The sequence below is a fragment of the Spermophilus citellus genome (genome assembly GCF_964194105.1).
Source record: "Spermophilus citellus genome assembly, chromosome: 10".
Lineage (NCBI taxonomy): Eukaryota > Metazoa > Chordata > Mammalia > Rodentia > Sciuridae > Spermophilus > Spermophilus citellus.
Genome location: NC_138197.1, coordinates 67,490,600 through 67,612,495, shown reverse-complemented (window position 1 = coordinate 67,612,495; position 121,896 = coordinate 67,490,600). Strand labels below are relative to the sequence as shown.

The 121,896-nt window shown below is 39.8% G+C and overlaps 2 protein-coding genes and 1 long non-coding RNA gene across 6 annotated transcripts; 2 read left to right on the top strand and 1 right to left on the bottom strand.

Moving 5' to 3' along the window:
* The first annotated feature begins 1,064 nt into the window (after positions 1-1,064).
* ENDOU (endonuclease, poly(U) specific) lies at positions 1,065-27,089 on the top strand. Its single transcript, XM_081309864.1, has 12 exons — positions 1,065-3,816; positions 7,222-7,430; positions 7,794-7,893; positions 13,070-13,192; positions 16,093-16,146; positions 16,589-16,726; positions 17,146-17,326; positions 17,692-17,891; positions 23,400-23,513; positions 24,145-24,251; positions 24,953-25,095; positions 25,962-27,089. Exons 2-12 carry the CDS (start codon positions 7,407-7,409, stop codon positions 26,080-26,082), a joined length of 1,305 nt encoding a protein of 434 aa, XP_081165990.1. The 5' UTR covers positions 1,065-3,816; positions 7,222-7,406; the 3' UTR covers positions 26,083-27,089.
* LOC308657795 lies at positions 23,221-31,111 on the bottom strand. The gene is made up of 3 exons (XR_014024066.1): positions 31,023-31,111; positions 24,126-24,197; positions 23,221-23,524 (listed from the first exon to the last, which is right to left on the bottom strand). It is a non-coding gene; the product is annotated as an uncharacterized lncRNA (long non-coding RNA).
* On the top strand, positions 31,108-73,185 carry RPAP3 (RNA polymerase II associated protein 3). Of its 4 annotated transcripts, none has more exons than XM_081309861.1 (17): positions 31,108-31,188; positions 42,159-42,339; positions 43,086-43,226; positions 47,068-47,190; positions 47,867-47,994; positions 50,511-50,632; positions 51,286-51,356; positions 52,663-52,788; positions 53,814-53,941; positions 58,636-58,757; positions 60,876-60,946; positions 61,056-61,157; positions 65,254-65,492; positions 67,475-67,661; positions 68,658-68,755; positions 69,359-69,459; positions 72,916-73,185. In XM_081309861.1, exons 2-17 carry the CDS (start codon positions 42,190-42,192, stop codon positions 72,999-73,001), a joined length of 1,995 nt encoding a protein of 664 aa, XP_081165987.1. In that variant the 5' UTR covers positions 31,108-31,188; positions 42,159-42,189; the 3' UTR covers positions 73,002-73,185. The 4 variants fall into 4 exon arrangements, with proteins under 4 accessions (XP_081165987.1, XP_081165986.1, XP_081165988.1 ...); XM_081309860.1 differs by having other exon boundaries at positions 31,111-31,206; XM_081309862.1 differs by having other exon boundaries at positions 31,118-31,206; positions 42,162-42,339.
* The last annotated feature ends 48,711 nt before the right edge of the window (positions 73,186-121,896 follow it).

Here is a 121,896-nt window from a genome sequence, read left to right as displayed (position 1 = left end):
GTTAACAGTTCTCTGCCTTCACTTCTCCATTTGCAAGATGGCTATGATGATTGTCATCTATCTGTTAATGACGCACAAGAAAAACAGCAGCTCCTGCCTCTGTGGCAGAAATGACTGTGGAGAACAGTCCCATAGAGGGGCATCATCACCTTGGGTGATGTCCAAGGTAGCTGCTGAGGTGGAGCCAGTGCACAGGTGACCCAGCCAGTTCCCTTGCCTGAAGGAAGGGATGCAGGCTGACAGGCGCTGGAGCTTTGCCAGCTGAGCAATTGTGACTTGAGGACCAGGCATCGGTGAGTCAGGAGTACCAGGAGCCTTCCCTTCTGAGCCCATTGTCTGTCCATGTTTCAGCCAAGCCCACGACAGTCACCCAGCCGTGGCTCTTTGCCATCCTCTCAGACTCCAGGGTGAGACCAGCATGTCAATGCTACAGCAGTCCAACCCTGTGACAGGCTTTTGTCTTTCCCCAGTTTCTTGAGTCACACCTATGTCCTGACAGAATTTCTGGGCTGCAGGTGGGTCTTCCTTCCACCTTGAACAACTCTGGAAACTCTGAGCTGCCTCAGCTTCTCAGACAGGGCACAGAGCTGCGTGCAGGGGACTTGTCAGGAAGCAGTGCTCAGGGTTGGCAGGAGGACCCACTCAGGAGCAGGAGAAGCAGGGGTGGGTCGGCACTCAAGGACAGGAGGCTGAGGAGGAGGACAAGGCTCTCGGTTATGGCGGTCTTGTGATTGCCCAGGTGTGGGCAGGGAGGGGAGGCATCCCCTTCTGCTTCCTATCAGTCTGGGTTGTGTGTAGGGGGTCCCATTTTTGTCCCAACTTTAGGAAAGCCACAGTGGGTGGAAGAATTCAGGGGCTGACTGAGAGGGAAGAATGAGGGAGGGAGTATGGTCTGAGATCCATCCTTGAAATTACCCATTTCCTAAAAGGAGGGAAAACAGGGAGTGTGTGTGTGTGTGTGTGTGTGTGTGTGTGTGTGTGTGTGTGTACATTGGGAGAACAGGGCAGAGAATGTAATTCTTGTACCTGTGTGTGTGTGTATGTGTGTGTGTGCACATGCACACACACACACACACACACACACACACACACACACACACACTCCTCTCTTTTCCTTTGGCTTGGCTTCCCTGTGATGGTGGAGGCAAGCAGTGCCAGGTTAGCATCCTACTAGGGAGGTTCATGCTTCTCTGGGAGGCTGGACAGAGCCTGATGAAGGGCTGGAAGAGTCTGGGGTGCTCCTGACCCTTGGGTTTCTCCAACTTCTCTCCCTGGAGCCAGCCCTGTCCTCTCCCTGAAACTCCATCAGTACAGAGACAGAGCCCTAGCACCAGCCCCGCTTCAACTGAGTCAGAGCTGGTGGGGGACAGGTCTGCTCTCTCGGGCCTCACAGCTGTGGCCACTCTGCTTCCCAAGCACACAGATTGATCTTGATGTTTCTGTTATTCACAGGTCTTACAATAATGATAGACTGAGATTTGAACAGTGCGTCCCCCCTTTCCCATCCTCATACTTTCCCTTCTATTGTGTCATTTTTATCCCAATGATAGAATAAGTGCTGCTGATATTTACTAAGGAATGGAAGTACAGGAAGATTTGCTTATGGTCACATAACTGCTTAATAACTGGGTGGCTTGTGTAATTGGATGTGTTATCAGCCAAGCCTTGGGAGTGTCCTGCCACTCTCAGTATTATCTCCCTGAACCCCAACATTTTCTTCTCTTGTAGGAATAGATCCAGGCAGAGATATTCCTCTCTCGATTCCCAGAACTCTTTGTTTTCAAACATTAACCTATGGGCTTGGTAGGGGTTCTTTGAACAAGACGGGCAGTCCTAGCCCTCACGGAGTCATGCTTCAGGGTCAAATCCAGAGAGTGGTAGAAACCTGGGGCTGCCATGTCTCCCCCTCACCCCCAAACATCAAGGCCTAGAGCTGTTCCCATGTTGGAATGCAGGTCCAGAGCCCCAGCCAAGCATCCCCCCCATCAACCTGCACATTTCTGCCTCTCTTGTTGGGATGCTCCCAGCTGACCACTAAGTTTCAGATAGTTAGGGCAGCAGGTGGTTGGAGCTAACTTTGATCTGGCAGTCGTTCTTAATTATTCCCTCTTTCCCACAGATCTATAGCCTGGAAGGTACTTATGTTTCCAAAACATGTTCTTATACCCTGCCAATATACAAAGTATTGGTCTCCTTGTGCATCTGCCAAGGCCATGGGCTTAAACTAAGTACCCTCTTGGGCCTGCCCAGCTAGATGTTCAGGGTGGTCTGCACCACCAATTCAGGCATCCTTCTCTCAGATCCTCCCAGAGTCTTCAAGACCTGTGGGGCAGCCCCCTTGCAGCCTAGTCTGATGATACCTGAGGTTTGAGGAGCTTGTGGCCCAGGAGATGGAAGGCTACTTTCACTCCCACTGATGATGAAACTGGATTATTCTAAGAAGCCAAGTCTGACTCAGCTGCTCCTGAGCATCTTCTCTCCCATGCCTGGGGGTCTTCCTGGAGCAGGTGACCTTGATGGGGTCCTGGGGTAGGTGGAACACCAAGAAGGAGCCCAGAAGCAGGAAGAAGACTGAGCTCAGTGTGCTGGGAGATGTGGGATTCTGGTTGCTTGTTTGTATGGAGACTGGCTGGTGTGGACCCTGGGCCAGGGAGCTGGACACTTAGGGCATTGCCCTGACATGCCCATCTTGCTCTTGGCCACTGGAAAATGCTCAGAGTCTCAGTTTTCTCACTGGGGTGTGATTCTTGCATAGCTGGAGCCGTTTCTGGGTTGCTGAACAGAGGGCAGCTTTTGCTTTCCTGGCATTTAGAGGGCTCCAGCCAGACCAGTGGGGAGAATGACATTTTGCTAGGACCTTGACCACAGGACATTTAAACCTTCCTCAACCACCTAGAAAATGCCCCATCCACTAGAGCTATGGCAGCACAGGTGGGCAATGGACAATGTGCATAGGTGGGCAGAGCTTTAGTCCTCAACAGCTACGCAGCCTTGGGAAGATCTCTTCTCTTCTTGGGCCTCAGTTTTCTCAATGAGATCCAGGGATTCGAACTAGAAGTGTTTAGCGTTAATTTCCTGCTCTTAGGCAGCTCAGTGTGTCACAAGGCTGAGGCAGAGCAGACCCCGCTGAGCACTTTCTCAGGGTGACCTCTAGCCAGGGATGCCCATGGGAGGGCTAGTCCACTGCTTGCAGTTTTGCTTAAAGGGCTCTCTACTCGTAAATCTGCCCAGGTGCATGACTGCTCACCTTCTTCTGAGCTCTAGTTGTCTGAGCTCAAGGACCCTGTTATGTAGCTGCACAACTTGGAAAGATTCTCAGGAATACTTCTAATGGTCACTTTAAGGAGAAAAACAGAAGAAGAAGAAGACCCAAGCCAATGGCATTAAGGAAATTTTTATGGCAGGGCGAGGTGACAAGGTCCCGAGTGTTACCTACAGGATTTTGCAGTGGCCTGGGGATCACATGGCACCCCAAGCTGGGAATCAGAAGGAGAGGTTGGGGGCCAGTTTCACCTGCTTAGCTTTGCTGGGACTGAATCTTGTAGGAACACCTGTGTTCTAGACAGAGCGGCTGCATGTGTGGGCAGGGTTTCCTGGTGGCTCACAGCAGAGGTCAGCCACCTCTGTTCTCTTGATTCTTGGGTTCCCATAGGTCAGCTGCAGGTGATCTCATCTAATAGCCCAAGGCTTGGGAGGCTGGAACCCCCGATTTGCTCCCCACTGAAGCTCTTAATTTTCCCCAGCAAAGCACAGTGCCTCAGGCCACAGGCCACACCTCCAGAAACCAGCTGGTTACCTTTGGCAGCATCAAACCAGGTGAGTTAGGCAGTGTGACTCAAAGAAGGATCATCCGACTCAAAGGACTGAAAAAAAAACTGAATGCACGTTTTAAACTTGATTTTTGGAAGTATGGAAGAAATATTACATTATGGAGAGTTTAAAGAAGATGCCACCTTCTCATGCTTCGTGTCTCTGTTTTAAATGTCATTTTTTTCCCCCAGGGAGGCTTTCCTTAACTACCCTTTTAAATTGGACCCTTTGTGTTCCTATTTTTTAACAAACACTTACCCGGTCTTTTCATGTGCTAGGCACGCTTCTAAATGTTGTGAGCATTAACTCACTCAGTCCTCACAAGAGCTTTGTTAGGTCTTCGTACTGGCTCTATTTGACATCTGTAGGGGAGACTGAGGCACAGAGGGGTCAGGGAACTTTCCTAGGGTTGTACAGCTTGTAAATGGCAGAGCTGGAATTGGAACCCAGGGAGTGTGGCTTCAGAATCAACAGTATACACATCATGTCCTGCTGCCCCCCCCCCCCCGCCCCAATCACCTCTTTAGGTGCGTTTTGCTGGTCATCTTTCTCCCGGATGCTGAGCCTCTCACCCTGGTATCCACCTTGCCCAGCATAGCACCTGGCGCACAGGTGCTCAGTTCCTGTTTGTCAGGTGAATGAATGAATTCATGAGAAAGGGGGAAGCTTCCCACAACCTGACTACCTTGCATGATAATTATGAGAATTTTGACAGATTGCAGAATTTCACACATAGCTCAGGCACTGCTCTTCCAATTCTTGTTGTCCTGTCATTGTAAGACAGAAAAGCCCAGTTGTTCCAACACACCTGAGGCAAGAGTTCAGCCAGGTGCCTCTCTCAGAGCCTGGCTTCTGGTTGGCCTCCACAGGTCTCACTCTCTCGATCCCCTCTTTGCTCGCTCCCTTGCTGTCTCTCCAGGTCTCCTTGTCACTGTCTGCCTGTCTCGTTCACTTGTCTTTGTTCATGCCTTGCTTCTAGATGCTCTCCGAAGCTGCTGAAGTTTGAGGACCTGCAATAGCAAATTTACTTGATCATCACTATTGGGCAATTTAAAATAAACATTAGCATAGCTGGCAAAAGTGTAGGCAGGTGGTTACTCTGGAATCCTAGAGAAGCAGGATGAAGTTGAATCATCTTTTTCATGTGGCTTCAGAGGCTGCTGGAATCCTGGGTTCTGCCTGATGCCTGTGGCGGTGCCAAAGAATGGTGTATTAGTATGTTTTGTGTTACTATAACAAAATATTGGAAGCTGGCTAACTTTATAAAGAAAACAGGTTTCTTTTTCTCATAATTTTGGAGGCTGAAAGTCCAAGATCAGTGGCTTCCTTGGTGAGGGCCTAACAGCTATGGCATCTTAGCAGGAGAACATTGGAGAGTAAGAGATTATATCATCAGACAAGAAGACAGAACCAGGAGGAGAACTAACCCAGGGGTCCCAGGAAAACTCCTTTAATCCTCTCTGAGGGCAGTGTTCCCAGTGACCTCCCATTGGGCCCAGCTCTACACCACTACACGGAGGACCAAGCTTCCAACACAAAAGTCCTTGGGGGATATACCACATCCAAACTGTAGCAGGTGGTTCTGGGATTTAGGTCCCCACCCAAATTTCCATTGGCCCCAAATGCACATGCATACATAGCTAAAAATAACGTGTTTGCCGTGAAAACACAACTTTAAGATGAATTCCTAGGCCTTACTTCCATCCACTGCCTGCAGGTCCCCTACATACAAACTACACTACACACAATCTCGACAGCTCAACGGGGTCCATCCAGTCACCTCTGCTTTGCTAATCGCCGTCACTCAAGTCTCTAGTAACGAGTGGCATTGTAGGGCTACCAGGTTCCCTTGTCCTCATTGATCACTACTTGTCCCAGACACGTGTTGACGGTTCATCTACCCATTGGATGGCATTCTGAAGCAGCTGGTGGCGGGGACTCTGGAGGCACGATCCTCATCTTAAGGAATTTCAGACGGGAGCTAAAGAAATAACTGGATGGAAAGTTAAATGGCAGTGCTGGGGTTAACGAAGCTGTGTTGGCAGCAACAGACCCATCAGTGATGGCTGTGATGTGTCAAAGGCACATGGGACAAATATCTAGGACTGAGTCCATGGACAGGGCTCCTGTGGGCTGGAGGCGAGCCGTCGATGGCCATCCAGCCATCAAGGATGATGGGCAGAGGGCATTCCAGGCAGAGGACCGACGGAACTGGATGCGTAGCCTGGGACTTTGTGATGAATGGGCTCAGCTGGCGGTTCTGACAAATGTGCCCGGGCAGGCCGGGCAGTGAGTGTGTGACGCTGGATGTCAAGGCTGCCCCAAACTTCAAAACAGAAAGCCTGGAAAGACAAACGTAGCATTTGGCCCTCAAACCAATGTGGGGAAAGAAATTACACTTGGCCATTTCTAAGACACATTCAGTAAGATCAGGTGTGGGTGACCACCCTAGGCCTCCCTCCTGGGGCCAGGAGAGAATCCCTAGGATGGAGGCTGGAGATGCATCATCTTCAGATGCCGAGGTCCCCTTGGGAGGTGAATCCAGGCCTAGCTGTGCTGGGCCAGTTGCAGAGCCCTTCCAGGCTGTGGTTCTCTGCTGGAAAGACTTGACCTTGGTTTCTCAGGAAAACATGGGTGGTGGAATGAGCTGTCCTGGGAACAAATTCCTTGGGCCAGTCTCTCCCTCAGCCTCTTGATCCTGTCAGGCCTTTGGCCACCAGTAGTAGTCCAGTGACATGTGGGGCCTACTTCAAACAGCTGTCTAATGTTGGACTTATCTGTCCTCTGTCCCACCAGAAAACAATCCATTCCAAAAAGAATTTTCCAGGCTGGCCTGAACTCTGTTGTTCAATTACAGTGTAGCATCCAGCATATAATGAGCACTCAATAAATATTTGCTGACAGAATCTGCATTCCTCACATCCCGAGACCCTTACCCAAGGAGCTTCTTCCCCACCCTCCAATCCTCTGTACTGCAACTGCACCATCTCCCCTTTGGGGCTCTGGAGGAGCCATCCCTGTTCGTATCCTCATTCTGAGCCCCTCCACCTTCCTCCATGCGTCTTCCTCCACCCTTTCCCCACCCCAGGTCTCCAGGACCCCACCTACTGGGACTCCCACCTTGCTGGCTGGTCCCCACTGTGGCTCTCTGGGAAGAGCTTAGAAGGGGAGAAAACCCATGTGGACCCTGACTGGGGAGAACTAGAACAGTAGAGTTCTCTGTCCAGACAGGCCGGCAGGGCAGAGAAAGCTGCTTGAAATACAGTGTAATTTATCTGTGTATGTATAGGTACTGGTATCTAAGTTTATCTGTGAATCACTGTTGCGTGTATGTGCTGATATATGTCACTTAATGGATTTTCCCCCATACTCTCTACTTTTGCCTCCACCATCATGCCTTGGGTTGTATAGTCCCAGGGGCTGGGAATCAGGTCTGTGAAGGGACCCTCAGAAGGCGAACCCCATCCCTCCCCAGTACCAGAGGCATTCAAGTGGAGGCAAGACAACAACTTGAACGCGTGGAGAGTGTGATAGCATCATATAAAAAGCAGAGGTTTCTTTAATCGCCCTGAATCTGAACCTAGACTTGTAGCCTCATGGTTACAAGTGACCACAGATGGGTGAGTATTTAGGGGGTTACTCAAAGATCGCTCGTGGGTATCCCTAGTTTGGATAAAGAACCTGCCGAACTAGGTCCATCTTGCTGTGCCTGCTCATCTGGCCTGTTTTCCAGCTACTAACAGCTAGCATGACCTGTTCTAAACATCTGGCATTAACTGCCTGCTTAATCACCTTCTCTCTGGCTTCAAACAGCAGTGAGGCCCCACCTTCTCTCCACCGCCCATCCATTTGGAATCCCTCCCTCCCCATTTTCTTCCTGGACAAATCTGGATGCACCAGATCCACAAGTCCTGATGTCTTTAAAAGAATCATCCTGGGTACTAAGGCTCATCTGAGGGTTGTGACATCCACCTTGACTCTAGTGGAAGTCTAATAACCAGTCCCCTGTTGGCCTACAACTGGGCACCATGAAGGCCTGTGTCCCCCTGACGGTGGCTGTGCTCTGTGGCCTGGCCTGGGCTGGTAAGTCTTTATCTGTTCAACATGGGAGTTTGGTGGTAAAGGTCTTGCCTAAAGAACAGAGGATTGGAGAATTTGGCAGTGGGTGAGGGAAGTGGGACAAGGGAGGGTGAACTCTGTCCTAGAGCCATGCAGCACTTTTGGTCTGTCGAGTGCAGGAGCTGTCTCTGGAGTGGGCTAGGCCGTGTGGGGAAAGTTGCAGGAATGATGGACCCGTTTCATGGTGGCTCCTTCTTGACACCCAGAAGGATCAGTTCCAAACATCAGTAGTTGGGGTAGATTTTGGATCTCACAAAGATTATATCTTCTGGGGCCACTATATGATGTAAAACTGGGGCTGTGGTTGCTGAATTTGGATGGCTTGACTGTCTGTCCTTGGTCATTCCCTCTACTGCTCCTAGAGAGCCAGTGAGGTTATCAGGGTGTGAACTTTCTGTGGGTAAAGCCTTAGGAGATGGGCTTTACCCAGAGGGCCCCTGACCTGAAGGTGGGTCATATCCCATCTGGGGCTGGTCAGAGGAATGGCTCTTGGTCCCAGTGTTAGGGGAGCTTAGGAGTAGAGAAGGGGCCTGGCCTATAGTTGCAAGCGGTGTAAGGGATGGCACCAGGGAGGAAGAGAGCACTTTGCTGTTACTAACCATGCAAAGGTCTGCTACTGAAGTGTTAACTGGTAGTTAATGGGTGGGGAGGGAGAAGTGTTGAGGGAGGAGGCCCATCTGAGAGGTGTGGGTGGAATCCTCCTCTGCCCGAGGAGAAAGAGTCAAAGCTTGATGCCCGTTCCACCCACCCAGGTTGCTCCTGCACAAGACTGTGTGGATCAAATAAGATAATGTGGAGAAACACCCAAGGAGAGGTGAGATCTCAGAGAATTTGACTTCAGTTAGCATTGTGATTATAAATATTTCTGGGAGGAACCGACTCTTGGGGGCATTTTCAATCAGGCTATGGATAAGGAGTCCCCTAATGGGATGCCTGAATGGAAAACCCTGGGAGGAAAAAGCCCCAGGCCCTCAACACTGGATGGGACTGTGTACCTCTGCCCAGGACCCAACTCTGCCTGGCCCTGGGTGGTAGAGAGGGTTAGGGGGTTTGGGAACCTCAGGCCAGCTGGTATGGAGGAGAAAGGGGAGTTCCTGTGCCTGGTGTGGTGGCTCATGATATCTCAGTCTCAGGAGAGGGCACTAGAGATCCAGTCCGCAGGGGATGTCCCTGAGAGCAAGGCAGCAGTTGCTTCAGAACTGACTGCTGGGGGCCGGCAGTGATCACACTGGCTGTGGGACTGATGGGGAAGCGTGAGAGGAGCCGGAGCAGTGAGGCCTCTGAAGATGGGAGGAAAGAGGCTCTGCTCACGTCTCTTCCACCCCAACACCTTGGGACCAGGATGCCAGAATGGGGATCACTGGGTGAAGTGGGGGGCAGCCTCAGGTCATCACGAATGAGCTGGGTGTGTGCCAAGGACCTTGGTGGTTTCAGAAGCTTGCAAAACTGGTCCTAGGGATAAAGATTTTTTTGGCTGATTAGGTCTCCATGGAAACAGCATCTGGAGCCCCAAGAGGCATACAATGGGACTCCCCAGCCATCAGAGGCAATGAGGGCCGGCCTATAGGGACCCTGTGTCCATGCAGGGATAGGGAGTAAAGGCTGTGGTGTATTAAAGTCTTAGAGGGTGAAGAGAAATTTAGTACTTCATGGAGGGAGAGGGAACCACAGCTCTTTGTGGGGAATGGTGGGAGAATGCGGGACCAAGAGAAGAGAGGCCAAAGTGAAGAAAAGCAAGCGCCAGAGATGAGGCAAAGAGACAGGGCGGAAAGCTGTGATTCAGGCTCCTGGCTTGGTGTGAGGCTTACACAAAGCGTCTGTGTCAACAGGAGGTGCGGGGTGGGTGCCCTGGAGTGGGTAGTCTGGGTGACTGGTCATCTGAGTGTCCCCAGAGCAGCACAGCAAGGCGCCTATGAGAAAAGCCCCTCCCACCCTGCCCTCCACCTTCACATCCCAAGGTCACCTTGAAGCAGAACTAGTTCACAGAGACATTCGAGGACCCCTTGGTGAGGGGTTCTTACTAGGGCTACTCCCGAACAGACAAGAAAAAGTCCAGGCAGTTTGGTGGGGAGTTCTCCTCACTCCACAGTTGACTGTTCCCTGGTTGCCCTTCTCAACCAGGGCCAGCACTGGAATGGAGTGAATTCCTTCCTTGCACTCTGCTGATCTGGCCCATTAAAGCACTGCCCTGATTCATCTGCATTCTCTCCCTTGGATTCTGGGTGTACTGCCAGGCTGACCGAGTGGGCCGCTGGCGGAGCCTTCCTCCTGGGATGAAAATTTCTCCTTAAGACCTTTGCATTCAAGTGCCAAAAGCATCATTTAAGATTCCAGAGGAGTTCCTGTGGGCTTGCAGGAACAAGGGGCCCCGGAGCTTGGTCTCTTTTAGGGACAATTCCCTGGACCACATTCCTGTCTTCCTGGATGCTTTGGAAGCCCTGCACACAATACGTTGTCTCAAGACCTGAGTTGACCTTGACCTGTCACCTCTCTAATGTAAAGAAAACACACTCCTTGTGATTATGTCAGCCAGGAAACCAAGAGCAACATGTGTGTGCTGACAGCACAGCCCTTGGCCCAGCTGAACCTGGGGAGGGAGTTGGCTAGATGGAGTATGTGGGCAGGGTCCCTGTGCAAGACAATAACTCCAGCCAGTCTAAACACTTGCCACCTTGAAGATGGGCATGGAATGTTCCCGCTGTTTATTTGCTTAACAAATACATGGCTGTATTATGTGTCATGCATTGTTCTAAGTGCCTTAAAAAATTTAACTCATTTAATTGTCCTCATTATTAATGTCACCGTACTAGGGCTTGAATCCATGGGTGTTCTCCCACTGAGTTATATATAACCCTAGCCTTATATATTTTATTTGAGACAGGGTTTCACTAAGTTGCAGACTTGCCTTGAACATGTGATCCTCCTGTCTCAGTCTCCTCAGTAGTTGGGATTATAGATGTACGCTGATGTACCTGGCTTTCATTTAGTTCTTTTTTTGAAATGATAAAATAGTGCCCCTTTATTTAATTTAATTCTTAAAAATATTCTATGAGATAGGCTTCACTATTTTATCACCTTTCTTTCCTTTTTTTTTTTTTTTTTTTTTTTGGTACCAGGGCTGCTTAACCACTGAGCCACACCCCATACCTTTTTTATTTTGAGGCAGGATTTCACTGAGTTGCTTAGGGCCTTGCTAAGTTGTTGAGGCTGGTTTTGAACTCCTGCCTCAGCCTCCTGAGCTGCTGGGATTACAGGCATGTGCCACGGGAGCCCAGCTTCATTATTTATTTGTTTTTAAGTACCACGACTTCATACATGCTAGGCAAGTGCTGTACTATTGAGCTACATCTCCACTTTTACAAATAAGGAAACAAGGCAAAGAAATTTAAATAACTTGCCCAAGATCACATAGCTAGAAAGCAGCAGAACTAGAATTCTAGTCCTAAGCAACTTGGTGCAGGGTACAGGTTCTCAACCTCTCTGCTATGCCATCTCCCATTAGACACAGTATAAATCCAATAATTCAAAACAGTTACCAATATTTACCTAATATTTACCTCTGATCCAAGCCAGACTTAAATATGCATACTAGATCCCTGTTGAATCCCAGCCAGAGCCAAGCTCCAAACTGGAGTTATTTCTCCTCTTCTAATCCTGATACATTCGTCAACCCTAAACATCACCTTCAATCTCACCCCATTCCTTATCCAAATATCAATACAAAATTGTTACTTTATCAATAAATTTGACACAACTCCAACTGTGAACTGAAACCAAGTTAGGTTTCAGTTTCCTCACTGATATGATTCCGATGCTCATGGTAACTCTGACTTTGATCTTGACATTTTGTGCAACGCTCTCAGCCTGACCCCTAAACTCAGCATTCTCAACATCTAAACCTCAGGAACGTCAAATGGAAACAGACTCTGTCGTGGCCCTTAAAGCCCTGAGTGGAAAGAAATTGTTCCTGACGTTCATCGGCACTGTCTTTGCTAAGCTGTCTTTGTGGTGGGGCTTTCTATTTTATTTTGTTTTTTTAAAGAATGGTAGTGAATTTGTACTGTTTCTTTCAATATTTTTTACACCCCTTGTAACCAGAAGCTTGCTTCTGTGAACCATGAACCATTTGGCGGGAGTGAGGGATGCGGTCTGTGGTTACAGAACAGGATCCTGTCCAAAGCCCCATTCTCACCCACAACGCCTCATTCACCACCCTGAGCCTAAACTCATCTGAATGCATTCCAAAGACTGGAAGGAATAGAAAGATGTGACACAGGGGACAAGTGGATGCCACCAAGACCAGACTGGGGCAGAGGGAAGAACCAGAATCAAAGAGCATAAAAGGAACAGGATGGGAACAAGGGGGTAGGTCAGAGGGAAAAGGGTAGGGGACACCACCGGAACACATTTATTTCCCTTTTTCGTGACTGGTGAATAGTGGCCAGTGGGCCATGTCCAGCCCACAGACCTTTTCATGGGACTGCCTGAAGTTTTAAAAACTGGCAAATTTTCACATAAAGATGAAGGTTCCATCTGGATGTGATGGCACATGCCTACAATCCCAGCCGCTTGGGAGGCTGAGGCAGGAGGATTATGAATTCAAAGCCAGCCTCAGCAACTTAGCAAGGCCCTAAGCAACTCAGCAAGACCCTGTCTCTAAATAATTTTTTTAAAAAGGGCTGGGGATGTGACTCAGTGGTTAAGCAGCCCCTTGCTTAACATCAGTTAAAAAAAAAAGGTTTCTCTTGAAAATCAGGAGCCTCTGGTAACACCAAGTTGCAGTTGTTTGAACTGAGAAATGGATGCGAATTTCGGATAGGGCATCACTCATTTCTCACAGTCTGCAACTCTTCCTCTGGCCTCATATCTGCTCCTTTTCTTGTGTATGTCACAGGTCTTACCCCAAAAGGCGTTTGAGTCTGGTCAGTGCTATGAGCCCTGTAGCATCTGGCCGGTGCTAGGAGGAGGCTTATGCTGCGCATGGAAGGATCTGGATGTGCTTCTTTCCTGCAGATAGCAATAACTTTATCTACCAGGGGGGCCCCCCATTCTTGTCTGTGAACTCTCCCTCAGGGAGCACCCTTAGGAGGAGAGCATAGGATCCCCAGAGAGCTGAGCCTGTAATATTTACTGCCCCCAGGAAACCTGGAATCATGTGCATCTCGCTGTAATGAGAAGTTTAACCGAGATGCTGCTTGCCAATGTGACCGCCGGTGTTCCCGTCACGGGGACTGCTGTGAAGACTACGAACATCTGTGTACTGGTGAGGCTCCTGTGGAAGGCAGGACCAGGATTCAAGTCCAGTCTGCCTAAGGGGCCACTGACCTGGGTGTGCAGCAGTCTGGCGCAGGGCTCAGGGCTGGGGGTGGGGGGGTGATGAGTGCACTGAGGGGAAGGGGCAGGGCCAGGGGGCAGGTATTTGGCTATCACTTGTCTCAGGTTTTCTAAGAAGTCCCCAATCTAAAATATGGTAGATGCCATTTACCTGGAATATCTGAATGATCAGGATTAACAATATCATGAAAGTTTGTGCAAAATGGTGAAACTCTATTTTAGCATCGTGATATTACCAATTGTTATTCAACACTTTTTCTTTCTTTCTTTTTTGTTTCTTGGTGCTGGGGATGAACCCAGAGTCTTGTGAACCTTAAGCAAGCACTGTAACAATGAGCTACATGCTCAGACCCTATTCAACACCTTAAATCACAAAATTATAAAAATGGCAATGAGCTCTCACCATCTGTTTGCCACCAGGAAGGCTGCAGGTGTCATTGTGACTGTCACAATGCACCCCTCTCTTCTAATGATCGGACAGAGCAGCCACATCTTCAAACTTTTATTCTCAGACTACTGATTAAAACAGGACATGCACTACCTGCAAAGGCAATTGTTCCTCCACTGTTCCCATGATTCAGCCTTAAATGAATAATAATAATAATAATAATAATAATAATAATTATTATTATTATTATTTTGGTGTTGGGGGTTGAACCCAGAGCCACTTAACCTAGCCCTTTTAACTTTTATTTTGAGACAGAATCTCGTTAAGTTGCTTAGGGTTTTGCTAAGTTTTGCAGATGTTGACCTTGAACTTGCAATCCTTCTGCCTCAGCCTTCCAAGTAGTTGAGATTACAGGTGTGCATCACCAGGCCCGGCTAAGTGAATAGTTTTTGAACAATCATTTTTGAATAGTCTTCTTTTTCAGATGCTTGCAATTTAACAAACTCTTAGGTAATGATCTTTTGCTTTGTGACATGAAGACTTGCTGAGTTCATTGTCAAATCATGTGCCCTAACTCCCAGTTTGGAACACATGATCAAGGAAACCATAGAAGGTAATGGTCGGCAAAATACCACATCTGGTTGTACAGATTGTCCAATGCACAAGGCACCTGGCTGAGTGGCCTAAAATTTAATATGTACCCTTCTCACCAAGTTGTGTGCTCTGGTGCAGACCTATATCTGCTGAGAGAAAGTTGAGCCTTTCCTAATTTGCCCAAAGGTAGTATCTGCTGACCAGCTGTGTGTTCACGGAACTGCTTCCACTCACAAGGACCCTTTATTCAATTTACACAAAAACACCAACCCAGTGCTCAGAGCCAGAATCAGAGCCCATTATTTTCTGCTGCCTCTGTGCCCTCTCCTTTCTTATCATTCAGCAGACACAGGAAGGCCTGCTCATACCGACACTCCAAGATAGTAGCCATACCCAGCCTTGGAAACACTTCATCTCTAAGTTTCTGATTTGCAACTCAGAACCTCTTTCCTACAGGAAAAAAAATATTGTAAATGATGTAACTCCAGCTCAGCTCACAAAAGTCCATGAATATCAACTGTGGCTGAATTAAGGAGTTTATGGATTTCTTTTCTTTTCTAAAAAAAAGTATTTTTAGGAGTAGATGGACACATGCCTTTATTTTATTTATTTTTATGTGCCAGGCAAATGCTCTACAACTGAGCTACAGTCCCAGCCCTTTTTTTGGTCTTTGATTTGATATAGATTCAGTTTTGTTTATATATTGTGTGTGTGTTTTTTTGTTTTGTTTTGTTTTTTTGATTTTTTTGGTGGTGCTGGGGATTGAACCCAGGGCCTTGTGCATGCTAGGCAAGCACTTTACCAACTGAGCTATATCCCCAGAACAGTTTATGGATTTCTCACACTTAGAACACAGCCTGGCACAAAGTAAGAGATCAGAAGATGTTTGTTGACTGAGCAAATAACCTGACTAGTGGTTCTGATTGTGATATCACAATCCTATCCAGCAGCCTCACTAAAAGCTTCTGAGTCACTCTGTACCATGGCTGTTTCTTTGGGACAGCTGTGGAGGTGGGCTATTCTACGTGTGATGGTGGAGGAGCTCAGATTCCTGGGAACATTCCTTCCTCTCCCCCTCACTCCCACCACACCTTCTCTCCCAGAGCACAGGACGTGGTCACTCAGGTTGCAGCAGTGCTTTCCTGAACATGTTTTTCCTGCCAACAGCTTTTTGTTTTTGGTCCTGGGGATTGGACCCAGGAGTACTTGAACTGAGCCCCATCCCCAGCCCTATTTTGTATTTTATTTAGAGACAGGGTCTCACTGAGTTGTTTAGAGCCTCGCTTTTGCTGAGGCTGGCTTTGAACTTGCAATCCTCCTGCCTTAGCCTCCCAAGCCACTGGGATGACAGGGCTACCCCACTGTGCCCAGCTTATTTTAGTTTTTTGATAACAGTTTTCAATAAACTCCTTCCACTGGAAATGGAGTTTTCATCCTCTTTGATGTGGGCCTAGTCCTTTGTACTGCAGCCCTTGTTTACTATCTGCTTCCAGTGCACATGGTTGTCCCTGAGGCTGGGAGACTTCAGAACCAGGAAAAAAGGGGGAGGGAAATATTTTTCTTTGTGTGTGTGTGTGTGTGTGTGTGTGTGTGTGTGTGTGTTTAGGTATTGGGGATTGAACCCAGGGTTGCTTTACCACTGAGCACCCTCAGTCCTTTTTTTATATTTTGAGACACAGTCTGGTTAAGTTGCTGAGGGTCTCCTTAAGTTGCCCAGACTGTCCTAGAGATTGTGAGCCTCCCACCTCAGCCTCCCAAGTCATGGGGATTACAGGAATGGCCCACCATGCCCAGCAAGGGATGGAAGTCCTTAGGGATGGCTGGTAACTTTATTTTTCTAATTGCAGCCAAGGAGGAGCCAGAGGAATTCTTGGAGCTGGAAGAAGAGGCCCCGGATAATAGTGAGCCTGCCTTCCCAAATGGGACCCTTCAGGATAAAGATGGGACACCAGGGGCGATGTGGGGAGGGCTCTGCCAGGCCTAAGAGCCAGGCCTGGCTAGAAGAGAGAGGTTGGCAGGACTCCCTAGCCTCAGAGGGAGAGGGGCCTGTTGCCAGGGAAGGGGAGGGGTAACCAGGAAAGAGTCCGAGGCCTGGGGAGGGAAGTGGAAGAGGTTTTATTTTTAGAGTGGGAAGATTATAAAAACAACAGGCCAGAAAATAAAGTTCAGCATCAGAAAGGACTTCCTGACTGTGAAGGGTGTGCAGGAACTGGACCTGTTTGTTTTCCTTCCCTGGAGACCCAGTGAGGAGGATCAGGAGCCCGCGGGGAGGGAGGGGGCGGCACGGGCGCTCGGCTCGCCCTCTAGCGGTCAGATGGGGACTCGCCTCTCCTCGGCTCTCAGGCTTGTACTCGGCACCCAGCTCTTGCCAGGGCCGCTGCCACGAAGCCTTCGACAAGCACCACCCCTGCCACTGCAATGACCGCTGCCAAGAGTTTGGGAACTGCTGCAAGGATTTCGAGAGCCTGTGTGGCGACCACGGTCAGTCTGCTCCCTCCGCCTAGCCCCAGATTACACAAGGACTCTCACGCAGTGGTTTTCAAAGTGTGGTCCCTGGACCAGCAGCACCAGCATCTGAGAATCTATAAGAAACGCAAACGCTAGGGTCTCACCCCAGACTTATTGATAGACACTTTGGGGGTGAACTCACCACTCTGTTTTAACAAGTCTTCTGGGTGATTCTGATGCCTGGCACAGTTTGAGAATCTTCCTAGAGGGAAGGGGCAGGGTGGACATTCTGTGGACATTCATGGCAACGACATGGGTTGATTTTAAGGGTCCTTAGGCCCCTGTCCTCCAACCACCTCCTGCAGGCTTCTCCAAAGTGCTCAGGAGGGGATGCACACAGACGTTTGCCTGTCTTGCCTTCCCTCTGGTCCTGAAATCACCCCTTCCTCAAGCCCTCCCAGAGGGCTTCTCCCACAGCAGCGATGCCATAACCAAAGAGGAGCTTCAGAGCATCTCTGAGAAGATCTACAAGGCAGACACCAACAAAGCCCAGAAGGAAGACATCGTTCTCAACAGTCAAAACCGCATCTCCCCTTCAGAGACGGGAGACCAAGTGGATCGCTGCCCAGAGCCGTGAGTCCCCCTGGTCCCCACAGAGTCTCTCCTCAATCCTTCCTTCTTTGATGCTCCTACTCTTTTCTCCTCAAATCAGGCAGGAGGAAAGAGAGAGGGGAAAAATAGTTCTTCAGAGACAAGGAAGCCTCCTTGAGGGACTGTGGGTATACATTTGGGAAGGTTTCTGGAATTGGTTGGGTTGAGGACAGGGAAGATCTTCTAGGAGATGGAGTGGAATAAAAGTGGCTTCATGCATAACCTTCAAGAGCACCTGAAGTCCCCCTCCAACCCTCATGTGCTGCCCCTGGGCTCTCTGGAAGTTTCTGGAAGAGTTTTTGCTGCATGTTCAGGCCCCTCTGTGGGTGTCCCTCCTCCTGCCCCAGGCTCTTCACCTATGTCAATGAGCAGCTGTTCTCCAAGCCCACCTACGCAGCCTTCATTAACCTGCTCAACAACTACCAGCGGGCGACGGGCCACGGGGAGCACTTCAATGCCCAGCAGCTGGCCGAACAGGGTGTCTTCCTCAGAGAGATCATGAAGACAGCAGTCATGAAGGAGCTCTTCAGCTTTCTCCATCACCAGAGTGAGTGAGCCATTCCCAGGCCCCATGAGGCACTGCTGAGGATGCGGGTCTGTCTGCAGGAGAGCCAGACACCTCTGAGGGCTGCACAATGGGGCATTGGGAGAGCAGGTGAGGAAGCAGAGGACCACACAGAGGCAAGTGCACACCTGGGAGGGACAGAGATAAGGCCAGAGGGGAGTCATGGAAAGATGATGGACCCTACTAGGGGCTGCAGAATCCTCCGTTTGGCTTGGAGATCCACCTCCTTTTTCCTCTTCTTCCCCTTCTTCTCCTTCTATGCTAGGGATTGAACCCAGGGCATGCTAGGCAAGTGCTCTACCACTGAGTTACGTCCCCAGTCCTTTTCACTTTATTTTGAGACAGGATCTTGGTAAGTCATGAAGCCTGAACTCAATTTTGTGATCCTCCTGCCTTAGTCTCCCAAATAGATGAGATCACAGTTGTGTGCTACCATACCTGGGTCACCCAATCTTTTGACTGAATGTTAGCAGCCTTGTGGATCCCTCAGCCTCTGCTTCAGTCTCAGGGTCCTCTGCAGGGTTATGAGACTCCCCCACCCCGGGGCACTTCTCAGCCACCTCTATGGATCCAAGTTGCTTTATGGATCAGGCAGATATAGTCCCCAACTCTTTTGCCTTTTCTGCACTAAATCCAGGAAGGGCTTGGCTTACTACTACTAATTATTCTTCTTCTTCTTCTTCTTCTTCTTCTTCTTCTTCTTCTTCTTCTTCTTCTTCTTCTTCTTCTTCTTCTCCTTCTTGTGGGGAACAGCTACAGAAAATCAACAAAGGTTCAGAGAGGATGTCCTACCGGGAAGAGTTCTGGTCGGAATGTCTCCAGATACAGATACATTCAAGTTAGACCAAAAAAGGTTTTGACAGCAGGACTTTTTGGCTCGGGTTTTGTTTGTCAGTGTCCTCCAGATTCCTTCCCCGAATTCCAGGCAGCTGGGCTTTGTCTCAGGGGTGGCGCTGTCCAGGTCTCCTCTCACTGGCTGTGGGATGGCCTCCACAGCTCTGCTGTTTTTAGGTGACACAGGAGTGATTCCATGAGATGATGCAGTCCTGTGCCGCCCCCTGGTGTTCTCTCTGTGCTAAACGCATGAGAGTGGAGTGAGCTGACGGCTTTTCAGTGAGAGAAATGGAGGCCCAGCCAGGCTAGATGGGACCCAGGCCACAAAGGAGTTGGAAGCAGAGCTGGCTCAGGAACCTTGGTTCCAATATGAGGCCAGGCTCTTCATTACTCACCTTTTCTCATTTCTCTTTCCCTCCTTGTCCAAATGCCACTTTTTTTTTTTTTTTTTTTTTAACTACTGGGGATTGAACCTAGGGGTGCTCAACTAATGAGCCATATCTCTACTCCTTTTTATTTTTATTTATTTATTTTTAAAGATGATTCTTGCTAATTTGCTTAGGGTCTAAGTTGCTGAGGTTGGTCTCGAACTTGCGATCCTCCTCCCTGAGACTCCCAAGCTGCTGGAATTATAGGTTTGTACCACCATGCCCAGCCTTTATTCTTTATTCTTCAGGTTCTTGCCAGGTCTCACCACCTCTATGAAGATTTCAATTGCTTCAGTTTTGCTGGCTTTCAGCATCCCTTTGGAGACTGAGAGATTAGGCTATGACCCAGAATAATCTAGGGCCAGAGAGACTTGGTTTTCTCCTGGATCTGATACTGACTAGTGGTATGACTCTCGTGCTACAGTTTGAACATGTCCTCCAAATTTCATATGCTGGAAACTTAATTCCTAATATTATATATTAATGGTAATTGGATATGAGAGCTGTGCGAAGCAACTGGGTCTTGGGGGATTGCCCTCATGAATAATCAGTTAATGGATTAATGGATTGTCCAAGGAGTAGCTCTGTTATAAAAGTGAGTTCTCTCTGGTGTACTTGCTCTGTCTTGCCCTGTGATGCCTTTTACCATATTATGATTCAACAAGAAGGTATTCACCAGATGCAAGCACCTAGATGTTGGACTTCCTAGACTCCGGAACTATGAGCAAACTAAACCTCTACTCTTTATAAACTACGGAGTCTCAGGTGTTTAGTTATAGCAATCCAAAATGAACTAAGACTCCTGAGCAAGTTATTTACCTTGCTGAGTCTCATCTGTGAAATGATGTCTTTGAGGATTAATATTTGTAAAGCATCAGTGGAAAATTTGGCCCCAAGTGAGTGCTAGTAAGGGCAACTATTCAGCTTGTGAAACTACTCTGTTATTATTATTTTTTTATGTATTCAATCTTATTTTCCAACTGCATTTAAGTCCTTGAAAGGAGAGAATATTCCTGGTGTCTCTTTTTGGATCCTCTACACACAATTCTGGGCCATAAACAGTATTTGATGACTCTCTGATTTAAATCTCCAGTCCTCACCTTTCCCTTTTTTTCCCCAATGGCCATTTCAACATCTTCACTTGGTATCTACACAAAATTTAGTGTAAAGAGAACTCACAGTTCTCACTCTTCCTCTTGACCTGCTTCACCTTGGGTCTTTCCCATCTCATAAATGACAACAGAATCCATCTAGCTGTTCAGGCCCAAACCCAGGAGTTAGATTGGATTCTTTCCCCCCCACTGCTTTCCACTGTCATCTCCTCCATCAGTAACATCCATAAATCCCACCTTCAAAATATATCCCAGATCTGCTTCTTATCCCTTCTGTTTTAGTCAGCAGTTTCACTGCTATGAACAAAACATCTGACAAGAACAATGTAGGGGAGGAAGAGTTTATTTGGGGTTCACAGTTTCAGAGGTCTCAGTCCATAGATGGCTGGCGCCATTGCTGCTGCACATCATGGCAGAAAGGTGTGGAGGATGAGAGCATCTCAGGACAGGACAATCAGGAATCAGAGAGAGCTCTCACTCACTAAATGTAAACTCTAAAATCACACCCCCAGAGACCCACCTCCTTCAGTCACACCCTACGGGCCTAGAGCCACTATCCACCTAGTTAATCCATTCAAGTTGATTAACGCACTGATTAGGTGAAGGCTCTCATAACCCAATCATTTCATCTCTAAACTTTCTTGCATTGTCTCACACATGAACTTTTGGGGAACACTTCAAATCTAAGCCATAACACCTTCTCCTCAACTACCACTTAGTGTACACCATCTCCAATTGCTCATCTGGATAGCATTAGCTTCAAAATTGGCCTCTCTACTTCCACTCTTAAAACTGCATTGACCTTTTTACTTAGGCAATCAGAATGATCTTTTAAAAGCAAAGCTCTTATTACATAATTTCTCTGCCCGAATTCCTTCTGTGTTAGTCAGCTTTGTGTTGCTCTGACCAAAATACCCGACAAGAACAACTCAGAGGAGGAAAACTTCATTTTGGCTCATGGTTTTAGAGGTTCAGTCCTCGGTGGGTAAGTCCATTACTTTATGTCCAGAAGACCATGGTGGAAGGGAGAGACGGAGGAGCACTGCTCCACTACTGGCAGCTAGAGAGCAGAGAGAAAGGGATGAGGAAAAGGGGCCACAGAGAAGATGCACCCAGGGTATGACCTCAGTGACCCACCTCCTTCAGCCATATCCCACATGCTTATAGCTACCACCCAGTCAATCTACTCAAACTAGAATGGGCCAATTAGGTTACAGATATCCTCATCTAATCAGTTCACTTCTGAATATTCCTGCATTAACACAGGAGCTTTTGGGGTACATCTCATCTTCAAACCATAACACCTCAGTGTCTCTCTACTGCCCAAAGCTGTAGAGTTGTTTAGAGATAGGTCTGTGGAGCTAGGCTGTGTAGGTTTGAGTGCTGTGTCTACCTCTTATGAGTTATGCCATCTGGCCTTGGTTTCATAACCCATGTCTGCTTCAGTTTACACTTCTCTAAATTGGAAATAATTAGTACCTTTCTTATTAACATGAGGCTAGTACTAATGTGAAGGTTCAATGTGAGGAATAATAATAATAATAATAATAATAATTATTATTATTATTATTATTATTTTGGTACCAGGGATTGAACCCAGGGGAACTTAACCATTGAGCCATATCCCCAGCCTTTTGTAATATTTTATTTAGAGACAGGGCCTCAATGAGTTACTTAAGGCCTTGCTAAGTTGCTGAGGCTGGCTTTGAACTCATGATTCTCCTGCCTCAGCCACCTGAGCCACTGGGATTACAGGCATGCACCAATGCGCCTGGCTTGAGGATTCAATATTATTATACGAAGCCCTTTAAAATGGTGCTGGGCACACATAAAGTCCTCAATCAATCTAAGATATTTTTGTTATTATTACTATTTGATTGGGATCTGGCCTTCTTGCCATGGCTTACAGGATCTGGTCCCTGCCTACCTCTCAGGCCCCCTCTCCTCCTGATTACTTTGCTCCAGCCACAGTGAACTTCTTTCAATTCTTTGAACATAAACTCTCTCCACCTGGAGCCTTGGCACTTACAGTTCCCTTTTCTTTTTCCCAGATGTTTGTGTGGTGAACTCCTTAACCTTCAGGTCTCTTGATTAGTGCTACTTTCTCAAAAAGGTTTTTCTGGTCTTCCTTTTCAGAAGTCCTCTGTCTTAGTATGTTTTATGCTGCTAGAACAGAATACCACAGGCTGGGCAATTTATAATGAACAGAAATTTATTGACTTGTGGTTCTGGAGGCTGGGAAGTCCCCCCATGGCAGAAGGCAGAGACAAAGAAAGTGAGAAAAAGGCAAAAGAAGGCCAAACTTGTTTTTTTTTTTTTTTTTAAGGAAACCATCCATTCGATAAGGAAACCCCTTCTGTGAAAATGACATTAATCCATTCATGAGGATAGAACCCTCCTGGCATAATCACCTCTTAAAGATCCCACCTCTTTTTTATTTTAAATTTATTAGTTCTAATCAGTTTTACGTGACAGTAGAAAGCTCTTCGATTCATTGTACACAAATGGAGCAGAATTTTAAGATCCTACCTCTTAATCATGTCACAGTGGGTATTCCTAACATATTTTTTTTGGGGGGGACACTTCAAAACAGCACTCCCACCCCATCTAGCTAGTCATCATAGGCTACTCCAGTGTCTTCTAAGCACTTGCCTGAAATCACATGATTTCTTTAGTGTTTCCATGTTTGTTTATTTATCTCCCTCTCTCTAATGTAAACTCTAAAGATAGAGACCCTGTCCTCATTTTTCTCTGCTGAAACCTCAGCCTTTAGGTCTGGGCCTAGCACACAGTGGGTGTCCTGCTTATCATTGCTAAATGGGCAGTCGAACACATTTGTTGATTGATTGAACCCATATCTCTCCTCTTTTTTTAAAAAAAATATTTTTAGTTGTAGATGGACTAGATGGACACAATACCTTTATTTTATTTATTTTTATGTGGTGCTGAGGATTGAACCCAGTGCTTCACACATGCTAGGCAAGTACTCTACTGCCAAGCCACAACCCCAGCGCCCCCATGTCTCTCTTGATGTCCTGAAGCAGGTGGCCCTTTTCTGTTTCCCAGGACCCGACCTCTCTTCCCCTCTCCAACATCCTCTGTGTTCCTCTCTGCAGACCGCTATGGCTCAGAGCAAGAATTCGTTGACGACTTGAAGAATATGTGGTTTGGGCTCTATTCAAGAGGCAATGAAGAGGCGGACTCCAGTGGCTTTGAACATGTCTTCTCAGGTGGGGGCACCCTGCTTAGAAAGGAAGAGTGGAAGGGGTGAAAAGGAATGACTTCACTCAGGAGCAGGGCAGCCCTGACCCTGAAGAATAGACAGCCAAGTTGGCTGGCAGGGAGGGACATGTCTACTATCAGGCCAAGAGGGACAGGTCTGAGAAGCCATTTTGAGGGATAGTCTCTCTCGAGTACCTAAGAGGGAAAGAAGACCAGATACTGGAGCTCTCAAGGGGGTACATCTGGAATGAACAAGTGTTTGGGGGCAAGGTAGTTAGCCTCTGAGCAGTCCTTTGCTTCCAGAGCTTGGTCAGCTGCTTCCTGCGAGGTTCACAGTCTGTTCCCCACTGCCCTGTCCCATAAGGCTCTCACAAGGCCAGGCTTGCTCCTGGAGAAACAGCTGAGAAGAATATTCCAGAGTGGTCTCTAGTATCAGCGAGGGGGAAGAATTATTCTGGCTGAACCGAGAGGAGAGGACAGGGATGTGAGGGACTCTGGGGAGTGAGGTAAGGGACTGAGCTGGTGAACATTCAGATCCCGGAGAAGGAGGCAGCCTTGGTGTGGGGTGAGAGAAAGGAAACTGGAGGGACAGGATGGTTCCAGAAGCCCAGACCACTTACCTTGTGCTCTGTTTTATAGGTGAAATCAAAAAGGGAAAGGTCACTGGCTTCCATAACTGGATCCGCTTCTACCTGCAGGAGAAGGAGGGCCTGGTTGACTATTACAGCCATAACTATGATGGACCTGTGAGTACCTGTGCTGGAAAAGCCCTGTTGGTGGCCACACTTTCTATCCTTGTGTTTGGAACAGTCAGACTTGTTCCTCCCCCTAACTCATCTGCAGCCCAGTGGGGATTGTGAACGTGGTGTCCTCCTTTGCTGGACAGCAAGTTTAGCCACCTAAGAGATGGTATTCCCTTCCAGGGAAGGCTCCAGAACTGCATGGTCAGAGGGCAGAGGACACCATATCTGGGTGGGAGGTTGAGGTCAGAGGAGGATATTGAGGGAGAAGAACCAATGACATACAATTATCCGCCTTGCCTCCCCGCCCCCCCATATGTCCTTCAAATGTGGCTGAGAGTTTGAACCCGGATAGTCTGAGCTAAACTCCATACAATTTACAAAAAAGAAACCTTTGCTGTCCTGCACCAGCAAATAATTTGGGGGCAATGAACCATCCTCTTCCAGGTACAGGGGCAATAAGGAACAATTGCATCCCTGGCATTCTGGTCTGGGTCTTATGGCTGCTGACTCTGACCTCCTTGGCACTGTCAACGCTACACAGAGGATCTGAGTGGGGCTCAGGTACTTCTACTTAAGGAAGCCAGTCTCCCTGAAGGCTCCTCATGGACCTTCAACAACTACTGGCCAACTGTTGGCATTTGGCACCTCTCTGATGCTACTCTGTGGCCTTCACCAAACCCCCTTTCCTGCCCTTCTCTTTGCAGTGGGATTCCTACCCTGACGTGTTAGCGATGCAGTTTAACTGGGATGGCTACTATAAGGAAGTGGGCTCAGCTTTCATTGGCAGCAGCCCCGAGTTTGAGTTTGCACTCTACTCCTTGTGCTTCATTGCCCGGCCAGGCAAAGTGTAAGTACTGGGCCAGCCACAGTACTGGGGCACAGGCCTCCGGCTGTAGTCAGAGATCTGGAGTCTGCCACTCAGGGGCTGAGAGGGCTTGGACAGATCATTGTGCTGTGCCTCCATTTTATCCCTCCAGCAGTGGTTAGATTAGATTGGAGGCTGCCAAACTTCATCTTAGCTGTAGAACCATCTCCCTTCTTTCCCCTCAAGTGAAATTTTATGCAGGATCTTACTATTCAAAGAAGTTAGAAATAGGTTGTCTTGGGGACTCTAAGCCTCTATTTTTGTTCTTGAGGCTGTTTGAGGGAAACAGAACAGTTGGTAACAACTGGCCTTCCTGTTCTGTATCAGTTGGAGACTTTGGGTTCTACTATTTAAATTTTTCTTTTAAGTTTTTTAATTTTTTTTTTTTTTTAGTACTGGGTTTGAATCAAGGAGTGCTCTACTACTGAGCCACCCACCACATCCTCTTTTTACATTTTATTTTGAGACAAGGTCTTGTAAGTTGCTGAGATTGGCCTCAACTTGCAATCTTCTTGCCTCAACCTCACGAGTCACTGGAATTATAGGTGTGCGCCACCACCTGGCAGGGTTCTATGCTTCTGAAAGATGAAACAAATATTCATTCTGAGAACTTCCGTTCTAGAATCTGGGATTTTAAAATATTGCTCTGGGAAGGATAAGGAAAACTCCTCTTTCCGAAGACAGAAAATAAGGTCCAGATGCTCAGTGGCTGCAGAAATCTGTGGCAGCTCTGTCATAAAGGACAGAGCCCCCCCTTTTTTGGGGGGGTGGGCTGGATCCTTGCAGCCTGGGGGAAAGAGGCAGGGTGGAGTGGTGGGCTCCTCTGATTTCATGATCTTTCCCCACAGGTGCCAGTTAAGCCTGGGTGGATATCCCTTGGCTATCCAGACCTATCCCTGGGACAAGACTACCTATGGAAATGGCAAGAAGTACATTGCCACGGCCTACGTGGTGTCTTCCACCCATTAGGACAGAACTTTGAGCCAGAAAGAGCCATGAGGGCAGGGAGGGCTCTTGCAGGACTGAGGTGCTATCTACTCTGGACTGGAAAAGGGAGGGAGGAGGCTGGGAGGAAATCCCACATCAGTGAAACAGAACCCCCAAACCAAAAATGCCTATATAGGAGGAAAGAAACAAATTAGAAAATGCAGAAAAGCAGTCAAACATTTGTCATCCAGTATTTTAACAATATCGACTAAGAAACAAAGTCCAGGTGGAGGAGGTGGAAGGCCTTGATGGTTCCTTGCTCTGATGCATGGTGGAACTGTGAGCAAGTCCTCTGGCCTCACAGTGCCTCCTGCTTCCCTCTAACACAATGGGAAGAGGTCTACCCCTTTTCCTGTTTTGGGGGTTGGTGAGAGGACAAACCTGATAATACATTTACTGAGGTGTTTTCAAATGTTCTTAGGAAGAACTGCTAATAGAAATATAAGATTACTATAATGGCTGTTATTGTTTACAGCTCTGCAAACTGCAGTTTGGCTCTGTGTCAGGGGCCTCAAAGAAGTCAGGCCACAGAAACCAACCAGCCTTTGGTCTTTTGTACAGTAAGATCCTTTTGGAACAGAGTCTGGGAGAACTCTGTCATTGAACAGAGCAGGGTAATGGTTGGTTGCTTCCCCAGGCCTGAGTGTTTTGTGGTCAACTCAGTATCTGTTTCCAGAAGCTTCCTGATTATAGATGTTTAGTGCATCTGCACTCTTATATTTTGATCCCAAATAGTTTTTTTAAATAGAATTTCCATAAGAGGAGGAAGATTTAGCATCAGAAAAAGAAAGGCAACTATAACTTATTCTCTATTAAGGCTTAGCCAGCTGCAATATTTTGAAGCACTCTAGATGGGAGACCAGGGAGACTGCTCCCTATCTCCACCACAGTGGTGCTTTTCTCCCCTGGGCCTGCTTGGAGTCAGATGGGGCTCCACAGAGTCAGTCCTGCTCCCTGACTTAGAGAGGTCAGGTCTCCAATTAAAGTTATTAAAAACGAAAAAACAGAAATGTGTCTCTTCTTTGTTTATGGATCCCTTGACTATTGGTCTCCCTGCATTTTCCCTGGAGCAGGGCTGGGAATGATACTCCTCCTTTCAAGTCCTTGCAGGGGAAAGTGGTATCTGGGTGAAGTGCTTGAAGGCTCACCAAGTCCCTCTAACTAAGAGAGGGAGAGAAATCTTCCAGGTGCAATGTGAAACATGGAAAGAGCATCACAAGCAGACAACGGGGAGGTGAGTGGTGGGCGACTATTGGCTCCAGTACCAGTAACCAGCCCCCTCTATCACAGATACAGGGAACAGAAGGACATCCTGGATGCAGCTTCTGTGACTGCAGAGGTTGACCAAACTGAGAGATAGTAAAAATAATTCTCACCTGTTGTCGGATTATTTAGGACACAATTCTAGGAAGAAACCAGCCAAGAAGGGAACCTATAGCAAATTTGAGAGCTCAGACAAATCCAACAGGAACTTGTTCTATCCTATCCTGTGGTGTTCACAGTCCAGTGGACAGGACAAGGGGTCAGGAGTACATAGTCTAGGTGCAACCTCTGATCTAGTCAGTTACTTGCTGGTTACATGGGTAACTTTCTTATTCAATCAGTATCCTTATCAGTAATATTGGGATAATAGTACCACTGTTGTAAGGTAAGGAATGTAAAATAATGTGCCGGCTATTCTTTTCATCATTCTTTATGTTGTTGTGGTTTTGTTTTTTGAGACTGAGTTTCCCTATGTTGTCCAGGCTGGTCTTGAACTTGTGGGCTCAAGTGATCCTCCTGCTTCAGTACACCATCACACTCAGCTCATCATTCTTACTTGTCTCACTTATTATACAGATTTCATTTTTTTTTACTAGGAGAGGCAATTCCTCTTCCCTATGATTAGTCTTAATCTTCATCTACCAATGTCAGTACTTGTTACTCCTTACTGACCTCTTCAGGGGTCTTCCAGATAGATAAATAGGAGGCAGAGAAACAAAAATGTAGGAGAGAGTACTGTACCCCAGGGTCTGGACCTTAGCTTTGCAAGACAGAGAGGTAGAAACTAACATTTGTTAATCTCTTACCATGTCCCAAGTTGTGCTAAATAGTCCATTAATGTACATTTTATGTACATTTGGTAGTAATTTTTATCTTTACCATTGTAATTTTACTTAGACATTTGAGATTCAGATTAAGTCACTTTCTTATTAAGTAGCAAATTAGGATTTCAAAATCCAACCTTTTCCTCATGTTGTAGTGAGCTGGATTTCTAGCAGAATCTACTTATTCATTCATTATTACTTTTTATTTGTGGTACTGTGTATTGAGCTCAGGGGCACTCTATTACTGAGCTACATACCCAGCTCTTTTTATTTTTATTTTGAGACAGAATCTCACTAAGTTGCTGAAGCTTGTCTTGAGCTTGCTATCCTCCTGCCTAGCGAGTAGCTGGGATTACAGGTATGAACCATCACTCCTGGCTTCATTCATTATTCTTTTAAAGAATACTTATTAAGGCTTGTGACAGAGGCTGCTGGTTGCCCCTCAATACCTGATCTCCTCCTTTTCTTCCTTCTTCATGGAATTCCCAGTTTTTACAAGAGCACATGACTTCCAAGAATAAAAACTCAGCTTCTCTTGTAGCCAGGAGGGGCCATGTGCCTAAGTCCTGATCAATGGCATGTAAGAGGAGGCATATCTTAAAGAACAGGAAACACAATTTTCTTGTTCTTGTCCTTTTCCTGCTGACTTGATTTCAGATAAGATTGCTGGAGCTTGAGCAGCCATATTGTATCATAATTGAAGATGGTAGAGCAGGAAGGTATTAGGAGCCTGGGCCTAACACTGGATTATCATACCAGTCCTGCACTGCTTATATTCAGTCTTATATAAGACAGAAATAATCTTCTGTTATGTTTAAACCACCTTTATTTTGGTCTTCTCTCATATTCAAAAACAAAAAAACCCCAAAACGATATATACTATTTCTGTAATAGGAAGTGTCAAGGTGCATAAATTTTCTTCCTAAAGTTACTTAGCTAATACCCTCTTCTGAAGATTTATATTACCTATCAGAACCTTCCCATAGTAAACTATCTGAAAGAGTTTAATAATTATTTTTGGCATAAAATTAACAATTCACCATCATTAATTGTGGCATTTTACTGTTGCAATAATCAACATTTATGTTTATTTTCACTGACGATTTGATTTCAACATGTAAATCTCATAAAGAGAATGTCTCTTTGAAAGTGGCTGTTCAGTTATTAACAGTAACTTCATTTGAGAGGACTGGGGTTTATTCTTGGTAAAAATAAATAAATAAAAGAAGAAGGCCCATGTCTGAATTCACAGGGGAGAAGGCTGCCATTATAGACAACCTCCCCACTTTGGGAGCCTCAGAAGTTGGTAATGATGGCTATTTTGCATCAAAACCATTTAGTTAACTTTTCTCCCTTTTAATAGTATGTGAAAAGAAAGGGAGAAGAAGAAAAAGAGAGGTTTCATCACCTAAGAGTCCAATGAAGTTTTACTAAAACAGGTAGTTGGTCCTCTTTTCTCTCTTCTCAATCAACTTTGCAAGGATTAATAAAGAGAAGGTAATTGCTTTGTTAAGAACATTAATAAATCTATATCTGCTTTAAACTGACTTATTTCTAGTTTTAAAATACAGTATGATCTGTTAATAGTATATATCGTTTTGTTATAGATAAATAGTATATATCGTTTTGTTACTTATCTATCTCCAAACACAACAACAAAATCATTCCATTAGTAAATATTTTGGTAATGCATTTAATGATCTGACTACTAAAACTTTAAAATACAAAGATACCCAACAATTAAACAACATGAAACAGGTGACCTTGTGAGGGAGGACCCTAAGGAGGTTTTTTTATTGACCAGGTTCTGGGTTAATGTTTCCTAGCCTAAATGGCACAGCAATATGCCATGCTTTAAAAATCTGTGATGCTGAGGGTACATTCCAGACTAATTAAATCAAAACCTCTGGGATAGAATTCATCAATGTGCTGTGGTGTGTGTGTGTGTGTGAGAGAGAGAGGGGGGGGGGTTATCTATATAGGTCGGTGGGTTGGTCTATCTATTCATCCACCCATCCATCCACCCATCTGTCGGTCCCTAAGTGATTACAATGTTTAATAAAGCTTGAGAATCATTGATCTGAATCTTGGGGATAATGTTTGAGATCAGAGAGCTGATTCAATTTGAAAGTTTGTTTTGTGACTTTTTTTGTGGCCTTCTAATCCTGCCCTTTCCCTCCATAGTAGGCGTTGAATCTAGGGTCTGGAACACCTTAGGCAAGCGTTCTACCTGAGCTTCATCCCCAACTTTTTCTATTTTGAAGCAGGGTTTCACTAATTTCCCCCAGGCTGGTCTCCAATTTGCAATCGTCCTGCCTCAGCCTCCCAAGTAGCTGGGATCACAGACGCCGGGGACTGGCTTTTTTGTGTGGACTTCCAAAAATTATTTTTGATTTATTTTACAACTCTAGAGTTAGCATGGCAGTGAAAAATGGCTTATTCACAAAGGAAGCAGAAGCGAAAGGTGTCAAAAGCTTCATATTTCTTCTTAGCCAGAGCATACAGACAGACCTTAATACTGACACACATCATAGAGGATGCTGACACACAGCTTAGAGGAAAACGCAAACCCCAGGATGCTGCTAGGGTTACCAGTTTACGTCGGTCCGTTCACGGTTTAGAGACAGTAACTTTCTCATGATTGTCATGACATAACGTTAGACAAAAGCAAGGCAAATACTAGGGCTACAATTGAGGGAGGTCCAAGGAAATGTTTAAGGCTTTATTGTTTTGGGATTGGATTAGGTCAGGATGACTCTGCAGTTTGGAGATTCTCTCGTGTTTAGTTCAGTCACACTGGAAGGACGCAAAAGGCCAGACTTCACTTTCACACACCATCAATCCCCAACCGGTCTGCCCCCGGGCGTCAGGTCGCGGACCTGACTTCTGCGCACGCTCCGGCCAGGCCCCGAGGGCGGGGCGAGGGCCCGCGGGGCCTTGTGGGAAGGTCCAGGGAGGCGGGGCGGCGCGAGTGGCGGCGCGTCTGAGCGGCTACTATTAGGTGAGGACGGCCTGGCAGGTGAGCGGGCACTGCTGTCACCGCGGGACCCTCTGGAATCTCCTAGCGCGAGGAGGGGCGCGCTGTGGGTCTGGGCGAGGCGAAGCGGGCGACCGCCGCGCGGTGTAGGGGCGGCGCGGCGGTGTCCGGGGTAGCGGCGTCCCTGGGAGCGCGTTCCCGGGAGGGGCTCCTTGCGCGCGACCTGGGATGGGCGTTCCGCTTTGCTGCGGGGTCCTGCCCAGCCCCGCCCCGGCACTGGGAGATTTGCCGGGGTCGGAATGTCAGGGTCATCCTCCCGACAAGACCACGGAGGGGCCTGATCTCTTTTGGCAAGGTTCGCCCGGTTACTAGGTGTGAAAGTGATACCCGGAGCGCTGGAAGTTTCTGGTTGCCTGCTGGAACCCAGCTCCGCCGCAGGTTCGGTATGAGCAGTTGTGCCTGCGGGAGCAGCAAGGGCGGATGGGCCTCCCCTTTACAGTATCTCAAGGGCTTGCTGCACTTGACATTTTTTGGGGCCCTAGCAAAATATTGTACTAGCTTGCTTTTGAGTGAGGTGCACCTGTATAACCAAACATGGACACTACTTGAAAGTTTAGGCTTAGTTTAGTTGTTGAGGCTAGGGTCAGAAGACCCATCTGAATCTGTAACTCTTCCTCTTTCCCTATAAAGTGAAATATTTTTTAAGTGCTCTAAATTCCTTTCCAATCCCTTTTTCTTTTTTTTTTTAAATTTTATTTTTTTTATTGGTTGTTCACAACATTACAAAGCTCTTGACATATCATATTTCATACATTAGATTGAAGTGGGTTATGAACCCCCAATTTTACCCCAAATGCAGATTGCAGAATCACGTCGGTTACACATCCACAATTTTACATAATGCCCTATTAGTAATTGTTGTATTCTGCTACCTTTCCTATCCCCTACTATCCCCCCTCCCCTCCCCTCCCATCTTCTCTCTCTACCCCATCTACTGTAATTCATTTCTCTCCTTGTTTATTTTCCCATTCCCCTCACAACCTCTTATATGTAATTTTGTATAGCAATGAGGGTCTCCCTTCATTTCCATGCAATTTCCCTTTTCTCTCCCTTTCCCTCCCATCTCATGTCTCTGTTTAATGTTAATCTTTTCTTCCTGCTCTTCCTCCCTGCTCTGTTCATAGTTGCTCTCATTATATCAAAGAAGACATTTGGTATTTGTTTTTTAGGGATTGGCTAGCTTCACTAAGCATAATCTGCTCTAGTGCCATCCATTTCCCTGCAAATTCTATGATTTTGTCGTTTTTTATTGCTGCATAGTACTCCATTGTGTATAGATGCCACATTTTTTTTATCCATTCATCTATTGAAGGGCATCTGGGTTGGTTCCACAGTCTAGCTATTGTGAATTGTGCTGCTATGAACATCGATGTGGCAGTATCCCTGTAGCATGCTCTTTTAAGGTCTTCAGGGAATAGTCTGAGAAGGGCAATAGCTGGGTCAAATGGTGGTTCCATTCCCAGCTTTCCCAGGAATCTCCATACTGCTTTCCAAATTGGCCACACCAATTTGCATTCCCACCAGCAATGTACAAGTGTACCCTTTTCTCCACATCCTCGCCAGCACTTGTTGTTTGACTTCATAGTGGCTGCCAATCTTACTGGAGTGAGATGGTATCTTAGGGTGGTTTTGATTTGCATTTCTCTGACTGCTAGAGATGGTGAGCATTTTTTCATGTTCTTGTTGATTGATTGTATATCCTCCTTTGAGAAGTGTCTGTTCAGGTCCTTGGCCCATTTGTTGATTGGGTTATTTGTTATGTTATTGTCTAATTTTTTGAGTTCTTTGTATACTATGGATATTAGGGCTCTATCTGAAGTGTGAGGAGTAAAAATTTGTTCCCATGATGTAGGCTCCCTATTTACCTCTCTTATTGTTTCTCTTGCTGAGAAAAAACTTTTCAGTTTAAGTAAGTCCCATTTGTTGATTCTTGTTATTAACTCTGGTGCTATGGGTGTCCTATTAAGGAATTTGGAGCCCGAACCCACAATATGTAGATCGGAGCCAACTTTTTCTTCTATCAGACGCAGAGTCTCTGATTTGATATCAAGCTCCTTGATCCATTTTGAGTTAACTTTTGTGCATGGCGAGAGAAAGGGATTCAGTTTCATTTTGTTGCACATGGATTTCCAGTTTTCCCAACACCATTTGTTGAAGATGCTATCCTTCCTCCATTGCATGCTTTTAGCCCCTTTATCAAATATAAGATAGTTGTAACTTTGTGGATTAGTCACTGTGTCCTCTGTTCTATACCATTGGTCCACCTGCCTGTTTTGGTACCAGTACCATGCTGTTTTTGTCACTATTGCTCTGTAATATAGTTTGAAATCTGGTATCGCTATACCGCCTGATTCACACTTCCTGCTTAGAATTGCTTTTGCTATTCTGGGTCTTTTATTTTTCCATATGAATTTCATGATCGCTTTATCTATTTCTACAAGAAATGCCGTTGGGATTTTGATTGGCATTGCATTAAACCTATAGAGAACTTTTGGTAATATCGCCATTTTGATGATGTTAGTTCTGCCTATCCATGAACAGGGTATATTTTTCCATCTTCTAAGATCTTCTTCTACTTCTCTCTTTAGGGTTCTGTAGTTTTCATTGTATAAGTCTTTCACCTCTTTTGTTAGGTTGATTCCCAAGTATTTTATTTTTTTATGAGGATATTGTGAATGGAGTGTTTTTCCTCATTTCCGTTTCAGAAGTTTTGTCACTGATATACAGAAATGCCTTTGATTTATGCGTGTTGATTTTATATCCTGCCACTTTGCTGAATTCATTTATTAGATCTAGTAGTTTCTTTGTAGACCCTTTTGGGTCTTCTAGGTATAGAATCATGTCATCTGCAAATAGTGATAATTTAAGTTCTTCTTTTCCTATTTTTATGCCTTTAAATTCTTTCGTCTGTCTAATTGCTCTGGCCAGTGTTTTGAGAACTATATTGAATAGAAGTGGTGCTAGAGGGCATCCCTGTCTTGTTCCAGATTTTAGAGGGAATGCCTTTAACTTTTGTCCATTCAGAATGATGCTAGCCTGAGGCTTAGCATGGATAGCTTTTACAATGTCAAGGTAAGTTCCTGTTATCCCTAGTTTTTCTAATGTTTTGAACATAAAGGGATGCTGTACTTTGTCGAATGCTTTCTCTGCGTCTATCGAGATGATCATATGGTTCTTATCTTTAAGTCTATTGATGTGGTGAATAACATTTATTGATTTCCGTATATTGAACCATCCTTGCATCCCAGGGATGAATCCTACTTGATCATGGTGCACAATTTTTTTGATGTGTTTTTGTATTCGATTTGCCAGAATTTTATTGAGGATTTTTGCATCTAGGTTCATTAGAGATATTGGTCTGTAGTTTTCTTTCTTTGAGGTGTCTTTGCCTGGTTTCGGAATCAGGGTGATGTTGGCCTCATAGAATGAATTTGGAAGAGCTCCCTCTTTTTCTATTTCCTGAAATAACTTGAAAAGTATTGGTATTAATTCTTCTTTAAAGGTTTTGTAAAACTCCGCTGTATACCCATCTGGTCCTGGGCTTTTCTTGGTTGGTAGTCTTTTGATGGCTTCTTCAGTTTCATCCATTGATATTGGTCTGTTCAAAATGTGTGTATCCTCCTGACTCAGTCTGGGCAAATCATATGACTTAAGAAATTTATCGATGTCTTCACTATCTTCTATTTTATTGGAATATAGGTTTTCAAAATAATTTCTAATTGTCTTCTGTATTTCTGTAGCATCTGTTGTGATGTTGCCTTTTTCATCCCGTATGTTAGTAATTTGAGTTCTCTCTCTTCTTCTCTTCGTTAGCATGGCTAAAGGTCTGTCGATCTTATTTATTTTTTTGAAGAACCAACTTTTAGTTTTGTTAATTTTTTCAATAGTTTCTTTTGTTTCAATTTGATTGATTTCCGCTCTGATTTTAATTATTTCTTGCCTTCTGCTACATTTGCTGTTGTTTTGCTCTTCCTTTTCTAGGGCTTTGAGATGAAGTGTGAGCTCATTTATTTGTTGGTTTTTTCTTTTTTTGAGGAATGACCACCAGGCGATGAATTTTCCTCTTAAAACTGCTTTCATTGTGTCCCATAGATTCCGATATGTTGTGTCTGTATTTTCATTTATCTCTAAGAATTTTTTGATTTCCTCCTTTATGTCTTCTGTAACCCATTGATCATTCAGTAACAGATTGTTCATTTTCCATGTGATGTAGGATTTATCCTTCCTTCTTTTATCATTGATTTCCAGTTTCATTCCATTATGATCAGATAAAATGCATGGTATTATCTCCACCCCTTTATATTTACTGAGGGTTGCCCTATGGCATAATATATGGTCTATTTTTGAGAAGGATCCATGTGCTGCTGAGAAAAAAGTGTATCCATTTGATGATGGTTGATATATTCTATATATGTCATTTAAGTCTAGGTTATTGATTGTGATATTGAGTTCTATAGTTTCTTTATTCAACTTTTGTTTGGAGAATCTGTCCAATGGTGAGAGAGGTGTGTTGAAGTCACCCATAATTATTGTGTTGTGGTCTATTTGATTCTTGAACTTGAGGAGAATTTGTTTTATGAACATCGCAGCACCATTATTTGGTGCATAAATATTGATAATTGTTATGTCTTGTTGGTGAATGGTTCCTTTTAACAGTATAAAATGTCCTTCTTTATCCCTTTTGATTAACTTAGTCTTGAAGTCGATTTTATTCGATATGAGGATGGCCACCCCTGCTTGCTTACGAGGACCGTGTGTGTGGTATATTTTTTCCCGTCCTTTCACCTTCAGCCTGTGTATGTCTTTTCCAATCAGATGTATCTCCTGGAGGCAGCATATTGTTGGATTTGTTTTTTTAATCCAAGATACCAGCCTATGTCGCTTTATTGGAGAGTTTAAGCCATTAACATTCAGAGTTACTATTGATATATGGTTTGTACTTCCATCCATGTTTGATTATTTATCCTTTTTTAAAAAAAATTTAGTTTGTTTCTCTATGATTATCTTTCCCCTCGCCCTCTGTCTTTACCGAGGCACTTCCCACTGATGGTTTTGGTTATTGTTTTTCATTTCTTCCTCGTGTAGTGTTTTGCTCAAAATGCTTTGCAATGCTGGTTTTCTGGCTGCAAATTCTTTTAACTTTTGTTTATCATGAAAGATTTTTATTTCGTTGTCATACCTGAAGCTTAATTTTGCTGGATACAGAATTCTTGGTTGGCATCCATTGTCTTTCAGTGTTTGAAATACATTGTTCCATGACCTTCTTGCTTTCAGCGTCTGTGATGAAAAATCCGTTGTCAACCTTATTGGTTTACCCCTGAATGTAATCTGTCTCCTTTCTCTTGTAGCTTTTAATATTTTCTCTTTGTTCTGTATATTGGATATCTTCATAACAATGTGTCTTGGCGTTGGTCTACTGTGATTTTGTGTGCTCGGTGTCCTGTATGCATCTTCAATTTGTATATCTGTTTCCTTTTTTATTTCTGGAAAGTTTTCTGTAATTATTTCGTTCAGCAGGTTACTCATTCCCTTGGTTTGAATCTCTGTACCTTCTTCTATTCCCGATGGCTCGTAAGTTTGTTTTTTTTATGTTATCCCATAACTCTTGGATGTTTTTCTCGTGACTTTTTACTAGCCTTTCTGAGTTGGCTAGACTCTTTTCAAGATGTTATATTTTTTCTTCATTATCTGACGTTCTGGCTTCTACTTGCTCCACTCTGTTAGTGATACTCTCAATTGAGTTTTTAATTTGGTTTATCGTTTCCTTCATTTCTAGAATTATTGTTTGATTATTTTTTATAATCTCTATCTCCTGATAAAGATGCTTAACTTCTTCTTTTATCTGTTTATGTAATTCATTCTCAATGTGTTCTTTCGCTGCTTGAATTTGCTGTCTTGTATCCTCTTTAAGGTTCCATTCCATCTTGTCTAAGGTGTTCCTTGAGTTCTTTGTATGACCATTTTCCTGATGACTCTAGGTCCTCCTGAATATTTATGCTGTCCTGCATTGTTTGTACTCCTTTTCTTCCTTGCTTTCTGAAGCTGCTCATGTTACTTCTTGTTCTGTTTGTCTGCTGAGTTACTGTTTACTCCTATAAATTTATTAGATGCTTGGGAGGAAAGGTATTAGAAGGGAAGGGAAGAAGTCACTAAAGAGAATGAGAGTAAGCAGGTAGAATTCAAGGAAGGGGGGATAAGATAATTGAAAAGAAATGAAAAGACAAAAGAAGAAAAAAATAGGAAATAAAAAAAGAAAAAAATTTAAAAATATAATAAAAAAATTAAAATTAAAATTAGAAGAAAAAAATTTTAAAAAATTGTAAAAAAATTTAAAAAAACAGAAAGAAAAATGAAAATGAAAGAACAACCCAAATCAAAAAAAAAAAAAAAAAAAAGAGAAAAGAAAAAAGAAAAAAAAAAACTAACAAATGCAATCTTAGTCTTCCAGTAGGTGGCGCTGTGCCCACCAGGCCAAGTTTCTCCTGTCAATACGTGGGAACCAATCACTGTGCAGCAGCTCCTCCCAGACTGGGCGAGTCTCCAATCCTGAGTGCCTAGGGCCTCCTCTTGTGTCTAGTCACTTCCCACTTTTCCTCTAGCCAGGCCCCTCTCACGGGTGCCGCTCACCACAATACTGGCTACACGCCAGGTCTGCTGCTCCCGGGAGCCCTGTTTTCATGAACGACTGGGCACACTCTCCTAGTTTGCCATTCCCTCAGACCCTAAGTTGGTAGAGCTTGGGGCTGAGAATCCTCAGCGAATTTTACTTGCCCTCCGGTAGCCACGCCCCCGGTAGCTGGTGCAAGAGACCTCAGCTGTCAGCAGTGGTGGGAGCGGTAGTTTCGCGCTGCGGGTCCCGCGCCACCTCTGATTCCCTCGGGCTGGCTATCGTGCTCACGGGAGAGCTGGGAGAGGCCCTTAAGGTTTCCCCGATGTGTGGAGAGGGAAGGCTAGGGAATTACACACCTGTAGCCGCAGGTTTCAATGAAGTTATCTCCTCCGCCACAGTCTGATGACGTCAGTTCTCTGCCATGGTGGTATCTCTTGCAAATGGCGACAGTTCGTTTCCCTTTGCCGGGTGACCAATGCAACGGGTGGGTCCTTACTGTCTCTCCCAAGCCCCGTTTCAAACCTGTGGCCACTACCTATGAAGGCTCGGTAGGCATTTACCTCCGTAGGATGAGAAGGGCTGACCAGTTGTTTCAGCCGGATGGATTAGTGCTGAGTCACAGCTGTTTGTCTGGGGGAAGCAGGGGAACGGGAGCTTGAATTCGGCCGATCCGGGCTCAGTGTGTGTTCTGAGAGGCCCAGACTGTTCGCCCCAGATCCACGTCAGCTAAGCATTGCCTAGTGATCCTGAGCAAACAGATTTAGGTTGTTTACGACTCCCTATGCCTGCACAGCTGAAGAGGTCAGAGACTTGATCTCTCCGCTCCCGCCGCCATGTTGGAATCCCCCCCAATCCCTTTTTCTTTCTCCAACCTTAGTTCCTTCTCCTGCCCCTTAAGTTTGACTCTCCCTCCACCTTTTGGAAGACTTTCCCTATCACTCATCCTCTCTCCTTTGTGTTCTTGTTCCTTGTACTTCCAGTGCCCGGATGGTACTTAAGAGCAGTTCTTCATTAAAGGCAAATTTACTCTAGCCCCCAGTAATCATTTATTTAACTCATTTCCACCCTTTAAAAATCCCATTAAAATTCTCAGCAATTTTATACAACTAACTGTAATGTACTCTCTTTTTTTCTGTATGCCTTTTGTACATTGGGCACTGCTAATCTCTTCCATTTTCTTGAGCTTATTTTCTTTGGTCTTCTGTGACGGTACTATTTTCCTCCCAGCTCTCCAGGTGCTCTACCGGTTTTCCTATGTTGTCACTTCTTTCTCTGTTCCTTAGGGAACAGTCTCCTCCCAATCTCCTGGTTGTCACAGTGGCTAAATGTGTTCAAATCTATAATTCTAGTTTTCACCTTTGTGAAAATATGGTGACATCCATATTTATCCCTAGTGCTTTATTGCTATCTACTGGATTTTTCTTTCTTTCTTTCTTTAATACCAGTGATTAAACACAGGGGTACTCAACCACTGAGCCACACCCCAGCCCTATTTTGTATTTTATATAGAGACAAGGTTAGTGCCTAAGTTGCTGAAACTGCCTTTGAACTAATGATCCTCCTGTCTCAGCTTCCTGCGCCACTGGGATTACAGGCGTGTGCCACCTCGCCTGGCTCATATCTACTGTGTATTTTCTTTTTATATCCTTTGAGCACTCAAAATTAGCATATCTGAAACTGAAATAATCTTGGGGGCCATTGGCCCTCCAACTCTGAAATCCCTTTTCTTTTTTAAAAATTGTGTATTCTGGTCTGATGAAAAACCCAGCCTAATTCCCTCTTAAGATTGGGAACCATCTCCCCACAAAGGCACGAAAAGCTAATTTCGGCTTTACTATAAATTATTGTGATTTCTAAACTTGCTTGGAATGCCTGCCTGTGCCTTCAACTCACCCATGACCAGATAACAGCCTTCTCTGAAGCTCTAATGACCCTCATAAATTCTGATGTTGGTGCCAGCTAAAATATTAACTAGCCTTTGTGGTATATTTGTCAAAATTTTGTTATCTGTAAGTTCTCAAACCCCCCTTTGTGTAACTTTCTGTACTATAAAGCTGCACTCCTAGAGAGCTGTGGGGCTGTCTTCTGTTCCCATGATTTTCAGGAGAGGCAGCCCGGCCAGTTGAAATTATAAGCTTTCTTTAATTTGATTTTAGTTGGAGTTGGTGGTCTTTTCTTTGTGTCCTGGTCTAACACAGGCTGTAGCTCAGTGGTAAAGCGCTTACCTCGCACATGTGAGGCACAGGGTTCAATTCTTAGTACCACATATAAATAAATAAATGAACATATTGTGTCCATCTAGAACTTAAAAAAAAATTGTGTTTTCTAACTCAAAATGACTCCCAAGCCAGAAATCTAGGACATTTGAATCTTCTTTCCTCCCCAGTTTCCCAATCTAACCCGTCATCAATTCTTTTTTGTTTTACCATCTTAGTACCTTCATGGGGCTTTCAGAATATAGGTGAGATCTCATGGCCTGGCATTTCAAGATCTTTTCTATATTTACCTCTTTAACCTTCCTTGTCCCTCATAGTTCCTTACTCTGCCATCCTATTCCTCCCTGTTAGCTGCTTGACTGGCCCTTTATGAAACAGATAAAGTTTTAAAGCCTCTGGACAAGACTCCTGTCTTGTCTTTATCAGCCTACCATGTGTGTGTGTGTGTGTGTGTGTGTGTGTTTTGGTATCAGGGTTTGAAACCAAGAGGTTCTTAACCACTGTGCCACATCCCCATCCCTTTTTCTTTACATATTTTATGTAGATAGTGTCTTTCTCTGTTGCTTAGGGCCTTACTGAGTTTCTGGGGCTACCTTTGAACATGCAATCCTGCCTTAACTTTCCATACCGCTGGGATTGTAGGCATGTGCCATGGTGCCCAGCTTCAGCTTACCATCTGATTTTTAACCATCCATAACATCTGTACATGGTTCACCATAGAGGTTATTTTTGCCTCCTGTGGGCCTTTGGCAGTGTCTGGAAACAATCCAGAGGGCAGGGATGTTGCCAGCCTTTTTATGATGAACAGCACCCTCATGACAATGAATTTTCTAGTCCCATGGTTGAAATTTCCTGTCTAACATAGTATTTTGTTACTTAGTACTTTGATCTTTTTTTCCCCTTCACTAGACAAAGACATCTTTTTGTGCTTGATTTTACATCCTTAAATCTCCATGTGGGATTTGTCACATAGTAGAAGTGCAGTAAATGTTGGAAGAAAAAGGTGTAAAGGAAATAATTGAGATATAATTAGAACCTGGAGATCAGTAGCCAGTATGCTACCATGGGCTACTTGCTAATTTCAGTGATTCCCCCCACCCCCATCACCTTTCATTGTTGTTTAAGGATGACCAAACTTCTCTGTTTATTTATGAAACAGTTGATACATTATTTAAAAATGTTATACTGATATTTTATTCAACATCTCTTTAGACTGTTTTCTGTCCATGTATGTTGGTCATTTATGAAATAGTGGATAATCATGAACTAGTCAGGTTTTAGAAGAATAAACAAAATAGGGTCCCCAATTTATGATGGTTTGACTTAGGATTTCTTAACTTTATAATGTAAATGAAGGAATATGCATAGTTTGAATTTTTTTTTTAATGGTGTGGCATATGTGGTACAATATGGTGATACTGGGTGGTGACAGTGAGCTGTAACTTCCACTCAGCCATGGTATCAGATCAGTGAACAACCAGGAGAGTAAACAATCACCAGGAGGGTAAAGAATTGATACTTATTAATGTACTGTGTTGCTAAGCTACTTTGGTAGGTAGGTTTATTAACCTATGAAGTTCCACCATTGCAGATGTGGAATAACTATTTAAAAAAAAAAAGTTAAATTGAGCAACAATTTTTTTTTTTTTTTAAAGAGAGAGAGAATTTTTTTTAATATTTATTTTTTAGTTCTCGGCGGACACAACATCTTTGTTTGTATGTGGTGCTGATATCGAACCCGGGCCGCCCGCATGCCAGGCGAGCGCGCTACCGCTTGAGCCACATCCCCAGCCCGTGAGCAACAATTTTTGTGAAATTCTATTTTTTCAGAGTTCTGTTTTCAGAGAAATTAGGGGAATGATTAGAGTTTGAAAAAATATACATAAAAACATACAAAGGACATCTAAGCTCTTTTGATTATGATTTCCAACTTATTTTAATATACTTGTGTCAGTTTCCTAGAAATATTTGCAAAATTGAAAACTTGGAATTTAGAGGGTGAAGTACATTTGATTTAACAGTATTTTCAATTCATAATGGGTGTGGGGATATCATCCTATTGTAAGTTGAGGTGCAACTGTCATAATGTGTTATTTAATTCTTCTCAGAAGTTTGTTGTTCAAAGCTCTACAGGCCATAATGACTTCCAATAAAGCAATTGAATTACAACTGCAAGTGAAACAAAATGCAGAAGAATTACAAGACTTTATGAGGGATTTAGAAAACTGGGAAAAAGACATTAAACAAAAGGATATGGAACTAAGAAGACAGAGTGGTAGTCTTGAAGAGGTAAAGTAAGAATTCCTAATTTGGTATCTGCTAAAACTTTATTTTTCAAATAAAGCATAGCTTTTAAAAATGTTTTGTGAAAATACTGAAATTGAAGTGATTTGCTTCATTATCAACATTTTTTTGAGAAATTCTGTGTTTTTTAAAAAGTATTTGTAATTGTATTACTATAATATTTTAAATCTTAGTGAATAGTGACTGAAAGGATGACCATGTGACAATACTTAAAGAAATAGCATCATAAAATATGTAGGGATAGGTGTGTATACATATGAAAATGACATATAGATTACCTACTTAATGGCATATTAGTATACATTATTGGCATAAAAATGCAGATATTACCTAGATAGTTTTCTTAAGACAACGTATTTAAATATATTAGGTTTTTTTAATATTGCATATAATGAGGTGGAAAGACTTCAGTTTGCCTTTGAATGACTGCTCATTTAATGTCCTAAGCCTGGAGATCAGATAGTTTTTGAAGTCTGAATCTAGGATTATAAATTAAGGTATAATTAGGATATTCAGGTAATAATACTTTACTTGTGACTGAACAATGTTCAACATTCATCATAGGATGAATTAAACTTTTCAAGCATAATTATCATTATAAGTAAAGATGGTAAATTGGTATATTGAAGCACTTGAAAATTAAATAGAAAAATTACTTCTTACATGAAAATATCATTTAATGAGAATTTTATATATTGCTAGCTGTGTTTAAAACTTATTTTTCTCCCTAGAATTTACCTCCTATTCGAAATGGGAATTTTAGGAAAAAGAAGAAAGGCAAAGCTAAAGAGTCTTCTAAAAAAACCAAGGAGGAAAACACAAAAAATAGGATAAAATCCTATGATTATGAGGCATGGGCAAAACTTGATGTGGTAAGTTAATCTAATCAAGTGCTTCTTGATATCTTTGAATAAAATCTTGTTGGAGTTAGCTAACAGTTACAGATTAAATAAAAAAAAATAAAGAGTCCTTGTGGCTTGTGTCTTCTATTATAGATTCTTTTATGTGGGAATAAAAATTTAATTATAAGTCTTTTTAGTTATGTAGATTAATTTTTTCTTTTCTAATCCTCCTTTAGTGAATGGTGACTAAAACAGCCAGGATTCTTTTCTTTTTTTGTGTTTTATCTTTTTGCAAAAATAGCATGTTGGGCTGGGGATGTGGCTCAAGCGGTAGCGCACTCGCCTGGCATGCGTGGGGTGCTGGGTTCGATCCTCAGCACCACATAAAAATAAAATAAAGATGTGTGTCCACTGTAAACTAAAAATAAATATTAGAAAATTTTCTCTCTCTCTCTCTCTCTTTAAGAAAAAAAAAGCATGTAGAGGCCCACTGTATTCTTCACTCAGTTTTTTACACTAGTTACATTTTATTAACTACATATAAATACAGAATCAAAACCAGGAAATCAACATTGGTATAACGTGTATATAGTTCTGTGACATTTTATTGTGTTTAGATCTAGGTGGCCTCCATTGCAACTAAGGTACAGAAATACCACCACAAAGATCTCCTTATACTACTTACTTCTTTATAGTTAGACCAGCTACCCATTCTTCCTGCCATCTCTAACTTCTGAACAGCCAGGATTCTAAGCTAGTGATACTTCCAGAAAAGAATGACTCTGACAATACCTTTTTTTTAATATACTGAAGGACCTGTAGAACACTGCTGAGAGATGCCTTTGTGTCTAGATTTAGAGCTGAGGTTGTGTGACAATAAAATCTAATCCCCAAAAGGTATATTTCACCCTTCTAATCCTGAGTGGGTTATATGTGCCTCCCATCTCCAACACATAACACACAGTGTAGTTAAGAATTACTACAAGTATGTACTCTACCTAAGAACCTTCTGCTCAGAGCTCCAAGTAGCCACAGTCATGTCAGTCTGTGAAAGGAAAACTATTGGTTGGTCCACCTTATTCTGGACTCTTACTCACTTTAAGGGTTGATTTGGTTGGAGGCATGTGTGGAAGGGAAGTATGTGATAACCAAAAATACATTCCTTTTTGGTGTTTATTATGTGATACCTTATTATTATGTCATGTTCTGAAGCATAAAAAAAAGAATATATGAGCTCACCATCTAAAAGATAATTTCCTCAGTACTGATGAAGCTATAAATGTGCTCCTTCCCTATCCCATTTTCTTTTTTTACCATACCCCCAGAGACAATGACAGTTTTTGTTCTTATGCTTATTATTTTTTTCAGTATTTTTTGGTTTAATTTTTTTACTGAAGTATAATATACATGAATTCCTTAAATCAGTATGTATAGCCTCCTGAATTTTAAAAATTTTTTGGTACTGGAGATTGAACCCAGGGACACTTAATCACTGATTCACATCTCCAGCCCTTTTTAATATTTTATTTAGAGATAGGGTCTTGCTGAGTTGCTTAGGGCTGGCTCAGCAGCAGCCTCAGCAACTTGGATTATAGAGCTGCTGGGATTATAGGCCTGTGCCACTGTGCCCAGCTAGCCTCCTGAATTTTTACTTCTGTATACACATGTGAATCAGAGAGAGAGAGAGAGAGAGAGAGAGAGAGAGAGAGAGAGAGAGAGAGAGAGAGAGAACATTTCTAGCATCCCAGAAGCCACCTTGTCAGTTGATAACCTCTCAAAAGCTCTTCAGATATATTCTCATATTGTAGGGAATTTGATATAAATATAGTATACAGTATGCACTCGTGTGTTTGGCTGCTTTTGCATTTTCTGATATTGATCCATATTATGAGTAGTAGTATTTTATTCTTTTACGTTGTTGATCTGAATTCTGTTTTGTGGATATTTTACTGTTTGTCCATGCTGTTGAGACACATTTGGGTTTCCAGTTTGGAGCCATTTTATATTAATGAACTATGAGCATTCTAGTACGGTTCATTTTATGGAGATAAGCACCCAAGAGGGGATTTGCTCATTCATAGTTTATACATTTATTTAACTTTAGAAGATATTGCTGAACTGTTTTCCAAATTAGTTGTGTTGTATTTTTGTTAATGAAATCAAAACTTATTGACCCATAAATTTGTTAATTACTCTTAATTAACTACTTTGCCATCTGTTTCAGTATTGTCCAAATAAAAGAGAAATATAATTTTGGATCTTGAATTTATTACTGTTGGGAACAACATTTTCTAAACATACGATTTTTTCTCAGTGACATATAACCTGTGTCACTTTGCCCTTTATTATATAGCTGGTTCCTTTTCATAAGTCAGTGTCTTCATATAATGCTCTTTCTTGAAAGGCATCTTCTTACAGAGATGCTTTCCACAGTCATTTACTTATTTAACGTTTTGAATAAGCTTTTGCTGTGTGTGGACAATGCCATTGTGATTGTACTGCATTGTTTGCAGTGTCATTTTAGTGAATCTATACAATATTTAGGTGATTACCTTTCTCTTCTAGTTTATATCTGAGATGCTGCTTTAGTGTCCTGCTGCAATATTGTTTTCTACATATCATCATTGCAGAGTTGGGTAATCTTGGCTACAGTGTCAGTAGGCTGATGTTATTTCTAGAATCTTCATGCTAAAATACAGCTGAATTTTAATCTGTTTTAATGTTCTTTCAATGAAACCAAGCATTGATTTTGCTTTTCAATTTATTGACAATGTATTTTTTTACATATATAATTAAATAATATGTGTGTTAGATGGGAACAGGATTTTGTTTATATAATGGTTAACAAGTTTGCTTAAATGAACTTTAATGCTTATTAATTTAAGATATCTTACTATTGTTTGGAGTATTATACTACGTAGTCCAGTTGGGTCATTACACATACTTGTATTGAAATATATTACACTGTACCCCATAAATATGTACATTTATGATATGTCAAATAAAAGTAAAATTATTTAAAAATATTTTAGTAGAATTATTCTTTTAACATAAATGATAAAAATGTGATTTTGAAAAATCCTGGGGGAGCCTTTGAAGTTATTTATTACCATAAAAAAAGAGTGTATAATTATACTTGCTTTGTATACGGGGTAAAAATGGGAGTTCATAACCCACTTGAATCAAAGTGTGAAATATGATATATCAAGAACTATGTAATGTTTTGAACAACCAATAAAAAAATTAAAAAAAAATTATACTTGCTTTGGTAGAGTTAACTATATTTGGAATACATAGGTAAACTGTGTAACATAGGGAGTGAGATCTGGAGGAGGCAGGCAGCCTGAATTCAGATCTCTACTCAAGTCATTTATTAGCTGAGTGACTTTGAGTATCTTGTGTTTTATTCCCTCAAATGAAAAACATGGCTAATTGATTTTACCTCAGGTTGTTATGAGGGTCAGGAGTTAATTGTGCTCTAAAAGTGGTTTTTGTTGTTGTAAAATAGGAATTTTTTTTAACTCTTTTTCTCTGCTATTGGGTGTTATGTACATTAGTTTAGAGTTACTTGAGACTTCTTTTATGTCAAGTGATAATATCTCATTGTGTATAGTTTGTGACTTAGGGATAATTTGTAGATTCTGTTGACTTAGCTTTATGAATTAAAAGTCAGATTCTTTTTGGATCTTGATTTTCTAAACATGGGCACCTTTTTCTCTGGGTATAATGTGACATGAGAGGTTATTCAAATTGCTGCTTTTAGAGGCCTATTAGGTCTTTATATTGTAATAAGTTAAGTTCTGTTAAGGATAATTTATTTCCCCTAGTGGATGTGCAGTTATGAGCACTTTTCTCCTCCTTACAATTTAAGGACAGTATCCTTGATGAGCTTGATAAAGAAGATACTACCCATGATTCTGTGTCTCAAGAATCAGAGTCAGAAGAGGATGGGATTCATGTAGATGCACAAAAGGCTCTTGCTCTAAAAGAAAAGGTATGTTTTAGCTATAGGTTCCTTCAGTTAAGCAAGTTAAGTAGAAAATCATGTGAATTCTAAAACTTCAACATGCTAAGGGATTTTGTTCTAACTTCAAATTGTTATTGGCTAGATCCCTGTTGGGAGGCAATGTGCATAATGGTTAGGAGTACATACCCCTAGATCCAGATTAATTACTTTGTTAGATCTATGACAAGCTCTTTGAACTGCTTCTACCTCAGTTTTCTCAACTGTACAGTGAGATTAACATTTTAATTAAACTTCAATGGATTGTTGTAAGCAATAAATGAATTGTATAGAAAGTGCTTGGATCATATCAGAAATTGTAACATGGTTCATAGTAGTAGGCAGAAATAACTTGAAGTCAGTGTGTGATTCTCAGCATAAATATTATATTACTCCTCCATTTCATAGCCATCTTTGTTTAATTTTTGCAGTGTCAAAATCCCTCTGAGAGATGCCTAATTTCTGTAAAACTGGTAATATTGCTTTTCAAAATGGTGGAATTATTTTCAGATTAAATTCTCATGCCTTTCTTTTGTTAGTTTCTTTGGATCGATACTGTCAGTAAAAGTATACTTTGTTTTTCTGCCATGGCTCTTGGGTTGTCATACAATGACTATATAGTGAATGCACTCATACAAAGAACATTTTGCTTAATTTTTTCTTTTAGGGCAATAAATTCTTCAAACAAGGGAAATATGATGAAGCAATTGAATGCTACACAAAAGGCATGGATGCTGATCCATATAATCCTGTGTTGCCAACAAATAGAGCATCAGCATACTTCAGATTGAAAAAGTAAGGACTTTCCATAAAGTGTGTGAATGGCTTATGTATATGTGGAGACTGATTTTTTTTTTAAAAAGTCTTTCACAGTAAATTGTATAGGACAGATTGAACATGTGTTATGTTTCTTTTCTACTGTGAACTCTTAGGTTTTTACTCTCTTTTACTGACTTACTTTATACCATTGTAAATATCTGGGTGCTCTAAACATGCTCCTATTGCTAACTTTACTAAGATGGTTCTCTAAAAGTTGAGTAATGATGTTCTTTACCTAATTCATAAAAGAAAAAAAAAATTGATTGGGTGACAGTGTTTGATAATTAATTTCCCTCTATTTGAAAAACTACTTATCTATATTTAATCCAGAGAACTTTTATTATGATAAACTTAAAACATGTTCCAACATTTATCTATCTTTTTTTTTTTTAGTCTTTTTCTTTTTTTTTAAAGAGAGAGTGAGAGAGGAGAGTGAGAGAGAGAGAGAGAGAATTTTTTAAGATTTATTTTTTAGTTCTCGGCGGACACAACATCTTTGTTGGTATGTGGTGCTGAGGATCGAACCCGGGCCGCACGCATGCCAGGCGAGCGCGCTACCGCTTGAGCCACATCCCCAGCCCCCAACATTTATCTATCTTTAAATCATATTCTTTAAGGACATATGTAATGTGGAGGAACATAAAATGTGTTATTGTCTTATGCAGGATACTGGCCTGTCACAAGAATTTTTTAAAAGACAAATACCATGAAGAAAGACATTCTTTTTTTTCCCCCTGGCATTGGGGATTGAACCCAGGGTGCTTAACCACTGAGCTACATCCCCTTTATATAATTTTTTTTTTAATTTTGAGACAAGGTATCGCCAAGTTGCAAAAGCCATCTTTGAACTTGTGATCCTTCTGCTTCAGCCTCCCAAATCAATGGGATTATAGGTGTGTGCTTCTGTCACCTGGCTCATCTCTATTCTTTACATTGGTCTGTTTCCTGTTTCTGTATCCATTCCATAGTACCTTTGATTATTATACTGTTATAAGTCTTGATGTTTGGTGTATGCTATATTCTCCTTTCTTATTCTTCAGCAATGTCCTGGGTATTCCTGGACTTGCTCAGTGGTTTAAATTTTAGAATCATTGCCTCAAATTCCTTGAAACATCCTAATTGGGATTTTGATTAGAATTGTGTTTATTTTTTATTTATTTATTTTTTTTAGTGCTTGCAAAAACATGCTCAAAAGTGGGTGGACAAGCATTTACTCCTGTCAGAAAGGCATGCTGTTGGAACATGGCCAGCAAGCATGTCTGGGTGGGCAGTCTGCCTGCTTTTAACCTTAATGCCACATTGTTCTTCGCCTTGATCAAAGGAGTTTGGGGTACAATCTGTGCGATTATCGAATTTTGAAATTGGGGTGGGCAAATGGTCAGGTTATAAGAAAAATGGCTACAACTGGATCCAATTAAGGCTAAATTCTTAATTATGATAATGGACCACTGGACTTCCTGTTTTTTCACACATTGAACCCAGAGCCTGGCACATAATAGGCAGGCAAGTGCTCTGCTACTGAGTTTATGTCTCTGGCCTTAAGTCTTCTTTAATGTCTTTGAAGATGACCTTAAAATTTTCATTTGTGTCTTTTATGTCTTTGCTAGTTGTTTCGTTGTTGTTGGTAGTGGTGGTGGGTTATAGTTAAGCAGCCACCTTGGTAAATTATTTTTAGCAATGTCTCTAGATTGTTTTTTGAGTTTTCTGTGTGGTCAATCATATCATCTGAGAATACTTGTCAGTTTTTCCCCCCTTCTTCCCAGTTTTCTTTTTTTTAAATTTTTCAGTTATAGATGGACACAATACCTTTATTTTATTTATTTATTTTTATATGGTGCTGAGGATTGAACCCAGTGCCTTACACATGCTAGGCAAGCACTCTATTACTAAGCCACAATCCCAGCCCTCTTTCCCAGTTTTCTTACCTTGTATTTTTTTCTTGTGGAATTTCATTGAGGATGTCCAGTGAAATACTGGGGGAAGGGGGGTAATATTGAACCTTCTTGTTTTCTTGGGTAAAAGAGTATGGTACTAAAGTTTTACCATTAAGAATTATTGCTCTTGCCCGGTGAAGTGTCGTGTATGTATAATCCTAGCTTCTGTGGAGGCTGAAGTAAGAGGATTGTAAGTTTAAGGCCAGCCTTGGTAATTTAGTGAGACATGTCTTTTAAAAAAAAAAAAAAAAAAAAAGAAAGGAAAAGGACTGGTGTCGCTCAACAGTATGTTGCCCTTGGTTCAATCCTCAAATGCCCTCCACAAAAAAGAAAAAAGGACTAGTAATGTAAGTCAGAGGTTCAACATCCAGTACTCTGTGTCAGGGAGGGAAAGAGAATTACTGCTTTTAAGTAGTCTTAATTAAGTAAAAGAGGCAGGAAATGTGAGTTTAATTGTGAAGAAAACCCTTTTTAGGGATTTCAGACACAGGCTTTGAAAGTGTTGGTTTAATAAATGATTTTTATTAACTTCACTTTTTAAAATTTTTTAAATTGCAGATTTGCTGTTGCTGAGTCTGATTGTAATTTAGCAATTGCCTTAAGTAGAAGTTATACTAAGGCTTATGCTAGACGAGGTGCTGCTCGATTTGCTCTGCAAAAATTAGAGGATGCTAAAAAAGGTATTATTTTTCAAGTTGTCATTATCTAAAAACTCTTAAATAAAGAATGCTAAATAATTACAGTTAGTTATACAGGGAGCTTTCCATAAAATATTTGAACAAAGCCCTTTTTGTAATTTAAAAGGTGTCTTGTTTTGGGAAAGAGAACATTATTTGCCATCAGTCAGACTTTGGTTCAGATTCTCATTCTACCATGTACTGTCACACCATATATGACCAGCATCTTCTGTGATTTTCAGTTCCTTACCGGAAATAGATGATTGTTGGTTGTTGTGAGGCAAGAGATATTGCATATAAGGCTCTTAACATGTTTTAGTTTATTTGTAAATTTTAAGTCTTCTGTTAGTCCATAAAAATAGATTTGCATAATTATAAATAACAAAGTCTGAATAAAGATGATATCTAATAGATTTTGTTGCTTCTTGTTTTAATGCTATACATCTTATAATGGCAAATATTCTTGGAGCTGGTGGAAGATGGTTTGTTCTGTTAGAATTTCTATTCTAGGGAATAATGAAGAAAGTCCAGTAGCTTAATGTTAATATTTCTTAGTTCTGCTTTCTTTTTTACTGTAGGGTAGTTATGTGTTACATGGCAAAAATAATTATTGTATAGTTTTTTAAAAAAATTCTTTTACCTTCTGCTTTCTTAAGATTATGAAAAAGTATTAGAATTGGAACCAAATAACTTTGAAGCAATGAATGAACTCAGGAAAATTAATCAGGTAAATCACAGCTATTTAAGTGCATTATATATAACCTTTATTTGATGAAATTAAAGTTTTTTGCATAGATTTTTTACTATTAACTTCTTTTTTTTGTACTAATAGAGTTTTACCAAATGTATTTGCAAGTTAGAGGCAGTGTAATGGTATTTCAAGATCCATATTTGATCATCACTTTTAAAAGCTGGCTGAGGTCTTTAGAACTACTGCTGCTTTACTTTTTTCCAAAAGGCAGGATTATTTTTTAATCTAATTGTTTTGTTTTTGGTGTGTGCTCTGATTTCTGTGCTAAACTTTTGCATATTTCTTTGATTTTAAGTTACTTCAGCTTTATAATTTGTATCTTAGCAAATAATACTAATTTTTAACAGGAAATAGTTTATTAAGTGTAACATTAGTAATTGTAATATTATTCAACTGATGTTTTATAGTATTGAGCATTTGCAAATTCCTTTCAGTTTGCCTTTGAATCAACCTTACAGTTGTTTTTGCCATATTTGAAACATTGAGAAAAAAGTGGTAATGATTGGGGAAAATCTGCTTTTAAATACTACCATTACTTATCACAAATAAAATCTACTGTTAAATATGTCAACTTCATTATAATTGTGAACTGTGTTATTGTGTATATTGTCTTAGGTCAAGTAATGATTGAATATTAAATTTGAAAAATTTGGTGGATTCTCCCCATCCCCCCAAGTACTAGGGTTTGAATCCAGGGCCTGGTTCACTCCGGGCAAGCATTATACCATTGAGCTATGCCTGCCTCCCCGCTTTATTAGTACCAGGGTTTCAGTAAGTTGTCCAAGGTGACCTCAAACTTGTGATGCTTCTGACTCAGTGTCCTGAGTAACTGAGATTACAGTCATGCCACTGTACCCAGCTGATGTGATCTTACTTGACTGCTTTGTGTTTGAAAATGACCCCTACAATAGTGCTTGACCTCTTTAGAAATTCAGAAAATGTTTGTTGAATAAATAGTTGAACAACTATCTTTAGTTGTTCAACTATTTATTCAACAAACATTTTAAATATCTTTAAAATATCTTTAGTGGACACTATATATTTTAATTGGGAATAAGAAGCATGATACATGAGTGTGTATGTGTGTGTGTGTGTGTGTATATATATATATATATATATATATACTTTTCTTTTTTTAATTAGTAGAAAGAGAATTCAAGTAGAAAATATTTTGTCAATTGTTTGAATATTCTAATGTATATGAATAATTTACATTTTAAAACCAAGTACGTATGCTTTTTGTATTATTTGCTTTACTTCAACTGACTGCTGTGTTTTCTAGGCTCTAACATTCAAAGAAAACTCATATCCAGAGGAAGCTGCTATAGTGACTGAGTCAACTGATGGAGAAAAAAAACATATTGAAGAACAGAAAAAGAAGCAGCAGGCCATTACAGAAAAAGATCTGGTAATCCAAAGGGGTTCCAGCATAAAAAGAATGTTTTGCTTAGTGTTTACTCTTAACATTTTTTTTGTGTGTATTTGGGATGGGTACTAGGGATTGATCTCAGGGGCACTAATCACTGAGAATCACATCCTTAGCACTATTTTGTATTTAGAGGGTCTCACTGAGTTGCTTAGCACCTTGCTTTTGCTGAGGCTGGCTGTGAACTAGTGATCTTCCTACCTCAGGCTTCTGAGCCTCTGGGATTACAGGTGTGTGCCATTATGCCTGGCTGCTCTTATATTTTGTGTGTGTCAGTTGAGTTTCTGTCTTCTTTAATGTTATATTAGAATTCTTCTTGAGTAGGAACTGAAAATTAAATATATTAAAACCTCTGGAGCCTACTAATTCATAATTTGAGTAATTGATGACAATATGTAAATTTTAAAATAATTATAGAAACATTTAAGTTTAGGGAGCAAACTGCTTATAAGGATTTTAACATAGATTTGCATATAGGTAGTTATAAATGTAACAGAAATAAATTACAGCTCATTCTTGTAATGAATTTATTAATTTACACAGGGCCACTTCATAATAAAATTCCTATACAAATCATGAGTTGAGGAGATTTAATTTAATGCCTTTATAGCTTTTCATAGGGTCTCACTGAATTGCTTAGCGCCTTGCTTTTGCTGAGGCTGGTTTGAATTTTCATTTCTCCTGTCTCAGCCTCCTGAGCTGTTGGGATTATAGTCCTGCGCCACTGTGCCCGGCATGAACTAGATTTTTTTTTTTAATACCTTTATTTTATTTACTTATTTTTATGTGGTGCTGAGGATTGAATCCAGCGTCTTGCATATGCTAGGCAAGAGCTCTAGCTGAGCCACAACCTTAGCCCATGAACTAGGCTTTTAACAATTAAAATATACTTTAATTACTGACATAATATTGATGGATATCCTTAGAATGTTTCTTAAAATTTGAATTCAATTATTTTTTCTTGCATATTTTTTGATTCTTCTGTATACTTCTGTCCAAAATCATAGGGGAATGGATTTTTCAAAGAGGGGAAGTACGAAAGAGCAATCGAATGCTATACTCGAGGAATAGCAGCAGATGGTGCTAATGCCCTTCTTCCTGCTAACCGAGCAATGGCCTATCTGAAGATTCAGAAGTAAGTATTGGTTATATTTTAATGCTTTTCAGGATGAAAATATAATTTGGCATATTAGCTAATCAATAAATTAAATTTAATTTATTTAATTTTGAGTGCTAAATGAGAGAAAAAAGGGAGGGAAATTGTACATGTGGTATAGTACTAGGAACATAGTTCTATACAGTAAATGTTAGTTCTTATTAATATTTTCTCACTTTTAATAGTCTCACATTACACAATTTAGTCTTACATTATGTAGTTTATGGATGTTCGTATGCATCATTGATTTTAAAATTATTCTTAACCTTAGACCCTTATGACAAAGTCTTATTTGGAGGCGTTTTCTATGCATATGCACATGTATAAGAAAAGGGAGCTGCTGTCATTGAAACTGCTAGTTGATAACATTAATAACTAAAACTTGGTCCTGTAATATTAACCATTTTTTTAAATGTGCATGGGGTTCCAGGTTAAGTGCTCTGTAGAATAATATCTGTAAGAAAGAAACTTACACTTTGTGTCTCTTGTAATAATACTTTATACACTAGTGCCAGAATTTATAAAGAGTCTATAAATGTTATAAGTAGAGATTAGAAATTTCCCCAGTATCATGGACTTCCTAGGCTGCATGTTATTCTCAGGATATGATTTTGAAGTGCATAATTATACAACTAGGATTACAAAGAAAACCAATTGTATTGATATACAGTTTTAAAATTTGTGGTTATTAACTCACTACAGAATGAGAAATTGCTCTTAAAATGTAGACAGATTAAAAATTATAAAAGGCATATATGTGAAGGTTTGAATAAGAATATTAGACTTTGGGTGATTTTTTTTGATACATAGTGATCATCAAACAGGTGTGGATAAGGAATACCCAAAAGTAACATAGATGTTTAGATTACTAGTGTGATAACTCATGACCTGACTCTTTGGCATCTGACTATCTACTAGGGTCAGAGTTGCCCAGGAGTTGGCCAGCTATGTCGCAGAAGTGTCTGTAGACAGGGTACTATAATCACAAACAAAACAGCAGGTCAGATTACTACTATGATTCTGAAATGGTGGTTGGCATAAATAATATTTTGAGGTATCTATAACAGTTATAACAGGATATAAAAATATGTGATTAAAGGTGACAAAGTTATAGTACTGCTTTTACTACTGTGCTTGGTTGTTTGTATTTATAATTGAAAGAAAGTTAAATTTTACTTAAAAGTTTAATGAAAAAAAGGTTGTCATTTTTTTTCCCATCCAAGTTTTTACCAAAGGATCTTAGGTTAGGAATCCTGTCACAGAGGTAATTTTGGTTATGTATTTAGTTTCATTTAAATTAAAACTAGATAGGTTGTTTTGTTGATTAGTCAAGAGCATTGTATCTCTTATTAGCTTATGAAAATTTGATAAAAATTGTGCATTGGTTTAAAAATTGTAAGGCCTGAATTCTTTGGTTTGATTATAATGCCAATAAAAATACCTTCTTGTAGCTGAGGGATTATATTTGCATTTATAAGAGCACTGTATTAGTTTTATTGCTTTAGTTGACAGTCATGTTAGTAGAATATACTATGGCAAGCTAGCAGAGTATAATTTTAAAATAAAAGAATTACGTTACTTTTATTTGTAAAGTCTATTAGATTCACACTTAATATTAGAAATTTTCTCTACTACAAGGAGTTTCTTGTATTATAGGCTAGATGAAGAACATCAAAAGGAACAACTTTTCAAACTTTAATAATTCTTAATTTAGTTATCCACCCTGTAGCTTGGGTTCCTACAAACTCTGTCAAATTAAGACTGATAAGGTTGACTGGTAGTAGGAGGAGAGAACTAGTAGTGAAGTCAGTCTTATCTGCCAGCAGGGAGTAAGGAGAAATTCACCTAGGTAGGGCAGCCAAGGTTTCTAGAGAACATGGTTTCCAGAGGTGCTAGTCTACATGAGTAGGTGAGTGGTGTTAAGAAGCTCAGCAAGACATCCTTGAGTTGCAGTGGTCGAGTGTCTGTGAGCTGGCAGGTTGTGAAATGGAGGTTGATGGGTGGTGAGCTTCAGAAGCTCTGAAGAGATAGTAAAATAATCAGAAATGGGCTCAGAAGTTTGGGATAGGACGCTAGTGCTTGAAGATTTAACAAGAACCAGTGTAGATCCTATTCTTGGAACAAAATCTAAATTTAGAGATAGGATTAGAGGAAAAGGATCCAATAGTATTAGATACTTGCTATAAGAAATAGTGTTGAGGGTTGTTCACAGAAATAAGGTAGAATCATGTCTGTGTAACAGACTGGGCTAAGACATGGTTTAGCATAGAGTTCACCTACTGCTGATTAGGGATGGAGTTGAAATAGAGCAAGCAGAGTGAACACTTAGAATTTATGGTTAGAGGAGGTGTAGGGCTCAGGAACGAGGAAGGAAGTAGGAAACGACTGTTTTCTGAACTAATCATCTTTACTATCTTTACTATTTCTGTTTTTGATTAGTTTGTCTTCTCTGACATCTTCTAAAAGGTGTTTATAGATTGGATTTTTCTAAATCCAGGTTATACTTGGAGTGCATAATTGATATTTAATAATTAAAAAAAAACTTAACATCAATTCATTGTCAAAGAAGAATTTACTTGTGTGGAAACCTTACAGTTTTAAAATATTTTTTTGGATTTTCTTCAGCTCTATAATAGAACATACTTTTTGAATATGCAATTAAAATGGCTTCCTAAATATTTATCTTCTAAATTGTCTTTGCATTGGGCTGTTTGGAAGTTTTCTGATTTATTTAGCAAACAATTATTGAGCCAGAATCCGTCAGTTGTCCTGGTAGGTGCTATGGAAATATTAAGTGTACAGATATTAAATATGTAGTTTTTTTAAAACAACTTGGAGTTTGGAGGAAGAGACAGGAAAAGTGACTCTAATTATTAGAATATACTGTGTTAATGCTGTGAGGGACTTATTCTATGGGAGTTCATGGTGAACAAAACACTGGCACCAGCCTGCAGCAGCAGTAGGGCTTGGCATCTCCACCTCCTTGCGTCCTGTCATCAGTGATAAGGTCTGCTACATAAACCCTATCGTGGCAGCTGGGAAGGAGTCTAGATTCGTGATGTCTTACAGTCAAAAGTTGATTGGCATCTTGGCAGGTTATACCCATCTCTGAGAGGTTGTGTGGCTACAGCAGCTTACCCCATCTCCAGTGCTGTGTGGGACCAGGTAGAGCTGAATAGAAATTCACATATATTTGCGCGATCTTAGCCTATGGGATTGCCACAGGAAGTTCCCAAATACCAAATTTTCCTATTCAAAGGCTACAATACTGGTATAGTCCACATATAGCACACGGATGGCTCTCAACAGGTGCGAGAATGCATGGAAAGAACTTAAGGAGCTCAAACCCAGCTGAGCTCTCACAGAGTAGTATGGGTTAGTGAGGTGAATAAACAGGGTGAGTGTCCTAGTACAGATTCATCAAAGGTGTGGGAATGGGAAAGTTCATGACTGTTATGCAGGGGACAGTGGCAGAGAGAAGCCTAAGAATCAGGCCTCTGACTTTGTGCTCTGCAAAGGAGTTTGACTTTATTCTTAAAAGTGTGGCCCAAAATAGAAATTCATATTTTATTCATGAATCTTGTTGTGAGGGTAAGATGGCATTTATCTAGGCCTTGGGGAGAATGTAATCACAGGATTTTTTTTTTTTTTTAAATATGAAACTTTCCAGAGTGTCATGAAAATAATGTAAGTTCATGTATGCATTATTTACGTTTCGTTTCTTTTTGTACTGGGGATTGAATTCAGGGGCATTTTACCACTGAGGTACATCCTTAGCCTTTTAAAATTTTGAGTTAGGGTCTTATTAAGTTGCTGCGGCTGGCCTTGAACTTGAGATCTTCCTGCCTCAGTCTTCTGAGTTGCTGGGATTATAGGTGTGCACCACAATACCTGGCCCCCTCATCTAGTTTTTAACAGGTCATATCTTCTATGTTGTATTTGTTTTAGCCTCCCCTCACCGAATTATTATATAGAAAATAACAGACATTGTGATATTTGTTCCAGAGAAAAGGATATTTCATACATAATCACAGTACTGTTATCATGTGTAATAAATTAATATTCATTAATGTCATTTGAATATATGGGAAGGTCTGAGGGTTTTTTGTTCTCTGTGTATGTGTGTGTGTGTGAAGCTTTTTTTAGTTCTTTGTTACTGAACCAAACCCAATTTGAGTTGGTTACTAGTTGCGTGGCTGAGTAGTATTTATGCAAAATATCAGACGATAGGCTATCATAATAGATCTTTACTTTTTTGTGGGTTGTTTTTCCTTAATCGATTCAAATTATGGGTAAGGTTAGTGAAATTTTACGAAGAAACTAATGCCAATTATAACATAGTACCTGAGCATATTGAGGGTTGGAGAGGAGATGACCTGCCAGCAGTGATACTCTTTTGTTACTTCAGCTCATATTTTACCACTGTGAATTCCATCTTTCCAGCAGACTTTCTTCTAACTTTCCCTTAATTTGGTACCTTCTCCCTCCTTACCAGATGGTTACATGATTTATTGAGAATGAAAAATGTAAAAAATAGTCTTTCTCCTGAAATACAGATGTGGGAATTCGTAATTGAAATTAGATATGTTTTTTTTTAAATTAGAAACTCAGTTTTATGAAAATTTTCTATAAGCTGCATGATTTCCAGTTGATAATTTTATTATGTTCAATAGATATGAAGAAGCTGAAAGAGACTGCACACAGGCCATTTTATTAGATGGCTCTTACTCTAAAGCTTTTGCTAGAAGAGGAACTGCAAGAACATTTTTGGGAAAGATAAATGAGGCCAAACAAGGTAAAACTTTATGTTACACACTCATCCTGATGAGACTCCCAAAGTATAAAGCAGGGATTTTTGTTGCTTTCCCATGGTTCAAAGATGCTAAACTTAAGAAAGGTTTTTTTTTTTTTTTTTTTTTTCCCTGTACAATTGTGCTTATGAGTAGGTTTGAAGGACCATACCTTCACCCAATTAGTCTTTACTTTATACTACTCTCTTGGCTAATTACCAATCAATGTTATTGAAAATTTTGGATTATAAATGACAAGGAAAAGTAAAAATAAGGCAGGAATAATAATAATAAAAAAAGAATCAGTAGATAGGGGATGGAGGCTAATGTGAGGGCTTTAGTGATAATCCTTTTTATTTTTGATGCTTTTTCCCTCTTATTTTTCTATAATCTTGTCTCAGATATTCATTTTATTAGTCTTTTCAAAGAATTGATTTGATTCCTTTGTATGTATTTTTAAATTTTTTTATTTATACTCTTTATTTTTTGGGTTTAATTTGCTGTTTTTTTAGCTTCTTGAGGTCAATACTTTTTTAATTGATTTTCAGCCTTTTTTCTTTTCTGATTTGTGTTTTTTTAAATAAATTATACATAAAATTGAATTTACTATTTTAACCATTTTAAGTGTATAGTTTGGCATCAAGTACATTTACAGTATTATGCAACTAAGACCACTGTCCATGTCTAGAACTTTTATCACCCCATTCTAAACTTCTGTACCCATTAAATAATAGCTCTTCATTGTCCTCACCCTCTATCTTTAGTAACCACTGTTCTATTTTCTCTATGAATTTAACTATTTTAAATTTCTGATAGTAGTAGAATTGTAATAGTATATGTCTCTTTTCATCTGGCTTATTTAACTTAACTCATCTTCATGGTTCATTCATGTTGTTGTTTGTATTAGAATTTCATTCCTTCTTAAGGCTGAGTGATAATCCAGGGTAGGGAATTTTCTTTCTTTCTTTCTTTTTTTCTGTAAGAAGCATTTAATTTATAAATCAGAGAAGTCCATACTTGTTGAGAGACATTTTTTTTAAAGGTAATGATTTTGTGTTTGAAGAGTTTATCTGATGGAAAGTTGAGACAGAAATAAAATAATTGTCCCAAACTTTTATGTGCAGGTGTATTTTAGAAATCAGTGATAAAAGCAATTCATAGTTTTAGATGAACAGATGCAGTATAGACACTTTCCCACCACATAATATTTAAAAGAGCAATGGATGCTAATTTAAGGAGTTGCCTGAGAAGAACAGAAGTCACAATGCTGGAAGCTCCTTCTCATCCAAAGTATTCACCAAACATTGCTGACAAAACCTACTTTGCCAGTGTTAGTAATTCCTCCCACCCCCTTTGCTTTGGGAATATTGAAGTCCCTGGTGCTGAAAATGCAAACAGCGCTTTTTTTCTAACCAATGTCTTATCATGATCTATTTTTATCTTTTTTAAAATTTATATATGACAGTGGAATGCATTATAATTCTTATTGTACATGTAGAGCACAGTTTTTCATATCTCTGGTTGTATACAAAGTATATTCACACCAATTCGTATCTTCATACATGTACTTTGGATAATAATGCCCATCACATTTCACCATCATTTCTAACCCCATGCCCCCTCCCTTTCCCTCCAACCCCTCTGCCCTATCTAGAGTTCATCTATTTCTCCCATGCTCCCTCTCCCTGTTTCACTATGAATCAGACTCCTTATATCAGAGAAAACATTCGGCATTTGTTTATTTGGGATTGGCTAACTTCACTTAGCATTATCTTTTCTAAATGCATCCATTTCAGGGTAGGGAATTTTCTGATTCTGTTTTGTTTGGTAAGTTACTCTATCTTCTTTAGCAGCATGAGCTTTGATAAATTCAATGTTGTCTGGGCCTCAGTTGTATTATCTGTAAAATGAAATTATAGTGAAGGTTACATGAAATTTCATATAAAATAAATAGAGCAGCACATAGTAAATATTAGTCTTTATTATTGCTCACCTGTTACCTAGTGTACTGAGTGAAAAAAACTTCTTGAGACAAAAATGGGATTACTAACTAAATGTATCATGTCTTGAACTTAATTAAATATTTTTACTCCCTTTTTGTGTTTTTCTTTAATTCACTTTAGATTTTGAAACTGTGTTACTTCTGGAGCCTGGAAATAAGCAAGCAGTAACTGAACTTTCTAGAATTAAAAAGGTATTTCTTTCACCTCAGTGTAGTCATATTTTCTGAAACACAAGTTCATATATTGGTTACATAATTAACTCAAAATTTTGATAGTTATGATTACAAATTTATTTTGAAGGAATTAATTGAGAAAGGACACTGGGATGATGTCTTTCTTGATTCCACACAAAGACAAAATGTGGTAAAACCCATTGATAATCCACCTCATCTTGGATCAGTTGTAAGTAAAGCTCTTTTTCTCCTTGTCATTTAAATATCTGTGTTTTATTAATAGAATTAGAAGCAAACTGTTGAAAAAACAAACTAAAAAAAAATGTTGAAAGCTTTTTCCTGAGTTATTTTTAGAATCTTAAAGAAATGCTTCCTAGGATTATTGGCATAATAAAATTAGGGAAAATTCAAATGTTTAGATTTCTAGAGTAATTTAATTTAGTATTTTATTTAAATATCTTTACACAATTTTCTTATAAAAATTTGGAACAGTTTTACATATTTTCTTTTTCTCTTTGGTACTAAGGATGGAATCCAGGGGCACTTAACCACTGAACCACATCTCCAGCCCATTTTTGTGTTTTATTTAGAGACAGGGTCTTGCTGAGTTACTAAGGTTGGCTTTGAACTTGAGATCCTCCTGCGTCAGCTTCCCCAGCCACTGGGATTACAGTGCACCTGGCCAGTTTTACATTTTGTAGCAATAAAATGTTTTTTATTTTATTACTCCTTTTTTCTGAGGTTGAGTTCTCATTGCAATAGCTTGCACATTATTTTGGGCATACTGTAGTTTATCATTAATTCCAACAAGGCTAGTTTTTCCCTGTAATATTGGAACAGAAAGAGTAGCATGAATTTAGCAGGTCTATATTGAACCTCTAAAGTTGAATTCATTTAAGGCAAACATATATGTTATATATGTGTGATGTGACTAAGTGGTAATTCTAACATTTATATAGTACTTTTAGTATATGTGTTTGTAAAATCAAAATTGTAAGATATAAAATACATACAAAAACACACAACAAAAATTAAGACTCAATAATTATAAAGTGAACACACATAAAACTACCAACCAGATCAGGGAAATTGAAAGTTTCTTTCCCCAAAAACCTTATTATGTGCCCATTACTGATGAAGATCCTTTCTCTGACCCACAGAAGTAACAGTTATTAATGGATGAGTCTTTGCTAGAAATAATAATTTTATAAGGAAGTTTGAGCAGGTATTTTTAGCCCCCTTTTATAAAGGACAGGAAGTTTGTTTTGCTATATTCATATTTTATATGAATATAGCAAAACAAACTTCAGATAGTTGATTTCTTAATTTAATACTTTCCCAGTGTTCCTGCTGTGTTTGCATTCATGTATTTTCTGGCTAATACTGGTTTCATGTATTTCAAGTGCCAGGCATGATTCTTTGTTTCTGTGTATTATATTGTATTAATTGTTTCGTGTATTATATTCATTTGCTGCTATTCTGTTCTTTTTTAGTAAATATGATTTAAACTTTCACATCTTTTTTTTTTTTTTTTTTTTTGGTACTGGGGATTAAACCCAGGTGCTTTACTGCTGAGCTACATCCCCAGCTCTTTTTATTTTTTGAATTTTGAGACAGAGTTTTGCTAAGTTGTTGAGGGTCTCACTAAGTTGTTAAGGATGGCCTGAAACTTGTAATCTTCCTGCTTCAGCTTCCCAAGTTGTTGGGATTACAGGTGTGTACCACCATTCCTGGAAACTTACATCTTTATAAGACTTTTTCACAAAAATTAATTTGCACACTTAAAAAAGTCCTTTGATAGTCATTGCTGTCCATAATTATAAAGATTTTGCCATAGGATAAATCAAGTATCAGTATATGTAATGTCTCATGACGATTATACCTGAACAACTTTCATAAATTTGTTAGGTTCTCTCTCCTTGACTTTAAAAATCAGTTTATATTAATAATTATGAAAATGTAGCATGAATTTATTCTGTGACAGTATCTCAAAATCTTTATGAAATAAGAGAGCTGGTAGTAAAGTATTTTATAAATAATCTAACACAAAGAAAATTAGTATCCTACTGAGAAGGGAAATAATTGCCATTTATTTTTATAGTAGATCTCTACGATAATAAATGGGCAATGATTATTTAAAAAAACAGAAGTTAGAAGTTTGGTGTAATACCTTTGAGACTTGATTTGAGCCCTACTTTATAAACTTTGAAATCTTAAGCAAGTTATCTAAAACTTATTATTTTTGAGTTTTCTCCTTAAATGTAGAATAACTCAGATTAGTTATATGAAGGGAAGTAGTGTGGGATGGTGGAGAGAGAGAAGAGAGTGTGTGTGCCTTGGGTTATTCAAGTGAGAGGATAGGCCAGGAGAGTCTGCTTCAGGGCCTGGGAGCCTGGGAGTACTTTCAGCAAATCTCACCAGGGGCCCACAGGAGCCTATTAGGTGGTAGTAAATTAAAGTTTTTCCTGATCTGCTAAACTGTTATTTAAAAAACAAAAACACTTTTGTTTCTCCACATCAAAAGTTCACCTTTCTCCCTGTCAAAAGTTCACCTTTCTCCCTGGACCCATTATCTCTTTTGACTTACAGTTTGTTCTTTATTTTCCCTTGAAATGGGAAAATACAGAACTAAATAAATATTACACTTTTGATCCATAGTTTTTAAAAAGGAGTGGATTAAACCTTTTATATTTTCTTAGTTTTTTTTTTTCTTTCAGTAACAGTATCTTATAGTTTACAGCTATAACCAGCATGCTCTACCTGCAACCCCTGCCCCTGTCATCAGTGGCCCTCAGTGACTCTCAGAACCCATTGGTCTACATGGGTTAGAGACCATTAAGAAAAACATTAATTAGAATCATGTTTATACATGTCTTGTCAATGAAAGAATTTGGCTTTAAATGGACCACAATGACTTAATTCATACTGTTGCTTTTATTTTTCATCATCTACATTTTTATTAGCATGTTATAATTATACATAGTAGAATTTATTGTATATTCATACATTTTTAATACTAACGTGTCCATTCTTGGTCAATGTCTTAATAGAAAACTGATTGATACAGTTATCATCAAGGAAAAGGTCTTAATATAACTGTCCTTTAAAACAGAATTGCCAAGAGGATTATGTTTCAAATTTGCTTTTTAGCTTTTTTTATGTAGAAATACTTAGTTGCTACCATTAGCTCTTAGCCATGCTAATGGAATGTCTAGTTTTGACATTGAATGTAATTTGTATGTCAGAAGTTTTTAATACTTATAATTTTTCATTTATAATTCAACTATGCATTTGAAATGAACAGTATGAGCATGTTAAGTTTTTCTCTTTAAAATCAGATTTGGAATATATAAAAAAATAGAGTAACTATTTTACTATAGCTACAACTGTTTATCAATATTTGTCAATTTTAGAAGGAGCTTTCTTGCCTTTTTTATTTTCAAAAACCCCTCGTGGTATAGTAGTAGCTCCTTAATGTCTGGTGTGATGATATAGTGAAGAATAGTGTTTTGTTTTACTAAATATAAAATAATACCATAAGTATAAGAGAAATTGAAAATATTTGATACTTGTAATGATCAAAGTAAATAGTGACTGCCATTTATTTTAAATTAGAAAACCATTATGGATAACACTGACCAATTTTGTAAGTATTATTTGGCAAATCTATAATCCAGGGCTGGTTTAATTCATCTACTACATATGCAGAGATTGTAGTTAGTCTGTTTCAGATACTATGTATTATTGTCTTATTCTACTTGCCTCAAGTTAAACCATGCTGGTATTGTGTTAATATATTTTCTTTGCTCTATTGCCTCAAGGATCAAGTCCAGACTCCTTGACATGGCACATAGGTCTCTGTATTAACTGTCCTTAAGCAGCCTCTCAGGCTTTTTTTGTACCACCACTGCCCTTGTGACAGCCACACTGGACTGCTTCCCTGCCCTTGGTCTTGTAGCAGCCTTGCCCTTGGCCATTCCCCTGTGCTGTTTCCTTCTGTGAAGGCTTCCCTGATTCCACTGTTTACTTTTCCTTCCTGAGTTCTCTTGGCATTTTGTGCTTTCTTCTTTTATGCACATCCATTCCCTCAGAATTACTTACGCATTTGTGTCTTTCTTTTCCATTTAAATCTTGTGTAGGGTAGGTGCATAGCTTTTTATTCTTTGTATTCTCAGAGTGTAATTCCTATGTCTGTTTAGCCACCAAATTGAATTTACTTACAACTGGGATATTAGCTGTAAGAACACAGCACCTTTTAACTTGTGACCTTAAAATGGGAAACCGCTAATATGTTGATTTTAAAGAATTGATTTTAATTGTTTTAGAAACCACTCAAGAAGGTTATTATTGAAGAAACTGGTAATTTGATACAGACTATTGATGTGCCAGATAGCATTACTGCTGCTGCTCCAGAGGGTAATCCTATTAATCTAGCAAACGTAATAGCAGCCACAGACACTGCTAGTAAGAAGAATTCAAGCCAAGATGACCTTTTGCCCCCAAGTGATACTCCACGAGCAAAAGTTTTGAAAATAGAAGAAATCAATGATACTTCAGCCTTGCCGTGAGTAGAAATACTGTTATTTGCTAATCATCTAGAATGACAGTAATTCCAGTAGAAAATTGATATTACTAAGAAGACTTTTGACTTACTGCAGTTTTTTGTACTGTCTCACTTTAGATTCTAATTTTCTTTTATTTGTCTTTACTGTGAGAAAGATTTTGTTTAACAGTAATCACTTATTCCTTTATTGGAGCAGAGTTTTCAGAGATAATGTAGATATAAGAAAGTGCCTTAATCAAATTGATTTTGTTGATTTTCTTTTCTAGAACTTCAGTGTATATATTTTACTATTTAATTGAACAAAAAATTTTAATTTTTTAAAAGGAAGATCCATAAAAAATGCAGAATTTAGATACTACTTTTCTTTTTTAAAAATATTTTTAGTTGTAGTTGGACATAATACCTTTATTTTGTTTCCTTATTTTTTTATGTGGTACCGAAGTTCAAACCCAGTGCCTCACATGTGCTAGATAAGTGCAATACCACTGAGCTACAAAACCAGCCCAAGATATTACCTTTATTTTCTTTTTTAAAAAAATATATATTTTAATTGTAGTTGGACACAATACCTTTGTTTTTTATTTCTTTTTATGTGGTGCTGAGGATCGAACCCAGAGCCTTGCACATGCTAGGCGAGCGCTCTACCGCCGAGCCCCATTCTCAGCCCCTATTTTCTTTCCTTCTTTCCTTCTTTCTCTCTTTCTTTCTTTCTTTCTTTCTTTCTTTCTTTCTTTCTTTCTTTCTTTCTTTCTTTCTTTCTTTCTTTCTCGGAATGCATTACAAATATTATTACACATATAGAGCTCAATTTTTCTTATCTCTGATTGTATACATAGTATACTCACACCAATTTGTGTCCTCATACATGTACTTTGGATAATGATCATCACATTCAACCATCATTAATTATCCCATGCCCCCTCCCACCCCTCTGCCCCACCTAGAGTTTTGTCTATTCCTCCCATGCTCCCCCTCTCTATCCCACTATGAATCAGCTTCCTTACATCAAAGAAAACATTCGGCATTTGGTTTTTTGGTATTGGCTAACTTCACTTAGCATTATCTTCTCTAACTCCATCCATTTACCTGCAAATGCCATGATTTTATTCTTTTTAATTGCTGAGTAATATTCCATTGTGTATATATGCCACATTTTTTAATCCATTCATCTATTGAAGGCTAGCCCCTATTTTCTATACCCATTAATATTGAAGACTGTTGGGCACTCTTTAATTTTTGGAATTAAATTTGGGATTAAATAATTCCATGAGTTTCCTGAATATGAAAATATAGATGATACAGACTGATTAGGTTAATTTGTGTTACTGTTTAGTATTATGTATGATTTTTTTTTAGTTGTTGATGTACCTTTATTTATTTATTTATATGTGGTACTGAGGATCGAACCTGGTGCTAGGCAAGTGCTCTGTCACTGAGCCATAATCCAAGCCCACATATGATCTTATAGATAGTCTTACATTGCCATTCAGCAAACCTGTGAATTTTCACTTTTTTGTTTTATTTTAAACTTTGAACGTTAGTGATAATTTTACTTGAAGAGATAATATGGATTGGTGGGAATATAGTAATTGGGTAGCTTTTGTAAAACAAAAGGAAGAAGCATTTTCTTCTTAGAAATATCTTGTAACTGATACTTTGTTTCTGAAAGGCTGAGTTGTGAGTTTTTTTTTGATGCAGTCCTGCAGTAGAGATGGTATTCTCAAAGGCTGACCAGGCTAGTGACCTAACAGATGAGAATAGTCATTGTATAGTTAGAATATGAAAATTTGCAAGGGCATAGTCTTTTTTTTTCAAAACTATATATATATTATTAGTCAAAAGAATTTAATACTTGTAGAATACAAATAAATAACATTAATACATTAGAAATTTAAAAATCTCTAGTGCAGTTTTCTTTATTGAGCTTTGACTATTTATGATTCATTTCTAATTGTTTGATTGATGCCTCTGAAATATTTCAGACCTCGAGTCAGTTTGAAACAGGACATTAGCCAGTCTTTGAGTGAGAAAATTTCTATAAAGGGAGAACAAGTACCTGCTAAGTTTGTCACATCTGCTCTGCCTCCAGTTCCTGCCAACTCATTCCAGCTTGAATCTGATTTCAGACAACTGAAAGGTTCTCCAGATATGTTGTATCAGTATTTAAAGGTAAGAGAGAGGAAGTAGTAATTCTTGGAAGTAAAAGGTCTAAGAACTTTTGTCACTGTATAATAGTGCTATAATATTTGCTTTTTGAATGACATAATATTAGAAAATGCATTTCCCCTTGCTTAATATATATCATCATCTTGCCAGAACATTTAAAAATATTTGCAACCAGGGAACCTTGGTTTTTAACTTTGGAAATAGGTTCTGTATTAAATTCTAATGTCTAAAATAACTCAGTGTAATTTTATTTCTCATATAGCTTGTGCTTAATCTTTCATCCTTCAAGCTGAAATACATTGAATGACTTCTGTGTGTCAAGTAATTCGCAATGTTTAGACAATTATTTTTCTGAAAACAAATGAGCTTTTATTTGCTCCAAGATACAGAATTGAATCATAAGAACTTTAGTTCTTATGATTAAAAAGCACTAAATAATAGATTAGAATAGAACTTAATAATAATAGAACTGAATAATAGATTAACATAGTGTTTTTCAAGTATAATGATAGTATCTAACTCCCTTAGAATTAGGTAATAAACTGTCATTTCAAATTTGTTATCTCATTTAATTTTCCTTTTAAATATTTCTAGTTCTATCTAGTTCTTCCTTTTTGAAAGTACAGGTTGTCCCTTGTAGAGTGGTGTCTGTATGTTCATGTGATTATTTTTTTTCCCCTTACTGAAACAGATTATCTGTTGTTGTTCTCTCAGAATTGCATTTAAATGTGGTCCCATTTATATTTATTAGATATTAATGCATTATAATTATTCTTTTTTTTAATATTTATTTTTTAGTTGTACATAATACTTTTATTTTGTTTATTTTTATGTGGTGCTGAGGATCGAACCCAGGGCCTTGCACATGCTAGGCGAGCGCTCTACCGCTGAGCCACGACCCCAGCCCTATAATTATTCTTACTACTTTTATTTAAACAGTTTGTAAATAATTTGTGCAATGTGAATGTTGCCACAATTTAATTTTCTGTTTTTCCCAAGCAAATTGAACCATCCTTGTATCCTAAGTTGTTTCAGAAGAATCTAGATCCAGATATATTCAACCAAATCATTAAAATTCTGCATGACTTTTACATTGAGTAAGTTGAATATTTTAATTATGCTCTCATATTGTAATACTGTGATTTGGAAAATTCATTCTTTGACATTAATATTTTATACATAGCAAAATTAACTTTCTAGTAAATTTTAACATTACAGAAGTTATAAAGATATGACAAGTATAGACAAAAGGGTGAAAGCTTCAGTGGGAGGAAAATGTGGTTTTTTTTCCCTGTTTTTTTAGTTGTAGTTGAGCACAATACCTTTATTTTATTTATTTATTTTTATATGGTACTGAAGATCAAACCCAGGGTGCCTCACACATGCTAGGTGAGCACTTTACTGCTGAACCACAACTCCAGCCGTGGATTTAATTTTTTTGTAGAGAAGTAGGATGTGGAAATGACCAGCGTTAGAATAATGGTTTCTCTGTACTAAGCTCTCATTTAAGAATATTATAATTTCTTTGGCTGATTTTGAGAAATTTTATCATTTGGGGACTTAAAATATAAACAGTATCCAGGGAAAATATAAAAAGTGACAATCTTACTTGTGTATAATTAGAAATATTGTATTAGTAAACAGAATTAAATGAGTTACTTTTAACTGATTATTGGTTTTTATTTTTTGGATTATTTCAGGAAAGAAAAGCCATCACTTATTTTTGAAATCTTACAAAGACTTTCTGAACTAAAAAGGTTTGATATGGCAGTAATGTTTATGTCAGAATCTGAGAAAAAGAGTAAGTTCTAAAAGGTTTTTCTATTTCTAGTTATTCTTATATGTTCCTTTACTGTTCAAAGAATGACAACAGACTTTATTTACAAGGTATATGCAATTACATGTAAGTTAATTATAATTACATTAAGTTGTTAATTGAAGTGCAGTTAAATTAAGTACAATTAAAATTGTATTTTTAATCCTGACAGTAGTAGCAAGTGGCAAGTGTAGGTACTATTATTGCTATTATTGTTCTCTCTGGTGTTTTTTCTTTTTTCTTTTTTTTTTTTGTACTAGAGATTGAACCCAGGGGTGCTTAACCACCAAACCACCTCCCTAACCCTTTTTATTTTTTATTTTGAGACAGGGATTCGCCAAGTTGCTGAGGTTGGCCTCCTGCCTTAGCCTCCCGAATTGCTGGGATTACAGGCAACTAATTTTTAAAAATTACATTTTTAGTTTTTAATTTTAATTAAAAATTTAATTAATTTTCATTTTTAAAATTATAATTTTAATTAATGGGCCAGGCATTTGTTCTTTCTTTTTTTTTAAGAATAAATATATAAGTGTTTATATATACAAGTAATGAAAATATACAAGTAATGATTTACATTTGTCAAAATAGTCAAATCTATTTTACATTTTTTTACACGAGCTCTCTTATTATTATTTTTTGCATTACAATTCTTAATACACCTTTATACCACAATTTATCATATCTCTGTATATAAGATATGCCATTTGTTCTTTATAGAAGAAAAAACTGTCCAGTAGAGAGGTTAAAGAATTTGACCAAGGTCACATAGTTAAAGAAACACCCAGGATTTGAACCCTGACCTTCCACTTCTGGGCTCTTCTTGGAAGTGTGGTATGTGGCATAATAGTTGAATTCTTGCCATCATGGAGCATGTAACTGTTGGGCCAGTATGGGCCTAACGTCTAATCCATTTTGAGGGAGATAATTCATTTTCTTGAGTTTGTTTCAGCTGAATTTTCAAAGAAGTTCAGGAGTCATTTAGATGAAGGAGTAGGGAAGAGTTTTGGACTAAGGGAATGATGCATGCTAGAAGTACTGAGGCAGGAAAGAGCAAAGTTCAGAGAATTAAAAATGTACTGTGACTGGATTATAGATTTGAGGGGTAAAGAATGGCAGGTAATGAGCTTGAAGAATTATGTCCCTTTTGTATTTTTACATCTCTTATTTATTTTCACATGTCAGTCTTTGGCATGAAGGGTCAGTTTTGGGAAGTCCTAAAGTAAAATCGGACTGTGAAAACTTCATTTTTGGGCTATATACTGGTTTCAGGGAAAAGCAAAATCAAATACAGGACTAATCAGTTTTTTTTTTTGTATTTTAAAAATTAGCAAAAGCGCAGTGTATCATTTTTAGATAACTCCTATATCAAACATACTTGATTCCTTTTCTTACTCTTTATTTCTAGAAATGAATAAATGATTCTTTTTTTTTTAAGCTAACAGATGTGAAAACTGGTCATTAATGGCACAGATCTTTTTATTTATTTTTTATTTTATTTTTTTTAGAGAGTGAGAGACAGAGAGAGAGAGTTTTTAAATATCTATTTATTTAGTTAGTTAGTTAGTTAGTTAGTGTTCAGCGGACACAACATCTTTGTTTGTATGTGGTGCTGAGGATCGAACCCGGGCCACACGCATGCCAGGCGAGCGCACTACCGCTTGAGCCATATCCCCAGCCCCAATAAATGATTCTTAATAAGAAAAATACTCTTGTACTTTGGAAAGTGGACATGTAATTTAGAGATTTTTTTTTAAAAATAGAATTTAATCCTAAAGCTTCTGCCTTATTTTTAGTGTACCCAAACCATTCTGTGAAATCCCAGATATGTCATTATTATTGCTGTTCTGACTTCATCATTTGCCATTTGTTCTTTTTTGGCGAGGGTTGAGCAAGTGGAGACCAGGGATTGAATTTAGGGTCACTCAACCACTGAGCCACATCCCTAGCCCTATTTTGTGTTTTATTGAGACAGGGTCTCACCGAGTTGCTTAGTGCCTTGCGATTGCTGAGGCTGGCTTAGAACTCCTCTTGTCTCAGCCTGGGAGCCAATGGGATAACAGGCGTGTACCACCATGCCGGGCTGCCACTTTTTTTTTTATTACTCCACCCCCAACTTGTTGGCTTTACATCTTTTAATATGTTAAACTGCCAAACTTACTTTAACCTCAGGGACTTTATATTTGTTCCCTCAGCCTAGAATTTAGACTTTCCTACGTGTCTTCTTCACCTTGGTGCTTCCTGGCTTCTTTGAGTTTCACCTCACACTTTCTTCACCAACTCTGGTTAAAATGACTGTCCACCTCTCATCACTGCCCCTCACTTTGTTTTCTAATCCTGCTTGATTTTTTTTCCTAACACGTAACTGAGAGTGTTTCATGTATATGCTTATTATTTCTTTTTCCTTAACAGACAAAAGCTCCATGAGAGCAGGAACTTTGTTTACTTTGGTCAGTAGGCCTCAGTGCTAGTACATAATAGCCTTTCAATATAGAAGTGTTGAATGATTTCTTGTCCCTCTAATGTGATATTATGTTCAGAGTGTACTTGAAGAATGTAAGCTTGCTCTTTAGACCAACCTACCAACTGTGTCTTGGTTGGGTCACAACTGTGTGCTAAGTTAAACATGGGAAGCATTTGGAATGGTTCTGGCATGTAATTAAGCATTCCGTGAAGATAGCTGCTGTTATCCATATTTATATTGCCATTATCATTAATAGTTGTTCATACTTCTCACTTGAACTATGTTTTCCAAAGTTGAGTGTAGACCACTCAGGTAAGAATGATGATTTTATGATTCATAGACAAATCTTTTTTTAATACCATTTTTTAAAATCTTTAGTATTTATGTATTATTTAATCTAAAAATGTATTACTAGCCCATCAAATGTGATTTCATAGATATTATTGCTGATTTTCAATTTATAGTAATGATATAAAGTTTTAAAAAGATCTAAAATTGAAATAAAAATATTAAGTAAATAAAAGTATACTTGTGGGGCTGAGGTTGTGGCTCAGTGGCAGAGTGCTTGCCTAGCATGTGTGAAGCACTGGTTCGATTCTCAGCACCACATATAAATAAATAAAATATCCATCAACAACTAAAAAAAAATATTTAAAAAGTATATTTGTTAGGCCAAAAACTTTTTAGGCTTTTATAGAATAAATTAAGTTTATTCTGTAAGGTTAATGTCATTAACGATGTAAGGGAAATTTTGTACTGTTAAAACAAAATATTTTGGAAAGAAACATTGTTGAATTATTGTAATTTTCATTCTCAAGTTGGCTTTTTAAATATGTGAGTTGGAATTTATAAGTAATTTTAATTATTGCTTTCAAAATATAAAAAACTTTTATTTGACAGATCAGATTACTTCTTTTAGTTCACATTTTGCTTAGTTTTTTTGAAAATGAGATTAAAATGGATTTTTTTTTCTCTTTCAGTTGCACATGTATTGTTCAATCACATAGACAAATCAGGATTGAAAGATAATTCTGTTGAAGAACTCAAGAAAAGATATGGTGGTTGAAGATGTTTTTGACTTCCACATGTAAATTTTTTTCTACTGAAAAATAAAGTGTTTTGCTTTTTCAGAAACCATAAAGAAAAGGACTCACTTTGGACATAAATTAATTAACTATAAAGTGAATTGTGAGAATTGTATTCTGGTGAACTATTTGTAAGTCTTTCTAAAAATAAAAATATAAATAATGGCACATTTGTAAGAGTCAGCATTTTGTTTTATAAATCATTTAAAATGTTACATTTAGATACATTCTTTAGTGTTCATAAATATTACGTTTTTGTATTTTCATGAGTTTTTGTAACTGTGACAAAGCTGCTTCATATAGCTATATACAGGGAATTAGGTAGATAAAAAGATAGTTGCCCTTTTTTTTTTTGCCTAAATTAAAGAATTCCTTCATCCACTGGTGGGAACCAAGCCAAGTTTCTCAGCTTCTCATTTTTATCTCCTCAAATCTTATTTTATGATGCTTGTAGTTTATAAGACTTTCAAATCACAATTCAGCTATCACTTTAGAACCAGATCTGGTTGAGCATAGAGCAGTAACTGATCATGAGTCCTTGAGCAAGCTCCACACATTCTCTAACCCTGATCCTGTTTTCCAAACCTTTTCTGCTTGTGAGGTTCTGGGTTCAAGTGTTAACTCTGATGTTGGAAGTTAATGCTTGGGGCAGTTACTTGACAGCTCTAAACCTCTTATTTCCTACAAGGCATCATGTGAGTATTAAAAGTGCTTAGAAAGTTCCTAGGGCCAATAGTAGTAACTAGCAAGTATTAAGACTCTCTGTGGTCTTTTCTTGGGGGAGATGCTTTTTGTCTAATCCTCACAGCAACCCTACCTGGTAGGTTCTTTCTATTTCCATTTTACAGGTAGCAAACAGGAAGCCAAGAGAAGCAAACTAATCCCTCAGGGTCATGTTACTTGTAAATGATATAGCTAGGATTTAAACTGAGGCCTTCGTTTCACTTGAGGCTGTGATGTAACCATGGAAGAGGTGACATCTAGGTTCAGAGATGAAGGATTAGAAAGAATAATCCAGGTAACCAAGCAGAAATCATGGTCTTGATAGAACAGCCTGGAATGGAGAGCTGTGAGAATAGGACACATTGAGGGATTTGTAGGCAGTAGAGAGTCTGGGGCTTGGCTGTAAGCAGAGGGGCGAGGGAATTGGAGCCAAATCATGAAGGGCTTTCTTAAAGTGACAAAAGAGGTCAGTTTTCTGAAAGTGATAGGGAACCAGGGGCTTCATTTTACAAATAAGGAAATTGAGGCATATGTGGGTTATATAATTTGCTCATTATCACTTTACTAACAAGTAATGGAACAAAGATACTATATCAGTCTGATTTCAGAGGCTACATACTCAGTGACCATTCTATACTGTATTGTCTCCTTGGAGGTATAGAGAAGGTAGATTTAAAATAAAGTTAAAATATGTTTAGGAGGGAAGATCAGGAGTGGCATTTATTCATCAATTCGGTCATTTCTTGAGCCTATAATGTGCCCATTGGGGACTAAACACTGGAGAAAACAGTTTTGCTCCCCAGTAATTCACAGTGCAGTCAGGAGTCACATGAGCAATTGTGGAACGGTGTCACGAGTGCCCTGATAAGGTTTGGAGAGGGCACCCCTGGAGTACAGAAGGGCAATTCTGAGTCAGACTGGATGGGACAGGGAAGAGGAGGCAGCAATTGATATAAAATTGGAGATAGATGATGCAGGAACACAAAAAGGCACAGGTGAAGCTCGTGTAGTTAAGGGCTCCTTGACTAGCCATAGTTGTGGGCAGTTACACGCTGGAGGGTCATGTGTGAAGTAGGGTTTGAGTTGACTGGCTACATTCTCCTTCCATTTGCTTTTCATTTGTTTATTTTTCTTGTGTACATGCCCTGACTACCTAATTAGATTTTAAGTTCCTGAAGGGTTGTGAAATTATCTTATATACTTTTAGTGTAAACATTGGCCTGGCCACAACAGAGGCTCAGCTAAGTTTATTGATTAACCTATTTAGATTACCACCATTTTCCCTAGATTAGGTGACAATCTAGCCTAATCATTTATTGTGGGTATTTAATAGAGGATCCTCAACTCAAATTTGCAGGAGAATTTTACCTCTCATAACTTTTTCAGTGTAATCACTTAAAGAAAGATGAAGTTACACATAGTATAGATTATCTTGATTGACTTGATGACATTTTGTTGAATAATTTGGGGTAGTAGGAAGGCTTAGCCAAAAATAATTTTAACATGATTGTTAATAAGTTTGAAACTCCTCCCGCCCTAACCCTTAACCGTGAAAATGAATAACCTCACTTCAGCTTAGTCCCAATAGCAGCCCATCTAGCTTCAAGGCTTTTAACAAGGCAGGTGATACCTTTTAATTTCAGGGAGCAGTCCAAATGCTGTCCTCATTTTAGCCTGGTAGCAGCAAGGAGTCAGAATTCCTCACATCCCTTCTCTCTGAAAAAGGCTGTTGTCTAACATAGGAACAGCTGAAGTATCTGGGAATCTGATGCTGATGCTGACTGTGGAGTTTGAAATTAGCAAAAAAGGCCTCTAGATAATTTTATTTAATAAATGTTCATATCTATCTGCTTGTCATAGTCAGACTTTGTCTCCCCAAAGTCTGTATGTTGAAATCTAATTACCACTGTAATGGTATTAGAAGTGGGGCCTTTTTGATTAGATCATGAGGGCTCAGGATTTGTGCACTTAAAAAGAGGCCCCAGAGAGCTGCCCTACCCCCATGTGTTATGTAAGGTTGTAACCAGATACCTAATCTGCCTTGATCTTGGACTTCCCATTCTCCAGAACTGGGAAATAAACTTCTGTTGTTTATAAACTACCCAGTTTATGATATTTTGTTATAGTAGCCTGATCAGATTAAGGCTTTAGTATATCCATATTTTGTAGTAGGCTAATCAACAAAGGCAGGATTTGTATGGGTAGGCAGCTTTGGAGGAGGCCCTGGTTAGTGCTGCAGGGGACCTCCCAAGGGTTGGTCTTTTGGGTTCATTGGAGACTTCTCTTACACCAAAATCCCGGAATGTGTCTAGGAAGTATATTTAGTATATTTTACATGACAGTGCTCCTTCAGTTTATTTGACTTCTGTGATCATAACATGCCAATCAAACAAATGGGAGCTAGGACAATCAATTCCCTGGGGTGTACATAATTGGTCCATGTGCTTGGGCAGTGACTGGCACTGTACTGATCACTGCAAAGGAGCCAGATGGTGATTGATGAAAGACTTTATGGAGGGATTTGGAAGATTATCCTGGAGCTGGTGATTAGGGGAAGAGACTGGAGATGACTTGGAAGAGGTAGGGTCTGAGCAGGCCTAGCAGGATAGATAGGATCGGGGTAGGTGGAGGAAAGTAAGGCTTCTCTATCAAGAGATTTACCTTAACTGCCAGGCGGCACAGATGTGTGGCAAAATGGTGGAGTGGAAATTGCTGTGACAGCAGTTCCCAAGTGGCACATATAAGGCCCAGATCTATTTGCTCTGGAGACATCTTGGGGAGGAGAACTGTAGCATTTGGTTTGTCTCCTGGTGTATCATATTTTGTATGAGGACATTTCAGTATTTAACCTTTGTGCTTTGGAATATTGACCTGAGAAGTCAGGTGAGAGAAAAGGGATCAGACACTCTAGGAATTGACAGATAAAACTAACTGTTTAGGCCTTATTAGATTCCTTTGCATTTACTCTTTCTTTAGCGGAGAGTGTAAATAAGGAACATATAGCTGAGTTTTAGGGGTTTTGTTAATCTACTTGTGGTTTGTTTTACTGACTAATTTTAAATCACCCCAACTAGTGAGCATACTAATCATGACCCTGAGGCTGATGGTGGGGGAAAATGTCATTTTATAAAACTAGGGGCAACTCTTGGGTGAGTAAAATAGATGAAATTGGGGAAAAAATGAACAGATTAGGGTAGGGCCATAAGAAATATTGGAAAGCATGTACAATGTCATGAATTCAAAGTTTCTCAGCTGCTAAGAAGTGACTGAACTATATTAAATGCTTTTCCAACTCCTGGCCAGGTTCTCTTTTGGTAATGAGTCTTGCTGCAGTCCCTTCTTCCCTCAGGAGGTATACCAGTTTGCACAGGGCAGAGCCTTGAATAGGCATTCTAGATGATGTGTACACTGCATGAGAGGTGAGTACAGTGTAATTATCTTGGTCATGGTAGTGATTTGAACTTGAACATCACGCAAAAGTAATTCTCAGTTTGATTTTAAGAAAAGAGAATTTTAAAAAAAGCTATTCTCAGCTGAAAGAAGAATGAAATTATGGCATTTGTAGGTAGATGGATGGATCTGGAGACTATCATGTGAAATAAGCCAATCCCAAAAAACCAATGGCCAAATATTTTCTCTGATATGTGGATGGTGATTCACAATAAAGTGTGCGGGGTGGTGGTGGGGTTTGGAAAAATAGAAGTACTTTGGATTAGGCAGAAGGGCGTGAATGGAGGGAGGGGGCATGGGGTTAGTAAAAATAGTAGAATGAATCAGACATTATTACCCTATGTGCATATGTGATTACACGATTGGTATGAGTATACAACAAGTACAACCAAAAGAATGAGAAGTTATACTTCATTTATGTATGATGTGTCAAAATGCATTCTACTGTCACACGTATAACTAATTAGAACAAATTTAAAAAATACCATTTGTGAATAGTGAAGGTTAAAAAAAAAGCCATTCTATAGCCAGAGTGGTGGAAATACATGAGGGCAGATGACTGAGTCATTCCACCAATCATACATGTACTAGAATTTTGCAATACCATTGAGAATACATTTGAAACTGTCCCAAGGAATCTGGGCCATAGTAAAAGAGTTTTGTTGCAATAATATCCTCTGTGCTATATTGACATTTTTACTCAGTTTATCTTATTTGCCCCTGGTAACCATCCAGTGAGATATTTAATGCAGTTATTACTTGGATTGGGAGAGACTAAGTTACTTGCTAGAGAGACACGTGAAAGTGACATAACTCAAAACTCTGGTGGTTCCAGAAACCTGTCAGGTCTCCTTATGAAAATTGTGGACTTTATTCAGTTGACTTTTTAGGATTGTGGATTCAGTGGTACTGTGGACTGAATGAATGTATGTTCCCCAGATTCATGTGTTGAAACTCTAGGTCCCAATGTGGTGGATTGGCAATGAGAATAGAGCCCTCATGAAGTTAGTGCCCTTGGGAGAAGAAACAGGAGAGAGCTTTCTCTCTCCCTCTCATTCTCAGTCTGGACCTTGTTCTTTACCATGTGAGAATACAAGAGAAGATGGCCATCTGCAAACTAAGAAGAGAGCTCTCACCAGACACTGAGTCTCCTGGTGTCCTAATCTTGGACTTCTCAGTGTCCAGGACTGACAAAATAAATGTTTTATAAGCCACCCAGTCTTTTTTTTTTTCTTAAAAAGAAAAAAAAAACTAGTTTAATAGACCTCTTCATGTTGTAGATTTTTATTTCCCAAACACTTCATTTCAGAGAGAATCTAAAGCCTTACATCCTTCTTTGGCCATTTTCAGGGACTAAAATTATTGTAACATTGTTTATGTCATCTTTTAAAATGAGCTTTTTATTAAAAATATTAAAGCAGTAAAAAAATACATTTGATTTTCTTAAAAAAATGCAATTTCAACTAAGATAAAGAATGTGGGGTGCATTCTTCCTTTTCTCAGTACTTTAGTACATGAGCCCTAGAGGTTAAAAAAATACCAGATTGAACTTTGAAGGGGAAGAACTGTCACAAAAATGTAGTTAGAAGGGGGCGTTTTTTAGGGCCAGGAAGTATGTGTGGTGGGAAATGGGTTTGATACTTAGGTCTGTTCTAAACACCAACCCCCACAGTCACCAGTTTCTGCTATACTTCCTTTTCTTTTTAGCTTCCAACATCAGTAAACTGTTTTGATATTTACTTTGTGGAATAAGTAATAAAATATGGTGAGTTTGGTATCTACTCTTACTGGAATTATTGAATATGCATTTCCCTAACATCAGATCAAAGTCCAGGTAGCTCAGAGTTACGATGAAGTATATTTGCAATGGCAAAAAGGCAGGTTGACCAAGATGTCATAGTTTTGTGGTCATTGGTTTTGATTTCTATGCTCAGTTCTGTCCTTTCTACTCTTTGAACCAACCCTTGTGAATGCAGAACATCTGCGCATTCTTTGTGAGTAGTTACTGCTGGTGGGACAGGTATTAACATATTAGGATGGTGAGAAACCAAAGTCAAAGATATCCATAATTGTGCCCACCAGTAAGTAGCAATGGCAGAGGTGGCAATCTGTTTTCCTGCCAAAGTTGCCATTGACCTGATTTTAACCTTAATAGCCTACAGTTCAAGACCTAGGGCAGTATTGCCACTAGAGTCTGGCAATGTGGAAGCTCTCCTTGGCTATAGACTTGATTGTGTTCTCAGCTCTGACTCCAGATTAGCCATCTTGAAGTGCCAGAGGTCCTTTCGCCAGATACATTTCCCTACTTGTTGCTGGACTGCCTGAAGATTCTCTCCTAGACTTCTTAGAGACAAACATTTTTAAGTTGACCCAGACATTACTATAATTCAAAAAATGAGCAGAGTGGATTTATCTGATCCAACTTTTTCACCCTTATGCTTTGGAAAGTAGGATCCTGAAGGAGTCTAAAGACAGCCTTGGGAGACCAAAGCAAAGAAGGATTTGAGGCAATCCAGAAGTGAGAAGGGTAGATGTTTAACTGGGGAAATGGAGAAGGAGAAGAGAAAGGGAGACGAATCTGCCTGCCTCCTGAATTTTGCCGGAGCAGGGGCTAAGAGAGGCTGAAGCCCCAGGCTCACAACCTTGACAGTATTTTTGAGTCTCCAGGCTGTGCATTTTCCTGAGTTAATTCAATACTAGATACTCATTACTAACTTATAGATCTGGTTATTATTACTTTTAATAATAACTAGATTGAGGCTAGAGGAGCCTTTGATGCTATAAGAAAATCCCCATCTGCAATAGCAAGGTCATCCGAAGCCCCCAATATGTTGGAAAGGCAGAAACAAAATCCAGAGAGAGAGAGCAGCAGATTCAAATTCCTTTCTACAGCCATGACCAGCATATCCTCAAGGGCTCCAGTCTGAGGGAGTCATCCTTCCCAGTGATGTTGTTTCCTGGGTCACTAGAAGACCTTTTGTTGGATTATAGGACACACAAATCTGCCCTGTCCATTTTTTTGCCAGTCCTGCCTAGGGCCTCCCCAGTCTCCCTGCTGTGGTCATCCTGTGGTTTCTTCTTAGGCTGCTCCTCCCAGATCTGCTTAACATCAGGCCCTGGCCCCTCTCACTTCTCCAGCACAGCTGATACAAAAAGGCAGCGTTGAACAGCCTTTACTCAACACTTGGGGGTGCCATCCAGTCATTATGGGACATAAAAGAACTTTAGAGCTAGGCAATGCTGCTCCTGGAGTCCACTGGCTGCTGCTTTTCACTCCACCTCAAGACCAGACTTCCCAGTCAATGGGCCTAGGCTAAATAAAGTGAAACCCCCTCCCTCTCAACACTTTCCCTCCCCTCCCCTCTTCCCTCCCTTCTCTTCTCCCCTCCAGTTTATAGTCTCTGCAGAAGTTCCCCTGCTCTCCTTGAAGACTGGCTTCATGTTTAAAGGCTCAACATCATTTTGTAGCTTCCCTGCTGGGATTGCACCTGGTTTCAGCTGAAAATGGATACGCATTTACCTTAGATCTGCTTGACCAAACCGTGTTTCCCAGGACGAGGGGAGAATCTTAACAAAGGAGAAAGAAAATCTGGTGCACATAAGAATGTAGAAAATGCTTCTGATTCCCCAAGCACTATGTTAATGCTTTCGTTTTGTTTCACACATGCTATTACAATGGGCACCTAGGAATTGATCTTGCTTCTCTCCCTTTTTACTCGTCCTATCACCACCTTTTCCACCTAAGAAAGCCTGATTTGGATAATCAGAGTCTCTGTCAAATCAGGTCTCTGGTGTCTTGAGTAAATCAGCCTTTGCAGTCTTGAGATATTAAGTGACATTGATGTTTGCCATCTTATTTTTCAACACTTGATTTGTCACTGCATTTGATAGAGCAAAGCTGCATAAAGTTTTCACTAGCCAACCACATGACAGCATTAGCCACTGAAGAACTGGAAGATCCATTAACAGGTCAACTTATGACCTCCTTTTTTTTTTTTTTTTGTGGTGCTGAGATTGAACCTAGGGCCTTGGGCATGTGAGACAAGCACTCTACCAACTGAGCTATATCCTCAGCTCAGCTGTAGATGACCTGAATTCAGGACTAAGATTTTTTCATCACTATTGTGATTGACATTGATTAACTATATCACCCTTGATACACAAGGTCATAAGGAAAGCAAAGAGTCAATTTCATGTCTTAATTCCTCTTCATAGACCTGGCACTGCTATTTATTTAGCTTGGAGCTGGATTATTTTTAAAGGGCCGTGTTTTTAGCTTTGATCCAGGAGATGGCACTGTGCTTTTCATTTTGGGACTTTGCTGTGAATTTTCACACTGCTGACTCCCAGAAGCTGCTGTATAGAATAAGGCGGTGCATTGTGAATTTTATGATGTAATGTGTTCATTGGCCCACTATATCAAAACATTAACAAAAATCGAATTTTTGAATTATAGTAAGGTGGTTGTATAAATCTACAAAGTTACTTATTTGTATCAATCAAATAGTGAATATGATATGGTACTAGATATTTAGGAGGTAAAATAGAAATAAAAAAAGTCATCATTACTTAAAATCTATATGTGGACTTGAAGGGATAATAAAAGTTAAAAAAAAAAGAGAAATACGTCAAATGAATCAGGAGTTAGGAGAAAGGAGTGATTACTGTGGTCTGACATCAGCAAGATTTCTGAGCTGCAGGTGGCATTTAAGAGGATTGGTAAGAACTCCTTCACAGAAGGTGGTGAAGTAAGCATATCCATTTTCCTCCTCCTCTTTCCTCAGATCCTATTAAAGTAATAGAAATGATTTCAAAAGGATAAATCATAAACAGCAAAAAGAGAACATAGCATTAGGAAATAAGACAGTGGCAAACTTTAAAATGATGAGGTGAAGGAGTTGTAGAAAGGATTTGTATGAAAGAGTGTAATGAATTGTGTTATGGGGTGAAACGTATTTGCCACAGATTCATATGTTGAGGTCCTCACCCTCAGGACCCCAGAATGTGGTTTTATTTGTAGATGGAGTCTTTTTTTTACTCTCAAAAAATTTTTTAGTTGTTGATGGACCTTTGTTTATTAATTTTTGTGTGGTGCTGATAATCAAACCCAGTGCCTCACACATGCTAGGCAAGTGCTCTACCACGGAGCTATAACCTCACCCCCTGTATATATATATCTTTAAATAGTAATGAAGTTAAAATGAGATAGTTGGTGGGTGAACCCTAATATGATTATTGTCCTTGAAAGAAGGAGACTAGGACACCCATGTTTAGAGGAAAGACCATGTGAAGATACAGACAGAAAACAGCCATCTGTAAACTGAGGAGAGAGGCATTGAGAAGAGATTGACCTGCTGACACCTTGATCTCAGACTACTTCTTCCCCTTCTCCATTTTTTTTTTTTTTTTTTTTTTTGGTACCAGGGATTGAACCCAGGGCACTCAACCACTGAGCCATACTCTATCCCTTTTTACATTTTATTTTGAAGCAGGATCTCATTAAGTCACTTATGGCCTTGCTAAGTTGCTGAGACTGGCTTTGAACTTGTGATCCTCTTGCCTCAGCCTCCTGAGTTGCTGAATTACAGGTATGTGCCACTTTGCCTGACAATCTCAGACTATAACTTCCAGAATTTTGAGAAAATAAATGTCTGTTCTTTAGGCCACCAAGCCTGGGGTACTATAGTAGCTCTAGCAGATGAATGCAGAGGGTACTCTACATTCCAGACTCTGGTTAGGGAACACCAGGTGCAGTAAAGGGTGTCTACCATTAATTTTGGGAAATTCCCAGTAATTATTGCTTTGAATATTTCCTCTGCTCCTTTATCTCTTTCTTGTATTTCTTAGGTGTATGTCATTATCTGTTTGAATTGTTCCACAGTTCTTCAATATTTTTTTTGTCTTTTTCGTTCTTTGAATTTCAGCTTGGGAAGTTTTGTGTCCTACATTTAGGTCTGTGATCCATTTTGAGTTAATTCTAGTGAAAACCTCTCTGACAAGTAGGCTGGCTCTATCTTCTAGCATTTTGCTTAGTAAGAGTGGTGAGGGTAGACATCCTGCCTTGTGCTCTGCTGCAGTCTGGCTGGGCAAAATAACTGGGGGGTGACAAGCAACTTGTGAAGGTTGATACAGTGGGAGCCGCTTTATGGTAGGACAGCAGAGGTATATATACATAACTGAATACACAGCTTGACTCAATTTAGCATCATCCAGTTACAGCAATCAGTCATTAAGGAATCCTCATCGGGGCTGGGGATGTGGCTCAAGCGGTAGCGCACTCTCCTGGCATGCGTGCGGCCCGGGTTCGATCCTCAGCACCACACACCAACAAAGATGTTGTGTCCACCGAGAACTAAAAAATAAATATTAAAAATTCTCTCTCTCTCTCTTTCTCACTCTCTCTTTAAAAAAAAAAAAGGAATCCTCATCATCTTAATAATTATACACAGCTTAACTTAATTGACATAATCTAGACACAGCAGTCAATCATTAAGGAATCTCCATCATCTTAATGGCTCGATGGCGTTACTTCTCAATCCACTCCTCCTGGCAAAATGCCAGGCGCCATATTGACTTGTCTGTGGCCCTCAACAGTGCCCCATCTTGGAGGAAGCATTCATTCTTTCATGATTGAGTATAATGCTAGATGTAGTTTTTTGCAGATACTCTTTATCAGGTTGAGGTGAGACCTATTTCTATTATTCTGAGACTTTATTAATTTAATTATTTTTAAGAATAAGCATCGTTTCAAAGGCTTTTCCTGAAATTGTTATAATCAGTTGATTTTTTAAATTAGCCTTTACTATGATGGATTACATTGATTTTCAGATACTGAACTAGCCTTTCATTTCTGGAATAAACCCAACTGGGTCATGGTTTATACTTCATTTTATAATGCTAAATTTCATTTGCTAATTTTTTAAAAGGAATATTTTATTTTATTATTTTTATTTTTAATTTATTTATTTTTATTTCTTACATACATTAAAAGGAATACTTTAAAAGGAATATGAAGGATATTGGTCTGTAGTTTTTTTGGGGGCGGTGGGATTTGTTTTTGATGTCAGAGTAAAATAATCTTCAAAAATGAATTGGGAGTCAAGTGTGGTAACTGGTGGCACATGTCTGTAATTCCAGCTATTTGGGAGGCCAAGACAGGAGGATGGTGAGTTTGAGGCTCACCTGAGTAACTTGGCAAGACTATTGTCTCAAAACAAAATAAAATAAGAAGGGTGGCAGATGTCACTCTGTGGTAGAGTGTTTACCTACCATGTATGAAGCCATGGGTTCAATCTCCAGTATTTTTTTTTAAAAAGGAAATATTCTCTATATTTTGGTAGAAATTATGTAGAATTGATGCCAGTTCTTCTTCTTCTTTGGTATTGAGGATTGAACCCAAGGTGCTCAACCACTGAGCAACATTCTCAGCCCTTTTTTATATTTTATTTAAAGACAAGATCTTGCTGAGTTGCTAAGTGCCTCTCTGACTTTCTGAGGCTGGCTTTGTACTCGAGAGCCTCCTGTCTCAGCCTCCTGAGCAGTTGGGATTGCAGGTGAGTGTGCCTATCGATGCTAATTCATATCTAAGCATTAGTTCAAATCTCTAGTGAAATAATTTAGGCCTATAGATTTTTGTTTTTGAGTTTTAAAATTGCAATTTCAATTTTCTTGATATTATAGGGTTATTCAAATTATCTGTTTCATATGAGGTGATGTATGATAGTTTACATTTCTTGAGATTTTGAGCCTTTAATGTAAATTTGATCTAGTTGTCAAGTTTGTGTGTGTAGAATTGCTTTTGCTATCCCCTTATTATCCTTTAATATAGAGTCTGTAGGGATAGACTGCTCATTCCTGATACTGGCAAATTGTGTCTTTTCTTTTCCTTTGTATAATTTAAATTCTTTTAAGTTTGTTGAGGTTTGTGTTATGTCAATCCTAAAACACATTTTTATGGGGCATAGAATTCTCGGTTGACAGTTCTTTCATTTCAATATGGAAATGAAGCTACTTCCTTCTGGCTTCCATGGTTTCTGGTGAGAAATCTATCATTTTTTTTTCCTATAAGTAAGTTGTCATTTTTCTCTGACTGGTTTTAAGACTTTTTTTATTTTTTATTTAGTTTTAAGATATTGTGCTGTGAGGCGGCATGGATTTTTTTTTTTTTTTTTTGGCTTGTCCTGTTTTGGGGTTGCTCAGCCCCTTGAGTTTGTAGGTCTTAGTCTCTTGTCAAATTTGGGGATTTTCCAGACATATTTAAAGAAAAAAATTTTTTTCATCTTTTCCCTCTCCTGAAACTCTGAGCAAATTAATTTAGTTTTCTTTTAAATAGTACCACAGGCCCTTGAGACTGTTCATTTTCTTCAATCTATTTTCTGTGTATTTTTCAGATTAATTTGTATTTGTATCTTTCAATTCACTGTCTCCCCTCCCTATGTTTCTTCCTCTTCCATTCACTGAGATTTTTATTTCAGTTATTTTATTTTTCAGTTCTGAAATTTCTATTTGGTTCTTCGTTATGGCTTCTATTTCCTATTTTTATCTGTTTCAAGCAGATTTGTTGAAGCAATTTTGTCCAAGCTGCTTTAAATTCTTTGTGAGATCATTCTAACATCTCTATCATCTCAGAGTTTATATCTATTGTCTTTTAATCATATAGTTTGAAAATTTCCTACTTCTTTATATAGTGAGTGATTTAAAAAATTGGAACTTGGACCTTTTCATATTATATATGATATTTGGATCTTAAATCTTATTTTAAAAGCTGATTTAAAGTGACACTTATTTGGTAGAGGAGACATCACCCTGTTTTTATTGCCAAGCAAGGGTAGATGTCTATGGTCTCTATTCAGTCTGTGTTGACATTCAGCAGGGAGAGAGCTGGAGGCTCCTTCCTACTGATTATTTCCCTGTGTGGTCTCCACTGATGCTGTGGTAGGGGTGGTCTCATTGTTGCTGGTGGTGAAAGTCTCCATTAGGCCTCCTTGGACACCATCCCATGTGGGAGTGGAATGGGCACTTCATTACTGATGGGAAGGAGTGGAAGTCCAGGTGCCCTGGGTGGTCTCCACTGATTCCACGAGGGGTGAGGTGCTTGTTATTTACAAGCAGGGATAAATTTGGTGCTCCTAACTTGGTGTTCTCTTATACCAACCCCCTTAGGTGTTGGAGTTCTTCATTAGAAACTTGTGAGGGTGGGAGCCCATCAACTTTTGCTAATGTGAATGACAGTAGAGCCACAGATATTTCTGTGATGTTTGTTTGGAGGAGAGAAGTTATTACTTGAAAGTTTCTGTCATGATAGGCTGATCCTTTATCTATAGAGAGAAGGCTTTGGTGGGGCTTCTTTTGTAGAACATGCCCACTGGTGTTTCAAAGTTGCTGGTCTCTATTATAGCTCTGTTTGTGACGTGAGGCAAAAAGAAAGTCCAAGGAATTCAGTTCTTTGTGTTCCACATTCCCTGGTCAGTCTGGCTTCTTCCTTCTGCTTTTCAGAATCCTCTTACATTTGATTTATACATAATATCCAGGTTTTTAAAATTGTATTTAGCAGGAAATAGGGAAAAGTATATCTTTGCCACTAATTGTTTTATGTACTTTATTTTTAAATTCTGTACTATTTTTGAATGTTCCCCCTCCCCCCCCCCATTCTTATGTTGAGTCACCAAGGTCATAGCATTAGGAGGTAGTTTGGGAGGTGGTTGGATCATAATGGCAGATCACTCATGAATGGGATTAAAGCCCTTAGAAAGAGGCCCCGGAGAGTCACTTCACTTTTCTCCTTTCACCATGTGAGAGGCAGTGAGAAGGAACCATCTCTGAGAGAATGGGCTCTCACCAAACATGGAATCTACCGGCACTTCTATAATGGACTTTGTAGCTTCCAGAACTATGAGAAATACATTCCTGTTGTTTATAAGTCACTCAGTTTATAGTGACCAAGACACTCTGCATTGTCTTCGATTCCTTACGTTCCCTCCTTCCCCATTGCTAAGTTCTCTTGTATCATTGAAACATTTTCAAATGTTTTCTTCTTCATCTTCACTTCCATCAGCCTAGGTCAAGTCATCATAGTCTACTTCAGGATCCTTCTAATTGGTCTCTCTGCTTCCTCTCTTGTCTCCACAAACCATTCTCTGCATCATGGCCGTAGTAAACTTTTAAAAACACAAATCAATCCTTGTTACCATCCTTATCAAGAACCCCTAAAACAGGGTTTCCTTACACTTTGGATAAAATATGAACTCTTTATCATAGTCCATTAAATCTTCATGTGATCTACCCCCAATTTCTGCCACTGCATCTCTTCCACTCCTCCCCTAAGTAACATTTCCATCACTCCTGCCTCATTTTTCTCTGGAGTACTTCAATCTTATACTTGCTTCAGGGTCTTTGCACTCAAAATGGTAGAGCCTAGACCATTCTCTTCCTAGATCTTCACATAAGGATACTTCTAGTCATATAGACAAAATGGCTTACACTTCGCTTCCCTTACCCAAGTAACTTTCTTTATCAATACCATGTTTAGCTTCTTTAAAGTCTTCATTGCTAATATTTTCTGGTGTAGTTAACGTTTACTAACTATTAGCTATTTTTTTTCTCTCTGAGTCACAAACTCCATGAGATCAAGAGTCAAGGATGGTGAATCAAGGGCGCTGAAGAACAATTTGGTTCCTTTGGGTGGCTATAACAAATTACTATAAACAAGAGACTTATATGCAACAGATCAAGATCATTACCTATGTTGTTTATTGGGATGCACTGGGAAATGCTTGGAAATAATCTAACCTAATAGATGAGTTTAATCAACTCCTAATGAGCTAATTATGTACAAAGGTCTACATTGTGTGCAAGACAGTATTTCACATTTGACATACCCTTAAATATGGACACTGACTTTTGTTGTGGATACCTTTGTCACCTTTTATAAGAAGGGAACTGAGGTTGGGAAGATTAAGTATTTCCCCAAGGTAATGAGTTCAATTCCACCAACTTGACTGAGGTCACATATATGCTGGACGCAGTGCAGAACAGTAGGGCCACAGATTGAATGAAGTAGGGCTCTTGCCTTCCTATGGATCACAGTCTACCATGAGAGACACAGCATAAACCACCAGCTGAATTACAGCATGTGTGAATCAACTGTTGCAAGCTTTGTTCCAAAGGTAGGAAACAAAACAGGAACAGATAAAGAATTATGTGACTAATTTTGCTGGATGGTAGGATGGAGATTCTGAAAAGCTTTATGAAGAAGTGACATTTGACTTGGCCTTCAATGAATAGGATTTTTTCCAGGTGCTGAAGAGGTGATAAGAGCTTTCCAGACATAGAGAAAAGGATGTGAAAACAGAGAAGCTGGAAAGAACACATCCTGGGTTGTTAGCTGTCTGAGAGCAGGCTGGGCTTTCACAGCATTTATTAAAATCAGTATGAAAGTTAATCTGGCTGCAGAACTGTATGAATAGACTTAATTTTCTGAGTAAATAAATTTTTGATCTATCTCCAAGAGTCAGTAAAAGTTCGCTTTGATTAATATTTGTACTTCCTGATCTTCATGTGCTTTCCCTCAATTAACCTCTGTATTTGAATAAACTGTGATGGCAGCTTTGTGAAGTGGGGGTACTGGCAAGTGGACCCACACATGGCCCAAGTTTACTTGTGCTGTATTTGGACAAGCCTTTCTTTCTCTCTGCCAATATGACCACCTGGCATGAAATCCGTGAATGAGGCCTTCTTTACTGTGGATTAAACCTGACTTTTTGGAACACAAATATCACTGGGAAGGGAAGCACATATAATTGTTATTGGAGGTTAACATCTTTATAAGAAATAATTTGTGTTGATAGGTGCATGCCTATAATCCCAGTGACTCAGGAGACTGAGGCAAGAGGATCACAAGTTCAAAGCTAGCCTCAACAATTTAGTGAGGTCCTGTCTCAAAATAAAATGCAAAAGGATGTGGCTTAAATGCTACTTAAATGGTTAAGTGCCCCTGGATTCAATCCCTGGTAACAAAAAAAAAAAAAAAAAAAAAAAAAAAAAGAAAGAAAAAGAAATAATTTTTGTCTTCCCTCTGTGCTGCCCAACATCCACAGGACCTTTGGTTGTAGGGAAAAAGATGGGAAGGAGAGGGATGAGTGCCAAATAGATGCCAGATTTGGACCTATGTGCTCTGGTGCTTGTGAACTTCAATCTTCTCAAGGCAAGTCTTTTATTTTACAGATTGGCTCACTGAGGCTCACTGCTAATAGTAGAAAAACTGGAATTCAAAAGCATGTCTGCTTCTAAAGCTACATTGCCTCTCTTCATCCATCTCTTGTAGCAGCATGGGGTCACTTGGAAGGTGGAGTGGGAGCAAAGCAGGAAAAAAATGGAAAACATGTAGGGCATGGAGGTCACACTTCAACCCTGAGAACAGAACTGTCTTTCTTGCCCAGGCATTGCATGTTTGACCTTGCCTCTCTCTACAGCACTTGGAGGGGTAGAAACGTTGTCTAGATAGGCTGATAGAAATAAGAAAAATAAGAATGTGCCTGACAACTATTTGAAGTGGCCTGCATGCTTGCTTCCTATGGTGAATCCATGGCTTGAAGATAATCCCAAAAATTTTTTTTAAAAAATTAATTAATTAGTTAGTTAATTAATTAAAATTAGGTTTATATGACAGCAGAATGCATTTTGATTCATTGTACACAGTTGCAGCACAACTTTTTATTTCTCTGGTTGTACATGATATAGTGTTGCACCACATGTGCAGTCATACGTGTGCTTAGGGTAATGATGTCCATCTCATTCCACCATCTTTCCTGTACCCATGTCCCCTCCTTACCCTCTCTCCCCTTTGCCCCATCAAAGTTTCTCCATTTTCCCCATGCCCTCCCTGCCCTCATTATGGATCAGTATCCACTTATCAGAGAGAACATTTGGCCTTTGGTTTTTTGGGATTGGTTTACTTCGATTAGCATGATATTCTCTAACTCCACCCATTTACCTGTAAATGCCACAATTTTATTAACTTTTAATGCCTGAATAATATTCCATTGTGTAAACATACCCCAGTTTCTTTATCCATTCATCTATTGAAGGGCATCTAGGTTGCTTCCACAGTTTAGCTATTGTGAACTGAGCTGCTATAAACATTGATTTACTGTGTTACTGTAGTCTGCTGATTTTAAGTGTTTTGGGTAGAGACCAAGGAGTGGGATAGCTGGGTCAAATGGTGGTTCCATTCCAAGTTTTCTGAGGAATCTCTATGCTGCTTTCCAGATTGGTTGCCCCAGTTTGCAATCCCATCAACAATGTATGAGTGTGTCTTTTCCTCCACATTCTCACCAACATTTATTGTTGTCTGTATTCTTGGTAACTGCCATTCTGACTGGTGTGAGGTGAAATCTTATAGTAGTTTTGATTTGCATTTCTCTAATTACTAGAGATGTTGAACATTTTTTCATATATTTATTGATCGAAATTGAAATATCTTCTTCTGAGAAGTGTCTGTTCAACTCCTTAGCCCATTTATTGATTGGGTTGTATGTTTTTTGGTGCTAAGTTTTTTGAGTTCTTTATATATCCTGGAGATTAGTGCTCTATCTAATGTGGCAAATTTGCTCCCCAAATGTAGGTCCTCTCATCACCTCATTGTTTCTTTTGCTGAGAAGAAGCTTTTTAGTGTGAGTCCATCTCATTTATTAATTCTTGATTTTATTTCTTGTGCTTTAGGAGTCTTGTTAAGAAAGTCAGGGCCTAATTTGACGTAATGAAGATTTGGGCTTACTTTTTCCTCCATTAGGTGCAGTGTCTCTGCACTAATTCCTAGGTCCTTGATCCACTTTGAGTGAGTTTTGTGCATGGTGAGAGACAGGGATTTATTTTCATTTTGATGCATATGGATTTCTAGTTCTCCTACTGCCATTTGTTAAAGAGGCTATCTTTTCTCCAAAATATGTTTTTGGTGGCTTTGTCTAATATGAGATAACTGTTATTATGGGGTTTGTCTCTGTGTCTTCTATTCTGTACCATTTGCCTACATGTCTATTTATTATTTTGCCAATACCTTGCTGGTTGTATTTATTTTTTTCCCTTTTTACTATTGCTTTGTAGTATAGTTTAAGTTCTAGTGTTGTGATGTCTCCTGTTTCACTCTTTTTGCTAAGGATTGCTTTGGTGATTCTGGGTCTCTTACTTTTCCAAATGAATTCCATGGTTGCTTTTTCTATTTCTATAAGAAATAACAGTGGGATTTTAATTGGAATTGCATTGAATCTGTATAGTGCTTTGGGTAGATGGCCATTTTGACAATATTAATTTTGCCTATCCAAGAGCATGAGAGATTTTCCATCTTCTAAGGTCTTCTTCAATTTCTTTCTTTAGTGTTCTGTAGTTTTCATTGTAGAGGTCTTTCACCTCTTTTGTTAAGTTGATTCCCAAGTATTTAATTTTTTTCAAGGCTATTGTGCATGGGGTAGTTTTCCCAATTTCTCTTTCAGAAGATTCATCACTAATGTATAGAAAAATATTTGATTTGTGGGTATTTATTTTATATCCAGCTACTTTGCTGAATTCATTCATTAATTCTAGAAGTTTTCTGGTGGAGTTTTTTGAATCCTCTAAGTATAGAATCAGCAAATAATGATAATGAGGAAAAAGTAGGCCCAAATCTTCATTATGTCAAATTAGGCCCTGACTTTCTTAACAAGACTCCTAAAGCACAAGAAATAAAATCAAGAATTAATAAATGAGATGGACTCACACTAAAAAGCTTCTTCTCAGCAAATAATGATAGTTGGAGTTTTTCTTTTCCTATCCGTATCCCTTTAATTTCTTTTGTCTGTCTAATTGCTCTGGCTAGAGTTTCAATGACTATGTTGACTAGAAGTGGTGAAAGAGTGCATCCCTGTCTTGTTCCAGTTTTTAGAGGGAATGCTTCTAACTTTTCTCCATTTAGAATGATATTGGCATTGGGCTTAGCATAGATAGCTTTTACAATGTTGAGGTATGTTCCTAGTATCCCTAGTTTTTATAGTGTTTTGAACATGAAAGGGTGCTGTATTTTGTCAAATGCTTTCTCTGCATCAATTGATATGATCATATGATTCTTATCTTTAAGTCTATTGATGTAATGAATTATATTTATTGATTTCTGTATGTTGAACTAAACTTGCATCTCTGGAATGAACCTTTTGGTCATGGTGCACTATTTTTTAAGTATGTTTTTGTAAGCAATTTGTCAGAATTTTACTGAGAATTTTTGCATCAATGTTCATCAGGGATATTGGTCTGAAATTTTCTTTCCTTGATTTGTTTCTACCTGGTTTTGGTATCAGGATGATACTAACGTCATAGAATGAGTTTGGAAGGGTTCCTCCTTTTCTATTTCATGGAATAATTTGAGAAGTATTTGTATTAATTCTTTGTAGGTTATTGAATTCAACTGTGAATCTGTCTAGTTCTGGATTTTCTTGGTTATTAGACTTTTGATGGCATCTTCAATTTCCTTGCTTGAAATTGATTTGTTTAAATTGTGTATGTCCTCTTGACTCAGTTTGGGTTGATCAGATGCCTCTAGAAATTTGTTGGTTTCTTTGAGGTTCTCTATTTTACTGGAGTAGACATTTTCAAAAGTTTCTAATTGTCTTCTGTATTTCAATAGTGTCTGTCATGATATTTCCATTTTCATCACAAATTTTAGTAATCTGTGTTTTCTCCTTCCTTCTTTTCATTAGAGTGGCTAAGAGTTTGTCAATTTTATTTATTTTTTCAAAGAACCAGCTTTTTGCTTTGTCAGTTTTTTGAATTGTTTCAATTTCATTGATTTCTGCCCTGATTTGAATTAGTTCTTGTTTTCTACTACTTTTGGTGTTGATTTGTTCTTCTTTTTCTAGGGCTATAATGTCAGGTTGTTTAATTGTTGACTTTTTTCTTTTAATGAATGAGCTTAATGCAAGGAAATTTACTCTTAGCACTGCCTTCTCAGTGTCCCAGAGATTTGATAAATTGAATCAGAGTTCTCATTTACCTCTAAGAATTGTTTTTATCCTCCCTGATGTCTTCTGTTATCCATGTGTCCTTCAATTGTATTGTTTAGTCTCCAAGTGTTGGAGTAGCTTCTCTTTTTAATTTTATCATTGATTTCTAATTTCATTCCATTATGGTCAGATAGAATGCAGGGTAGTATCTCTATTTTTTTTTTTTTTTTGTATTTGCCAAGACTTGCTTTGTGGCATAACATATAATCAATTTTGGAGAAAGATCCATGTGCTGCTTAGAAGAAAGTATATTTGCTCGTTGATGGATGGAATATTCTATATATGTCTGTTAAATCCAAATTATTGATTGTATTATTGAGTTCTATAGTTTCTTTGTTTAGTTTTTGTTTGGAAGATCTAATAAGTGGTGAGAGAGGTGTATTAAAATCACCCAGTATTATTTTGTTGTGATCTATTTGGTTCTTGTATTTGAGAAGGGTTTTGTTTGACATACATAGATGCCCCATTGTTTGGGCCATAGATATTTATGATTATTATGTCTTGTTGATGTATAAATCCCTTAAACAGTATAAAATGTCCTTCTTTATCCCTTTACACTAGCTTTGGTTTGAAGTCCACTTTATCTGATATGAGGATGGAAACCCCTGTTTGTTTATGTAGTCCATGTGAATGGTATGTTTTTTCCCAGCCTTTCACCTTCATTTTGTGGATGTCTTTTCCTGTGAGATGAGTCTCTTGAAGGCAACATATTGTTGAGTCTTTTTTTTTTTAAATCCAATCTGTTAGTCTTTAATTGATGAATTTAAGCCATTCACATTCCGGGTTATTATTGAAATATGATTTGTATTCCCGGACATCTTGGTTTATTTTTGGTTTTTAACTGAGCTTGGTTTCTCCTTTGATTGGCCTTTCCTTTAGTGTAGTTCCTCCCTTTGCTGATTTTTATTGTTTTTAATTTCCTTTTCCTGGAATATTTAGCTGAGGATGCTCTGTAGCACAGGCTTTCCCACTGTAAATTCTTTTAACTTTTGTTAAAAAGGTTTTTATTTCATCATCAAATCTGAAGCTGAATTTTGCTGGATATAAGATTCTTGGTTGGCATCCATTTTCTTTCAGAGCTTGGTATATCTTGTTCCAGGATCTCCTGGCTTTGAGGGTCAGGGTTGAAAAATCTGCTGATATGAATGGGTCTCCCCCTATAAGTGATCTGATTCCTTTATCCCGCAGCCTTTAAGAGTCTATCCTTATTCTGTATGCCAGTCATTTTCATTATAATGTGCCTTGGTGTAGATCTGTTGTAATTTTGCACACTTGGTTTCCTGTAAGCCTCTTGTATTTGATTTTCCAATTCATTCTTCATGTTTAGGAAACTTTCTGATATTATCTCATTGAAGAAAATATGCATTCTTTTGGTTTGAATCTTTGTGCTTTCCTCTATCCCAATAGATCTTAGATTTGTTCTTTTGATGCCATACAATAATTCCTGAGCAACTTTACACAGTTGCTCCCTTATCATTCTAAAAAAAAAAAAAGAAAGAAAGAAAGAAAAAGGAATCTGTCACCCAGGAATGAGAACTTTAGTCTGCAAGGATGTAGCCTCCTCCTGTGTGCTATCTGTTTTGTCCTTTGTTCATGGTTTCTTACCATCTTCGAAGTGTGGTCAACTTTATTTTCCAGATTGTATACTTTGTCTTCATTATCTGACATTCTGTCTTCCAAGTGATCTAGTCTGTTGGTGATGCTTTCTATTGAGTTTTTTATTTGGTTTATTGTTTCCTTCATTTTAAGGATTTCTGTTTTTTTTTTTTTTCAGAATCTCTATCTCTTTCTTAAAGTAATCTTTTGCTACCTGTATTTGCTCCCTTATCTCTTTGTTGCAGTGATCAATATTTGCTTGTATTTGCTCATTTAGGTCATTCTTTAATTCATATATCATTTTAATTATGTACATTCTGAACTCCTTCTCTGACATTTCATCGACTGCTCTGTCCATGGATTCTATTATTGTAGTATCCTGGTTTGTTTGGAGCACTTTCCTCCCTTGTTTTTTCATGTTGTCTATGTGTCTTCCTTTCTTGCAGTGCAGATCTAAGATATTATAATTTCTACTCTATAATCTTGTAGTATCCATGCAGATTATCTTTACCTCACTTTGGTGTTGGGCTTCCAGACCCTCCTGGTGTCCTATGATGGATGCTACTACAACTAAAGGTAGTGGCAGCACTAGCAGAGGTAACTTGAGATAGCAGTGGGGTGTCCCAAGATGGATGCTGCTGCAGTCTGGCTGGCTGGGCAAAGTAACAGGGTGTGTGTGTGTGTGTGTGTGTGTGTGTGTGTGTGAGAGAGAGAGAGACAAGCAACTTGTGAAGGTTGAAACAGTGGGAGCCGCTTTATTGCCGGACAGTAGTATATACACTTAACTGATTATACACAGCTTGTTTCAATTAACATCATCCAGATATATCAATTGGTCATTAAGGAATCCTCATCATCTTAATGATTACACACAGCTTAACTTAATTAACATCATTAGATACAGCAGTCAGTCATTAAGGAATCTCCATCATCTTAATGGCTCGCTGGCGTTACTTCTCAAACAACTCCTTTTGGCAAAGTGCCAGGTGCCATCTTGACTTGTCTGTGGCTCTCAACAGGATCTTTCAGAGATGGGGCTAAAAGGGTGGGCCTTACACTGGCTTTGGGGTGCCTGTCCCGAGATGAGTTGCTTTTAGGCCGTCTGTTTTCGCAAGGTGGAAGTTACTACGTGGGGAAGGCTATGGCAGTGGTCTGGGCCTGAGCTCTTGTGTGGGTCTACTAATGGTGGGGTGGACCTGGGCCTAAATTGGGCCTGGGCTCCAGCGCAGCTGGGTGGAGGTGGTCCTAGGCCTGGGCCTGAGCTCTGTTCTGGTATGGTTCTCCTGAAAACTTTTTTTTCATTTGCTATCATAAGCAGCAGGAGGGACAGCAAAATATGAACCAGGTGAACAGTGTTAGATATACAGTAGCATAAGACTATCGTCCATCATCCTTGGGAAAACTGCTGTGATTCTTTGCCCAGTTTTCTCCTTACTCGTACCTGGGTCCCATGGAAGCAGCTAGCATGATTCTTTTTATTTTATTTTATTTTATTTTTTTTATTGGTTGTTCATAACATTACAAAGCTCTTGACATATCATATTTCATACATTAGATTGAAGTGGGTTATGAACCCCCAATTTTACCCCAAATGCAGATTGCAGAATCACATCGGTTACACATCCACAATTTTACATAATGCCCTATTAGTAATTGTTGTATTCTGCTACCTTTCCTATCCCCTACTATCCCCCCTCCCCTCCCCTCCCATCTTCTCTCTCTACCCCATCTACTGTAATTCATTTCTCTCCTTGTTTATTTTCCCATTCCCCTCACAACCTCTTATATGTAATTTTGTATAGCAATGAGGGTCTCCCTTCATTTCCATGCAATTTCCCTTTTCTCTCCCTTTCCCTCCCATCTCATGTCTCTGTTTAATGTTAATCTTTTCTTCCTGCTCTTCCTCCCTGCTCTGTTCATAGTTGCTCTCATTATATCAAAGAAGACATTTGGTATTTGTTTTTTAGGGATTGGCTAGCTTCACTAAGCATAATCTGCTCTAGTGCCATCCATTTCCCTGCAAATTCGATGATTTTGTCATTTTTTATTGCTTCATAGTACTCCATTGTGTATAGATGCCACATTTTTTTTATCCATTCATCTATTGAAGGGCATCTGGGTTGGTTCCACAGTCTAGCTATTGTGAATTGTGCTGCTATGAACATCGATGTGGCAGTATCCCTGTAGCATGCTCTTTTAAGGTCTTCAGGGAATAGTCCGAGAAGGGCAATAGCAGGGTCAAATGGTGGTTCCATTCCCATCTTTCCCAGGAATCTCCAAACTGCTTTCCAAATTGGCCGCACCAATTTGCAGTCCCACCAGCAATGTACAAGTGTACCCTTTTCTCCACATCCTCGCCAGCACTTGTTGTTGTTTGACTTCATAGTGGCTGCCAATCTTACTGGAGTGAGATGGTATCTTAGGGTGGTTTTGATTTGCATTTCTCTGACTGCTAGAGATGGTGAGCATTTTTTCATGTACTTGTTGATTGATTGTATGTCCTCCTCTAAGAAGTGTCTGTTCAGGTCCTTGGCCCATTTGTTGATTGGGTTATTTGTTATCTTATTGTCTAATTTTTTGAGTTCTTTGTATACTATGGATATTAGGGCTCTATCTGAAGTGTGAGGAGTAAAAATTTGTTCCCAGGATGTAGGCTCCCTATTTACCTCTCTTATTGTTTCTCTTGCTGAGAAAAAACTTTTTAGTTTAAGTAAGTCCCATTTGTTGATTCTTGTTATTAAATCTTGTGATATGGGTGTCCTATTAAGGAATTTGGAGCCCGACCCACAATATGTAGATCGTAGCCAACTTTTTCTTCTATCAGACGCAGAGTCTCTGATTTGATATCAAGCTCCTTGATCCATTTTGAGTTAACTTTTGTGCATGGCGAGAGAAAGGGATTCAGTTTCATTTTGTTGCACATGGATTTCCAGTTTTCCCAGCACCATTTGTTGAAGATGCTATCCTTCCTCCATTGCATGCTTTTAGCCCCTTTATCAAATATAAGATAGTTGTAACTTTGTGGATTAGTCTCTGTGTCCTCTATTCTATACCATTGGCCCACCCGCATGTTTTGGTAACAGTACCATGCTGTTATTGTCACTATTGCTCTGTAATATAGTTTGAAATCTGGTATCGCTATACCACCTGATTCACACTTCCTGCTTAGAATTGCTTTTGCTATTCTGGGTCTTTTATTTTTCCATATGAATTTCATGATTGCTTTATCTATTTCTACAAGAAATGCCATTGGGATTTTGATTGGCATTGCATTAAACCTATAGAGAACTTTTGGTAATATCGCCATTTTGATGATGTTAGTTCTGCCTATCCATGAACAGGGTATATATTTCTATCATCTAAGATCTTCTTCTACTTCTCTCTTTAGGGTTCTGTAGTTTTCATTGTATAACTCTTTCACCTCTTTTGTTAGGTTGATTCCCAAGAATTTTATTTTTTTTTTGAGGATACTGTGAATGGAGTGTTTTTCCTCATTTCCGTTTCAGAAGTTTTGTCACTGATATACAGAAATGCCTTTGATTTATGCGTGTTGATTTTATATCCTGCCACTTTGCTGAATTCATTTATTAGATCTAGTAGTTTCTTTGTAGACCCTTTTGGGTCTTCTAGGTATAGAATCATGTCATCTGAAAATAGTGATAATTTAAGTTCTTCTTTTCCAATTTTTATGCCTTTAATTTCTTTCGTCTGTCTAATTGCTCTGGCCAGTGTTTCGAGAACTATATTGAATAGAAGTGGTGCTAGAGGGCATCCCTGTCTTATTCCGGATTTTAGAGGGAATGCCTTTAACTTTTGTCCATTCAGAATGATGCTAGCCTGAGGCTTAGCATAGATAGCTTTTACAATGTCAAGGTAAGTTCCTGTTATCCCTAGTTTTTCTAATGTTTTGAACATAAAGGGATGCTGTACTTTGTCGAATGCTTTCTCTGCATCTATCGAGATGATCATATGGTTCTTATCTTTAAGTCTATTGATGTGGTGAATAACATTTATTGATTTCCGTATATTGAACCATCCTTGCATCCCAGGGATGAATCCTACTTGATCATGGTGCACAATTTTTTTGATGTGTTTTTGTATTCGATTCGCCAGAATTTTATTGAGGATTTTTGCATGTAGGTTCATTAGAGATATTGGTCTGTAGTTTTCTTTCTTTGAGGTGTCTTTGTCTGGTTTTGGAATCAGGGTGATGTTGGCCTCATAGAATGAATTTGGAAGAGCTCCCTCTTTTTCTATTTCCTGAAATAACTTGAAAAGTATTGGTATTAATTCTTCTTTAAAGGTTTTGTAAAACTCCGTTGTATACCCATCCGGTCCTGGGCTTTTCTTGGTTGGTAGTCTTTTGATGGCTTCTTCAGTTTCATCCATTGATATTGGTCTGTTCAAATTGTGTGTATCCTCCTGACTCAGTCTGGGCAAATCATATGACTTAAGAAATTTATCGATGTCTTCACTATCTTCTATTTTATTGGAATATAGGTTTTCAAAATAATTTCTAATTGTCTTCTGTATTTCTGTAGCATCTGTTGTGATATTGCCTTTTTCATCCCGTATGTTAGTAATTTGAGTTCTCTTTCTTCTTCTCTTCGTTAGCATGGCTAAAGGTCTGTCGATCTTATTTATTTTTTTGAAGAACCAACTTTTAGTTTTGTTAATTTTTTCAATAGTTTCTTTTGTTTCAATTTGATTGATTTCCGCTCTGATTTTAATTATTTCTTGCCTTCTGCTACATTTGCTGTTGTTTTGCTCTTCCTTTTCTAGGGCTTTGAGATGAAGTGTGAGCTCATTTATTTGTTGGTTTTTTCTTTTTTTGAGGAATGACCACCAGGCGATGAATTTTCCTCTTAAAACTGCTTTCATTGTGTCCCATAGATTCCGATATGTTGTGTCTGTATTTTCATTTATCTCTAAGAATTTTTTGATTTCCTCCTTTATGTCTTCTGTAACCCATTGATCATTCAGTAACAGATTGTTCATTTTCCATGTGATGTAGGATTTATCCTTCCTTCTTTTATCATTGATTTCCAGTTTCATTCCATTATGATCAGATAAAATGCATGGTATTATCTCCACCCCTTTATATTTACTGAGGGTTGCCCTATGGCATAATATATGGTCTATTTTTGAGAAGGATCCATGTGCTGCTGAGAAAAAAGTGTATCCATTTGATGATGGTTGATATATTCTATATATGTCATTTAAGTCTAGGTTATTGATTGTGATATTGAGTTCTATAGTTTCTTTATTCAACTTTTGTTTGGAGGATCTCTCCAATGGTGAGAGAGGTGTGTTGAAGTCACCCATAATTATTGTGTTGTGGTCTATTTGATTCTTGAACTTGAGGAGAATTTGTTTTATGAATGTCGCAGCACCATTATTTGGTGCATAAATATTGATAATTGTTATGACTTGTTGGTGAATGATTCCTTTTAACAGTATATAATGTCCTTCTTTATCCCTTTTGATTAACTTAGTCTTGAAGTCGATTTTATTCGATATGAGGATGGCCACCCCTGCTTGCTTACGGGGACCGTGTGCGTGGTATATTTTTTCCCATCCTTTCACCTTCAGCCTGTGTATGTCTTTTCCAATCAGATGTGTCTCCTGGAGGCAGCATATTGTTGGATTTGTTTTTTTAATCCAAGATACCAGCCTATGTCGCTTTATTGGAGAGTTTAAGCCATTAACATTCAGAGTTACTATTGATATATGGTTTGTACTTCCATCCATGTTTGATTATTTATCCTTTTTTTAAAAAAAATTTTAGTTTGTTTCCCCATGCTTATCTTTCCCCTCGCCCTCTGTCTTTACTGAGGCACTTCCTACTGATGGTTTTGGTTATTGTTTTTCATTTCTTCCTCGTGTAGTGTTTTGCTCAAAATGCTTTGCAGTGCTGGTTTTCTGGCTGCAAATTCTTTTAACTTTTGTTTATCATGAAAGATTTTTATTTCGTTGTCATACCTGAAGCTTAATTTTGCTGGATACAGAATTCTTGGTTGGCATCCATTGTCTTTCAGTGTTTGAAATACATTGTTCCATGACCTTCTTGCTTTCAGTGTCTGTGATGAAAAATCCGTTGTTAACCTTATTGGTTTACCCCTGAATGTAATCTGTCTCCTTTCTCTTGTAGCTTTTAATGTTTTCTGTTTGTTCTGTATATTGGATATCTTCATAACAATGTGTCTTGGCGTTGGTCTACTGTGATTTTGTGTGCTTGGTGTCCTGTATGCATCTTCAATTTGTATATCTGTTTCCTTTTTTATTTCTGGAAAGTTTTCTGTAATTATTTCATTCAGCAGGTTACTCATTCCCTTGGTTTGAATCTCTGTACCTTCTTCTATCCCGATGACTCGTAAGTTTGGTTTTTTTATGTTATCCCATAACTCTTGGATGTTTTTCTCGTGATTTTTTTACCAGCCTTTCTGAGTTGGCTAGACTCTTTTCAAGATGATATATTTTGTCTTCATTATCTGACATTCTGGCTTCTACTTGCTTCACTCTGTTAGTGATACTCTCAATTGAGTTTTTAATTTGGTTTATCGTTTCCTTCATTTCTAGAATTATTGTTTGATTATTTTTTATAATCTCTATCTCCTGATAAAGATGCTTAACTTCTTCTTTTATCTGTTTATGTAATTCATTCTCAATGTGTTCTTTCGCTGCTTGAATTTGCTGTCTTGTATCCTCTTTAAGGTTCCATTCCATCTGTCTAAGGTGTTCCTTGAGTTCTTTATATGACCATTTTCCTGATGACTCTAGGTCCTCCTGAATATTTATGCTGTCCTGCATTGTTTGTACTCCTTTTCTTCCTTGCTTTCTGAAGCTGCTCATGTTACTTCTTGTTCTGTTTGTCTGCTGAGTTACTGTTTACTCCTATAAATTTATTAGATGCTTGGGAGGAAAGGTATTAGAAGGGAAGGGAAGAAGTCACTAAAGAGAATGAGAGTAAGCAGGTAGAATTCAAGGAAGGGGGGATAAGATAATTGAAAAGAAATGAAAAGACAAAAGAAGAAAAAAATAGGAAATAAAAAAAGAAAAAAAATTAAAAAAAATAAAAAAAAATTAAAATTAAAATTAGAAGAAAAAAAATTTTAAAAAATTGTAAAAAAAATTAAAAAAAACAACAAGAAAGAAAAATTAAAATGAAAGAAAAACCCAAATCAAAAAAAAGAGAGAAAAGAAAAAAAGAAAAAAAAAACCTAATAAATGCAGTCTTAGAGTTTGATTAACTTCTCTTCCAGTAGGTGGCGCTGTGCCCACCAGGCCAAGTTTCTCCTGTCAATACGCGGGAACCAATCACTGTGCAGCAGCTCCTCCCAGACTGGGCGAGTCTCCAATCCTGAGTGCCTAGGGCCTCCTCTTGTGTCTAGTCACTTCCCACTTTTCCTCTAGCCAGGCCCCTCTCACGAGTGCCGCTCACCACAATACTGGCTACATGCCAGGTCTGCTGCTCCCGGGAGCCCTGTTTTCATGAACGACTGGGCACACTCTCCCAGTTTGCCATTCCCTCAGACCCTAAGTTGGTAGAGCTTGGGGCTGAGAATCCTCAGCCAATTTTACTTGCCCTCCGGTAGCCACGCCCCCGGTAGCTGGTGCAAGAGACCTCAGCTGTCAGCACTGGTGGGAGCGGTAGTTCCCTGCCGCGGGTCCCGCGCCACCTCTGATTCCCTGGGTCTGGCTATCGTGCTCACGGGAGAGCTGGGAGGGGCCCTTACGGGAGAGCTGGGAGGGGCCCTTAAGGTTTCCCCGATGTGTGGAGAGGGAAGGCTAGGGAATTACACACCTGTAGCTGCAGGTTTCAATGAAGTTATCTCCTCCGCCACAGTCTGATGACGTCAGTTCTCTGCCATGGTGGTATCTCTTGCAAATGGTGACAGTTCTTTTCCCTTTGCCGGGCGACCAATGCAACAGGTGGGTCCTTACTGTCTCTCCCAAGCCCCATTTCAAACCTGTGGCCACTACCTATGAAGGCTCGGTAGGCATTTACCTCCGTAGAATGAGAAGGGCTGACCAATTGTTTCAGCCGGATGGATTAGTGCTGAGTCACAGCTGTTTGTCTGCGGGAAGCAGGCGAACGGGAGCTTGAATTCAGCCGATCCGGGCTCAGTGTGTGTTCTGAGAGCTAGCATGACTCTTTGGAATCCATTACCCAAGATGGGTGTGGTAGCACGTGCCTGTAATCCCAGTCACTGGGGAGGATGAGACAGGAGGATCACAAGTTCAGAGCCAGCCTCAACAATTCAGTGAGGCCCTAAGCAACTTAGTAAGACTCTCTCTCAAAAAATAAAAAGGGCTGGGGATGTGGTTCAGTGGTAAAGCACCCCTGGGTTCATTCCCCCATACAAAAAGAAAGAAAAAGGAATCTGTCACCCAGGAATGAGAACTTTAGTCTGCAAGGATGTGGCCTCCTCCCGTGTGCTGTTTGTTTTTTCCTCTAGAGACTGAAGAGGATCGTGCATTCAGCCAAGCAAGGAAGCTACTGTGCAGATGTTGAGTCGAGACACCCTGCACACCCCCTGCAGTGGCAATGGCCATCCACTGCTTGTGTTGCAGGGCTGCAGCCTCATGAGGAGGCCTCTGATCTGCAGATCTCCAGAGTCCTGGCTGCCCAGTCAGGCTCTCACAGAGCACAGAAGAGATGAAGGCAGAACTCTGAGCCGTGGCCCAGTGTCAGGGTCTCAGTTTGCTATGGGGCACCCCTTCTCTCTTTCTTCCCTAGAGCTGGAAGCTGAATTGTTTACTCCTTTGTGCAATAGACATCTTATTCAGTGACTAGTAACATGAGCCTTGGACACATCACCAAGGCTGCAGATGCAGCGATTACGGAGGCAGCGTTACTCACTGCTGCTCCGAAAATCAAACCTCCCAGCCAGCGTCTGGTGAAATTGCTCTTTATTTGCTGCAGTCACAGGCCTCAGGTTCTAGCCTGGGACTCTCTTTCCTCAGACCTTTACACAGTTTCTCCCTTATCATTCTACAGGTCTCAGCCCAAATGGTCTACAAAGAGAGGTCTTGGCTGAAGCTGTGCTCACCCTCTCAGCCACACACTGACACCTGGTCACTCTCCAGTCAGCATGTCTGTCCACTTGTCTGATTACAATCAGTATTTATCATTAGCTGGTATGTCTTTTTAATTTATTGGGTTACTTGTTTCTGTTCTGTTTTCCCACCTCTAGAATGTTAGCGTCTTACAAACAGCAATAATGTCTGTTTCCTGTACTCCTAACCCTTTAGCTTAGAATAGTCTCTAGTGATTGTTGATTGCATATTTGTTGAATGGATGGATGAACCACAAGCCTTTGTGTTTACAGTCTAGAGAGGTGGTACAGTGCCAGAGCTTACATGGAAGAATCAGACACTGGGGGTTTAAGTCCCAGCTCTGCAGCTAAAGACTCAAAGTCCCCAAACTTTAAATCAGTCATCTTTAAAATAAGTATATCACCTACTTCACAGAGAGAAGATTAGGTAATTTATCTGAAGTGTTTGGGTCAGGTTTGTGACATAGTGACAATAAATGTTGTCTTTTGTTATTCCTGAGCATACAATATGAACATAATATACTGTGTGAAGGAATGCAGTAAAATATAATTGGGATCAGAGGGGAAGTGGAGCATCAGCTGCTCCAGAAGAAGTGACATCCATTTCAGACTAATTTCATTAATGAGCCGGACTCATCCATTTAAGTCCATGACCCAAATCAACAAGCCAATTTGAAGGGAGGATATTGGTGTCAGGGGTCCTTGAACCAGGAGGATCATACCCAGATTTGCCTTGGCCCAGCAGCTCTTGTCTACTCCCCTGCAGCCTAGAATTAGGCTCTTGGATATGGTGGAGGCAGCAGCTGTGTGGCAGTGAGCCCATTGTGGTTAGGGATACTGATGAGTGGCTTCAATAAATCTGATATGGTAGAGAATCGCTTTCTCTTGTTCAGAGTCTGGGTCACATATTGGAGGAAATATCCTAGCCCTTTATCTGCTGTCAGTTCCGATTTCATGCTTCTTTTTTGCATGCTCTATCTAAATTAAATCTCCACTCCACTTGGGAGCCCTCTGGCTTTAAGTCCTATTTTTGGAATAGTAGTCAAGACTTGGATCTACTGAAAAAGAGCCTCTGTGGACTGGACTCCTCCTGGCACGGCCTGCTCTGCATACTCACTCAGACCTCCTTGGCTCTGACGGGGCCTTCTTCTTTCTCTTGCCACTGGGAAATTGCTCAGCCAGTGACACCAGTGGTGTCTTCAAGCCAAGCCTTTATCCACCAGGGTTGTCAGACCTCCCCCACAGGCTCTGAAGCCTGAGTCCCAAAGATGGCATTGAGTTTCAGCCTTTCATGACTGTTTGGCTCTATTTTTGTATAAGTAGATTGATTTTCAGCAAAGAATGACGCGCAATAGCAAGCTCGGGGTCTGCAAGTGGAGGAAATGGATTAGAAGCTCAGATTTATTTGCACATGGATTGAGACACTGTTGGGAAGGTTAACTGTCCAGGACCCTGGTGCCATTTTCAGCAGAGTTGGGGGTTCTGGGAGAAATGATGGTGCTCTTGTGGGCAGAGTGCAGAGCCTTTCCTGTAGGGCTCAAGGGACCTGACAGATGGGGACATGTGGTGGGACCAACGACTGGTGACCTTGTTTTCCCTTAAAGCACTGGCTATGTCACCAGTGAGTCTGATTCTTAGGGTAGGGGGATCAAACTTTGGAAACACAGTTCCGTGAGTGGACTCAAACCTCTTCCTTTTGTTTCCTCAAAAGAGCTTGGAAAGCTGGTGTTTCCAAGAGGACTTTTCCAAATCTCAAGAGCAACATAGACTATAAATGAAGAAGATACTAGAGGCACAAGAAGTTCAATGTACACAATCCAGGTCTTTGATGCCAATTCCAAGTAGCTCCCTCCCAGGATTCCCGGGCCTGCACCATCTTGCTGTGTCCCTGTCTTAGTCTGTTTTGTTCACGGTTCTGGGAGCCTTTCTGCTGCGTCATAATATGGCAGAGGGTATCAAATGGCCAGAGAGGGTACAAGATGCCCTTACATTTAGTCTGTTTGTGATGGTGGAGCCCTTATGACCTCAACGTCTCCCATTAAGTCTCAGCTTCTAACCCTCGTGCATGGGGGACTGTTTCCAATGCATGCTTTTTGGGGGACTCATCCAAACCATAGGTCTCCCCTGGTCTCATTCCCACACAGCCTGCATGTTGACAGCACTTTATTCCCTGATGCCAGAACCAGTTGTCCTGCTGTCTGGTTTCCTGGATACTTTCAGTACTTCCTAGTCAAGGTCAGGGAAAAATGCTGATTCTGCCTCTTGCCTAGAACTTCCCACTCAGTTCTAGATTCTGGTGTGAAGATGGGCCTTCCTCCAGCCACCCAAGGAGATTTTTCTCTATGTAGAGGCAGCTTTGCTCTCAACATGTCCAAGAATAAAACTAGACACAGAAAATTGCCCATGAGAACTATTCATTTATGGCTTTTTAGAGAAATTCACTGATAGATGGTATTCTAGTAGGGGAAATTTGGAACGAAAGCCTAGAAAGACATAATTTTGAAACTTTTCCCTCTTCTTCAATTTCTTTCTCAGAATGTCTGTATTTTTTGGTGTCATTCATCATATCCATGCATTTATTTGAGTGTTGCTGATTATGCCTGTAGGTAGCATTTGTAAATTTCTCAGCAAGTAGGTAGCTTACTGTTTGGGCGATAACAGAATAGCAAGATGCCATAAACTGGGCAGCTTATAGATAACAGAAATTTATTTCTCATGGTTCAGGAGGCTGGAAGTCCAAGATCAGGGCCCCAGCAGATTTGGTATCTAATGAGAGCCTGCTTTCTGGTTCATAGCCATCTTTTCCCCACATCCTCACATGACCTCAGGCCAACGAGCTTGCTGGGCTCCTTTCTAAGGGCTCTAATCCCATTCATGTGCCCTCAAGGGTTCCACTGTCAAGATCTAATCTCCTCTAGATACCATCACATGGGGGGGGGTATTAGGATTTAATACATAAATGTTGGGGAGAACCCAAACATTTGGCCTGTAGCAGGGGACTTCCCACACTGGATTGAGTGTGAAAAGTATCATCTTTTTTCCACCTTTTGGGTGAAGTGGAAGGTATTTCCTCAATGTATACTGAAGGAGTGTTCAGAATGGGTTGATTTTCACCTTTTAACTCTAAAAATCAACTTTGAGATCTTTTATATCTCAGTGGGCCTCTTATTGTTCTAGCAAAAAACATTAAAACAACAACAACAAAAGACCCCAAAACACTGCTTTCTTGCTTTTCCTTGACCCAGGGGTTGGTCAGCCCTCCGTCATTTTGACATAACCAGCATTATGTTAGAGGTGCTGCAACTCCAACATCAAGCAAAGAAATGTGGACATATTAGTTAACTTATGCTCTCCTTGCACATGTGATTTTTTTTTTTCATGTTTTAAGTAGTAGTGAGTCCTTCCTGGAGATCCAAAAGGACACTCAGTAGGGTGCTTGGAGGAGGCCATTGTTGACATGAGCGGAAATGGGTTGGTACAGGCTAGCATGGCTGGGGGATGGATGGTGGCACACAAAATCAACAGCTATGGCAAGAGTTGGGCAATTTTGGAGCAGAATGGGGAGGAAGGAAGGCTTTGCAGGCAAGGCAGTTTGTGGGAGTGACTGCCCATGTGAAGAAATTGTGGAAGGTGGAGTTGGAAACAGAATGGCAGGGAAACTATGAACACTCTCAAGCATCAGGCTGAGGGGGTTACACTGTTTTCTGGAGCAATGGGAAGACTTTAGAGGGATTTGAGCTAAGAAGTAATGTGATGAGCCTACCTTTGGGACATTGGTCTGGCCACAGTGTGTAGGATGATTATATTAATTTTAATTGCAGAATTGTAGACCGCAGTATGTTTAATGGAGAGGCTGCAACACATCAACATTTGTTTGCACAAGCGTGACTCTTCTGTGGTGGCAGGAGAATACTTTAGGATATTAATGTAATTTTTTTTCTCTGTCTCTGAATTTCCTTCTGTCTCTTATGCATTCAAGCAATTAGTTGGTGCTGTACTCCTTATCCCAGGGAAGGGAGTGTGGTAGAGAGGTTTAAGTGTGGGAATCCTCCTGGCTTTAATTTTAGAAAATCCAAACTTTGAGGGACAGAGAAAAAGATTCTGAAGAATTAATGGCAGTTCCTGAAACTGAAGGGAAGTGTGATTTCTTAGCAGGGATATGGCGCAAGCTTATAATCCCAGTGACTAGGGAAGCTGAGGAGGGAGCATGGTCATTTCAAGGCCAGCCTCAGCAATTTAGTAAGACCCTTTATACATATTTTTATCTATCTATCTATCTATCTATCTATCTATCTATCTATCTATCTATCTATCTATCTACCTATCTATCTATATCTCAGTAATATAGAAACCCTGGTTTAATCCCGAATGTTGTGCCCTGACACCCCACCCCCCCACACTCCCTAAAAAAAAGTGTGGTTTCTCAAGGACTGGTTAAAGAAAAAGTTCTAACCAGCATGTATGGCCTGAGAGTCATACCTGTTATCTGATTGGTTTAGCTAAGATGAAAAATATTGGTTTACCTAACTATTTGAGTATCTGATTAGAGGCAGTTTTCAATATTCCATTTGTAAATCTGGGTGGAGAGGTTAGACTCCTTACTCTGATGTGATGGAAAAACACTTGGGCTTAGGGGAGAAAACTTGTCTTAAAGTCCCAACATTGTCTCACACCAATAGTGTGACTTTAGGATAAGGTTGTCATATAAATATAGGATATTCATTTAGATTTGAATTTCAGATAATAAAAATAATTGGGACATATTTATACTAAAATATTATTTGGTACTTACCATCAATTTCAGATTACTTGTTCAATTTCAGATAAGCAACGCAGACTTTTTAGTATAAGTATGTCCCACATGTGTTTTGCTATCTGAAATTTCAAATTGAACTGGGTATCCTCTGTTTTCCCCTTAAATCTGGCAACCATACTTTGGAAAAGTCATCCAAACTTTTGGACCTTGAATTCTTTTATCTGAAGGATAGAACATGATGATATTTACTTTGGAGTGCTGGAGAACAGATCAGATGAGATCACGATGGTTAAAGTGATTTAGAATCTGTAGTCCTGTTACTCCTAGAGCAGTGCTATGATAGTTAAGTCTATGTGGAGCAAGGCCAACCAGATTGTTCTACTTCATAGAGATTTCTTAGATAATGGTAGAATGGAACAACAATGCTGTCTATCTCATAGCATACTTGTGACGCTTACATGAGTTAATGAATGCAAAGGGCTGAGCGCTGAGCATGGTTCATATAGATGCTCAATAAATAATAGCTTAGTTATCACTGCCATTGTGCAGATATGATGTAATATTCTTACATAGGTTTCCACAAAACTAAGGCAATGAGAAGGCCCCCTTCACATCCTGATTCTTGAAATCATGCCAGAAAAATTTCAGATATGTCACTGGGAGTAACAGGCATGAGTTTCTTAGAAGGGATAGAAAAGGGGCAAAAGGGGACACTTTCAAGGGAGAGAGCGGGTTCTTTCAGAGGAGAGATATGGCACACTCTTCCTGCCTTCCAGTTTTATTGGGGGTCCCAGGAAAGTTTCCAGAGAGCCTTGCCCATGACTACCTCTTGACTTTTTTTTTTTTTGGTACCAGGGATTGAACTCAGGGGTGCTTAACCACTGAGCCACATCCCCAGCCCTTTTAAAATATTTTTTTTATTTTGAGATAGGGTCTTGCTAAATTGCTTAGGGCCTCACTAATTTGCTGAGGCTGGTTTTGAACTTGTGATCCTCCTGCCTCAGCCTCCTAAACTGCTGGGATTATAGGTGTGTGCCTCTGCGCCCGGCTCCACCTCTTGACTTTTGATTGACAGCAGGATGACATCAGACTTTCAAGTCCCCACTGAGCATGACAACTCTAGGTCACTGGCCCATGTAGACCAGTTCTAACTGGAATCTGATCCTATAGATTTTATAATTAGGGGGAAATATCCTTGTCTCTCTGAGTTCTGGGGTCTGGTCTGTGTCAGGGTCACAAAAGTCCTCCCCTGCAGTCCTCCCCTGTTTTCTTTTTTATGGCATTTAGGGCCTGCATTTCTCCTGCACATAACAGGTAGTTTACTGAGGAACGTGACATATCCTGTGGAAAGCATGTAGGGGTCAGTACAGTGGGCACAGTTTGTAGAATTATTCTCTAAACGGCATGTTCCCTCCACTCAGTCTGTCTCCCATCGACATTATCAAAATGAATCAAAGATATTTGGAAATGATTCACTGAACCAAGAATGATTTATTGAGAGCTATCTTGATGTAATATCTTTTTCTTCCAGTTAGTTGTCAGAAGGGGACAGGGACTGCCAAGTTTATCTAGGGAAGAAATTTACAAATATTTCTGAGTATGTAAAAAGACAGAAATAACACCTTTGTGAGCATTTTTGAAGAGTCTAAAATATTTGCCCAGATCTCAGCCCAATTCTGTGAACTCAGAAGAAATCAACAGTTGATGCCTATGTTTTACTTCAGGCAAAAACATCCCTCATAAACAAACTGTGGGCCCAGTGCAACCTTAGATGTATTGACAGCCTGGGGCTAAAACTCTCCCTGTTTATTAAATGAAACAGACCCAATCTAGGTCACAGCATTAGCAAATGGTGAGCTGGCCTTGCCAGATCTCTCAAGATCCCTGAGCACAGAGGGAGAAAAAAGAATTAATCAAACAAAGCCCGGCAGGGGAGTTTCAGGGGCAGCTCTGATACCTTTTAAAATAGGAAAACATTAAGATGTAACCCCACAGAAAGGTATAAACAGGAGCTAGATATGAGTAGTTCCAGCAGCAATCTTTAAACAATTTTTGAATTTGTTGAAAAAAATATGATTTTTTTTTGTTAAACTGCATCTCATGGACCATCAGTGTTGATTTTTTCAGAGACCTCAGGTTTGATGGAAAAGCAAACTGGTAAAGAGTGAGGAGGGGCTGTCAGCCTCTCCAGCCAGCAGGTTCCTCCAAAGTCCCTCCTCTCTGTGGTCCTGGAAACCACCCTGGCTTGTATCACAGTTTCTTTATGCTGCTTTCTCTTGTTTTTATGTTTTTCTTTTTTTTTTCAATTTTTCTCTGTTTTCTTTACCAAGTCATTCCATCCTAAAGACTTCAAAAATTCAGTTTCCATGTGGCTGTCTTGTTAGTCACTTTTAGTATTTGGTAGGCTTAATTGCTGAAATAATTATGCCTTTTCCTGAACAGAACTGCTATGCCAGAGTATGGAGTGGAGAAGTAAATATCTGTTGATAGCACTTGAAGGGTGATAAAAAGATTTACATCAATCAAGCTGCAGAGTTTGAACTGACGTGTAAGATGCCCCTGGGAGTGACTGATTATTATTTTTTTTTCCAGCTTGAAGAACTTGTCATTTCTTTTTCTTTTATATTTGTTCAGAGGCAATCAAGGCATATCAGGGAATTTAAAATGTGCTAGTCAATCAATTCTTTAAAAAGCAGTTGTTTTGAAGGAGTATAGCCCACGGAAGCCAGATTTATTTTCTTAACTAATGATAAATATTTTCTAATGTAGAAAGCCTATTATGTAAACCCTTCTGCATATGTAATGTGTCATGGACTGAATGTTTGTATCACTGCCTCTAAATTCATATGCTGAAATCTTAACCCTAATATGATAGCATTAGGAGATGGGGTTTGGGGGAGGTCACAGTCACAAGGTGGAGCCCTCATGAATGGAATTAGTGTTCTTTTTTTTTGGGGGGGGGAAGGGATACTGGAGATTGAACTCAGGGGCACTTGACCACTGAGCCACACCCCCAGCCCTATTTTGTATTTTATTTAGGGACAGGGTCTCACTGAGTTGCTTAACACCCCCTCCCCCATTGCTGAGGCTGGCTTTGAGCTCATGATCCTCCTGCCTCAGCCTCTTGAGTCCCTGGGATTACAGGTGTGTGCCTGGTGGAATTAGTGCTCTTATAAGAACAGATACCAGAGCCTACTCTCTTTCTGCTCTTCCCCAGATGAGGACATAACCAGTTGACCATCTTTAAAGCAGGAAAAGTGCTCTCTCTACCAGACACTGACCTGTTGGTGTTTTGATCTTGAACTTTGTTTGCAGGAACTTGAGAAATAAATTTCTATGTTTTAAGCCACCCAGTCTATGGCAATTTGTTATAGCAGCTCAAACTATCTAAAATAGAAATTGGTACTGGGGGTGGAGTGCCATTTTAATTAATACAAACATGGAGTGGCCTTGGAACTGGTTATAGGGTAGAGGCTGGATGGGTTTTGAGGGGCAAAGGAGGAAATGCTGATGTTGTTGCGAAGGGATTTTTAAAGGTGATTTCGGGGGGTGGAAAAAAATAGGAGAGAAGGAGAGAAAGTTTCCATTGTCTTAGAGAACCATTAAATAAATATAAACAGAATGTTGGTAGACATAGGGGTCGTAAGGACCATTCTGACAGTGTCGTAGAAGGGAATTAGGAATGTGCTGTAATCTGAATATATCCCCCCGAATTCATGTGCCAGAAACATAATCTTCAGTGCCACAGTGTTGGGGTGTGGCCTTTGGGGAAGTGCATATTAATACTGCTATTAGAGGGGCTCATGTGTGGGGGGGTTCTCTTCTACCTGACTATTCTGCCCTGGGAGGACACAGTGTTCCAGGCACCATCTTGCAAGGAGAGAGCCCAGGCTTTACCCTGCATGTGCTTTGACTCTGGAATCCCCAGGCTCCAGAACTATGAGAAATAAATTTCTGTTCTGTAAAAATTACCCAGGTATCCTGTTATAGCACCATAAAATGGACTGAGATAAGGCTAGTGAGTGTGGACACTAGCTCAGAATGGAAAGTCCCTTTCCATTCTACATTCCAGACTCCACTTAGGTTTTATTCTTTGTTTAAAAAATGTAATAAATTCCCACCTAGGATTTTTAGGATCTCAATGAAATGTTGGTCTCACTAGGGTAAATTCACTTAAGTCAGAATCAGTAATGATTAATTTCATTTGGAAAGGAGAAGAGAAATTGGGCACCATTTATTTCATTTTTAACAAGAAGAAGCACAATTTAAAACCAAAAACAAAACAAAAGGAAGGGTAGAATTAATCACAGGCATAGATTGCTCTTTCAAAAGCAGTTCTTATCAATGAGCTCTTTGGAAACCTGAACAGCCTGGTAATAAAACCTGCAGGAGGAGGTCCTTGGCAGGTCTCTCAGTAGAGGGAAAGATGTTCCCAGGCAAAGCATCATAGGTGAAAAATTACAGTGGAAGTGGAATAGAAATTCACAGGAAAAAGTTGGTTAGGGAGAAAAGAGAAAGGCAAGGGTGAGCTTTGTCTTTTATTTTATTTTTTTTTCTTTCTGGAGTCATGCATCAGTTGCCAGACATTTAAATGACACATTTGTTTGCCAGATCCTGAACTAGGCCCTGGAAATGCAGAGAAGTGACCCACAGTTCCTGACTACAGCATGGACTTCAGAGAAGGAGTCCGACAGGTGGTGACAACTGCACCGACTTCGACTGCACCATGGTGAAGGTGTGCTGTGTAAGCCGAAAAGGCTGACTGCTGTGAAGGACCCTCTCCGGAGCCCACAGCTTGGGGCACAGATATTTGTTTCCTTCCTGTATTAACGTGGTGCAGGTGCTTGGCAGGCCGTCTTGGGTGGCTCCAACAATCTCCAGGGCCTCAGGGTTCTCTTCTGGATCCTCTGTACTCTGTCAGCGGATGGAAGAAAGAGGAAAATGGAGTGTTGCATAGGAAGATATTTGGACCGGGTTTAGAAGAGGTGTACATAATCTATTTGAAGGACTTAATAATATTAGCCCCAGTCATGGTGTGGCTAAGGCAGCCACTTTCTGGCAAGGGCTCTGAACTATGGAAAGGAAACATTAGTCTTTGATGGACAGCCAGTTGTCTCTAAAACTCATGTATGAGACACGGCTATAATGAGAGTTTGTGTGTATGTATGTGTGTGTGCATGCACACATGTGTGCTGTGTGCAATGTGTATATGTGTAGTGGGTGTGGGTGGGTCATAGGACAAGAAAGGGAAATCATAGTGAAACTTCCCAGAAAATTGATTCTTAAACTGAGGTTTAAAGAAAAATAGGAGTTAAATCATGAAAGGCAGTGGGAAGTACATTTAAATAGAAATTAAAAGCAGCATTTACGGTAAAGGCCATGAGGCATTTGTTCACTCACTCATTCATTCATTCATTCAACAAATTCTTACAAAAGTGCCTTTCCAATGTTGAGGAATTCTTCCAAATGTTGGCAATACCACACTACACAAGAAAAACAAGTTGCTTACTCTCATTGCCCTGTCTGCTACTAAGGGGAAAAATAGTCAGCAAATATGGAACTCAAAAAAATCAAATGATATGTTATGTGTGAGGCAACTGCACTTATCTTTAAGTTTGGGGCAAGAATGCATGTTCAGGGAGTGAGTGATAAATAAGACTGAAGAAGGCAGAAAAGGTTGGTCAGAAAAAGGCCTTTCATCCATTATGGGGCATTGGGAAGAGGACATAGGCCTCACTCATATTTTGATATGTCAAAGACAAAATTACAGCAAATTTAGTTAACGGTCTTAATTACACTCATCTGCAATCTAGAATTGAGCAACACTGCATTACATGAAGTGGCAAAACTGTTCTGATTGGCTGAGAGGAAGAGGTTGGTTTTATAGACAGGAAGAGGTTGAAGAAAAAAACAAACAGAACAAAGAGTAGATTGGTTCTTTTGAAGTTCTTTTTCTTGCAAGGTGGGGACTAGGAAAAATAAGTAACTGGTAAACATCAAGTTACTGCAGTTTACTTTTCTTTTGTAGGGAGCAAAGAGGGAATGCAATTACGATGCCATTTGAAATTGGCCTGTTTGGGAAATTTGGCTATTATCTCTCACCTGATTTTTTTTAGGAAGATCAGACAACAGCGTCATTTTGGATTGGTGGAATTTTAGCCTGAGTGACTTCACTTTGAATTTTAGTCTAGTCTGTTGGGGCCTAGTGTAGGAACTTAGTCCAAAATGTGGTTTCTTATGCTTTTTATTTAATAGTCTCACACATAAAAATGATAGTAAACACATAATGTTGTAGTCACAGTTTGAATTTGCAGGTTTTGGTGGAGCTCAGCTGTGCACCATGTGGAGGGTTTGTGGTGACCCAGAGAGGAGAGATCGCTGAAAGGAGACTTGCTGGCCTGCTCTTCAGTGCAGAAACCTCCCTCTTTTTCTGCTTGAGAAGTGATTACAAAACACTCTAACGTGCCACTGTTAGGCGGCAGGGAAAGCAGGAGACTTGAGCAGAGAGGGCTTCAGAGTCAGACTTGGCTTTAACGCCACATAGGTAGGAGCCAGCTTGGACAGGCTCTTGAGGTCTAGTGTTTAATATTTGGAGATTTTGCAAGCTGGTTGTTGAGCCATTGGTAACTAGAAATCAACCGTGTTGGGAATATTTACACTAAGGACATTGACCATTGATACAGTTAGGCCTCCTGCCACCCCCGCAATGGTTGGTTTACCAGTGTGGCTGAAGTCAGCCTCTGCTACTTACTAGCTAAGCCACTTTGGGTGTTATGGTTTGGATGTGAGGTGTCCCCCAAAAGCTCACAAGTGAGACAATGCAAGAAGGTTTGGAGGAGAAATGATTGGGTTACATCCTTAACCTAGTCAGTGAATTAATTCCCTAATAGGGATTAACTGAGTGGTAACTGAAGTGATAGTGTGTGGCTGGAGGAGGTGGGAATTGGGGCATGGCTTGGGGATATATAGTTTGTATATGGAGAGTGGAGTCATTCTCTCTCTGCTTTCTGATCACCATGTGAGCTGATTCCCTCCACCACACTCTTCCACCATGATGTTTTGCCTCACCTTGAGCCCTGAGGAATGGAGCCAGCCTTCTAAGGACTAGGATGTCTGAAATTGTGAGCCCTCAAATAAACTTTTCCTCCTCTACAATTGTGCTGGTGGGGTCTTTTAGTCACAGTATTTTAATTGGTTAAAAGTCATGACACTTCCCAGCTTCATTTCCTTAGCTGTGAAGTAGTCATTCAATTCAATCCTGTTCACCTTGTAGCTTTATTTAGATAATTAAATAAAAGAATGATGGAAAGTACTTTTTAAAAATTTTTTGGTACTAGGGATTGAATCCAGGGTCACTTAACTACTGAGCCACATCCTCAGTCTTTTGAAAAATATATTTTATTTAGAGACAGGATCTCACTGAGTTGCTTAGGGCATCACTCAGCTGCTGAGGCTGGCTTTGAACTTGTGATCCTCTTGCCTCAGCCTCCCTAACTGCTGGAATTACAGGTGTGCATTACTGTGCAAAACACTTTGCATAATGCCTACTTTATATCAAGAGCTCAGACCTTGGTTGCTAATGTTAATGTTGTTGGTATTTATACCTGCTGAGCACACAGACTGATCCTTTTGCAAAGTTATATTTTCTTCATATCACAGGAGAGGAACCTGAAATTCAAGAGATCAAGATATGTGCACAAAACTGTACACCTCGTGACTGGTGGAGCAGAAGAGCTGCTGTGCTCTGAGCTCAGGCACTTTCTACTTTGCAGGCAGCATCTGCTCTGGTTTGTGGTGGCATTTAAAGCTGCCTGGTCAGGAGCTGGCACACAGCAGTACTGGGAAGCCATCTCAGAACCTTCTGTTGGCTCACCTGTCTCTGAGCCAGGTGGGAGCCAGAACCGCCCTGCCCCTCTCCTTTCTTTAACCTCATCACATTTCCAATTTTCTCCTTACAGTCTTCATTACCAAGCTGGAAATCTAGCTAGCATCTTTGATTTTGAACTAAAATTAAAAAGCAAATCAAATTGCAGTGGAGAGCTTAGAACTGATGCACTGTTCTAATAGAAGTGTACAGATATATTTGAGGGAACAGGAAAGAAAACAATACCGATGTAACAAATGCAATTCTTACCATATGTTCCTGAAGACCAGAGAGCAGTGACCTTCACATGTTTTTAGGTTACCTTACCAATGAGGTAAATGCACTTATCTATCTCTGATCACAGCTTGGTCTGCAGCTGTGGCTCCTGGCATTTTTAACAAACCATCTTCTGGTAACTCTGTCATGGGAACATGCTGTCTTCCAAAAGAGATTAAAATATTTCTCAGAATAATTATGACCGGGCTGGGGCTGTGGCATAGTGGTAGAGTACTTGCCTAGCATGTGTGAGGCACTGGGTTAGATCCTCAGCACCACATTAAAAAAAAAAATATATATATATATATATACACACACATATACATATATGTACATATATACATATAGAATAAATATGAGGAGATTGTTCAAAAAAGAGTTTAGTTTCCTAAGGTGTATGGTCAGTAAGCAAGTGTTTCATGTTTAAGACCTTCCTTCCTTAGGGAGAGAAATGGAACCGTAGTCATCAAAACCAAACCTTGTGCTTTCATCACATGAATGTGATGAAAATTTCAAAGACCAAGTGAATTGCCATAAGTACAGCTTCTAAGACCATGGAGAGAGGAAGAAAAAGCACAACAGAGAAGCTTCCTGTGAAAACCATACTCACTCTAGTTTCTGGAGATGTGGTTCACATTTTGTGACCTTCTCCGCGAACACCACCAGAAGCTGTCTCTGTGAGGAGCTCTGGGCTTCCACACTCAGCCCCAGCTAAGGAAAGGAATCAGGAACCCTGGAAGAAACTGGCTTGTGTTCTCTGAGAAGTAAACTAAAGCTGGGTAGAGATCAGAAACCTGAAATAAACAGTCCTTCAAAGTTCACAATGTCCAAGAAAGAAAAATAATTTCCTTTCTGCTGCATTTGTTTTAGGAGGTGACGCGTCCTGTGTGAGTTGTGAATTTAACACCAGTGTTATTTATCCATAACCTATTCACTTATTTGGTCACACACTTGTTGAATGTCTACTGTGTGCAAGGAGGTTTGAGCCTAAAACATAAAAAAGTCGTAGTGTTTCATTTTCCATAGCTCAAGACCCCAGTGGGAATGGTCATTTAAACAGGTTTTGTTTATACTATATATATATACACACACATACATACTATAGAGGTTTGTATAAAATGCTAGGGGCACCAAGTCAAGGAAGCTGGGAGAGATTTCAGAGGGAAGATGATACTTCAGTAGACTAGACTCATCTTTCTGTGTTGTCTAAGCTTTCATTAAAACTAATAAACAAGAGCAACATTTGCTAGTTTGGGTTTCTTCTTAGCTACCCAAACCTTGAGGACAATGAAGCATTTTCCGATCTAGCACTCAGCAGGTTCACCAGGGTGGGGGAGGAGATGTAAAAATATTTTTTAACAAAATTTCTGTGATCTTCAAACATATGGAAAAGCTCTTGGCCACACTCACAGTAAAATAAATGCAAATTGTCAGATTGGCAAAAATCTAGGACCCAGTCTGTTTGTGAGGCTGTGAGCTCCCACACTTGAACTTGGTGGTGGGAATGCAAACTGATCCTATGCAGGCAATGCCATAAATGGAAGAAACGGCTACTTTTTGACCCAGAAATTCTACTCCTAGAAATTTGATTTAATTATACACCTGGGTAAGTATGAAATGATACATGCACAAATGTTTTTCAGTGTGGCTTAAAAAATTAAGATTGAAAATATCTCAAACAAGCATCAGCCGAAGGAACAGAACACTGCAATCATGAAACAAGAATGAGGAAGAGCTCCACGTGTGTTGATGTAGGATGAAATGTAGGATATATAACTGAAAAAGGAGGATGCCGGCCGTTTGTGATGGCACACGGCCTGTAATCACAATGGATTGGGAGGCTGAGGCAGGAGGATCGCAAGTTCAAAGCCAGCCTCATCAACTTAGCGAGGCTCTAAGCAACCTAAGTGAGGCCTTAAGCAACCTTGTGTCAAAATAAAATACAAAAAAGGGCTGGGGGGATGTGGCTCAGTGGTTGAGTGCTCCGGGGTTTAATCCCTAGTACCAAAAAAAAAAAAAAAAGGAGGATGTAGAATAGTATATACTATACCACCTCTGCATAAGAAAAGAGAAATAAGAATTTGTGTTATTTTGTCTTATATTTTCTTCCCTCCAATCACTGGAAGATTAAATCAGAAGCTGACAAAAATACCAATCTTTTAAAAACTTACAAAGATACCTTTTTATTTTAAAATACTCTTGAAGTTAAAGAAAAAGTTGCAGTCTGGTGCAAATAACTCTCTTCTCATAATCATTTTGAGTATATTGCTGAAATGATGCTCCTTCCACCCCCAAAAGGTTGAGTGTGCATTTTTTGGGGAAACATAACACACTTAGCAAATCAGGATATTGACACTGATACCTGACTGCAGTCCCATCCCCACACTCCATCCGAGTCTCACCCCTCATGTTCACAGTATATTTTAGCATAGAGGGCTCGAGCGGCACCTCATGGGTTACATTTAGTGTCAAGTTTTCAAAGTCTCTGACCATCTGGACCAGTTGCTAAGCCTTTCCTTCACTTCAACCTTTTGAAGATTTTGAAGCTTGCAGGCCAGTTATGTTGAAGAATGTCTCTCAGTTTGGTTTTGTCTGATATTTCCTCATGATTAGATTTGGGCTGTGTATTTTTGACATTTGAGTATCACAGGAAGTATGTGTTCCTACTGCATCTTATTAGATGCTGTATAATTTTGAGTGGTCCCATTACTGATCATGTGACTATGATCACTAGATTAAGGTAGCATCTGCCAGGCTCCTCCTCCTCTGGGTTACTCCTTTTCCCTTTTAAGTTTCTGCAGGTAGGTACTTTGGGACCATGTCAATAGCCTGTTGCTCAGCACACTTGATTAATTACTATGATTCACTATTTCATTTGTACTTTTTTTTAAAATTTTTTTTAATATTTATTTTTTAGTTCTCGGCGGACACAACATCTTTGTTGGTATGTGGTGCTGAGGATCGAACCCGGGCCGCACGCATGCCAGGCGAGCGCGCTACCGCTTGAGCCACATCCCCAGCCCCATTCATTTGTACTTTATAATGTTACTATTGATATTTATTTGTCCCATATTTGACTGTTGGGAACTCATTCAGACTGACTTCCGTGTTCTTTCCAGATGATTTCATTATTTTTGGAGTACTTCCTTGTGTTTTAGTACAAGATGTCCTAAACTAAGGTTGTACTTTCCCTGCCCTGGCCCTGGGCTCTGCCATTTCTCCAAGAATGGCTGCTTCCTTTCACTTGGAAATAGTGTTTAGAAAGGAAGATTCATGTGTTGGGTGTGCTCATTACTATTGGGTGTTTCTAATCTCAGGCTTTCTCACTGTATAGGTGAATATATGTATGTGCTTGTATTTATGCATGTTTTTCAGTATTAGGGATTGAACCCGGGATCACTTTACTGCTGAGATACCTCCTCAGCCCTTTTTACTTTTTACTTTGAGATAGGGACTTGCTAAATTCCTGAAGCTGCTTGCAAACTTGTGATCTTCCTGTCTCAGCCTCCTGAATACCTGTGCATGCCACTGCACCCAACTTATGTTTGCTTCTTCTTTTTATTTCTTTTTAATGTTTACTTCTATATCTATCTATTTGTGTATTTTAAAAACGAGGTTTGCCTGAGACCTCTGCTTTCTAACTTTGCAAGATTCATTCCCATATTGGTAAAGCCACTCTATGATGCTGGCTCCCTCTTATGACGTGAGCTCGGCCCTCCTCTCCCATAACACCCCTGCCTCCTCCCCATGCAGATGCTCTCCTCCTAGCCCGTGCACTGACCCTGCACAGGTGGAAGTACTGTGTGGCAGCCCTCTTCATCCTCCACTGGCTCTCACAACCCACGCTGGGCACCCAGCCTGTGAATGCCCTCTTACTCTGCTTGGGCTCTCGCCCCCACTGTGGAGACCTCTGTTCCCTCCACTCACTGCTCAGAGCCACCTGCTTCACTCTGACCTGCCCAAGGGCATTAGGGATGACGTTCAAAGAGAAGGGAGGGGAGAAGAAGAGGAGGAAGATGAAAAAATGGAATCCTGTCAACTTTTAAAATGTAATTATGATACGAAGGAGATAGTGATGGAAGCAACTCATTTCTGTTTCTGTGATCTCAATTTTCTTTGACTAAGTACAACTTTTAATATTCAAAAAGGAGCTCCTAAAATGGAAAGTAAGTAAATGTATGTGTCAAATTGGCAACAAGCAGCAAGAATATAATTATTTAAAATGCTTTAGAGGACAATGTTTTAATTGCATGTGCTCAGTGGGATATATTATCAGGACAAGATAGATCTTAAATCTAAGATTCAGGGGTTTAAAGCAAGTTACAATCCTAGTATTTTTATTTTGGAACTATTTTATATATATTGAAAGATAAAGCAAGTAGGCACTATGTTAATGTTAGCATCTAAGATTTTTAGTGTAAGAGAAGAGCAACGTAAGAATAAAAATTTAAAAAGTTAAGTTTAAATCACCTGCATTGCTAATTTGAATTGAAAATTTCAATATAAACATGTGATTTTACAGTATATGCATACATGTTCTCTCTCATTTCTCTCCTTTGGAAGGGCCCAGAAGCATTGACAAACCAGTAGTAGTGAATATTCCTGACACGAAGATTTTGATCTCTAAATACCATTCCCCAATAAAAGGAACCAGGGATTTTTAGAGAAATGGCTGATTCTGGGTCTGTGGGAGGGATTTTAGACAGTGAGCCTGGGACATCTTGCTTTGTTGCAGAAAAATAGTCAATTTGATAGGCTCTTATTGGCTGAAGATGAGACTATTTGAGCTTAAAAAGATGATGGCAATGAAATGAAATATGGAATATATAAAAATATGTAAGTCTATAGAGTAATACCCAGAAAAGAGAAACAAAACACCATTTGTCATCTATTCCTTAGTCTGAAAAATGACAATTCAAGGTCAATGATTATTTACCTTGCCTTTCCAGTAGGAGTTGATAAGAGAAATCCCCCCCCCTCTCTCTTTTGCTCTGTCTCTCTTAAAGATTGCTAGCTAATAAATATAGATGGAATGACAGAAATAGAAGAAAATCACCATTTTGCAACTCTCAGCGAGGGAACTGATGGAGGCAAGAATGGTTTAGGGGATGATAAAGCCATTAGGTG

Excerpts from the sequence above, each read along its gene's own strand:
- ENDOU (XM_081309864.1), top strand. The coding sequence starts at position 7,407 with ATGGTTACAAGTGACCACAGATGG. Across the intron at positions 23,514-24,144 it reads CTTTGAACATGTCTTCTCAG|GTGAAATCAAAAAGGGAAAG; the intron begins GTGGGGGCACCC and ends TCTGTTTTATAG. Across the intron at positions 25,096-25,961 it reads ATTGCCCGGCCAGGCAAAGT|GTGCCAGTTAAGCCTGGGTG; the intron begins GTAAGTACTGGG and ends CTTTCCCCACAG.
- RPAP3 (XM_081309861.1), top strand. The coding sequence starts at position 42,190 with ATGACTTCCAATAAAGCAATTGAATTACAACTGCAAGTGAAACAAAAT. Across the intron at positions 42,340-43,085 it reads AGAGTGGTAGTCTTGAAGAG|AATTTACCTCCTATTCGAAA; the intron begins GTAAAGTAAGAA and ends TTTTCTCCCTAG. Across the intron at positions 58,758-60,875 it reads GATAAATGAGGCCAAACAAG|ATTTTGAAACTGTGTTACTT; the intron begins GTAAAACTTTAT and ends AATTCACTTTAG.